The sequence below is a fragment of the Amblyomma maculatum genome, chromosome 2, assembly GCF_055883805.1.
Source record: "Amblyomma maculatum isolate TAMU_Amacu chromosome 2, ASM5588380v1, whole genome shotgun sequence".
In the NCBI taxonomy this organism is placed as follows: domain Eukaryota; kingdom Metazoa; phylum Arthropoda; class Arachnida; order Ixodida; family Ixodidae; genus Amblyomma; species Amblyomma maculatum.
The window spans coordinates 89,391,468-89,535,646 of NC_139345.1; the positions used below are offsets into that span (position 1 = coordinate 89,391,468).

General features: G+C 46.2%; 1 pseudogene; it reads right to left on the reverse strand.

The window, feature by feature from the left end:
* Window positions 1-45,187: 45,187 nt before the first annotated feature.
* Window positions 45,188-115,482, reverse strand: LOC146199220 (uncharacterized; annotated as a pseudogene).
* Window positions 115,483-144,179: the final 28,697 nt, after the last annotated feature.

The window sequence follows — 144,179 nt, forward strand, 5'->3', positions numbered from 1 at the left end:
TGTTCCTTAATTCCTCTTTTGTTCTGTTTGATTCGCGCAGTTTTACATTTCGCCCGCTAAGCAATCGCTAATGCTGGCATGGGAATTATCAAGCACACAATTTTTATGCTCGGAATTTTTCTCTAGCAGCGGGCCTGATAGACAGAAATTAATCAAACTTGCCGCAAATGTATGGTGTCCCAGGCGTTTGGCGACCGATATGCCCACATTTCTCTCGCGAAAATTTGAAGGCCGATAGATGCAGCAAAATTAGAGTTACAATCCATTGCTGATTGAAAGACAACGTCTTGAGTGCGCAGATCTTGGTGAGCCGGCCCCACCGTGATGTCGTCAGCGTATTTAAAAACATAATTTTGGGAAATGCATGTGTCATATGCCAGAGGAGGGAAAGCCTCAAATATTTGGGGCGCACATGAGCTCCACCGTTAAGGGTGTGGCGCGATACTGTTTCACTCAGGCGGACGATGCTTTTTCATCTTTCTCAATGATATTTTTTATTTTTCATTTTTATGCACCGTTGCTTAGCATCTGCAAACATTGGCTTTCCATTCTGAGTAGTATGACCCTTCTGAATGCCTTTTTTTTTTTTCAATTATTTGAATTAATTACTGAATAATTACACACTCTGAAGTTTCTTAGCATCATCAAGCATTGGGTTTTCATTTTGAACATTTTGGCACATTTGAACTCTTTATTTTATTTTTCAAATATTTCAGTCAATTAATTTGTCATTTGGTCAGTTGGTCACAGCGACTACTACTACTACTGAGGGCGACGGTGCTCGCTCACCCCGGCGTCTCCTGCTTCTACTGCAGCTGCCCCTGCTTGGACAGCCACCAGCCTATAGCGCAATCCCCAGATCTTTGCCGGCATGCCGGCATCGACATGCCTAGGGGTGCAGTCATCAAGAATAAGATGACGAGAAGGGTGGAATACCTGCACTGAGAATATTTAGTCTTATTTTGGTGTACGGAATGTGACAGCCGGATTTTTGCTCATGGAGAGGATAGACTTCGTTGGTATTCGCATAAAGCAGCCAGTGGAACTCAAGACTAGTAAATTCTGCATTTATTATGGCAATATTGTAAGATAAAATAAAAAAGATGAATAACCGATTGAAAAACCAGCCTACAATTCCTTCATCACGGGAATAATAAAGGGGTTCTTAAAGTCCGCAGTGAACCAGTAAATTATTCTCGTGTGAAATCTGTAGGGGTGTCTACAATGTTTTGCAATGAATCCAGGAGGACCCCAAGCGCAACAAAAGTTGTTCATCTTTGGCAGGACGTGATATAATTAAAGGCGGGAAACCCCATGATGCAGTTCGGGGAGGCTGTGCATCTTTTGTACTTCGTTCACGCGGTATATGCAGCCACTGCTTCCGCACTGGCGCGTAATCCCAGCACGTGCTGTAGCCAGAAATATTTTTCAGGGGTGTTTTACGCCACCGTTAAAAAAGAGAAATAAAGGAGAAAAAAATGGGGGATGCGGCGACCAGAAAAATTTCAGGGGGTGTTCTAACACCAACCCCTCACCACCTCAACCCCCCCCCCCTCCCCCCCCCCCCCACTACCTACTCCCCTGATCCCAAACCAGCACAAGTCGAGATCTGTCCATCGCTGCAGTTTCTTTTGGCAGTCAACTTAAGTTGGTATTCCGACTTGCTTCTTCTTTTGGGGGCATGCAGTTTCTTCTAAAAAAGAAAAGCCAGAGGAAAAATGCTACTCAGCGCATATTTTTCGCTGAATCAGTCTTAGCGATGTTTCCCCAACGTTGCGGAACTAGTAACTGACCCAGGCTGAGAGGAAACAGGAGGTGGTAGAAGCTATTTGTCTAAGCAGTAACCACCAGAGCGCGGGGGGAGGGAAGGGGGTGATTTGATGGTTAAGATATTTTTTGGAATAAAGAGAATAGAGGAAGGTAGAGAGGGGTAGAGAGGGGTAGAATCGCAACTGTGCAACCTGAAGCAGCCCGGAGAGCGAATCAGCAGTCTACATGCTCGTGTTGCTTGCCCCCGCTTAATTTGTCGCTACTGGCATCACCACTTGCAGACAGAACTGCTCGGCTAGTTGGATGACAAGGAGCATGAGGCGGTGAGAAGGAAGGGAAACCAAGCGGGATTAAACGAAGTGCGCGAGGCACAAATATAGTTCAGCGAAGACAAAACAAACCGCAGGAAAGGCGCGCAAACCCCTCCACCCCCCCCCCCCCTCCCCCTCGTCGATGCCTACTGGCCTCGCGAGTATTCACCTAGTAATTAATTAAGCAAGCGCTTGTCATTAATTAGAGACGAAAGAGCAAGCGAGACTGGGTGTGCTAGAAATTTCATGGGGATAATTCTGAGCCACCAATTTAAATTGCACCGCGCGGTGAAAATGCGTGCCCTGGAGGCTGCTCGCTGCCCGGCGCTTTTTTCCGGTGGCAGGAGCAAACTGGTGGCAGAGCGCACACGCGTGCAAAAGTGGCTTTGTGACGCCGTTTATTAGCGTCACCAGGTGTTTTAACCTCTCTCTTGCTCTTTTCTAATTCTTCATGTTTGCTCTCGCTCTTTCCGCTTCTCTCCCTACTGGCCATGAAATATAGTTATGATCGCACTTTGCTGACCATTGGTCGCCAGTCCTCTGGGGAGCAATGAAGGTGGACTAAAAAACGAATTAACGTTTTTTTATTTTTTTTGCGCTTACTTCAACAGTCACGCTTTGAATTTCTTTGAAAGACACGCTGAGTTATGTTCCGCTTGACCAGCGAGTACTATGAGGTAATATTTAGGTCGCGAAAGGCTTTCATGCTTGGATGGCGGTGAATGTTGAGCACAAAGTACAGAAGGCCGGAACAAAACGTTGCCGTGAGTGTCAACTAACTATAAAGAATCCACTGGGGTGTCATATCAGTGAGAAATTTATTATTACAGAAAACAAACATGTGGTGCTGCTACTCAGCCAAATCTGACCTTTTTATGGCACCTTGTGCCTCAGTATACGACACACCAACGCCAAAAGGCAGCCAGCCTGGGGATAACTCGTAAGCCAGGAAAATAATGACCGACTGCGCGGCAGCTTTTACAGCTACACTACCTTAGACAATGCATGAGCAGCTGATTTCGCGCAACTTCATTATCGCCTGCCTATGGTCACGACCTCTCTCATTTTCCCTTCGCCTCTCCCAACTCTATCTTTATCTCTCGCAGTGTGGAGCACCAGGCCAGAAGCCTCCTATTTCGACGTTGCCACCAATAAAACCATCCCTTGCAAGGCGACCAGATCATTTGCGTTGTTTTGCTATTGTTTCCAACCTCATCGCCAGTGTGCGACAGGTTTAGCTACTTATTACGCGGGCTTCGAACTCTAGTCAACCTCTCAAGAGAAACTAACTCATCAGATTGTGGGGAGGATAGAAGCGTGGCATAGCAAAAACAACAAATTTAAAACTTGGTTTTACCTTTTTTTTGTTTAGCGCAGTCTCACTTTCAGCTCTCCTATTCAGGTCACATCCGCGCTTGTAAGAAATCTCAGCGCACTTGCTATGCTGGTATGGGTATGAATTTTTATTAGAAATGCCACGCTCTAATAGCTTTTTTTTATACCATCCGCTACACCGCGTACACACGAGAGCACCAGCGCAGCAGTTACTGTTCTTTGACTACGTAGCTGGTTGTTCACAAAGCGCTGACATGTTGTTTTCTTTCAGGACGTGGTCAACGATGTGTGTCTTTCACCAGAGCGTACTCGTAGCTCACGCATACCAGACCTGCACCTAATCTCAGCCCCAAGAATTGAGGTTGGTGTACACGCTTTCCGACAACAATCCGTGTCCATTTAAGCCATGTACAAAAGGGAGACTTCCACTCAAGGAAGAAGTACTGCAAGGCACTAGGCGCCCTGTTGTCAGATCTTCTAGTTCTCCCGTATGAATCCAACGCACCAAGCCGAGAACAAACGCAAGGCCGAAAGGGAAGCAATGGAAATAAAGAGAACACCAGAGCACTAGTGCGGACTGGGGCAAAAGATTTCCCGGACTAGGAGGACCGGGGCCAGGTTTAGCCAGTACAAGGGGACCCAGAGTAAAGCCGAGGAGAAAAAGTAGGCCTGGCGCTGGTGTCTTCTGTCAGCGGGATCGGATCGTTTTCGATTCTACATAACACAATTTGACGTCAGCTACTCCCTACGCGACGAGCACGGACAACCTGGCCGCCTGTTGTATACACTCCTCGCCTCGGCAACGTCTGCATCGAGCTCAGGGTGCTAGCGGACGCCGCTCGATATGCACAGTTTCCATCTCCCTTCCATTTTGTCCATCGCTTAGCGGACTAGGTGTCCAAATAAAGAAGGGCAGTTGATGTGGGTTTTTTAACGATATTTATTGCCTCAGGGCATTAGTAGGGGATGAGATGAATGAGATAATGATTATATGAATGGAAAAAGGTTGGCTGATTTGATGAAGTCCAAGAGTGAGCGATGATGTGGTCCCTGTCTCCAAGCGAGAAATCCTGATATGGTTTTTGTTCGACTGAGGTGTACCGCAGCACAATATAACCAAACCACAATAATATTCTACCGTGCAAGAATTGAGCGGTTCCCACACAGCCTTTACTCTGGAAAACATTCGCCCTTTATTTAGCCTAGAGAGGCACTTACAGCTTTCGTGAAATCAAATGGCTTAGAGCAGGGACTAACAGTCTATCGACGGAAGACTGGAACTCAGGGAAACCTAGAGTAATAAAAAGCGGTACAGTTTTCTGAGGTCATGAACCTAAAGTGAATGAATGAAACAAATTAGTACGCAAAAATTTTTACAACGGATCCAGCCGTGACCGTGCTTCGGAACTTAAACGACTGGAAAGAAATAGCACTCTAAATCGTTCGCTGTTTGAGCAAGTTTTGGAAAATATTGCAAGTTAAACGCTGAGTGCCTAATGCATGGAGGGAAAAGAAACTTGCGATTTGTGAAAGCAGTATTTTGCTCCCTAAACAACTGTGTTCGCTGTGCGGTAAGACCTTCGCTTGCCGTTTTCAACCCAAAGCAGTCTCGGTAACTGGGCCTCGTTTTAATAAGGAAATTACTGACGACGCCGCGGTGCTCCTGATCAGGCTCCAAGCAACAATAATGAGCCTCTTCAGAGGCTTACCCAGCACTTCCGCACTTATTTTCTTTAGCCTTAGCTGTTGTGTTGAACAACTGAAGTTATCTTTTTTTCTTTTTTTTTTTTAAGCTTAGTTGCTTCTAGACAGAATTGCCTTTGAGCTCACCGCGCCAACAAAGAAATAACCTTACAGGCGTCAAATATATATTGCCACGTGCCTAGCGCCGCGCGACTGCCGTGCTTGGTGCCGACGACGACGAAGCGGTTGTTGGCTCGAGAGGCGCGCTGGTGCTGGGCACCTCAACCAGTGTCACGACTCACGCCACAGGGAGCCGTGAAGGTATACGTAGACGAGGACCCGAGAATAAAGTCGGCTTCTAGTTCCGATAACAGAGTCCAGCACCAGCGCGCCTCTCGAGCCAACAACCGCTTCGTCGTCGTCGGCACCAAGGACGGCAGTCGCGCGGCGTTAGGCACGTGGCAATATTCATAAGACTAACCTAACGCACTTGATTTACGGCGTCGCAATCGCACTTTACCACAATAAAAAAGGGGGTAATAGTTCATCCGCCAGACAGAAACAATGCAGACCTTTTAGTTTATGCTGAAACAAAAATGCAGCATATATAATGATTTGAGATTAAGCAAAGTTTTTAAGAAGAAAAACTTTTTTCTGGCTGCTGGGCAGAGGCGGAACAATAATGAATAACGCGAAACTTAAATAAAGCAAATTAACGCTATAGTGTTCCTGCTGCTGTGCTTAAGGAAGAATAATTGTTGTTCATCGCCCCCGCAACTGCTTACGTTCTTTTCTGTCGAGTGTACAACGCATGCGCGCGAGGGCACCTTGCGGCTGAGGCAAGTCTTTGTCGAGTAGGGAGCGAGTATTTCTTTTTCATGACTGTACGATACCTATGCCAACCGATATGTTAACATCTCTCAAACAAGGGGTTCAGTGCATTAAACAAGAAAAAGTAAGCATTATCATCTGCAAGCGTGGCGACAAATATGAACCAAGCATAAACCCTGTGATCCGCGGAATGCAACTTGCTTCCTTCAAGAAACCGCTTTGACGCTGTGCAAAAATGAAGATCAGTCCTGGAAAACTCCAACAACAAAGTTGAGTCAGCTTACATTAGTTGTGTTTCCTTGTGGTTGGCTGCCAGGCCCACTGCCCAACGTTGACACCACAAACCCTCTTCAAGGGACTGCTGACGCTTTTTACACTGTCCATTCATTGCGGCTCTATAGGTGAGGTGCATCGAAACTTGCCGAGAAAAAAAAAAAAAAAAAACATCGCACTGCCTTCTGTTTTTGTTATGGCATTCACATGCGTACTTTGTTCGAATGTGGATGGCTGGCATTGCTGCTTGGACAGTACTCATGCTCGATGAAATGGACTGGATTTGATTGGATTGGCACTGAGGCTTCCCTTTTTACCAGGTGGACCAGAAATGTCCTAGCCAAGTCAATGCCCTACTATGACGGAATCTGTCCCGCCATGGCGCAACACCACAACACTTTTCGCCGTTGTTGCTAACTTCAAACTCATCAAATTCAGTTGTCATTGTGGTAGACGAATAACGACACTCCATTATAGGCTTCTGAACGAATCGGGGCATACTTCTCCAAAACATCAGCTACTGTATTTGATGTCGACAAAGATTAGATGTGAAGAATGGAAACTAATTATGAACACTTTTGGTATAATATTGCTGGATTTCAGAGACGTTGACACAGCTTCCCACCACACTACAGGAAGCGCTTAATATAAGAATTTCTGGCTATATTGATGTGAATTCTTCTCTTTCTATTTTAAGGCCCTAAAGAAGGCAAAATCAAACTCATTGTCGACGTATCAACAAGCCGGTTTATTTGTGATGTATACTTTCAGCTATCAAAATTCTCACGGCTTCTTTGTATGAAATAAAAATTGAGCAGGCCCACACTTAACGCCTATTTATTAGAAAAAAACCATTTCGATCCTAGCATTTCTTGGGTAAGACAAACCATGAATATTGTTCGCTTGTGTAAGCGCTCTCTGAAAGAAACTTGCGAAAAGCCGGTAATACGTCGCCTGGTAATAGCACATCATGGATAGTTTTCTTTCTTTTTTTTTGTACTTAAGGAAACGGTACTGTGCAGTGAGTGTATAAAAGACGTAAAGACCAGAACTGCCAGGTCAACAATATAACTGCTGGGCTTTCTTCCTTCCATGTATATTCTTCCCGTGATTAAATATTTCAACTTATTTAGGAAATATTACTCCAAGGTGGAGCCCCACTTAATACTGAATGATATCTGGATAGCACAACACTAGGAAACATCTTTTCTTCAGACGCGATAATGGAAAAGAAAACAAAGCCGAACCTTAATGGTTTGGGTCCATCATGGAGGACATCGTTAATCTTTATATACTGCAAGTAAGAAAGTCAAGCTGGTATGGTAAAAAATAAAATAAAAACAGATTTTAGATTAATGGCAAGGACAGTTTCAGCGCACGAAATTGCCTAGCCGTCTGAACAAATGTAAAAATAATCTCCACAGAAACTTTGTAACCCCATGACTAACAGATTGGAAAAGGTGTCGACGATTGCTCATTCTTCTAATCATGCCAGATACAGCAGCTGTACAAGGCGGAAGGCAGGCTATATTTCAAGTGTATATTTCGTAAGTTTTCATGACTTTTTTAGAAGTCCTATTCTCTTTTTTTTTGTGATAGGGTAAAAAGAGAATTGAAAAAGCTTCAATTACGGGAACTCTGCTCATTTAGTTCTACACGCAAAGATAGAAGCTGTTGATTTAAACATATCTGCATTTTTTCTTCTCCTCATCTTTTAAAGGCTTTTGGATACAGTAATGTAAACAACTATTGAAAAAGAGTGCACTCAAGAAATATCACAATAACAATTGACAACGAAAAAAAAAAGTAATAATCGTTGTGGTGTGTAATGTTTGTCGTTGAACATCGTTGTTTTAAATCCTGGGCCTCCAACCGGAGCAAACGACTCGACGAGGTACTTACATAAACGAGAGTTTCCATTCCCGTCTATACTTACTTGAATAACACATAGGATTTCTTGTCGTGCCAGTTTTTAGAGCAAATTATTGAAATAGAAGCAACAAATTTTCGCTCTAAGTAATGCTCTCGCTGGAAAAAAAGTATCCTTGCTTCACCAATTCAATTATTTATCTTTTATACTTGGACAAAGACATTTTCTTCAAGGAAGGAGTTTGGCATTTGCGATGCACTTGAAGCAACACTTTGATTGGCTAATGAATACTTGGAGCCGATTATTGCAAGTAGTTTATTAGATTGATTCATTTTTTTGTACTTTGTGACTTTTCAGTCGCATATTCTTGTGCCTCGTACAGGGGGACTGCAGACATTCTGTTAACGCGCCCGCATTTTCGCTTATCTGAGTAGGAAGTAAACATTAAGGAATGAGAAAATATTTTTTTTTTACTGAAAGAGAATCACTTCTGATTAGCTTACGGTATTTACGTTAGATCTGTTTGAGTTTCAATGTACCGTGTCTTCTCCGCGCGGACGTTCATTGCCGGATGCAGGAATGGCATTGTCTGAGCCCTGCGGGAGTTAAGCTATTCTGCCCTCTATTCAGGGGAGTCTGAGAAAGAATATGCATATAATAAATAAATTTGTTTCGCCTGAGATATTTAATTTTATTCGAACATTGGCAAAAAATATTGGACTCCCTGACATTCGTAATCTACCTCTCCGACAAAAATAAATCGAATATTTGTGCTCCTAAACATTTCTGCCAATTATAGGGCAATAATTCTTAACAAGATTAGCCTATATTCCAATGTTGGAAGTACAAAGGATTTCTCTTTACAGCGCGCTGTTTCAGTGATGACTGGGAAAACGTTTAGCTATAAAAGTGCTTGAGGTGAGAATTCGCATACCGGAGTGCTTCCCTTGAGCCCCTAAATGTGTTAACGGCATGTGCTTAGGCGAATACGCTTGCTTGGATTCGCGTAGATTAATAGTCAGTGACCACAGAGGCTTGTCACCATGTACCTCAGCCACCGTCACTGCAGTGTAAGCCACGAAGCAGCTATTAAAATGCATATATAGCATTTTGTATCATTATACGTGCTATGCCTGCCACGTCTCACATTTCGCGATTACAAGCCACTGGCCCTCTTTGTGAAGGCGTAATCACGGCGCCCTTTTGAAAATCATTGGTCCAATACTCACGACATTCCTAAAATGAGGATGATATAGTTATAACAAGGGAGTAACTACTCATTAGAATCAACCCTTTATTACGCTCTTAGTTATGAAAAGTTCATAAAGTCAGAAAAAAAAAATGACTGACACACGAAATGAATTAGCCCTCTTAAGGCCTCTGCTCAGCGGAAGCAAGTATAATCATGAGTAATGCAGCTTGGAAAGCCGTTTCGGCTATAGAATGTGCCCATCGTTACATGAGAAATGTTCTGCTGACCATGCAAACGCGCCCTATTAGATTGCGGTAATTTTCCAAGTTCTGCCTTGTCGCAAGCGAACTCTAACCTTGGCATCTCTCGCAGCGCTTCCGTGCAAGGTGTTCGCAATGGAAGGAAGAACCGCTTCAGCAAAGAATACGATTGCTTTGAGGGGAACGCGCTCAGCACAGCACGCATTCTGATGCGGCTAGTGCGCTCGGTATTGTTTCGTTTAGCTTATTGAGGCGCTTTGCCGTCCCTAGGAGGACTGGTTTGGAATGAGGGAGAATGCGGGGGGAGGAAGGGGAAGGGGGCGGCTGCTATAAGTACCCGCGGCTCGTTTATTGGACGCGGTGCCGCACCGATTGCGACAGTTGGGCGCCAGAGTCCCCTTTTATTCCGACCCTTCATCTCTGCCACTCCCCGCAGAAAATACGACAAGAAGGGGGCGAGAGTTAATAACGCCTTATTACGGCCTTAAGTGACAGTTACCTCAAACAACGCGCTCGTACCGCCGCAATCTCCGGAGAGAAATCAGGTTCGGACCACGAAGGAGCGCTCTCAGCGGCCGGCGTAACTTCGGGTACTTGATTGCCCATTCACGCTCACCGGTGAATCGTGGTGCCTGTCGAGAGCTTTGCGGCGGATGTCACGTGATGGAGAGCCCACCTCGGGAGGCCAGGAGAATTGGGATGTCGAACGTAAGAGGATGCTGGCGACACTCAGTACTCTCATTTAGTATACAAAGCGCTCCTGTGAAAGGGCGGTTATCCCTGTATAAACGTTCGCAAATGCGGTAAAAAAAGTTCGGAGACCTTCGCCTTTTCTGGTCTGTCTAGAATCTGCAAAAAATGGGCGCACCGGCATTCATTACGCAAATGTCGTTAAGAACATGCGTTTCGTTTCAAATCGTAAGAGAGAATGAATGAATAAATAATGAAGGAATGAATCAACTAAGTATTTAAATAATGAATTATTAAATTCACAGAAACTACATGGACAGTGTAAAATAGCTATAGTGTCATCAACGCTATTTCATTGACCACTAAGAGCCGGTGTATTGAATCTCAGCCAACGATCTGACTGAAACTATCTGACTGAAAAATAACTGAATTTTTTACCGCATCTAGCAATCAAAATAAAAGATAAAACACGCTGAGATCCATAAAATTTGTAAATGTGTGTGCGGGCATGAACGCACAAACTTGTGAACGCGCGAGGAGCCGACAACTCCGTCAAACTATGGCGAAAAGCTCGTCCTTCAGTGAGGAAACCTTTCCACGACAGTTTGAGTCGATATGTGGGAAGAGAAATAACAAGCTTAAAAATCATGCGCCCCTTCGATCAAGCGCGAAAACACATATGGGTTCAATACATGATCTGTAGGAGGTAGGGTACTGAAAGAAAAGGCCAGCACCACGCGGCGCACCCGAGATGCAAAATTTAGATCTCCCGCACGCGTGGAAATCATGCATAAGAAGAGCCTGAGAAGGCGAAAACAAAACATAGTTATGCAGAAAGGAGCAAATATAAGTACCGGGCTACAGGCGTAAACGTTTTACCAAAGCAAGCTGCGCCTAACTGTAAGATGAAAAGTTTCGCGGAAGAAAGGTGTGAGTTCGGAGGTGGCTGGTGGAGGAAACGGAGAGAAAGGGTGTGGAGACAGGCGTTCCAGTACCTTGGCGAAAATGCAATTTCCCTCTTACCGCCTCTCCCTCACAATGGTCGATAGCTCGCACTTCGATGGTAGGTGGGCCTTCTTCTAGGCGACCTTTGTTTTGGTAAGGAGGTGTGTTTTGTTTCGCTCACTCTCCTCCGCAGTTGCCATTTTACCTTCTGCAGTGTTTCTTCGTTGCACTGCTGGCAACGACGATTGTTTCGGTATGCGTAACTGTGTGTGCCTGGTTTTGTATGTTTGCTTCTTCTGGACACAGGCAGCTCCGTGTGTTGCCACTCAACGCATGCGACAGTGCTTCTCTTCACAGCAGGAAGGCTTCTCCCTGGAGCGTGAAGGCGCGTCCTGATGATCGACCGCGATCAAGCCATATCGAATAACCTCGGAAAAAGAAACGCAAGGCAGACGGTTTTCTTCGCGGTGGCCGACGCTGATAGAATAATAACATCAGCCGAACGCCTCCTCCATGAGTAGGCAGGCTGAGATATCCTGAATTCCCTAGGGAGAACTCATGCACCATCGCCTACTCGGGCGATATTTTCGGTTAAGTTTATCGGGTTCAATCGTGGGACGCATTATTTCGTTTTCCGGTTACTTCTGGCCGCCAATAGTACCTTTGTGGAGAAAGAGAGAGAAAGAGAGGAGGAGGGGAGGAACTCCCGCTTTTGGCAGCGCGCGTGAACGGTCTCATGTTACGGAACTAAGCATTTTGCAGGATCGAGTGTGAACCGAATGTCAACACCAAGCGTTCGACACTTTCTCTCCCTCTGCTCTTTATATAGCGGCAGAAACCGCTATGGCGGTGAGTTTGGCAGGTGTCAAAATGGCACCCGGGGGGTATAGTTGGAGGACATGCCAGTGCGAGCAAGGGTGGAGGTCGAAGTAATATAGTAGCGTTATCATGTTTTATTGCGTGTATTCAGGGAAGTTCTCAGAGGGGAAACAACTACAACAATAAAAGTAAGTGCTCATTAACGCAAACGTATACGCTGTTGAAAGGCTTCAGAAGAAATTAACACGGACTTGTGTAATTTCTGCTGCAAAAAAACGGGGGGGGGGGGGGGGGATGAGCGAAGCGCTTGTGCTGCATCGTAACTCGAACAATCGCGTCCCTGGAGCTGTCAGTCTACCAACCATGACAAGAGGACTGCTAGTATTTGGTAGAGCGAGGATCCAATCATATACATCTGTAGTTTTCTTTTTAGCCATTCAGTAGACTGGTGTGGCTGATGATGGCTAATTGATTTCAATTCATTCTTAAAGACCACTCAAGGGAGAGGGGTATTATATGATATCACGCTAGCGACATTTGCATTACATGTTAGCCCATTAAAAAATGTGACGCCTAAGTTTTTCAAAGATGATTCGAATTCTACGCACTCACTAGCGATATTTTTACTGAAAATCATGGCTCTTATCGCGACGGGTAATGAAAAGGAGCTTCCATTTGCTTGAGTTGAGAGTTATGAGCCAGATTTCACACCATTGTTTTATGGGGTTATGGTTCTGTTGGTCCCTATTGTATAGACGCGAAATTTATTTGGATTATGAGGGAATAGTTAAATGGTGTGGCTTGCACATTAGCCCCTTTGTCGATTGTGCACGAGCTTTCTTAGTGACCTTTGACCGACTAAACCAAGCTAATAGGTCACCACCGAAACCTTGACAAGGCTAGCCCACTCCGGCAGCCTATGCCACCAATGGGTGAGATGAAAGGATGGAGTCATGAAAAGAAAGAACCGGGAACCTTGGATCCCGACTGAGACAAGTTACTCCTTGACAGTATGCCTGGTTTAAGGTATAATTTTATATCCATAGCCGCATATCATTCACATAATGTCGCATCTTATGACTGTATGCTAACCAGTAGGTCTGAGATAATAGAAGCATAACATTCATTCTGTACAGAAAAGTTAAAATATTGAAAGAAAATGTTCTTTAAATTTGACACTGCGTCAGAAAAATCAGCTGTCATGTGCTGAACTGGTGCAACGCTCGGTGCAAGTGATTGCAAAGCTGCGACTCGTGCCTCTTCAATGCCATGCTGCGGCGAGGAGATGAAGTAATCTATGAACGATCGGAGCGTGCGGATCAGCGTTTTACTCCGTTTATTAATAGATTCGGCGACACATTCACGCAACATTGATGCTACACATTTGCTGTAAATATACGCCTTACGAAGGCTGTCACATAACAATTTCCATTATAGGAAGATAAAATAGTCGCTAAGTGTAATGTCGAGTTTAGTCGGTGCCTAAGGCACAATAGGAGAACTGCAATAAGAACTTTCGACGCCTGCAGTGGAAAGCTTGCCGGACCATGACATTGCATTTGACATCGCCATCAGAACTCATGTAAATATGAGGTGCTATTTTTTTGCTAACATTGAGGAGTATATATAGAATCCAGAGGCACAATTCAAGCCCGATTTGATTTGTGCGTGAATCTGTAATGGCATGCCTTATTACAACACTCTTGAAGAGTGATATAGTGCTTCCTCACCAAAGGACGGTGAGGGATGATATAATGAATTATTTCCGATTTTCTTCTCTTCAAATTTCGTCTTTTTCTTGCACTCTTTCCCCATTCTCTCGCTAGCCCTCACGCAAAGCTCTGAGTCACCATAGCGCATGGTACAAGTCAAACGGAATCGGACAAATGCAACTATAATATTTCGAGTCGCATCTATTACGCGCCTGGCATCCACATCTTGTCGACAAACCGAAAAGTGCAATGAGCGAATAATCGCTCCACAGAAAAGGTACGGCCATAAATTCGGCGTTAATTATGTCACTGTGCACTGCATATTAATTGCAAAGTCGGAATTCTTCTGTAATTTTTAAAGTAGTTAACAAATAATTCGAGCGCGGTCTATGCCATTTGTCCGCAATTTGGTGAGCTAAGTTTGCTGACAAAATTTATGCACACCAAAGATAATTAAATTTAGGTGTGACAGATAATATATAATAGGTATAAATATTCTAATTTTTCAAAAACATTTGGAATATTGTCCATTTTTTGCTTTTTTTAAGGTGTCCAAGTAGACACGAAATGTAGGTTTGAAACTGACCTCGCGTTCTAATTGTTACTCAGGCGTCCAAGTGATCACGTCCTCTTGTTCTGACTGCATGGCACGCTGGTGGAAGATGATTTGCAAAGCACATCGCGATAGGGATTTCGTCTTTAACCCTCATGTCCTGCTGCGTTGGCTCCGAGATTAGGCGCTCGGCTGGTGACGCTGAGGATGCATTTTTGATCCAGCCCACGGCGGCTGCTTTCTATTGGAAGCGAAACGCAGGGCGTTAAGGAACCCCACTTGGTCGACATTACCGGAGCCGTCCCCTGCGGCGTTTTTAAAAGCCGACGTCGCTTACATACCGCACCATACCATACCCATACCATACCATACCATAACATACCATACCATACCATACCATACCATACCATACCATACCATACCATACCATACCATACCATACCATACCATACCCCCCCCCCCTACCATACCATATCATACCATAACATACAAGAACATACCATAACATACCATACCATACCACACCATATCATACTATGCTGTACCATATCATACCATACCACACACGACAGCTGCATAAAATGAGACAGTCATATGACATAATTCCTCGTAGTAAGCATGCAGTAATTTTCAACTTTACGCTGTAGTTGGTAAGGTACGCTCGACTCAGAAAAGCACTCATAGCTCTAGAAATGCTCCGGTGACTGTTGCAGAAAGCTGGACAAGTGAACTCCTCAGGGGTCACACCATAGCCTAAGCAACGTGACAATCCCGGGGTCTTGCTAGCACTTAAAGCTCGATGCGAAGATTCGTGCTTCAATTTTAGTCGCTAGCCAGGCGTGATAAAGTTTTATCGGCAATGCCACAGGTTTAACCTCTGTTCGACGCAGATATACCATCCATGAAGCGTTATGATTATTGCAAACGCTACCACCGATTTCTTCCCTATCCATTGTCCTTTCCCTAGCAGAGTGGAGAATAGAACTGTTAGAATAAGAGAGATGGGAAGTGCTACAGATGGAAAGTTCTAGTCGACAGCTAAATTTTAGAGGAAACATTCTTTTACCTACGCTAGGGCCCCTAGAGCCCACCGTAGCGCAGCATTGTTGCTTAAGTGAGGCGCCCTCTCTAGCTCACTATCATTGCCAGTAAACAGACAGCTATGATGTAGGTTGTATTTTGCTAGCTATCACGTCACTTATGCGGGGTCGGAGTGCTGCTAACAAATTTCAATCTCATATGGATTGCCACCTGATTAATCGTCGCTTCGCGACTCCAGCAGTTTTCCGCTGAGTGTCTTGCGAATCGCTGAATGTTGTGAGAACCGCTGAGTTTAGCTGTGTAAAAACGCGCTGATCTAACAGCTAATCTCCGTGTCTTCCTCTTTCTCGCTCTTCCTCTTTTGCTCTCTTTTAGCAGGTTGTTATTGGGCTAAATCAATTAATTCCGGCTTTGCTGAGCAATATTACTACGCGAACATCTTTGGCACAGGACAGTTGTGAAAATTGATACATTCGACTCGAAAAGAAGCCCAGGCGTAACTTCCACAATCTAGCTGGCCGGACGTGTTTTAGGTAGCGGCATTGTGCTGAGCCCTACCGCGATCTAAAATAAGAGTGTGTGATGCCCTCCTCCCCCCCTCTATCCCTAATATATAATCGTGGCGAAGCACTTATGAGTGATTTGGGTAGATAAAAGGAAAAATACAATTTTATAAGACGATTCAAGAATTTAATAATCTGAATTGGGGAAGACGCAAGATTCTGGCGCTGACATACAATTGAAGCAAGATGCTAAGCTCTACAACGAGATTTTTTTTAAAGTTATGATTAACATGCTGACCAATATCGACAATTTTAAATTTTCACTGCACACCAACTTATTTTTGCGCCTAACGTTTCTGAGTTCTTGCACATTTTTTTTGTTTTGTTTTCATAGTCACAGGAACAAAAACTTCTGTTGCATTTCAATGAAATCTTCGTTTTACAATGAACCGAAGTGCTCTCTTTCGTAAATAAAGCATACGAAAGCACGGACATAATCTATATAGCACCACCGGCCTAATGCTAGACTGAAGGACAACATACGAATCGCAGCTCTTCCCTTTGGCAATGAATAATATCGGTCTAAACGAAAATAAAAAAAGGTGGGGGAGCACAGTTTGACATGCGCGAAAAAAATACGAGTGTTTGTTTTTTACTCGTCGATATGTTTCAATACATATCTTATTGTCTGTCAACCGTTAATGAGCTCCGGTTCTGAATATGTTTCAAAGCTGATGCTATATTCGTTCCATTTCTACCCGTAACTGTCATTTAGTGCATTTTGCTGAGCTATTATTTAGCCATTCTAATTTTGCTGACTTACTCTTAGTCTGGTCTTTTTCTGCTCGCTCTAAGGCTACACAAGTAGATTTCTCTCTTTGCACCTGCCATTTGGGAAAAAAAAGTTCGCAGAGACATTTAGGACTGCCTAGGTGTGATAACGAAAAAACATGACCACGACTGCAAAGGCCATAGCAGTTTCTTCACTTTGCATCGTACAGCGACGACACGGGCACCACTCCCGTGCTTATGCACACGTTCACATGCTGTGATCTCTAAGAATGCACACGTTTCTTCAAAAAAAAATATCACGCATGTTGAACCGGCGTTGCCGCTGTAGCGAACGCGCTGTCGCGCGCGGAAGAAGCGCCACGACCTGCAAAGAACGTAGGAAAGAGGCGACGCGTCGGCACCAATCCTCAGGCCGCTAGGAGAATCGAGTCATTCGACTCTCCCGAGATACGCCCGAGAAGCGTTGCAGCACCATCCATCTCTCTTTCCACGTGAGCCCGATGGCTTCGTACTGGTGCTGACGAACGGCTGGCTTTTGGACCGGGAAAACGACAACATCGCCGAAGGCTTTTTCGATTAATTGGGCTGGCAAAGTATTCACTTTAAAAAATTTATTGGAAAATTAAGGATTTAATGTGTAGCTGGGATTCCTATACTGCTGAACTCAAGCAGCAGCTGCTGCTGCTGTCCACGCTCTTGTTACAGGAAAAAGAGAGAAATGCCCTTAAACACAATCGAACAAATATTTACAATTTTCTTTTTTGTTTTCACGACATACTAATTTCTGCGCGGTCTTCTACAGTTAACTTATTTATTTCCGTAGTAACATCAGTTTTCTGTAGTTACAACAGAAAGTAATACAGAACTACAGGTTACACAAAAATATTACAGAACTACCGATAATGTGGCTTTTGGAAAAAGAACTACAAAGTATTTTGTCGTATTTTTGACATGGTTCTGTAGTTTATTTTTTTTTTTTATCCGGGAAGGTCGCCTACCACGGTTGGCAGGAGGCTTCATATAGACTCCGACACCTTTATGACACTCGTAATGCTTTCGAATTGAAAAAAACGATGAGCTCTCGCAAAGAAAACGAAGAAGAAAACAACAAAGCTTAAAAACGGACTCGAGCGAAGCGGCATCAACATACGTTCTGTCCGTGTAAAACACCGCGCGGAACGCTCGGAAGTCACGAATGTTTTAGGTTCATAAGCGCAATTACAGGAGAAACATTCATAGGAGGAAGAAACTACGAGACATTACGATATAGAATCCTCCGCTCCCCTTTTCTTGAGTTTAAAAAAAAAAGAGGGGGGGGGCACGACTATGCTTAGGACTGCAATATGGTCCCCACGCAGATATAAAGTGGCATAAATTTCATAGAGTGCGCACTGCAGGTTTGAGCGAAAAGAAAAATTAGTCTCTGCGTGCTACGTAACCTACATGGAACGCCTTCCACGACTTGCTGAATATCGCCAGCAGTGATGCCGCTAGGAAAAATAGAATACCACGCTCTGACTGTTCGGAATACTTCACGCTGCCGCCTCGGTGTCGCTCAGTGCCTGTTTATCTTTATTAGGTCGGTATACCTATAGGCTTGTCTTGTTTAGCTTTCGCTATGTGCTTCCGTGAACCGTGATCTCCTTTTGGGGCACGTTTTTCTGTTTGTTGTAGAGAGGTAATTGCGTAGCCCGTTGATCTACGCAATATATCTTGCCCCTGGGACTCCTTCGCGTCATCTGTTTTGTATGTGCTTTTTGATCTTGTGATCTCTGCGCACCCTTCGAGAGCATTTCGTACTGTTCAATTCCTTGATAAACATTTAGAATGACGATGATAATGCACACACATATATATATATATATATATATATATGTGTGTGTGTGTGTGTGTGTGTGTGTGTGTGTGTGTGTGTGTGTGTGTGTGTGTGTGTGTGTGTGTGTGTGTGTGTGTGTGTGTGTGTGTGTGTGTGTGTGTGTGTGTGTGTGTGTGTGTGTGTGTGTGTGTGTGTGTGTGTGTGTGTGTGTGTGTGTGTGTGTGTGTGTGTGTGTGTGTGTGTGTGTGTGTGTGTGTGTGTGTGTGTGTGTGTGTGTGTGTGTGTGTGTGTGTGTATATCGATGGAGGCAGAAGAGGGCAGGGGCGCGGGCAGGAGCGCGCGCGCTAGGCCCGCTCACAGATTCATTAAACGTCCTCTCACGACCATCGAGCATCGTCTTTCTGTCCTCTGTTCTTCTGTTGTCATCTCTTGCCGCAACGTAAGATTTGGTTGGAGGTGATGGGTAAGTCCTCCCCGTCCTCGCCTTGGAACATCGACGATATCTGTAAGCCGGGACCATTGACTGAGGGCCCAGGGACATCGCCGAGCAGCTTCGCCCCAGCCTTCTCCAGCCCTTCAGGCCCAGCCCCCAACCCGGACCTGAAGACAAGAACAGGCACACACCAACCAGACCGAGACGAAGAACCCGAAAGACCCGAATGATCCGATGGACATGAACACGCAACCCCCGCCCAAGCATCCCGACGTGACCTCGAGCCATCGGTCCCATGGACTCTGGTGACGGATGGTTGACAGCTCCAGGGGAGGCGGATCACCCACGCATCAGACATCATGCCGGCAAGCCGTTATATTCTTACTTCTTCCTCTTCTTCAAGCATCCAGACACGCCCATCATCATGCCATGGAATCATCATCGCTAAACTTCCTCGTCGGCGATCGGGACGATCTCTCGGTGGCCCCGGGTCATGTTACGGACGAAGGAGTAAGAGGGTAGTGGCGCGGGCTGGAGCGCGCGCGCTAGGCCCGCTTACAGATTCATTCAACGTCATCTCACGACCATCGAGCATCTTCTTTCTGTCCTTTTTTCTTCTTTTGTCATCGCTTGCCTCCACGTAACAATATATATATATATATATATATATATGTATATATATATATATATATATATATATATATATATATATATATATATATATATATATATATATATATATATATGTATGTATATATATATACAGATTACATTACTAATTTCTGTGCTTATCCAAGTAAACATTAAAAAAAAAAAAAAGACATAAAAGTACCATCCCCAACGCTTTCCTTGGCCTCGCCGACTGTTGGCTACTTTCCTTCATATATATATATATATATATATATATATATATATATATATATATATATATATATATAATTTGAATGAGAATATATATAATGAGAATTTCATTCTCGCGACCACCTTTTCCTTTTACCACCTTGTACTTTAATACCAGTGCTTTAAGCACTCTTTCTGGTGTTCCGTGTATATCTCTGTGAAACATTTTTTTAGCTTGCCAAATTTACTTCTCAAACTTCCTTGCGTCTATATTACAGGTGACGTCAGACTGGTCTGTTACCTATCTGTAAGGCACGTTCTGCCATAGCCAGCAGAGTCAGTGTGCGATCGGCGGATTTTGTGCTTTTGCTTTGCTAAGCAACTTTACTCAGTGGCTGCTTTAGCGGAGATGTACGCCTCGGGCAATGTCTCCCACAACATGAAAGTATTTTCTGTTCATGTGTGGAAAAAACGCGAAGCTCTGATTGTTTTAAAAATTTCCCCCATGTTTCACTCATTGTCTTGCTCAGAAATAGCATTTCGCTTTTTTCCCTACTTTGCCCATTATACTAAGCACACATGTCTTCTTCTTTCTTTTCATTTTATTCTTGACAAATATTTCTCGCTGTCTCCAGGATTCGACATATAAGCGGTTTAATCAGCGACCAAATGCCCTACTTTTCTGGCCGGCGTAGGAGGGGGATTTTTTATTTGTTCCCAGGAGACCCGTTGACGACAGCGTTTGTCTGGCAGGCGCGGCAGAATGTTGGCCGACTTAACCGCCGCAATTTGTCACTGGCGGCGGTTCGTCCGAGTCAAGATCCATTCCTGTCAGGGACAGGGAGCGCTCGGCGTAATTGTGGCCACAAGGCGGGGGGTGCAACCGGGAGCTGTACCCCGAAAGCGAAACCTGCATACCGTAACGCCGGGAAAATCAGGGGGCAACAGCGATCGGTGTTGATACAAAGCTTGCTTATTCCGTGCCCAACATGAAGAGTAAAAAAAGCACATGCGACAGTATTTATCCAAGGCGAAATAAAAGACGGAACCTATGCCTAGGAAAGCGCCCCGAAATTTTTTTATTTCTCCAGGCGAAGGATTCATTCCTAATATATATATATATATATGTATATATATATATATATATATATATATATATATATATATATATATATATATATATATATATATATATATATATATATATATATATATATATATATATATATATATATATATATATATATATATATATAAGCAAATAAATGTAGAGGGAATGAGGGTGCTCGTTATAATACATGAAGGAAAGAAGCCAACAGTCGCCGAGGCCAAGGAAACCATTGGGGATTGTACTTTGTATTTTTTTTTTATTTTTATTTCGATAATCACATAAATTAGTAATTTAATATGCATTTTAGGGGAAAGAGAAATAAACACAAAGTAGAAGAAAAAACAACGTGCCGATGGTGGGAACCGAACCCACGACCTCCGAATATCGCGTCCGGTGCTAAGGGTGTCGCTGGTGAACACTCTCAAGGTTCGTACACAGACGACATTAATACCCAAGAAAGTAGCAGGGGTGACCGCGGCCGATGTAGCTCTGTTGAAAGAGCACCGGACGCGATATTCGGAGGTCGTGGGTTCGGTTCCCACCATCGGCACGTTGTTTTTTCTTCTACTCTGTGTTTATTTCCTTCATTTCCTTTTTTCTTTGTACCTCCTATTTACTCATTTTCATGCTCTCTAGGTTGTGAAAATGTCACTATACGAAGAATGTGCTTGACCACGCGAAGAAACCGCGACGAAGGCGGTTAAGTGAGTGAAGTGTTGACAGCACTGCTGATTTCATACTAGATAAAAAACTGACCCCAGATTACAGCACTTTAATCGCATACTGAAGGAAAACATGTCGGGAAATAAAGTAATAAATTAAAATCGCATGCAAGAACTTACACATTCACAGTAGATGTATCAAAGAGAAAAGTGCGAGGAATGAGCGAATTAATCACCTGAATTATTAGGAAGTGAGCGACATTATCGTTCAATAATTTGCTATGATGTCCTTGCAGAGTTTTGTCTTGTAAGTAAACAAAGGAATATTCGCCTTGCAGTGGTGAAATGTATGTTCATGTGTCATTCGACCTAACGGTCAACGTACTGTGTTCACTAAAACGTATTGCAATACCAGGGTGTTTTTTTGTTATATGCACCTCTCTGTTACTTCGGCAATCTTTCAGCTACTTCAACAACTCCTTTAAATTCTGCAACCATACTGTTGCTATTTCCGCCTCTTACTACGAGCGGCTTCGAGTACGCTTCATTTTAGGTTGAATTGATAAAAGCGCAATGTATCGTAAGCGCAACAAGAGTGGCAATAAAAAACAAACGATAAAAACATGTGGTAACGTTTATAACAAGAAAATCGAATGGTAGAGGCGAGGGCAAAGCACGGTAAGTGGACGCATTCAAATGAGAAATCTTACACATTTTAATCGAAGGCAGGACACGTGACTGTTTGTGATTAATTAACTTTTTCGCCCTAATGCAACACTGGTAGATCCTGAAGCGCGCTGTAAGAAACGTCACTGTGGGAATTGCTAACACCCGGAGTATTTTAACAGCACTGAAATTTGAATTTCAGGAAGGTTTTGCATTTCGCAGTCACCAAATACTGGCAGCTGTAGATAAAAGTCCAATACTTGAATTCGCCTTTAGTGGTGAACAAAGATGGCTGCCGATGCAGACGCTTGCTCGCTCTGCTCCCCACACATTCGTGGTAGGCAGCAATTTTTTCCGTACGTGTTTTGCAAGCAGTTTCTACTGCAGATGTATCAATATGCAGGCCAAAGAATACAACATCCTCATGAAATCCGGGGCAAGCAAGTAAAAATATGTTCATTGCGTGAAGCGGCGTGATTTTGTGTCGACAGGGCTTATCTGCGAAACCGGCGATGTGGAAACGCCCCCCGATATCGAGAGCTCTTAACCGAACCTTCAAGACACGGATTCCTACATTGCTTCATCGAGTGTTATTTTGATGAAAAATGGCTTGTGAAATGGATGTGTTAGCCGATGAGGTGCGACAGCTTCGTGCAGAGTATGCGATCCTGCGTGAAGCTTTGAGCATCCTGCGTGCATCTGTTTTGGATTGTACCCCCAGCCAGAGTGAGCGTCCGCATTCGGACTGCTCGGGACCACGCACCTACGCTTCAGCTGTGGCCGCAAACCTGGCTTCTGCAATGTCTACCCCTCCACCGATGCCTGCTGCTCAGAACCAGAGTACTCATCTGCCACGCCCGTCGAAAGCGGTGAGTCAACCAGCTCGGCCTCGAGCAACGTTTGTCATAGCTAAGCAGTCCACGCTTAAAGTACCACCCAAAACTAACGGAGAAAAAACCTGATTTGTTTCTCGCCTGGACACGACAACAGCGTAAAACATACAGGAACTCGGGCGGAAACAGTAGGTTATAAGACATTTACGTGCACAGAACTGAAGTCGAAGTATGGTACAAATTGCTCCTTCCACTTTTCTCTGGATGAAAGTTTATTTGAACTTGCGAGCACCGTGTTTGAGAGCAAACCTTAAGTGTGGCCTGATGGTTGCGTATTTCGCCGCCATTTATACAGAAAGCCGTGGTTATCACGGCGTTCTATTATACTAACGGTGCTTTAACTACATTAGAAAATGACACTAGACATTAAGCTGTACCACCAAAACATTAGAAGACTGTGAACTAAAAGCATATCAAGATCATTATGACAAATGCTAGAGGGTAACGTGGCTAAATTCATTATGTTCAAGTGCCTGTTATTTCTTAGATGCGTATGCTGGGGGGGTCTTCAGAGACGATAGAGTGCATTTTCATAAGATTAGATACGAGGGTGGAGTTCTGATGGCCTGCCATTCGGCGCTAAGTGTATTAGGACAACAGACCTGGAGGCGTACGATGAATGTGTGTGGATGGAAATTTCAATAGTGTGAGAAATCGCGCTATCTCGTCGGCTGTTACCACTTCCAACTCAATTCTGATCCTAGCGTTAATATCGATCATTTTTTCGATATTGGGGAAAAATTTATTTCTCGAAGTATGATGTTCATATTTACGTAGTCTTTAAACTTACTAAGGTCGATTGGTTTTGTTTTGTTTGGTTTGGTTTCGTTTCGTTTCTTTTGTAGCGTTTAACGTCCCAAAGTGACTCAGGCTATGAGATACGTCGTAGTGGAGGTGGTGGACTCCGGAAATTTTGACCAACTTTAAGGTCGATTGGGCCATCGATTTGGCCACTAATGACGGCACAAGAATTCGAGAGAAAGCCGAATGCTTAATTGAGTTTAGTAATTTTCATGGTTGACCCCAATATAATGCAATTTAGGACTGCTCTGGAAACATTTTAGATATATTTCTTTTTAATGGGCCTATTTTTAGCGTGTAAGCGGTGTGCAAACCTCTTGTTCTGGTATACATATTCCATTGCCTGATTACTCTATCATTCTTTTTGCCTTTTTGTCCAGTGCGTGAGATGGTGCCAGTAAAATTTAGATACGCGTAAGGAAAATGGCTTAGGCTGTACAGTGATCTTTAGACCTATGACTGCTCAAAAGTTTTTGAGATCGAGGATGTTAACAGAGGCGTTGAGCTACTGACATCAGTTGTACAAGGGATATTAAAAAAAATGTATGGCACTCTGTAAATGGAAGAAGTCCAGAATTCCTTACTGGTTTTCGCACGAGCTGAGACTTTACCTGAAGAAAAACAGCAGTATCACAAATTATACGTGAAACCAGAAAGTGAATATTAGAACCAAAGATATTTATTGTGCAGAAAATTTGTGAAAAAAACTTAATAAAAATGATGAAGCCGACTACCACAAACATCTAGAAGAGAACTTATTTAATGAACAAAGCTGTTCTTAAGGAAGATCAGGTTAGTGCTGCTGTAATAAAAATGCGGGATGTCATCTGTTTAAAATTCTATATGTATGACAAGCTTTTGTTGATCACTTCAGCTCTTCAGCTTCAGCTTCAGAACCCCAAGAGGTAGCCATCTCATTTGCTGTCATCTCTATATCTTCCACAACAATTATAGCTGACTTCAAATTTGTTAATCTCAACTACGCCAACGGCTATATATCCCGCATCGCTGCTAGTGTATTGTGCGTCTGGCAAACTCGACGACCCGAAAGGCTCATCTGGACGCCAGAAAATGCCGGCCTACCAGGTAACGACGAGGTTAATCTCTATAACCCGAGGTCTCACTTTCTTGGATGGAGCAGAGCCCCATGTACAGGACAGAGAGCTCCAGCTACCTTTAGTGCTGTTCACTCGTACTACCAGGACAACTGAAAGGAGTGCATTCCACTAGGGCCATCCCTCACCCTAGCGGAGACCTCGCTCTGGCGGCAGCTACAGACTCGTGCTGCTCCTTACTCTATACTACTATATGCCCAATATCCAGACCAATTCTCCTCCTCATGCAGACTTTGCGACAACCAGCAGACTTCCCACATGTCCTAGCCACATGCTCCATCTTCCCTCATCTCCGTCACCGAACGTTGCAGACTCTTAGAGACTCTTATAACCAGCATTCGAACTCAAAACCAGCGTCGGGTAATCTTCAAAGGATTTCTTAACCATTGTAAGTGTTTGCCCTCACAGTAAGGGAGAACTAAAGCGGCAATCAAGGGACTTCGCCTCCACTATTTTTATTGTAGCAGAACTCTCTCTAGATCAGAAGAGCGGTCGAATAAGAAGGGACAAGAGGAAAATAAAGCCGCAGCAGACACAGGACGGAGGCTAGAGACAACACAGGGCGGTGTTCGGAGACACATAACTTAGCAGGGTAGATGTGTCTGCTTGGGTTTTATTTTCCTTATGTCTCACCAACTGGCCTACACATCTACCCTGCTAAAGGGACAAGAGCCACGTGGTGTGAGCACTTAGGGTACCCGGAGGTGCCCTCGGTGATTGAAGAATAAAAAAAAAAGCTTTGGCTCTGTTCCCGTCTTCAAAGTGCTCTACAGGTTATTTGGCAAATAAAGTTTCAAATACCAACGCCCCTTTAAAATATGTCTTGCTCCGCCGGTGCTGTTGACGATTACGATGAAGGTGACGTTTGTGCATTAGCGGTGAAGGTAGCTTCCCTTGAATTTCTAGCGCACACTGCTAGGAAAATGGGTAGGTGCGCTCAGCGGCGCAACTCTGCACTGCGGCGGAGTGAAGGAAGAAGGTAGGATGGGAGAGGGATGACAACAGCTGCAGGAGGCGGTGGGGAAGCCGCGTTTTTTCATCTCCCTTTTCGAGAGTGGATGATCCCTCTCTCGTCATTCCTCTGGTGAGGGTGAGGGAGTGGAGCTGCAGCAGCAGTCGCCGGAGAGGAACGAGGCGGAGGAGGAAGCAGCGAGGGGTCTCGGGGCGTCTGGATGGCGCTTCGTACTTGGACTTGCGCCGCCAGAGGCGTTTTCTCTAGACTCGTGGTACGTGCTTCCCGTGGTGGTCCGACCCCGTCAGTCGACTGTGTCACCTCGTTTTCCTTTGGGTTCTATAATTATCTTTGTTTTATCATCAGTGTCATTGTATGTGATCATTCTACCTAATACTGCTCCGGATTTCTTGTTGTTTTGTCTAATCGTTTCGCAGTTTCAGCCCATAAACCGCACTCATGCTCTCTTTTGGATTGGTATCAACCGTCGGTTGTCTCCACCGTGACATCTTCACTTCCTTCGTTGTGTGTCCCGGTACATAAGTGGTGTCTCCGTAAAGCCGTAATTCTTCAAACACGTCGCGCGGGATAAATTTGATCGCTGGAGTTGATCTTGTACGACGTTGGAGGATATTAGGGTCTCCTTCTTGACAGGCAGATCTTTCTGCTTTAATAACATATTACAAGAACCAGCCTATTCGGCGTTTTGCAATGCGAAATCAGAATGCTTTTTTTTTTTACACTCGCTTTTGCTGGGGGTCCTGCTGGCCTCGGGATGCCCTGGAGCTGTGATAGGAAGACACTGGCTGCACTGGTATAATAGGGGGCAGCACTGGCATTTACTTTTCGATGCTAGATGTGTCATTGCTATCCTTCTTGATAGTGGGACTAGCACTGTACGCGCGCTGGCTCCAACCTGGTTCCAGTATCTTTTTGGTAATCCGAAAGTTCGGAAACTGGGAAATGGAAACACAGGGCAAGTGAGAAATGTTATCTCGGTAAGCGCTCTTTTTTTGGAACTAATAGCTCACCATTATAGAAAATGAAGGCAGTTTCTTATTCCTCGCGTTTCAATGAGCGAACCTATATTTCGCAAGGAAAATGATCGGCGCTGCTCTGATCCGCACATCACCTCCTATTACAGTTCAATGAGTAGAAAATTAATATATATTGTAGGCTACCGTCAACATTTTGTAAATGCTTCTTGACGGCTACTGAACGCCGTCATTACTGACAAAAGTTTCACTGCTGGCTCACTAGCAGGCTCACTAGCATACCCTGCACTGGCGAAGTAGAAACAGAAGACCAAAAAAGAACAGCTTGCTAAATAAGGAACCACAGTGAGATAACAAGATATTCAGCGCTTGTTATATATAATACATTGCGCATTTCTAAGCTTTTGCTGTCTTTCTTGTGCTACGTATGAACCAACCGAACTCTGTATTGCAACGCCTCTTGAAGTATTTACATATAACTAATGTTTAAAATGGAGTGAAATAAAGTTCTGGTTGTGAAGCTTCGGTAGGCATTTCTCCATGGAGTTTTCCACCATCGCTCCCTGTTTAAGATCCTTAGCTCTTACTTCTCACGTTTGGCGATTTCACGTTGGTTTGTCCGTGTCTGGCACGTGACCACCAAGGGCTTGAATTCTTAAGTCCGAAGCAGTGTCCACTGTGATGAGTTGCCACCCTAGCTAACCAATAGGCGTCTACCCTAAGGTCCACCATAGGCCACGTGATGCCACTAAAGATGGTGGCCACCATAAATGATTGGATGCCATTCAAGATGGCGGCCACCCTAGGCCACTGATCGTAGACATGTGCGGGTGGTACCAAACGATTCGTCTCGACATCTATGCCAAATAAGGTTCCGATGGACGATAACTCCAAAAGATTAGGGAAGGGCGAAATCCAAGTTCCTCCAATGCCCCATAGATGAGCCTGTCAAAAGGCTTACAGTATAAATAAATAATAAAAAAAAATTATAATAATGGCCCTTTCTAGTTGCCGAGGTGTGCGGAAAGTGGTATACAGAGAACGTTTCAGTCGGGAGACTGAACTAATGCTCTTAAACTTCAGCGTCAATGAGAGGGTGGCGACACTTTTGCAACAATTACGTGCGCGGTAGCAGAGCATCAGAAAACAGCTGGCGCTGCGAAAGACTTGCTATGTCAATTTGTTTTTTATAATGATATAGCACGCACCGGTATCCAGAACTTCTGGGCCAAGTCTCAATAACCTGTATCAAGTACCAGTGCTCGGGAATTGTAATCATTATAGCGGTAGCCGCAGTTTCTACACTTCCACACATTAAGTCCTAACCCTGAAATAATGTTTAGGTAGACTTAAAAAAACTAATAATAATGATGCATCTCCCATTCCAAGGGAGCTGCATGCATATACGGGTTTTAAAGTGCAGTGGCACTCACTTTTAGTGATGTGATCTGCATCGCCTTTTACCTAGAATTTGTTGATTGTTGCGTCCTATTGGGCATCGTGTTGATTTAGGCTTGTTTCCTAATAATACAAAACAATACGCACAAATACGGACCGTTTGGACAAATATGGCGAGAATACTAATTACTGCAATGAAAAAGCGGATGAAATAGGGGGAAGGACGAAATGATGGATGGGACGTTAACTTCTCTATTTTCCCCCATACGACTGTATGCAACACTTTTTTGGTGGCAAGGATAATGTATTACACTTCAGGTATTGTATTGTGCACGAAACAATATCCAAAGGTTCCATCGTGTTTTTGCGGCTTTATTTGATCGTCCAACTGTGAATAAATCAGCATAGATAATGTTTTTAAGCGAGTAAAGGACGGAGGTTTGTCACTAATGGATCTATATGTGTAGAAGGTGGTTTTAAGGTTTTGTCTCATGTGGGATCAAAATATTCATTCCTGCGAACGTTTATGCAAATCATGCTATTCAGTGAAGTTTCAGAGTTGATAGCCCCTTCGTGCTCTTCTGGGAGGTGAACTGTGTCACGCTTCCTGCGAGAAGTGGCATGGTTGTTGAGGTTTTTGCGCGTGCGGTACTCTTTAGAGTATGTAACGACGGTAAAGCCGAAGCGTCTGTACAAGGATCTTATTGTACATTTTTTTCCAGCTACATAGTACAGAACCTTATATTGTGAAGGACCAGGAAAAGACGTACTCAAGCGGCTTAAAACCAAGACTGTTGCACCGGGCGTAAAAATATTCTTTTTTAAATTGCATACAGGAACCCTCCCAACAAAACATGGATGGAGAAAAAGGGCCTTTTTGTTCCTTGGGGCACAAACAGTCTGCTGTGTAGGAACCCTGAAACAGATGAGCACGTGTTTCTGGATTTTTGGGATGCGGTGTTTTACTGAGATGTGTTAGAAATGACCCTTAAAAAAAAAACCTGCCATTAACACCATGTGGCATTCGGTACTTGAAAACTGCGAATGATGATTTCAGGTATAATCTAATCTACTATTGGGTCTTCACAGTATTTGGAGGAGTAGGATGGCTTATAGACATTGTGACATGGAAGCATGATTGGTATGTCATTATTTCGTTGAACAAATGTATGAACTACAAGACATCTTGAAGCAGCAAAACGCTGCGGATGAGGTCTTGAATCTGATGGACGGACTTGTGGTAATGAAAGTCCATTAGACACGGTTTTCGGCCAAGGGGCATGACAACCATATTCTTTTACTAATGTATTTGTGCCAATTCACGCAATAAAAAAAGTAATAAATACTATGGTAAAGAATTTCGCTGTAGATTAGTCATTCGCGCCTGAAGCTGGGAACTCGAAGTACCTGGTTTGAATTCTGCCTGTGTGATATTTCTCTTTAGTTATCCGCATTTTTTTCCTGCTTTTTTTGGTACGTGTGAGTTACTTTATCCTTTTTTTTTTTTAGTTCTTGCCCAAGGCATTCATTTTCACATATTGTTATGAATTTGGTTTTACAATAGGGGAAGTCATTTATTTGCTGTTGAGTTACTTTATTCTTTTTTTTAGTTCTTACCCAAGGCATTCATTTTCACATATTGATATGAGTTTGCTTTTACAATAGGGTAAGTCATTTATTTCTTGTTGTTTTTCCTGCAGTAGAAAAGCTACTGTACTCTCCTACCTTCTTAAAGGAAGCGTTGCCGCCCGTTTGTGGTGAAACCATCTGCCGCCAGTTTTCATCTTTCCATAGCACCACCACAAGCTTTCTGCTCACCGCGAACCCTGGCTCCCTAAAAGGTTGCCACCTTCAATCTATCCTGCCACACCCGCTCAAATTTACCCTCCAGAAATACCATGCACTGAAAAACTGCACCCTCCGAGAAGCGTCGCTCTCCACCAATACCCCATCCACCCTAAATAAGGCCTCCGCCTTTACGTGAGCTCAGAAAGCAGCGGAATAAAAAACAGTAACATTGGATTCAAAGAAGCAATGATAATATTCAATGAGGTCACTTGCCCTGTTGAAGCATCATCCCACAACTCTAGGGTTAAATTTAATCACGCTTCCCTCTGCGCTTTACTGGAGAAGGTAGAGGGATGTAGAAGGTAGATAACCATGTTTGCGAACGAATTATGAATAGAAGAGATGCACGAATGCCGTTACTCTCACGGAGTATATGAGCAGATAACCGCTTCGGAGTAGACATAACCGGCGCAGATAATCACAAGAGCAAGAAACGAAATCTGCTGTGGCATCTATGGCATTTCAGTGCAGCAAAACAGAAAAAAAAAAGACAACATTTTCAAAACGACTTATTTGTTACAGCGTTCCTCTCAAAGTGACCCCTGCTGATTTGGGACAATCGCGTCGAATTATTTGTTCTCCTACAATTTGTTTTCTGAATTTATTCTGTCTTGTCTCGGCAATATGTTGATGATCGTTGTAAAACTTCGCGCACTTCCTTTTTAACATTACCTGTTGGTGAACGATGAAAAGAACACTGGGAAACGCAAATGTCCTTTTATTTTAATTCACGAGCAACTGCTACTCAAAAATTTGAGCCCGTTTGAGCGAGAGTCAATAAACTCGAGAAAACTTGGTTTTTTCTATATAAGAGCTACTGTAGCCGAGAGTGTGGGAGAAATCTATTCTGTTTTACTATTGTGGCATTTACTTCCTCTCACATGCACACACACACACACGCTCGCTCACTCGCTCACTCACTCACTCACTCACTCACTCACTCACTCACTCACTCACTCACTCACTCACTCACTCACTCACTCACTCACTCACTCACTCACTCACTCACTCACTCACACTCACTCACACTCACTCACACTCACTCACTCACTCACTCAATCACAGAAACTCAAATAGTGCGACTTGAGTTCATCGAAATATTTAGTTCGCGTTCTGACTTCGTAAAACTCTTATTCATGGTACTGTGTAAAAACACAGGCTTGTTCCGACATGGTGCAAATGTATGCAATGCAGAAGCATATGTATGCAACGCACGTCAAGCTTTGGAACGTTTTTCAGCGGAAATACTATGGTCCAGGAAAGTGGACTTCCATTTATTTAGTCACCTAATTGGATGGTCCTCCATATTCTTTTTCTGCTATAGTCCATAAAAGGCTCTTACCGAACTTGAGCGGCTTCTTTGCTTTTCTGACATCCTGTAAAAGCCGGAAATGCTGTAAAAGCCGGAAGGAGTTTTCGGGTCACGTAACAGGTTATTTGGCATGCATCTGGCTAATTTGCACATCGCTTACTCATACACTAGTATGTTGGCGGCACGAACAAATAAGCTTTCGTTTACGATCTTTCCTTCTGACATCCAGTTAGAGCAAGATTAAGTTATCGAGAAAGAAATGACTAATACGTGAAGCACGCCTAAAGCAAAGAAAAAACAGCTTAAGCAATCTGCAGAGCAAGCACCTACGGCTGCCGTAAATTGGCTCTTACACTGCACCCTACGTGCCGTTCTGCTGATTCGTCTTCCTTGTTTTCCAGCCGTACCCAGCAGCTAGAAAATTATCTTTGATGAAAGTACCCAGACGTAGACTCTAATATGTGAAGCTAAATAACAGGGCGCTTGCCGGTCATTCTCAAGACGTGACGTCGTTGATGCCGGACGTGCGGAGGCAAAGTTGGCTATCTTGCTGTGCTTAGTGCCGTTTCGTCTATTCCTTTGTTTTTATTTCCTTCATCATCCTCCGCATCCACTGACTTAAGAGGTGTAACACAGAGATACAACTTTGTGATTTGATCAGGTGGACGTACCAAGTTCGTGCTAGAGATGAAATGTGTCTTCAAGTTTGCTGGAATATTTTCATCTTTGACTTGGTGAAAAAAGTTGTGTTCTCCGGTGCCATTACCATTTAGCATCAAACTAGAAATTGTGTGTAACTTCCAGACAGAACACTTCACAAGGCTGTTTTTATGAGCGAACGGAGGGCGATATGCAATAACAGCGCTCGCACAGAAGTCTTATGTTTGCAGCTCCATTGCTAGTGAAACGAAAGTATAATACATGAACAATTGTCACAACGAGGTTTTCGATTTTATCCTTTAGAAAAAACTTCAAAGCAAATCGGAGGCTTATGGAGGTCAAGTATCAGAGGGCAGCATGTAGTTGAGTCTTTTCATGAAAGTCTATCGCCAAATTCCGTCTTAGTACTCGTCGAAGAGCCAAGGCACGTTATTAGTTCATTCTTAGCTCATTTTCAAGGAAGAATGGTAGACAAGCCTTCAGTGAAGCCTATCGTAACCTGTTGGCAGACAAGCAATTCCAGCTTCAGTGGGTCATAATGCGTCGTCTTGCCCAGACATTAGTGTTCCGCCACTCGCTCAACACCAAATAAGCGCTGAGGCTCGTCCAAGATTCTGGTCGTGTAATGACCTAGTTTTATGAAAGATGTCACGTCCTTTATTGTATGTCATTCGAGAATGTGAAATAAATTAAATGAAGTGAAATGTGAAGTCTGGCCGCTTGGAATCATTTTTTCTGCTCCAGATGTCTTTGCTGAGTCGGACGATCATACACAATTATTGCCGTTCATGTTGTGGTATGAATCTTAGCCTCTGATGAAAGCCATAGATCAATATACACGAGGGTAATTAATGCCCCTTATGCTGTTGATATTATACTAACGTTTTGCAGTTTTTAACTATGGTGTGCACGAGGGAAGTAACGTATACGTCTCAATTGTAGAGTTTACCAATATGAGTCAGCTAATATGTCTGTTCATGTCAGTTGCGCGTTAAAGGATCAAAGTTGGTCGAATTTCTCTGAGCCCTCGACTACGGCGACTCCTACGGACTTATTTGCTTCAAGTATCTCAAGATCGCTACAAAACGAGACACTATCATTTCAAGCCTATTATGCCGCACTATGTATAACACAGATTATTAGAAAAATATTAACGAGAAAAAAAGGACATGTATTTAAATGCGGTAATATATATTTATTTTGTGTAAAGGGGAATAATATAATTTGAAGGAGAATTAACGCACAGCAGGTGCTCACTTATTTACGAAAACATGCGGGGTTGTCTTGCATTACGCTGAATCTATCACTGGCTTATTTAGCCCGTCTCGGCAGAGGTGCACTCGCTTGAAGGAGCGAATGTAATATCGTTACTCCCGCATTTCCTGTTAGTACCATCTGTGGTTATTTATAAGGACATTGTAGTCACTAAGGCCACTGGTTCCTCTAAGTGTCACTTTCAGAGTGGTAGTTGTTTATCTTGCATTGCTTTCGTAACGTCTGTTGCGCTGAATATTTGAAGAGAAATGTCAGCTGCAATGCAGTAAGACTGACACAATCACTATAGTACGCAGACGTAAGCAGCTATACGTTGCACGCAGTGTGAAGTGAGCTAGTCACCTTATTTCTATAAAGCTTATCGCTTCGCCAAAATAGGCAAAACATCGCTTTAACCTCCAAAGTAATATACGCGCATTGATTATACTTATGCAAGTGTTACTAAGATAGTGGCTGAAGACTAACACGTAAGAAGGCTCACGGCTTACAGACATGCAATTATATAATGCACATATGACATTGCTACATAAGTTATTCTATACCAGCCAAGTTTTCGGCCGCTAATTTGGCAAACAATTCGCATATCTTCCCTCCTCCTTGTCGACTTTTTCCTCGATTTTCTGATCAGTACCAAGCGAACAGCAAAATAATATTCAATGAATTCTTGGAAGGAAAAGCAATCAAAGCTGAGTTGAAGAAGGCCTTCATGAACAGACAGCGTATTCCTGCCGCGCGGAAGAGGCAGAGAAACAAAGAACATTCAGGCGCATTTTTTTTTTTACGCGCCGCGTTTGCGCTGTTTGCTTGAGAAGATCTTTCTGAGGCTGGCATGCCTCAAATGGTCGGCGTCAAGGAGTTATCTTCATCGATGCGCGATGATGATGATGATGGAAATATTTATTGACATCGACTTAGATTAAGGGAAGGCTGGTCGCGTCCCTAGTCCGGGACGCCGTTGGCAAAAGCCGCTGCCCGTGCTCTTTCGACGCGGGCTCGTTGTTCCTCGAGGTCCGAGCTGGACAGGGCCGCCTCCCAGCCTTCCCAAGTTGGCTGATTTATTATGTCAATACTGGTATTTTGTTGCCAAGCCCATATTATGAAAGGAGAGGTATGAAGGGTGAAGAAAAGAAAGAGAGATGACGTTCCAAAGTCTCCCCAAACAACACGAATGATAAGAGCAAGTAATGCCGACTGGAAAAAGAGTAGCTGCGTGCCGATACAGGCCCAGCCATGGCCAGTATTGAGATTCGCCAGTGTGGTAGAACGCCTAGGCTTCTTTGACACGGCCTGCTTTGCGATGCTTGGCTTCTCATTGTGCGCGCCCCTTGGTCCGATAAGTTCCTTGGCGACCCCGCACTTTTAGGTGAGTACGCATTAAAAGCGTGCTTAACCTGAAAAAAACATAAGATAGAAGGAAAGAAAACCGGTCAATGGTAGCGCAATTCTAAAAGAAAACATCCGCAGAGATCAAGGCTAATGAATGTATGCTTCACTTCTGGGTGGGAGAATACATGTAAAAGTGCTGCACTGAGTCCAACAGGTTTTGATAAAATTGTAAAAAAAAAAAAAAAAAGCTATTTATGCTGCATCTCTCAATAAAGCTGTTCAATGTATAAAAGCTACATACATATGATGAAATCCAGATTGCGTGGGGCGAGCGCTTTGTTAAGGGACGGAATTAAAATTCGGATGGAGTTAACTGCAAGCAGCGCAATTTAACGAGCACTAAAATATAGGGGATGGCCTGGGCAATTCTATGTCGCCCCGGAGGATACTGTTTGGTGAGTTAGAACTCTTAGATCGAAACGGTGCATTCATTTGCGGTAGAGTACCGCCTCACAATCGGGAGGTACAAGTTCAATCCCAGGTGCCGCCAAGTGGGACAAGGATCGTCAACAAAAACGTCGCCCTGACCGGTCAGTAATTCATTCCTCTATCACACAACCAGAAGTCCGCCTCGTGCGGAAGAAGCCCATATGTCGCCTGTACCAAAGCAATGGTCTTGCGGTCGATCGTCGGCCTCTTATTCGGGTGGTAGTAGGTTGAATTCCTGGCGCCGCCGGCTACCCACCGCTTTTCAAATGGGTTCAACATTTCCTCCACCCTGGTGCTCGTCTTTTTGAGGTGAATGGGACCTTGAGTCCACCTCGTGCAAAAGAGGCCTGCAAAGTCATCGAATAAAAAGTGGACACATTTTTATTCGATGATACTTTCACCAAGCATGTCACCCTAGAAAAGTCGATCGCAAAGCTAGGGTAAATCTGATACCCGTTGGCAAACCGGTGGTACTCGGCGGCACCAGAGATCGACCCCGGTACCTCCAGAATGCGAGGCGAATGCTCGTACAAGGCCAACGTTTCGCGCCGCGCACAGCCCCTCTTCGCGCAAATTCGCCGGGCGGAAGGCAGCAGAGAAACGCGCAGGGTCTTGACCACTCTCGACGAATGTGTACAGCTTCTCCAAAACCTACGAGCACAAAGCAGGGAGGAGGAGGCATATGTGTTCCCGCCGCACCCGCTGCTCTGTCAAAACCATTCGTCCATGGACAAACTGGTGGCCGCCTGCCAGCCGACGAGCGGGCTAGAGTTCGAACGCGCTTATTGCACGAAGCACAGCGCTTGTAGACGAAGACAAAGGGCGAGGACTAGCACACAGCTGTGCTGTAAGTACACTACTGTCCTTGTTCTGTATATTCGTCTTAAGAACGGTAAGCTTTTATTATTATTTCATGATTATTTAAGTAGCACTATGGTGGAGCAATTGCCAGCAGAACCGCTAATCCCATCTGTAGTCAACAACAACCTCAGCCTCAACCTCTACATGAGAGGCAAAGAGCAACTGGACCAGCTAAATATACCCTGTACAGCGTAGCTATACGACACGCACGTGTCACCTGTGCAAGTGCCGCAAAGAGCACACCGGTTCTCCTTTCTACGAACAAAATGCAGCTTCAAACGAACCCTTCTCTCATCAAACATGCTGCTGCGTTTCAGAGCGCGCCTTCCTGATGAAAACAAAAGTGCCTAAAACACGTAACTCATAGATAACACGGGATATCGTCCACAGTATACGCTAAGCTAAGAAAATCTTCGAAGCTGCACTACATGCCAACAAACAAACCCAGGCTAAGTATCGCTATCAGCGACATGAAACAAGAAATAAAACCTACCGAGAACCGCTATTTTACCCACACCCTTCCCGATTTCTTAAAAAGGTATCCTGAAAAGTTCTAGGAAAACCTTAACACAACAGAAAATAAAACGAACTTCGCTACCGATGAAGAAATACAAAGTAGCGCTAAGAAGCTAAACATCTACTTTCAATCTGTTTTGCAAAGGATTGACGGTAACTGCTTACATCTAGGCACGTGCAGCAGCACATCTCATTTAAAACCACTCTCAGCACCGAAAGGGGGGTACTAAACCTTCGACTGAACCCTGATGTTAACAAAGGAATGGGGCTCAATATTATACCGAATATTTTACTTTAAAAATAGTGACAGTGGTTTGCAAAATACGTAAGTGTATTATTAAATAAATCCCTTACCACTGCCAAATAGCCAGGAGAATGGAAAGCAGCTAAGGTCATTCGAATTAAGCAACAGGTGAAAAACACAGAAGGTAAAAATTGGATAAATTCGATGGGAAAGAAACAGAGTGTGGAATTATACTGAAAGTGGAAAATGCAGATCAGGAAGGAAGATTTCTTTGATAACTCAAGAGGCAGTGCCCTACGTTTTGAAGCTAGATCAGGGTGCCTTAGAACACGCAGCTACAAAAAGAAATTTAACAATGGAGATGACGCATGTGCTGTATGTGGAAACTCCAGTGAAACAATTGACCATATTATACTAGAATGTAATGGTATCCATCCGGAAGTTGGTGCAGGCGCAATCACTGTTCCTGAAGCTCTGGGGTTTAGAGACAACAGTGGCCGGGTGAATAAACCGGCGGTGGAAACTAGCAAAAAACGACTGGAAGATTGGTGGCTTTAAAGCAGTGAAGTGACATAATGTTAGTAATGTAGGAACAAAATTTAATAAATAGAATGGCGGTTTAGTTAACCATTCTAGATCAATAACTAAGATATATGGAGAAAAATGAGCATGATAGCTACTGCTACCACCCCGTTTCAAAGGGGACGCTCCTATATTCCATACCATCCATCAATCACAAATCAGGTAGCAAAGATCAAGTCTTTAATATTTAGACCGATATCACTAATGTGCGCAGTCTACAAACGTTTAGAACTAATAACACCCAAACATCTAAACACTCATTTTAAGCAGGAGTAGCTGTTATGACATTTCCAGCATGGTTTCCGCAAAGGGCTATCAATTGTTACCCAGCTACACGAGCTAAAATTCGCCTCATCTTTTTAGATTTCTCTAAAGCTTGCGATTGCGTTTCACATGCATACCTAATCAATAAACAGTAGCCACATTCAGTGACGACCTTATTATAGACCGGATTCAGGATTATCTAACAAACCGGAATTAGTTTGTACAAGTGAGTAACCAGAACTCAGAAACAGTACCTGCTACCATAGGATCGCAAGGTTCCGTACAGTAGCCATTTTTATCTTCGATAATTATACAGAATGTTTCAACAGATATTCATATAAATGGCAGCCTTTTTGTAGATGACGGCATCCTACATCATAAACGTGGTTCATCTGAAGATCATGTAGCCCTAAACTAAACATTGAAAACTGTGTCGAAATGATGGACAGAGTGGCAGATTGTACTAAATATAAAAAATGCATTTTGCTACGAATAACACGACAAAACCAGAGCTTACATGTTTCTTACAAAATAAATTGTACACTCAGTCATTTAATATAAATATCTTTGCTTCGCAGTTTCGCGAAATTTAGGATACGACTCGCGTTTAAATACTATAACACCAGCCGCTACAAGGAAGGTACATTTCTTAGACGTCGTCTCCGTGTTGCTCTAGCCGAAACCGTAATGCTGGCTTACAATGTCGTTATAGAATAAACAATATAATACGCTAACATCGTATGGTTTCCAGCAACTAAACAAAATGCAAACAAATAAGAAAGAATACACAGCAAGGCAATGAGGTACATTTTTATCAAATATAATTTCACTGACTAGCACACTCACCTGCGTAAGAAAGTTGGAATGCTAAGCTTAGAAAATGCGCTTTGCTGGCACGCCTAAGGTTCCCCTACCTACTCATGCACCATCATTTCAATATAGATACATCAAAATACATCATCTTTTCAGACAAAAGACACACGCAATAAACATTCCCTGACTATGAATAAATTTTCTTGCCATCCTGACTTCTTTAAACACTCAATTGTTTCTCTTTCAATGAAGCGCTGTAAAGACCATGACATCTAGAAAACAAATATAAAAAAAGAGCTAATAAATTCCATGGATAATGCAGATCTTAGACGACAACGCATACGCCTCACCTTCTGCGATCTACACTACGTGATTAAAACGGGTGAGAAAGCAGAGCAAGGAGGTAGTAGGTGGAGCAATTGAATCTGTGCAGTTCGAAGTTTACGCAACACAGACAAAATATTATGCAGTGTATCAATTTTGTTAGTTATCCGGCTGCACTTCTGTTTTAAACCACGTTTAAGTTGCTGTTTTTTTCAATGCAGCAGTCAGGAGAACGACGAAAATATATTCAAAAATTAAGTCTTCGCGTGTCAGCGCACGTAAAAATTCCCGAGGAAATGGGGAATCCAGTGTAGGAATAAACAATCTGAATTATTTCGATCGCTTCGGATTCTCTAGCATGCGCCCCTCTCCACTAAACAAGAAGTTTTTAGATTTATTCTGCAACAAAATCTGACTGCAGAAGCCATAGCCGATCCATCGCGCAATGCCATAAAGCCACAAAGATGGGCTACAGAACGACTGCAATTCCAAAATCTCCTATGGCGATTCCGTTAGCTGTAGCACTTGTTTGCGTTGTTTTGGAAATCAGGCGGGACTTAATGAACGTCTTCCCGACTTCATCTTGGCCGCAGTAATCAAGCAAAGCAGGTCCACTGATCATGTGGTATCGATACAACGGCACAACAAGAGCTTTAAATAGCTAACCAATACAACAGGTGTAGGCGGAAGACCTAGCGATAGTTGAATAGCCGCACGACACGCAAGACAAATGGGAAGTTACACAACGCACAAGACAGAACTCTCCGGCCACAAGTCGAGAACCACACCACTATCATGCCTTCAATGAAGGCGCCATTGCTGGAGGGAAAAGGAAGTCTTGATACACGGAACCGGGGCGAAGTCGAAAGTGCAACCCAAGCGAACGAAAGCGCGAGGCTAAGAAAAATGCAACGAGGCGGCTGTTTGCATATAAATCTCGGACATGTAGATAAAATTTTTTTTAAATTGGTTCACAGGAAGGGAAAGGCGCAGTAACTGTCACACTTGCTCTGTGGACACCCGAACCGCGCCGTAAGGGAAGGGAGGAAGGTGGGAATGAAAGTGGAAAGAGAGAAAGAGGAGCCGTAGTGGAGGCTCCTCTTTCTCTCTTTCCACTTTCATTCCCACCTTCCTCCCTTCCCTTACGGCGCGGTTCGGGTGTCCACAGAGCAAGTGTGACAGTTACTGCGCCTTTCCCTTCCTGTGAACCAATTTAAAAAAAATTTTATCTACATGTCCGAGATTTATATGCAAACAGCCGCCTCGTTGCATTTTTCTTAGCCTCGCGCTTTCGTTCGCTTGGGTTGCACTTTCGACTTAGATAACCGCACTAAAAATTATAAATGGTCACGAGCCTCAACTTCTTTTTCTGTTACAGAGAGCGAATGAGCTGGTATCCACGAGAGTGTGCTCGCCGTATGCGGGCGCGGAAGGAAGATAGGGAAGAGAAAAAAGACGAGGAGAAGCATATCACGGATTGGGCACCCTTAATTTTTGTGAATTTTGGGCTCGGACACGCTGCCTGTAGAATGAGGAAAAGCATTCATCGATCACCTGTATATAACGGTCCGACGCCGCTATATTAACGACCAGAAGCGCGAAAGAAGGACGGAAGAAGAAAACAAAATGCGGGGAGATGGAGAAAGGGTGAGCGGAGGGAACAGGCCGGCACAAAAGAAAAATGTGACCTGCCAGGCCGCCTCTTTCGCGCTCCTCCGCCGTCATCGCTGTTTCCGCTGCTGCTGTTGCTGCATATGGGCAGCACTGGCGCAGTATATATTTTTCACGCGCTTCCATCGACCGCGATTGCGTCCGCCAGGCGCCCAGGACGGTTCCGATGGAGTGCAGAATTCGCAGCGCTGTGTGAAATAGGTGTAACGAAGCGCGGCTGCTTCTGGCGAAATGAGGCGTCGACGGCGAGGCGAGCACACTAACGCTGTCTTTCGCGGCAGTGACGTTGTTGTGAGCGCACGAAGGAAGAGCCGATAATGTCCGCAAGACGAAAGAAGAAAAAGACAGAAAATCTGTGATGACAGCCAGAAAGGGGGGGGGGGGGGGGCAGTTCCAGTTTGCCCGCAAGACTATAGGGTGTTCTTGACCTGCTTGGTCGCGCTCTTGGGTAACGAGGCGTCATTCCTTGTCTTGTTGATTGAGGGACGTCTCTGAACGCTGTCTGTTTTTATATTTCTTGCTGTTTATGGAGCTGTTGCTCAGTTTCCCAGCACACCGGGAGGGTAACCACGATCTTCGTGCCCCTTTCCAGAGCGGAGCAGTCAATAGGCGAAGCTTAGGAAATGTGTGTGTATATATAGTATACTGTACTTTACTTTTCTCCAGGATTCGACACTCATAGTAGAACGTCTAAGATAACTGGTTGCAACACGTTTCACACTAAAAAAAAAAAACACTAAATCTGAACTGTTTTATTAGTGGCATAAACGAAACACGCTATTGAGAAAAACAAGACATAATTAGCTAACATGCTGCCTTTTTTTATGCGAGAATGCGAGTGTCATGTCTTAACCGGGAATGTAATATACTCCTGCAGCGTTAACCCACTATTTATGCTCGTTCACACAGCTGTCACTACTGGCAGGCTATAAAATTCATCTGACGCACTCAGCCTTTCGGTAATGAAATGTGGCTTATGCGGACGCGCACCGAACGGCTGATTTCGTACTCAATACATACCGCCGTAGTTAGCGAAGTACTCGCGGCATAAAATTTACGTTTATTGCCAACGGTGCTAAAACAGGTGTTTTCCTCTGTTCGAATGCTGACGCCGAAGACGAAGGTTAAAATCTCGTTCCGGACGACCAGCGCGTTTCGATGTAGACGAAAATGCAAGACGGCTTGTGTATTATGTGATGTCAATGTGCGTTGAAGAACTCTAGGCGGTCAAAATTGAATAGAAACACACAACTACGACGTCGCTCATAGCTATCCCCTCTTTCTCATTTGTCGCATTGGGACGTAAAAATCTGTGAAATAGTCGAGGCTGTGGGTGTGGCCCGTTCTGATAATTTAAACATTTTATAACAAAGCATATAAAAAGTCCATCGGCTAAACGCATGCCATTTATAGTTCGTACTTTCATGTGAACAAATTTTTTGTACACTTGATTTCGTTTTTTTAAGCATCTTGACGCCATAAATTAGCAAAATTAAGATTTCAGCTTTCTTCTTTCTGTCAGGCAGATGGTAGTACACGAGATATTAAAATCCCGCTTCGAGCACTGACTGGTTACGATGCACTAATTTTGCTCACGCCCACTAGCGCGTCATTGATTAGTGACTGAGATGTGGCTAGCGAGTTCAGTTCAGTTCAGGCGTTCAGTCGTGTCCGACTCTTCGTGACCCTATGGACCATGTCACGCCACGCTTTCCGGTCTCTCACTATCTTCTTAACATCACATAGCTTCATCTGCAATGCCTCGAGAATGCCATCTAACCATCGCGTTCGCTGCCTACCCCTTCTCCGGCGACCCTCAACCTTTCCCAACATCAAATCTTTCTCCAGCGACTCCTCTCTTCTCATCAGATGACCAAAGTAGCTGAGCTTTAACTTTAGAATTTGACCCTCCAATGAGCAGTCAGGGTTTATGGTCGACAATATCGACTGATTTGATCTTCTGGCAGTCCAAGGAACTCTTAAGAGTCTTCGCCAGCACCACAATTCAAACGCGTCAATTCTTCGGCGGTCAGCCTTTTTCACAGTCCAACTCTCGCATCCATACATCACAACTGGAAAGACCATAGCACGGGTTATACGGATCTTGGTTGGCAGACTAATGTCTCTGCTCTTTACTAGGCGGTCAAGGCTAACCATTGCTCTCTTTCCCAGAAGCAGGCGTCTCCTAATTTCATGGCTGCAGTCTCCTTCCGAGGTAATCTTGGCGCCCAAGAACAGAAAATCTGTCACAGCCTCCACTTCTTGTCCATTGATGCTCCAGGACTTGATAGGGCAAGACGCCATGATCTTCGTCTTTTTAATGTTCAGTTTAAGCCCAAACTTCTCACTCTCTTCTTGTACGCGCATCAGTAGTCTCTTGAGTTCCACTTCACTTTCTGCCATTAAAGTGGTATCATCCGCATATCTAAGGTTGTTGATACGTTTTCCAGCAATCTTCACTCCAGCTGATGACTCGTCCAGACAGGCCTTCCTCATGATGCACTCTGCATATAGGTTAAATAGGCAGGGCGACAGTATGCAGCCTTGCCTCACCCCTTTCTCAATCGGAAACCAATCAGTAAGACCATGCCCAGTTCTGACTGTGGCCTCTTGCCCTTCATAAAGGTTCCTGAGGAGACAGATGAGGTGAATTGGAACTCCCATCTCTTGGAGAGCTTGCCACAATCTGCTGTGATCTACGCAGTCAAACGCTTTCGCATAATCAATAAAGCAGAAGTAAATGGGTTTCTGGAACTCTCTTGCTTTTTCCATGATCCAGCGAAGGTTGGCAATTTGGTCTCTAGTTCCTCTGCCCTTGCGAAACCCAGCTTGCACGTCCGGAAGCTCCCGATCCACATACTGCTGCAGCCTACCTTGCAGGATTTTTAACATCACCTTGCTAGCATGCGAAATAAGCGCAATCGTGCGGTAGTTGGAACAATCTTTGGCACTGCCTTTCTTTGGAATGGGGATGTAAACTGACCTTCTCCAATCCTGTGGCCATTGCAGGGTTGTCCAAATCTTTTGACATAATGTACGCAGTGTGTTAACAGCGTCGTGGTTGAGGCTAGCGAGTTATCATTGTAATAAACACGCCAGGTTTGTAAGCTTTTTCAATAACTAATATTGTACAACTACTAGCAAATAACTGGTTACTATTAGTAACTGGTATGGTGAACTAATTTTGTCGTCGTAATTGCTTGTCTTTCCATATTTTCAATCATGCAGCTACCATCGTTAACAGCGAAACGTTGTGTTTTAACATGCTTTTTTTTTTAATACATATTTTGGTTTATTATAACTTAACTACCCTTTACTTAGCGTCTGCAGACTTCTGTGCATTTAAGGTGATGATTTCTAGCAAAACTGTTTAGCATACTGTTCATTAAATCTGGCCCACTTTCATGAATGCCACTCATTTCTTTTCCATCATTAGCACGAATTTTGTAACACCTTTTTCTTGTGTCTTTTATTGTGAACAGAAATTGTATGTCTTAATAACCACATTTTCATTTCTGATGCAAATAATTCGACATTGACTGCAAGTTGTTTATTTATTTTTATTTTTTTTTTTTTTGGGGGGGGGAAAGCTTGTAATGTTGTTGTCTGCTCGCGTTTTTTTGCCTGAAACAAAAGAAACTAATCACTGCGACACACTTTCATGCTCATATTGCGAACCTCCTTTTAAAAAATGCGTGTTTCACAATAACTTAAGTGTGCGAATATTCTCTTCCAGTTATTTTTAGAATAAGGGAAGGGTCAATATACGGACGTTATTATTTTATTAATGACTAAGGGTTTTTAAAGGCTTAAGAGTTAAGGTATTTTATTAAGGGTTACAATTTAGCAAAGAAAATCCATGACTCTCTACTCATGACGGCGTAATTTATCGCCCAATTTTGTGAAACTTTGATACAAAAGCATTTGAAATCTCATTTATAACAAACTGTATAAATATATTCTTATTTTTGTGGCTTAGATGTGAAAATGTGAGAAATGCTCCCGCCACTCTCGTATGTGACTTAGAAGTGATAAATCTACAGGAAATGTTCTGGAAGTGACCGCTAGTGAAAAAGGTACATTCAGTAATTATTAATATAGCCTACTGCCCAAAAATGACACTTGCAAATTTTTGGAGGAGCCATATTAGTTTAAAATTCTGCTTTTTAAGACCTTACGTAATATAAATTTCACACATCATTGCTCAGCTTGTGATCCTGTTCGTGTATTCCTTAAAAAATTCTTGAGTCAGAATAGAATCTAATCACGTGCCTTACATTGTTCCTGTACTGCAGCAATTCTAGATCTTAAACCAAGAAATCACCAATGAATAAATATGAAAATACGTCAAAAAGCTGGGCCTTTTTAGAAAGACAAAGAAACATTTAGAGGTAAATATAACAAGATTCCAGTACTGCTTACATGAGGCTGTTTTCTTTCTGAATAGGATATCAATCTTGTTAGCCTGTGACCTACCACACAAGAAGCGTGAAGAGGAAAATAAATTTGCGCCGCTGATATTGATGAAAGATTCAGATGCAGCAATGCGAAGGACTCTCCTGCGTCGAAAGGATTTTACCCTGACTAGACAAAAATAATCATAGTCCTGTTTTCCTTGCAACCAGATTTAGCAAGGCAAAGAGGCATATCACTGGTCTTGTGAAGTGACAGTGCAGAGTGAGGGCGGAAAGGCAGACAACGGTGGAGGAAGACGATGGAATTGAAGATGTGACTACGTACTCACACGCACAGCTCCTTAGTGTTGTGTCATGTCACTTGCTGCGTCTGTTGCTCTTGCTAGTGCTGCCTACGGAGCGTCGCGTGTGAGCCAGGCGAGAGGACTCGCGCGGACGCAGATTGCGGGAGCAAGGGCTGGGCTTCCGCATGGTCCGAAGAGAGGAGGTTGGTTGGCTTCGGAGGCGCCTGCGCAGACACCATGCAAAGGACAAAAGTGTCCTAATCTCTCATCTGACAGTCCACGGTTATTCCGACAACACCAGTAGGACGACGCGCACTGATCAGCGTTTTTTAAGGCAAAATCCCTTCTAGGCTTATTGCAAGAAATCACGGGCGCGAGATTTGTACTCAAGATCTGTCATATTACGAGAGATTTCGTGAGATGTGTGCTTTTCTAGCGTTCTTACACTCTAAATCCCACACTTGAACGCGCTCCAAGGAACGTCACGCAACAGAAGTGATGTAGAAAGTGACAGATCATTCACTGTAAACCAAATATAATTATATGTAGCACTGCATTGAACGCCGATAAGAAGCAAATGATAGTATAGAAAATGTAGGCTTTCGCCATTCTCTTCTGAAGAGAAAATTAACAGACCCTCTAATTTTATGTTGAACTACGCGAAAGTTATATTTGAAGAGAGATTATTAGCAATTGTATGCACGGCATCATCCCATCACCTAGACTAGGTGCGGTTTACGGAGAATGGACAAAGGTAAGCCGGGGGAGGGTGGGGGGGGGGGGGGGGGAGGATCCTGAGGGCAAAAATTGTTGGCTTTTAAGCCTCACTTTGAAGTTATGACTCGATAACACGGCATGTGGCCCACTGGGGCACTTCCGCAGAGAGGAATAGACGTAGGCGTGCAGTTTGCACCGCGAAACCCGTTTTCAAACTTCGAACTTGGAGGCGCCATCCGTCTTGGCAACAATGTATCAGGTTTCGACGGAGTGCATGTTGCCGCCGCATGCCGGCGCCACACGATTTTTCCCAGTGCGTTTTTGTTTACGCGACATCTCGATTCTGGGATACGGTAAAAGTAATGGCTTTAAGGTGGAACGAGCCCTATGCTCTATTTCGTAAATAAAAAGAAAAGAACGACGTGATCAATTGGTAAAAAGCTGCATCAATGAAGCTTGGGGATGCAAAAATGGCCCTGACAGACTAACAGGTGAATGCAGTGCTGTTTTTTTTCGTTTTTGTTGGTTGTCCTTCTTTTTAGCGCCGGTGTTTTATAGCATGAACCCATTCCAATTATCCCAATTCGGCGGGCTCATTCCCTTGCGTCTTACACGACCAAGTATGCGGTGTCTGCTTATCAAGGTTTTTTTATTCTTGTTCTTTTACGAGGCAGAAACTTCACGAGGCTTGCAGAGACTTATCAAGAGCAAACAAAACAAAGATTACGTTTTCTAGTGTGGTTAAGTACTTGGTTTGAAATCATCGGCATCAGAATGGAGTGAGTGATCACATAAACGAGACAAGTGAAGCAGAGTTTTGCGCGTTTCTGATCGCAATGATCTGCTCACAGGTGAAACGGAATTTATTTTGACAAGATGGTTCTTTTTTTGCGCCTAAATTATATCCGTATGTAATATCATTGAGTTACAAACAAAATGTAATAAAAATAAAATAGCATTCATGATCGCGGTCTACGTGTGCCTCAGAGCTCTTTTGGCAATACAAAAAATGTGTAAGCAGAATACATGAGCGACATTTTATTATCGCATACTTATCACACCACCTACAACCGCGAACGGAGCAGCATTTGCAAGAACAATACTGGCTCCAAATTATTTACCTAAAGTAAGGAAATTCCACTCTGGGGTTGGTCCTGCTTATATAAATTAATGCATTTCGGAAGATCATTTTTAACGGTTAGAATTCTTTAAAATTAACGACATTTTGTACTCCATGTTTGAGCATTCCCACTTCCTCTTCGCGCACGCGCACAGGCCCATAGGAGACCCTTGCCTGAACTTCATTCTGCTGCATGGGAGCGACACACCAAAGGAGGCAGTAATTGTGACCCGGTTTTTCAACGTGGCAATTTAAACTCTTCCTACTGCTTTTTATCTATCAACGACACAAGATATGTTGCTAACGGGGATGATATTTTAATTCATACCGAGACTAACTCAGATGCAGATGTAGACAATGCGCTTCAGGAGGCAACGGATGTCACTAAATCATAAGCGGAGCGTGTGGGCTTTATATGTTCAAGAGAGAAGTTGGAACCGCTTCTAGGTCACAGACGCCCGCGCGACCTACCAAGCAACGCAATATTTCTCCTCAAAGATATAATTTCCTTCGCCGGAGCCTACAAACAACAAAATGGCAACGAAGCCATGATAGTAAACAGCGACTTCAGCACCAAATTCACACAATAATGAACGTTATATGGCGCTTGTTTTGTGAAGAAGCCGGTAACTCTCGACTGACAACCCATGCAACTTTCATGCCTCGCCTACCCCCTTCCGTGCCACAATCTCAGCACAGAAGACCACAGCAAGATAAAGGAAATGAAGAGCACTCTAGGGCTACCGATATGCTCATGCATGACTGCGCTCCATCTGTCGGCGTAGTCAACCCGTTCAACAAAATGTTAGACGCGCAGAAGGTAAGACAAACATAGTGTCTGAGTGAACCCCCGCAGGGCTGTGGTGATCATGCGTGGCTCGGCTGCGCTTTGCCTGATTGAATTGGAAACCAGACAGTACAAGCACCTCTTGCTTACCTATACCTTACCTCTTACCTATACCGGGCAATATGCACCCAAACAGATATAAAGCCAAAGACTGCGCCGTCTACAATTTATTCATAAGCGCTACGGCTGGGGACACGGAACCGAATAAGTTCAATGGATATAAAATGCCCCTGACGCCAAAATAGGGGGCCGGACAGCTGCAGTAGCCGACAATGCCGGTTATGCCGAGTTTACCGCGAGAGAACTTTAACCCAGCCTCTAGCACCTGTTCCGATAAGAAGCTTGCGATAGTCAGAGCTGTAGGCCAAGCAGCATACTACACAAGGATACAAAATACAAACAACATTTGTAGTTCTCAGATAATCACAAGAAGACCACAGACCCTTCAAACAAGGCAGGCCCATTTATATCGGAGCAAGAGTGACGCGTCGTGCACCTCCCCCTTTCGCTTGCTGCTACTGTATTGTCTGAATGCCACGACACACGGCTAGTTATCTCATGAGCGCGCGCACGCGCTTTCCTGCGAACAACTGAACCAGGTTGCATCGGAAACAGCTAGATGAATGCTCCGAATGGGGGGCCCTTTTAGTGCACATTTTTCTCACACAGAACATAAACGCGAGCGCTGTAAAGATTGAGCATGTGTCCCTCAGGTCATCGCTGATGTTTAAGAGACGACGCTGCCCTTCATTGGCAGTTACAAAAAGGTACACTCTCCTTGCCTGAAACCCGACACTCCCGTCACTTCACGGGGACTCACTCAGCAAGCAGCTTTTAACACCACTCAGAAAGTGCATCATTGGCGTTGTATATGGGAAAATTCACACGCGTAGGCAGGTGGTAGTTTGCACTGATTCGCAGCGAGTTGGGTGAGATCACGAGACCACATGACATGGCCGAAAAAGCAAAATCTGTCCACTCGGAAGACTGCCTTGAGCTGAGAAGGTGAGGTTTCATTCTAACCCTGAGGGACCGTTGCATCCAGAGACATACGCGCTACTCCTAAGTAATGAAATGGGACTTGTCATTCATGTAATGTGGACTTTCACATAACGCAATTGCTTACGACTACGCGATGATGATCACATGTCATTTAACAGACGCACACGTTATAATAGGTGAGTGATCAGGCGTGTAGTAAAGTATATGTACGTCAACAAGGATATACAACGGGAAGTTGCGGCAAGCTAGCCTGATGGTGTAAACATCGAGCTAGCTCATGAACCCCCTCGTTGCCAGGGACGGCAACATGCGCTGGGATCCAGAGTAACGTAATTTTCCTCGCAGTTTGTCGCTGGTGCAAAATTTTCGCCGCCGCGGGCGATATTCTGCCTGGATTAAAATTTTTTTACAATGAAATTTGCTTCTGTACCGACACATTGTGGGCGATTCCTCTACCCGAGGGATGCGCACGACAAACACACAGTGAGCCGTATGATAAACATCTTAAAATCTCACAGGGATCGGGGATCGTCGAAGTCGGTGTCGTCGTCCGGGTGGCTGCGGATAGTTGAGCGCGCCGGAACGAAGAGCCAGGGACCAAGGAGCCAGAGACCAAGGGAGGGCGAGACGGCGGCGCGTGCCTTCTTTTATAGCCCCCTCGCGCGGGACCGGTTATCCCCGCGCGAGCGGGGAGAGAGAAACAGGCACGCGCGCAGGGAGCATTGGGAAGTGGCACGGCCTTCGAATGCGCGGCGCGCCACGAGCCCTACAACATTTATACCGCAACTTTCTCAAACACTGCAACAGAGTTGATGGCTGCAGAAATTTTGGAAAAAACAACGGGTGCTATAGATTTCTTTATATCCCGTTTCTTCGCTTAGGAAAAACAGAGCAGGAAACCTATTCTTTGCTCTGAATAAAAACCAATCAAAGACTAGTTTCAGAAGATCAGCATTAACACTCTACTTCAAACACATCTGATGGATGGTTGCGATATAGGTCCAGTGACTAGTCTGTACAAAGCGAAAGACGGGAAAAGGAAGAAATCGTGCCGAGTTTAAATAGCACTCGAAATTCTCTATGCACATTTCGGTGACAAATTCGTTTATATTGAATGTGCCTGCCTTAATTGGGAATGGGAAACAAAGAAAAGGCCCGTGTTCTCCCGCTGCGTTCACGACAAATCGAGCCCTCTGGAATAGATATAATGAGACGGTAGGACACAGTTCTGCTCTCGACGCATTAGCTGGGCATGTATAACTAAGTGCTGTTTTCTTCGAAGAACGACGAGGGTTGAAGGGCCCGCTAAGACTCGTTAACTTCTTGCCGGGATCTCTGGTGTTTCTTTACTACTCTTTATGAGACGCACTCAGGCGCTATCGTTTGTCACGAAATTAGAGGAGCTCTTGTCGTAACAAGACTACGCGCATACAGTTTGTTTATATGTATATTATGCTTGACCTCGCATTTACCAAGGGTATAGCGTGCGTGGACCTGAATTGAATTGCCCATGCATAAAAGAAACATTTTGCTGCTTTAAGAGTCGACGGTAGCGTGCTGACGGATAGAACCACCCGGTTCGAAGACGCGCAAGTAATGGCTGTGACAACCGACGAAAATTTCGATGGCATCACAGCGTGCGGTTTTTCTGTTGTTTGTTGAGAACGACATTTATAGCGTGGAAACGAAGGCCTGTTACGATGTAACGCAATAGGCTTGTCTTGTCTTTCTATAACAGATAATTTTACCTTAACGCGAATGTAAAGAAACTCCTTTGAAGGCTAAAAAAAATTTCAGCGAAGATGCATGATGGCCAGTTGAGGCTGGCACAAATTTTAAGGTCTTAACCGCAGTATGAAGTGCTATTCGTAGAGATTCAATGTAGCTAATCCTTTAGAGAGAACGGGAAAATGACGCTACTAAAATTCAGTTTAATGCTACAAACGCGGTTGAAACATGCATCTTACGCTAAGTGTTTGCCTGTAAAGAGTGCAGCTCTGCAAGTACAGTCTTACTGCGGAGAAGCCAACAACAAGCGCGAATCATGTGGTAAGCTAATTGGTAATTGGTTCACAGGAAGGGAAAGGCGCAGTATCTGTCACACTTGCTCTGTGGACACCTGAACCGCGCCGTAAGGGAAGGGGTTAAGGTAGGAGTGAAAGTGGAAACAGAGAAAGAGGAGCCGTCGTGGGGGGCTACGGAGTCATTTCGACCACCTGGGGATATTTAACGTGCGCTGACATCGCACAGCAGACGGAAGCCACTTCCTTTCGCCTCCATCGAAACGCAGCCGCCGTGGTCGGGTTCGAACCCGGGAACTCCGGCACAGTAGTCGGGCGTCTTACCCCTGCACCACCCCGGCGGGGCACAAGCGTAAATTACCGGATATCAATGCCGACGGGAAGCAACCATAATATATCAATGCCTGTATTCTTTGGACAACGCTGATATTACCGAAGGTAACTATATGCTGTATTGTAAAACATTTTGCAAGACACTTGAGTTTCACAACGGCGATCAGCAGCAAAGTCGGTGGCTGTCCTGCTGGATGGTCGGGAAGAGATCGTCTCCTTTCGTCGCCTGTCAAACCCGCATACGCAGAGATACCTCCCCAGGACCTCCCCTCGGATGTTGCTGAATTATATACGTACCTGCCTGCCGCCGAGGCACCTCCATCCCTGCCCCGTCGGCACGTACATTTCACCGTTCCCTCTAGGCGGGGGTCTCTGTAGGACACAGCTTCGCTGTAAAGCGGAAAGAAAATAAAGTTGAACGGCGTGTTCTCGGTGCGCACGTACGGCACGGGCTGTTTGGTTCCAGAAGCCTTTCACGCTGGTCGATTTGTTATGGTGGACCGCTGTGACTCCGCAAATTCCGTACAGGTACACAAACGAAAATTTTGAAGTCGTCCGTTAAAAGCGAAGAACTCGATCTACATGCTTCGAGAATTCTGACCTGTGTGGCGGATTAAGCTGTTACAATTGGGTAAGGCTTCTTGGCTCCCTCAGTTTTCATTCTACCCTTAGCAGACGGCATAAGCTAAAGAAAGCGCAGAGTTCAAGCAGGCAATCGGACAACTTGCCGCTTTCTGTCTACTTAGTATTAAGCGGAGTGATCTTGTGAAGACATTGCGCTTGCATCGGGCTTTCGTTTTAATGTCGAGCTCTCAGAGCCACAAATATGAAACGATTGTATCAAAATATTCTTTGCATCATTTACAAAAACCCCTATAAAGATTACTTTGTGTTTCTTCACACATTAAAAGCTTTTTTGTATTTGCCATTGAATAGTGATAACATTTAATCTAAGAAATGCACAGAGCATGGGCGTTACCTTTTTTTTTAAATCCGCTTATTTACGATGAGTTTGTGCGACTAAATCCATCTATATATTAAACCCCAGGAAACAAAATATACCCAAAAATGAAATTTCACAGAATGCACTTTGGTGAATCTTTAAGCGAGCAGGAAAATAGAGATCCAGTAGTTGCATAATGGCTCAGTGCAACATAAAGAGATGTTTCATTTATAGGTTAAATATGGGTACTATACAAAACAATGGTAAGTATAATCTGTGCTACACACAGAATAACCTACTGCAACAGTTAATGCGCGTTGCTTAAGAGTTTAAAAGAGCTGCACGAGCATTTTTCCCAACGGAAGCTTGATGCACGGCCTTCATTGCACCGCTTGCACACATCCACGTGGCAACTGTGGTGACGTAGGTTGTGTAACATAGATTTAACGCCTCGTGTCAGCAGAAGTCTTTCCAGGCAGGTATTTGTTTTAGGGCGATAAATCTAACTCTTTTATGTACAACTTTGAAGGCCCTCTCGCTGGCCGAGTTGACATTCAAACAAGAGGACAGTACTTGTTAGCCACGTGACGCACCTCGCGTCAGCTGCTCGGTTTGTCGCTGTGAGGAGTACGACTGAGGTCAGTGCGCACTTTCGCGTCGTAGCTGCAACTGCAGCTGGCCTGAACCACGCAATATGATACGAAACATGGCGCCTCGTCACGTGATAATGCCGTTTCTCGTGAATATAAGGCGCGCGCTGCCTGAGTTCTGCCAGAGTCCTTCAAAAAGCATTGAAGGACACTGGTTCAGCGGAAAGCAATGGAGGTGGAGCCACGTGCGGGTACAATCTGTGACGATTCATAGCAACGGCTGGGTGGCTTTTGACGAACCTAACCACAGAGAACAGCACGAAGCAGAGTTAGAGAGCAAAACAGCGGGCTTGAGTCGCTGCTGAAATGAAGGAAGAACGGACCTATTACTGGGGTTTCTGGGCAAGCAAAATCTGACCACCTTGAGCAATAAGGATTAATATCCGAGCCAAAGCCTGTCTAACCGTATTAACCGAGTCATCGATCCACACGCTAAGTTCACGTGGGTTTAATCCTAGCAGTTGTTTTATTTCCTTGACTGTATAACTCTGCGACGTGTTTCACGTAAGGCAGGTCTGGCTTGTGCAAGAAACGAAGACTATAACCCTGCCACACGCATATCTATTGATGTTTAGGCACGCTGCCCATCTACCACACAAGTACAACTCGGCCACTGGAAGCATGTGCAAGTGAGGATAAGAGAATGCGCGATGGAGCTGACGAGCATATGTTGGAACGCAACAAAGGTGGCATCATAGAAATGCGCTTTCCAGAGTGATGAAAGGCCAAGCTTTCAAGAAGTCTTCTTTAAGTGATCTCTCGAGGACATTGTGCACTCATAACCTTAAAACCTTTATTCCTCTCACAGTGTCGTCTCTATAAATGCACGCCTAAGTGCCCAACGCTTTAGCATCACCGCGTTCTTCACGTCTGCATCTCGCATAGGTCCTCCTCTATTCACGTTCAACCAAAGTTCATTTGTGACGTACGGGCAGTGTGCGCGTCTCACAATAATAATACAGAGATTTGGATTCCCACTTCATTCATACAAACCCATTCTTATTTTCATGCCAATAACTTTTATTCGGTGATAGGAACAATCTTGAGAATTAAGAGGTAGGTAGAAATATGTTTCCCTATTCATGAATTTATACGGCCCAGTTATTTCTTCGCGATGTGGAGGGATGAAAAAAATAAGGTTGAAAGGAAGTCGTTAAAGACATTCCTGCAGTGAGATCAAAAGGCCGCATAACATGGCAAGAGTGGAAATGTTGCCTACACAGGTAGGGCTCAGGAGATCAGTACTTCTGTGACATATGCCTAATGTATGGCCTATGCAAGACCCAACTTTGTCAACACGAGCATCAAAACATAATTTTCCCTATTCTGGAATTAACGTAGAGCGAAATCGATGCGGTACGTCTTTATGCAGACCATAAGAAGTATACATTATCTCGAGTACCGATTACATAGCTGCGAACAAAGTCAGAATAAGGACTTTGCTTCGTTCGAAATCTGTCCCAAGAATTGCCTATAGAAAATAGGGCGTATTACGAATGAATTCTCGGTATTATTGATGAGATAGTAGCCCATGAATGAGCTCTCTGAACATTATTTTTGAGAGAAACAAGAGCACACGTTGATAAAGCATCACAGCACGCTCCGAACACTTCTGGTTGTGCTTGCATACCTCTTTTTGTTTCTGGTCAAGCATACTTATCCTTGATAAGAAATCTCGTAGGAATGCAAACTCAAAACTAAACATCGCTGAAAAAAATAGTTGTGGTTTAACTCTGGTTAAACCTAGTTGAATTGCGATAGCAACGGCGGAGGCTTCTTTTGCCTGCTACATTATTCACCTATCACGCCCTATCGGTGCAAGGTGCTACATTATTGGGGACACTTAAGCTCATCTTTTAAGAGTATGACGGGAGAGCATAAGGTATACCAGCTCATATATAAATGACAAGGGTTCAGTGCTGCTGAACAGCATGTGGAGCGAAAGCATTGGCTGTGGGTTACCGAGCGTTCTTAGTCTTCTTCGTCTTCTCTTTCGTCGTCTTCTTCGTCTTTGTCTTCATTGTTTCCTTCGTCATCTCTTTCTTCTTCGTCCTAGTCTTCTTCTTCTTTTTTGTCTTCGTCTTCTTCGCGGCTGTTCAAGTTGAAACGTGGTCTTTGCCGGGACTTCGTCACGGGCCGAAACCTGGCGTAGTATTGCTATCGCAATAAATAGACATTTGAGCTGATGACACACGCCACTGCGTGCTTATGGTTATCTAAAGTCGTCAAACTATCTTGTCGTAAGGAGACACCTGCTGACCGAAGGGTGAATACGGCATTGCTGGCAGTAGCGTTTAAGTTTGTCTGTTGCAAGCACCTTAGATGGCGCGACGGCCAGGCATCCAGTGACGAAGGCGGGCGTGCTCTGATAGTCTGGATGATCCCACCCTCCGGCACAGGGTGGCGCCGGAGGGGGCCACTTGAGCGTGCCACTGCCGACTAGGATGGAGGCCGGCTGCGATGGCACCGAGCCCCGTCCTAGCTCGTCACCAAGCCGCAGAGGCGGCGAGCGCCGGTACAGTGAGTTTCAATTCTGCGGTTCGCTTTTTTTACTGTACTGACTGTAAAGCTGACGTTATTTGCGGTGTACACTAACGCATTATGATTGTTTTGTGATGCAACAACAAGCATATTTCAACTTGTTATCTTATTATAAGTGAGATGAATGACCTAAGCTTTTCTAAGACTCCACAGTAGTGCTCATTTAAAGTTATCCTTGGTGCATAAATTCTTTCACAGCTGCTTCAGCTCCCGCACCTCCAACGGCCTCTTCTTGGCCTTGTCGGTGGTCCGGCTCACTTTGTCCCGCTGGAACTGGACGCCAGTGAATATGCGTACGTTAAAGGGCCACTGTCCAGGGAAGGCCCTTTTAAGCAAAGGAGCCCAGTGTTTCGATCAGGTACCGGAGATAGTCTGTGCAAAATGCTACAGTGACACGCGCACCGCAAAGCATCGAAAATGCAATTCAAAGCTCTCTCATGTTCTCCTCTGGGAAGCCAGCTTCCCCGTTTCCTGCGCTGGCGCGACGGGCCACAGCAATGACGTACGTACCGGGAACGATGTCCATTGGTCCGTCTCGCTGACTGACGGGAGAAGGATGGGTGTCTACCGCTCGCAGCGCGCTTTTCCCTCGCCACGACCAGAATATCCAGCGGCGCGCGCTCCCTCGGCCGTTTTTTTTTTCTTTTTTTTTTCGCGTTCGCGGAGTGCCACGCCCCACCTCCCGCCAAACGCGGAGCAGGAAGGGGAATTTGTCTTGTGGAGGCTAGACGACCCCGGGCAGGAGAGTGAAAAACCTTTGGGAGGGAACGGAAGGAGAGCAGCATCACAGAATCGGGTGATTGCGGTGGCTGTAACTGCGTTATTAGTTACTCTTTTCAAAAACATTTTGCGGCCTTGCGTTCTCGGGGCGAAGTCTCACAGTCACCGGGAAGAAAATATTTTCGACCGGAGGGTGGAGTGGGCCTTTAAGAATGAAGAGCGAGCAGCCCACGGCGACGAAGATACCGAGTGCGGTCGAGTAGCCGCCCTGCTGCAATGCCATTGCCTCCGCCAGGCTGGGTTCACCGGGAGTCATGACACCGCGAGTCGTGACACCGCCTCGGGCGCGATCCTGCTCACTGGGAACGAGGGAGACACATGTGCTCCATGTCAAAAAGTGAACTCTTAAGTGTTTTTTTTGTAATATTTACGTTAAAAAGAAAGAGATGCCGTAGTTGAAGGCTCGAAAGTTTCGATCACCCGGTGTTCTTTAACGTGCGCTGACATAGCACAATACATGCGTGCTTTGCTTTTCGCTCCCATTCGAAAGCGGCCTCCACGTCCGGGATCCAACTCGCATCCTTGGAATCAGCATTCGTGCGCTATAACCAATAAGCGACAGTGGCACGGGACAAATCACCTTTAAAGAATGCCAGTTTAGATATCGGCTGACAAGTTTACCTCCCTGCCTTCTCTTGTTTCATGGATAGCGTTCCAGTAGAAAATGCGCGCACGCGAAAACATTTCGTCATGTTTCGGGCGCCTTTTTGCCCTGACTGTATGTTATGCACGTGCGTAAAGTAAAGATGCTGAAAAACTTCATCGCAACACGTAAGTCACGAACTCCAATATTCCGTTCTCAATCTAAACTCAAAACTTGAGTCGACTCAGCACTCTTCTCTGATACTTCCCTGCTGCTGCTGACAATACCAGGCCGACCGTATAGGCAGCCAGCCTGACAAATATTTCTTTTTGGCGATGTTGTTAACAGTGGCTATCTGAAAAATTGGAGGACTCTGAAACTTCGCCTTTGAGGACATTACGCTATAGCGTTATCAGCTTCTGCATGTGGCTGCTCTTGCTGGTCCATGTTCACAAACAAAGCTACTCGTTATTTACTAAATCCTTATTTTTGTGATTGTTTTATCTCATAAATACTGACTATTAGCATGCATTCATAAGCTTCCAAAATATATGTGAGGCCACTCGAGATAAATATACAGCCCTGCTTTAACCTAGTCGCAGGAGACAGCCTACGTGTAAAGTTATAGCGGATATGACTTCAGGCCCCGGCGTCCGGGTTGGTTTGATTCCCATCTGTCGCTTCCATGTGGCAGGAGCTGTCCACCTACCAACTCGGCCTTTTTATGTGGCCTCATGGTATCCACAACCCGCTGAATAATTAGTACGTGGTCATGTGACCACCCGTCAGTGTCATGTCCGTGAGTTTTTGCTCACAACGCCATCGCTAACGCCGGATTTGGTGGAGTAATAGACTCTAACACTGTCGCGTTAAAATTTTCTGGTTAGCGTGACGACCCTGATAAATCTTAAACGTTTTCTGAAATTCGACATGACAGCGGTATGGTTTTTCCTGGGCGCCTTTTTCGTCACGCGCCCCGCCGCTAGTGGTGAGTGGTCCGCCACATGAATTTCAGTCGACGATGGAGTGCGGCAGCGCTGGCGTGGGCGACGGTGCCATGGGAGGCGGTGGAGGGGGCACCTCGTGCACCACGCCGTCGTAGCTAGCCGCGTCGTCAAAGTCGTTGAGCAAGTAGTGCGCCCGAGGCACGTCGCCATCACCCGCGCGGTGCAGCTTGGGTATGAGCTGCGTCCACACCGATAGCAAATGTGCGTGGTAGTGGTCGCGCACCTTAGATTTGGTGCCGGCGCCAGGAACGAGTGGAAGAGAAAGGGCAAGCTGCTTGACGGTATTCACAATAAAGCGCGCTGTGCGGGTCTTGTCAACTGAAAGGCGTCTATTGAACTCAAGCGCACAAATCACGATAGGGTAAGAAGTAAGATATTTGTATGTCAGATAGGTCTACTTCTCAGTAGAGCTTTATTAGCTGATCAAACCTGGCATGTACACATGAGACAATAGACTTTAAAATAAAGTGATAGTTGTATGAATGAACGCTGAAATGAGAGAGAGAGAGAGAGAGAGAGAGAGTGATTAATAAGGGAGTTGTTGAAAGAAGGAACCAAAGAAGCAAATAAGTGCATGACAAGTAGGCATCGGGTCTGGAGGTGGCCGACAATGCAACAGCGTGACATTGAAATGCCGAACTGCCATAAACATATGAGGCGACAACAGCTGCAGTTGTGCTATTTTTGCAAAGGTTATTGAAATGCTACCGTTCTATTTAAGATATATATTTTTATTGTGCTTGCTTTCTTGCAGAATGTTATAATACTCTGCATGCATTGAAGTGCGTGGTATAGGGTACACAGTATTTGGCCATTTGAGAAGTATGTATTGTTAAATACAAATACGTTGTTCTCACCTTCAGTATTGCATTTCTCGTTGATATATATATATATATATATATATATATATATATATATATATATATATATATATATATATATATATATATTGTCACGTCTCGACAGAACGCCAAGGAGGGTCGAAATATAAGACGGTTTTATTATTGGCCTAGAACGAGTCTTGCGATCAAGCTTCCTCCTTCTTCTTTCAGCTCGCGCTTGTGTTGCCATAGTCATCATCTTTTGCGTCGTCTTCTATGCGGCATTTGCCCCCCTCCTTAGGAAGCATCGTCCCGAAGAGAACAAAAGGAAGTAGGAGGTTAAGGTCAGACTGAGTGGTATGGCTTCATACGCACGACGTGGACGACGTCAGCTTGGTGCTGGCGTCGCTTTGATGTCGACACCCCGTCTGGCATCACCTCATAAGTGACGTCGGTTGAACGTCGCTGAACAACATAGGGTCCAAAGTATCGTCGCAATAGTTTTTCGTAGAGTCCACGGCGGCGAATAGGTGTCCAGACCCACACTTTGTCGCCAGGTTCGTACAATACATGCCGGTGTCTCTGATTGTAGCGTCGTGCATCATGCTCCTGCTGATTTTTGATCCGCACACGAGCTAGTTGGCGAGCTTCCTCTGCACGCTGAGCGAATTCCTCGGCGTCCTGATCGAGATCATCGGTGTCGGCATTCGGGAGCAACATTGCATCCAGCATAGTTGTTACTGGTCTCCCGTGAAGGAGGCTGAATGGTGTCATGCGAGTGGTGTCTTGGCGGGCCGTATTGTAGGCGAACGTGACGTAGGGAAGTATTTCGTCCCAATTCTTGTGGTTCGCGTCGACGTACATGCAAAGCATGTCTGCGAGGGTCTTATTGAGGCGTTCCGTCAACCCATTGGTCTGAGGGTGATAGGCAGTAGTTTTACGGAGACTGGTACCACTGAGGCGAAGAACGATTTCCAAAAGTTCGGCCGTAAATGTAGTTCCTCGGTCAGTTATAATAAGTGCCGGAGCGCCATGCCTCAGGACAATGTTCTCAACGAAGAACCTAGCTGCTTCGGCGGCGGTACCCCTTGGCAGAGCCTTGGACTCCGCGTAGCGGGTCAGATAATCAGTGGCGACAATTATCCATTTATTCCCGGCTGTAGACGTCGGAAACGGTCCCAGGAGGTCCATGCAAATTTGCTTAAAAGGTGTCGCTGGCACTTGAAGAGGGTGGAGTAGGCCAGCTGGTTTTACAGGGGGTAATTTACGGCGCTGGCAGTCAATGCACGTACGTACATAGCGTTTCACTGTCGCCGGCAGTTTTGGTCAGTAGTATCCGTGCTGTACTCTAGCCAACGTGCGAGTGTAGCCACGGTGACCGGCGGTTGGCTCGTCGTGGCACGCTTGCAAAACTTCAGTGCGGAGAACCGATGGGACGACGAGCAGATGACTGTTTCCCCCAGGACGGAAGTTCTTCTTGTAAAGTACGTTGTTGCGAATAAAGAATGAAGGGATTACTCGGGCGAAAATCTTCGGAACAACCGTAGTTCGCTTCTCCAAGAAATCAATAAGAGGGAGCAATTCCTGATCCTCTCGCTGCTGTTGGGAAAGCGTTGCGTCATCTATGACACCTAAAAACGCAGTGTCTTCATCGGTCATAGTGGAAGGTTCGACCGGCGCTCGCGAAAGGCAATCTGCATCTGTGTGCTTCTTTCCAGATTTGTAAATAACTGCCATGTCAAATTCTTGTAATCGAAGGCTCCAACGCGCGAGTCTCCCTGAAGGGTCCTTTAAGTTCGTCAGCCAACAAGGTGTTCGGCCGGATACTGAAAAGCTCTTCGCAGTCGCCAAGTTCTCCTTAAGACTCCTAAGACACCATAAGACTCCTTCCGGCAGTCCACAGCGGATCCCAGACATCGAAACTCCTGTCCATCGCACTAGCCGCCGCCTTCTAGGCCTAGCCCCAGAGTACAGCCATCTTCCGAACGACTCTTCTTCAAACGCCCAAGTTCTTCAGGTCCCCCAAGCCATGGCACATACCAACCTTACGCCGGTGACTCTTCAGAACACCAAGGTACCAGAGTGCTTTCGCGGGGACGCGTTTCAAGATGTCGAGGACTGGCTTGACCAGTTTGAGCGAGTGGCCAAAATCAATCAATGGAGCGCAGACCAGAAGCTGTCCAATGTTTATTTTGCCCTTCAGGATAATGCTAGAACGTGATTTGAAAACCACGAGACCAGCTTATCCACATGGAATGACTTCCGCCGCCAGCTGGTAGATACTTTTGCGAGAACGGATCGACGAGACAATGCGCTGCGCCTGCTTGAAGTGCGCATCCAGAAGCCGAATGAGAGCGTGGCTATGTTTGCGGAAGACATGGCTCGCCTTTTTCGCTGTGCCGACCCTGATATGAGTGAACCAAAGAAGCTACGGCATCTCATGCATGGCGTCAAAGAACAGGTGTTTGCCGGCTTGGTCCGCAACCCCCCTAAAACCGTGAGTGAGTTCGTTAAGGACGCTACGGCTATCGAACGAGCCCTCCAAGACCGGTGCCGCCAGTACAACCGACCGGTCAACTGTGCCCCGACGACTGCGGCGGCGCTGACTGCAACAGATACGATCACTCTTCGAGACATCATTAGAGGGATTGTTCTTGAGGAGCTGCAGCGAATTACGACTACGAGGGCTCAGTCGTCAGGGGTCCTCATGGAAACAGTGAGGAATGAAATTCGGTACGCCCTATCACCGTCTACACCATGCAACGAGTCTCATCCAGTCGACAACGCAGCACCCCTTTCCGAACCATATACCACGCTCCAAAACCGATCAGCTGCACGGCCAACATTCCTGCACCTTACCTCGAGCCGCAGCCCGAGAGCTATGCTGCGGTCCTTCGTCGCCCACCTCCAGACCACGCCCCACCGAGCTCGCCGAACCGTCAGGACATTCGGTTCCTCCAGGGGCCTCAGCGGGCGCCTCCCAGGCGCTCTCAACTGCGCCGAACTGACAATGTTAAGACATTCGCAGCTGTCTTGAATATCTCGTTATTGAATGCAAATATTATTGCTATAATGCAATCAGCGCCCCTGATGTCACCTCGTGTTTTGCGCTGCTAACTTGCCTTTTTTTTTCATATGGCCATCCACGTGCACATTAGAGCAGAACGCAGAGGACACAAATCTTATAGAATACAGATGCACTATCAGGTCTAAAATTATTCCTTTACAAGAAATGTTGCGACATATATTAAAAACATAAACAATGAACAGTACAAGAAAAATAGAAGAAGAGACTGGCTACGCAGCAAGTAGCGGCAACCGTCGCCGGGCCAGCACACGTGAAAGCAAGATATCCTTTTGCACCAGTGTCAGATACAGAATCTGGCCCCACAAAGTGAAGTCACTGTTTGAATATAACTTTGGTCGAGGCATAGCATACACATAAGCCTAACGTTCGCGTACTATATGCGCATATTTGGTAATTGTTTTTCAGTTTTGGCCTCTTGAAGCGTCTGTGTCCAAGTTTTCTGTTTATATGTCGACATATATACATCTTCCCGCACGTGGCGGAAAACGTTCGGTTGCAAGTAGCACCTCCTGCGCTCTTATTTCTAACCTTCTTGCGGACTGATCCTATGTTTTGTTGTTGTTGTTGTTTTTTTTTGGATGCTATAAACCAATCTACCCACCATTCAATGCATTTGAAACTCCTCTGCAACTTTCGAACCAGCATTACTTTCTTATCGCAAAAAGAAGTTATTACCAGCTGTGTAAACCGCCTCCAGCAGCGCGCTGTGAACTGATGCAGAGCAGAAATACGATGGTCATCGCTTACGTGGCATTGACGTGGCTCGAAGCCCAGTCGGACATGTGTTGTATTACCGAGCAATATTAGCTTAAATGGAAGTGGAGCGTCGGTGTGAGTTCTTCTGGATGTTTTCTTGTATTTTTTGTTCATTCGGTTACCATTTGTTTATATATATATATAAAGACGTGTATTTTAACTGTCAGTGGGTCGTAAATGTGAGTTAAATAACAAAGTTTTGGCCATAAAAATCAGCCCCTGGCAACCACTCACACTCTGAGCTAGAATACCTCCATTGAATAGCATCTATAAACACAATGAGGTTTTTACTCAACCTTAAAACGTACCCACCACATACTCCCCCCCCCCCCCCCGGTAAAAAAAAGAAGGCACGAAAACCAAAGAAAAACCACACGGCTAAGGAACTTTCTGATGAATCTTGTGCGTTGGTTAAAGTGCCTTGTGGTCGTCACTGATTTGTGCTTGGGTAACATTAGGGCTCTAGTTGCGTTTTAATTAATTATTACCCTGCGCGTGTGGAAAAATAGGAAAAGTAACTGAAGAATGAAGATATTTGACTGAATTGGAAGCTTCGCAAAGCGCGGTAAACTAGACGCGCCAGCAACTGTGACAGCAAGCGTGTTCAGTGGTATTTTATTTTTTTATTTTTTTTTTTTGTTTCATTTTCCTACTGCAATAAGTCTTGACTCCGGTCTGAGAACAGCACGTTTCGAGTATTTATTCGACTTTCTCTGCTAGGATGCCGTATGAGGTACATTAATTCTTTTATGTGATGTTTCAGCATCGATAGGAAAGATGGTGCTTGATATTTGAGCTCGGACCTGTCATTGATGCGTCCTCTGAAGTTGGGAACCTCCGAGAGGGGGCTCATTGTAGCGTTCACTAGAATAATTCTGTTAACTGCAACGGGTACGTACCAGAGCTGCAGCGGCTCGACCGACGCGCGCTACTAAAAATCTGCTTCTTCTCTTTTTAGTGACAAATGCCCATGGCACCGAAAAGCACACTCTCTCCACTCTTCTTAATCCTGACGCTAAGTCGTGCAAACGCCTCCCACGATATCAACCCGCTTGGCTGCGGAGTTGTACTCCTGATTGACCCTCGGCTAGCACTAGGTCGGGAGTTAGCTGATGAGTCGGATGGACTCGAGTTTTTTTAGAGGACAGTCCTCGCCCATTTTCGCTTCTCAGGAATTTTCACGGCGATACTAACGCTTGTTGCAGCTGTAAGACACTATTATTTTCAGCATATGCAGCACACTCACCTTTTCCCAAGAGCACAATCCCCCGTGATCCCTCTCTACTGGGATGGGCTGTAACCACGGGCTGTGATATTGATGGTGTGATCGTCCGCGTCTGAGAATGCCTAACGGCAGCTCTGCTTGCAACCATATGAAAGCGTTTTAGAACGCAGCTCTTACACTGCACTTCGGCGGTTCAGCAGCAACGCCTTTATTGCCATTACCGGTGTAAACGAGCGAGAGAGTCCCAAATCACGAGGAGCCACGATACAGTCACGAGCAAAAGAAAATTTCTCAGAAGTTTAGGAAGGAGGATTACGAGCAGAAGAATCACGAGCCGCTCGCCAGTGGTTCTTCGTTCACTCCTGAGAAATCCTCATAAACAGTCATAAACATTTGTAACTACGCATACATAAGAACAACTCAAATTCGTCGCTTCATTATTCTGCAAAAGCGCTTAAATAGTTGTGCTCAACCTTCGCATTAAGATATATAGCAATATTCCTTATAATTTTTTAAATCTCAAAAATTTTTCAGACAGCGGTTTTGTATGAAAGGATTGAGAAATTAACCTCCAGACTGTGCTGTTTTTCTGGTTCCGAGTTGTCACCTCCGCGAATTAGTAACATATGCGATATTATTTCACCGAATCCTATTTGTAAGTAGAACGTTTCAGTTGAAATGTGGCAAGTCCTCTTCTTCTATATGCTCTTTTAGCGATGTTTACTGCGCACGCCTGCTGCACTCGAATTGCAGGCCATGAGTTGAATTAATTGTTTTTTCACGCACCTGGTTTTCTCTCGATAGGGTTCGTTTTGTCTCCCTATTAGGCGTACATGCTTCGTTAGTGAACAAAGGCAGTCCTTGAACAAAATTCAGTTGCTAGTCAACACCGTGTTATCTCACTTCTACCCTGCTTGTCCGTGATATTCGCGCTGTTAAATCATGTCTCATTCGTACCTGATAAGCCACCCTTCAGCACCCTGTTGTACTGCGCTTCGTCGGACAATACCTGAAAACTGAAAACAGGAGACTAAATCCGGCGCGGTGAGCGGAAATTGTAGAGGGCTCAGTACGAACACTGCGGAGATATTTTCAGCTGAGCCCCAATTTCACGCAGATATTCAGTCTCTAATCCACGAGCGTTCTGAGGCACGAGATGATGAGGAGTAAAATAAACGCACAGAAGCAGTTTCCACCGGTTCAGAGGCTTTTAAGAAAGAAAAATACACAAAATGTGAGATATCACTCCAGCTTTATTGCCCGTAAATCCCGGTCCACGAGCTGTTAATAAATAACTCAAGCGCCGAGCCATTAGAGACTGATAGTCATGAAATTCTAAAACCGGCGCGATGCTCTCGAGCTCCGGTTGCATGAAGTGTCAGATATCAGCGCTCAAAAAAGAAAAAGGAAAAATGCGCAACTATCTGACCTACGCGCGCTGCGTTGTGCGGAAGAGACTGATTAGTAAGGCGACCCCGAGCTCGCGGAATAGATGAACACGAAAAATGTGCTGAAAGAAAGCCGCAGGCATGGTTTTCTCATGCCATGGAAATCTAGCGTGTGAAGCGTAGTACTCTGCTTTGAAAAGCAATGTGTTTCTACTTGTAATTTATACATATTTTACTTTGAAATGCGGAATGAGCTTCCACGCAAAGGTTTCCAATGCTCATGTGGGTCAAAAGGTCTTCTGTACACCGTTGGTTCGACTCACGAGAATTTCATCTGAAATAAAGCAAAATTAGTTTTATACGCCACAGAGTCAACAACGACGGGAGTTAGAAGATATACAGGAAGAACGGAGCGTTACTCCTGTCTCACACCGACGCCTTCCCGGGGTCACCAGGTTTTATCGCCAGTAAGGTCCGTTTAACTTCCACTGTAACCTCCACTCCATTCACTGTTATTAGAATTGAGTTCTACTGTACGGTCTCTGTCGCGTTAAAGGCGGTAGAAGAGGACGTTGTGTTTTTTTTTTTGTTTTTGTTTTTGTTTTGTGAGAGGCCTGTACGGGTTCGGGCACCGTTCACGGTGCCTTTGACCAATTTTTGGCGGCTTGCCTTGCGCAGCGGCTGCTGCTGATGCATATCGCGTCGTCTATATCACAGAAAAGAAAAGGGCTAGACCAACATGACTGAATGCGATACATTTGGTTCAGTTCAACGCATTGAAATCAATCACTACAGAGTAAACCGGGCCGATGTTCCTTGGTGCGCATGAACTAACAGAAACATAATTCTCAATATCTGTCGAGGAAAGTAAAGGTTTCTGGAAACCACATACCTCCCATCTCGCCCACTTCGCGCCTCCCCTTTCTTTTATCTGTACTTATCACGCGCATGTACATGAGACATCATGTGATTAACCACAGCATGCATCGGTAATAATGAGTGGTGGACAATGTAATTCATCAACTTTAATAATAGAAGAGGCAAAAAGAAAACGCCATATTCAAAACTGTAAAATCTTGATGTTTTGTTGTCATCATAATGCATTTGTTCTCATTCGCTGCCTGCGACGAGCTTTCTCCGAAAATGCATGTTTGTACTTGTGAGTAACTGTAAGGCTTTCATGCTTTTTATCTCTTTTGAAATCAACATCTGTTTCGTGCCGACACTGCTTTTTCTGTTTCGGAACTGTGTGATGCAAATTTTGCGCCGCATTTCATCTTCTGTAATCACTCGATCATCCCGGTTTGCCATTTGTTTCACCAGAAATAAATAAATATGCAATAATAAACTGAGATGATTTGATATCGATGACGTCGTTTTCCCTTCCATACATATTTGCAACACCTCTTCTACTTCACTGGAAGCTACGATGCTCGCTTCGCAGTGGGAAACGTTTGAGCGCCTCAGTCTATTTATAAAGGCGAAAGCCTTTAAAGCCTCGTCGTTGTCGTCAGAAGGTTGTCAGAAGAGGTGTCACGATTTCGCGGAGGAGAGTTAAAAAGAGATTAATTAACCTTGTCTCCACCGGGAATCGAACCTCCATCCCTTGGATCTCCTTCTCATCGCTTTACCAACTGCGCCACGCACCGGATTTTTTGTTTTTTCTGACATGGCATTTATTATACAGAAAGGATTATGTACACAGAATACTTACAATTCCTTCAGCCATTGCTGAGATGCACAACAGAAGACACAACTTTTTAAAAGGCAGGCAAAAATAAGCACCGTGTCACCAGCGGAAACCAATCAGGTTGAAAGTCATTGTCATCATAAGTGTCGTTCAGTTGCAACATCATACTGCTAAAATGGAGTCTAGGTGGAACAACAGGTTCAGCGTTGCGATCCGACATGCGTGTCTTCCACAAGCTATGAAGTCCAATAAGGAAAAACATGTCATATGGTTCGTAATCAGATTGTGTAACAGCAAGATACCGCACACTGTACGAATTTAGAACAGTCTTTCTTTAGAGTTCTTTGCATCAGATCCCAAAAAAGAATTGCGTCTTTGCAATTAATGAAACAGTTCTCAATTGTTTCGGGCCCATCACACAGACGGCACTTTACAGAAGATACAAAAATATTTTTCCTTGGAGCCATGTGTTACCAGGTAGAGCTTCGGTGTGTAATTTAAAGAAAAATGTTTTCGTGCAAGGAGAAATCTGCATTTTGCGCACCCTTTTTAACACATCATGACCCTTAAAGCCGAAGTATAAAGAATGATACAGTGGTGGCGGAAAAAGCATTGCTACCAAATCCTTGTATAGTATTTTGCGCGAAACAGAATATAAGTACTCATTCGAGAATCGTACTGTCAAAAAACTCACCGAAGCATAAACTTCCTGCATAAATCCTAGTAACTGCGGGCGATCAGTAAAATCTGAAGAAACCACAAAGTCGGTGTCACGAAATCGGCGCACATATTCATCAAGTCGGCACGGCGCGAGGCCCGCGCGGCGTCGCGTGGAAAGCATGTAGAGAAAAGCCCCCTTCCCCGCGCGGGAGAGCGCGTAGCTTTGTACGCGTTGCCGTCACCCTCTTTCCCATTGCCCGGGGAGGACGGTGGTTCATCGGACTGGAATCAACCAGAAATTTCCAGCATCTTCTATGGGACCTGGCCAATGACGACGCGCGGCTCGACGGGAGGAAGAGAGAACGCTATAACCAGCGAAGCTAAGTGTGTGTGCACGCTAGCTTTGACGCGTGCTAACAGACAGACGCGGCGCGCCCTATTTAAAGAGACCGCGCCGCTTGATGAGTCAGTCAGTCAGTCAGTCAGTCAGTTCGTCAGTACTTTGCGACGTGTTCGCCTGTGCTTCGGCTGGACTCCCGGGGATCACCCGCTTCTGGCAAGCCCACGGACTTTCAAGGGAGCGGCGCTCGTCTCGTATGGCGGCCACATCGTGACTCTTGAGGCGTCGGACTGCAACAGTGCCCGGTGAACAATTTGGTGTTTGTTTATGTAACTCTCTCGTGTTTGATCTGTTGTAAAGCCTGTGTTATTGAATCATTCTGTAGTTGCATGCTTAGAGTTTGTGTTCTGTGAACCTCTCGTCTGTTGTATTTCAAGTGATCTTGTGTGTTCCTTTGTATCGTCTCTTGCTGTGTATAAATTGTGTTTTGTTTGTTACTTCTGACTCCGATCCTTACTCTGGTTTGAACCGGCGACAGCTGGGCACCAAACGGCCACCCCCTTCTGTCACTACTAGGTAGTTGGATTCCGGCTGAGCTTGCCACGCAAGTCGAGGGCATCTCCTTCGCGACCGGAACAGCTACCCCCACTCACTCTAAGGGTGTCTGGGAGTGTGCGCACCGTTAAGGGCGCATCGTTAATAATACCCCCTAATTATTAACGGGTGACAGTCGGGAAGCAGATTCATGAAATTAACTTAATTAACTTGTAGGAATGCTCTAATAATCGGATGTGAACAATCACGAAAAAAGAAGAAACGGGCAACTAACTGCCTTACATACAGATGCACTAAGCCGAGCCCCTCTGCACAAACAGGTCTGAATCGGTTATCACGCCGAATAGGTTAGAAATTGGATGACCAAATAAACGTCGCAAATATTCGGTGAAAACGCTGGATGTAATGCCTAGCACAGTGGAGGACCTGAAGCACATAATGAAGTTTTCTCGCCAAAAACATGTTGCAAGCCTGAGCCCGACCGAATATTGAAAGCCGATAGGTGACAAATGTATTGGCACAACGCTGGGCTACTGGAACTCCCTCTTTCCAGTAATTTGAACTTGACTTAAATGCGTACAGTGGAACGCCTAGATATTTAGGGGGCACACATGACCATTCAATTCCTGCATATAGGGGTGGTGTTGAGCCCCACGAACCAAACCAAAGGCTGGAATTCTTGCAGTGATTCATCTGAGCACACGAAACAACGCCAAATTCTTCTATGCTGGATATAACTTTCTCTATGCTTCGTTTGTCAGTGCAGAAAAACGCAAGATCATCCGCATATGCAAGCGCTTTAACCTCATTTCCAAGGAGAGGGAAGCCATGGATACTACTGTTATGTAAAACACTCTGACAAAGTGGTTCCAAGTAAAGAGCAAAAAGCAGTGGAGACATCGGACAGCCTTGCTTCACAGAAGAGTTGATTGGTATGGGGCTTGATAGGTGGCCATTTACAATTAGGCGAGTCGAACAATTTCTATAGCAAAGTTGCACTTCCTTCAGTACTACAGAACCAACGTTCTAGAAGAGAAAACAGGAAAGAATGACGAACTCGATCAAATGCTTTTGCGAGGTCGACCTGAAGTAAAGCAACCTGATCATGAGAGCAGGAGCACGATTCGGGGACTGTGCGCGCAATATGTACATTACTTTGTATGGCTCGGCCCCTCAAGCCGCACGTCTGGTGAGGGCCAACGAGAACCGACATGCGAACTGTAGGCGATTTGATAAAATTTTGGCGAAAATCTTGTAATCCACATTTGCCAGTGTGGTTGGTCTATAGCCTTCCACTGAGCGTAATTTTTCTTCATCAGTACTCTTTGGAATTAGGACTGTGTGGCATTTTGTACAAGTCTCGAGAAGGGCTTCTAGATCAATACTTATCGCGAAGACATCTAGCAGGATAGAAGCAAGAACAGTTTTAAAATCTTCGTAAAATTCAGAGGAAATGCCATCAGGACCAGGCGTTTTTGAGAGAGGTAATTGATCAGTTGCCACTTCTACCTCTTGCTGCGGGAAAAAGCTACTAATTACAGAGAAATCATCTTCTGATAAAGGGGTCACCAGGGATGTGAAACGCGAGATGTTAGAATTTCTTACAGGAGGAGTGGCACTAAACAACATCGAGTAATAATCCACGAATGCGGACGTAACCTCATTCGTACTCGTAACCAATGTGCCATTACGCATAATTCCCGGAATCAGCTTTGCAGTCGCATGATGACGTTCATCAAGCAAAGCTTGCCGCGTCGGCCGCTCACAGTGCAAAGCACGCTTGACACGAGATCGAATTAAGGCACCCCTGTATCGTTCCGCATCATGCCTTTGTAACTCACTTTTTACACTAGCGATTTCGTCCGTATATGATCCAGGGGATTCACATTCTAGCTCATACAGGTTACACAAGTTTTTGTTAAGTGTCTCCTCCTGATGTTTCCTGTAGAAAGATTTAATTGAGCCAAGTTCAATTGCTATCGCACGTGCTTCCTGCTTGAACATTTCCCAAGCGGCGAACAATGGTAGATTTCTGGAAAACATGATTGGAGCTGTGAGCGCACACGAAAAATAAATTCATGATCATTTACCAGCGATGAGTGTAACTTCCAGAGTTCCCACTGCGGCATAAACTTTGAATGGTCATTGCCACCGAGCCGGGCTACTACCATGCTATGATCACAAAACGAAACCGGTATAGTTTCGCAAACAAGCCAGCGGGAAACTAATGTACAAGATGCATAGATCCGGTCTAGACGAGCGTGAGAATGCCCCTGAATATGGGTGAATGATCTAAAAGCACGGCAGGACGCCCCTGTATCAACCAGTCCCGCATCTTCTGTAACACGGAACAAAAGTTCCCCACTCCTGTCACTGCGTGTCACTAAAACGATCTATGGGGTTGCAAACACAGTTGAAGTCACCCATTAGCACAAGATGTCGGTCACAGTCAAGAAAGCTGGCTATGTGTTCAAAAAAAAAAAAAATGCGCTGTGTCACAGTATTAAAAGCATAAACATTAATTATCCGCCATGGCTTCCTAACTAGTAGAAGATCGCAACATATCAACCGACCCTCGGCGTCGATATTATAAGTTAGGCCAGTACAAGGCAGCGTCTTTCGCAGAAACAGGAAACGACCTGCCGACAAGCCTACAGCATGGGCAACAATGACATTCAAATCTGCCAAAAAGGGCTGTAGCACCCTCTCGGTTTCCTCCTCTCTCTCTATCTTCGTCTCTTAGACTGCCACGTGAGCCCCGCCTCCCCGCCGGGGTGGTGCAGTGGTAAGACGCCCGACCACTGTTCCGGAGTACCCGGGTTCGAATCCGACCTCGGCGGCTGCGTTTCGATGGAGGCGAAACGAAGAGCATCCGTGTGCTGTGCGATGTCGTCCAAGCAAACTGATGAAACATAGTGCCGATAGAAAGAGATGCGAATAAAGCTGCGCTTAAGCTCTCCACTCTTCGAATTTCTTATCGTCGCCAAACACGCAAAATAAACGAAAACACGCCAAAATGATCCATCATTGCATAATGGGCGACTGTGGTGTGTTTTGGCATAAGCGCGATGATAAGAAATTCCGAAAGCGGAGCGCGTCGATGCGATTGCCCTCCGAAAACATCACACGTGTACATTACACTTTCAACAAAATACTGATGGGCTGGGTCTACGACAACATGATCATGGCGAACATCCATTCGCGTTCTCCATATGCTGTGCATACACGCGACCATTAAAAAATCACTGGGCACTTCTCCTGGCTGGGCGCATGGAAGGCAGGAGACATTCCCTGCTGCGAATTAGAGACGCCTAGCACTTTCGCAAGAGTTGCGAAATTGAGGAGCCCGACCCGCCCAAGACAAATACATCCTTGTCCGGCCCGAGCCTGAAGCAGACGGTTTCCGAGCAGCCCAAGTCTGGCCCGCTGGCCAGGCCAGGTACGGGATTTCTAGCTGGTCCGAGCACGCGCAAAGCTTCGCCCTCTGCACAATGGTATTCTTTGGGACAGTTGCGTGTGTTTCTGCTCTTTACTAGGCGATCAAGGCTAACCATTGCTCTCTTTCCCAGAAGCAGGTTATATAGTGCATATATGCGCGTGCTTTCGCGCCTCCACAGCGCGTGCACGTGTCAACAGGGATGCAAATAAACAGGGTGTCACTCTACCTCTGCTCATGGGTGTGGCAGCTTCTTTCTCGCAGTTTTTTTTTTTCGTTTGTTTTTTTTTTTTCGCTGGCACCGCACACTTGGTGTTTTGCTTATTTGTTTACTTTATACCAGCGCATCCCCCACATCGCTCCGGCGTAGATCCCGTCCTCATTAGAATGTGTTCTCTCCCCGGGCGTAGGCAAACAGCACGCTCATCGATTCTCGTGACTTTGCCTTCTGCCATGGCTGCCCTCACCTTTGTTTTGTTGCGAGCACATTTTTGCAGCTGTTTGCAAAATAGTGTGAATCTTTAGGTTTGTGATAAAGCATAATCAAATCTTTTAATCGAAGCTAGCATGTCTTTGAAGCGGTAGAGGTGCAGTTTGAAAAAGCTGCAGACGTTGAGTGCAACGCGATGGCATCTCAAGGGAAGAGAACGACAGTTTTCCCTACATCCCCAGGTGGTCGAAATTACCCCGTAGCCCTCCACTACGGCTCCTCTTTCTCTCTTTCCACTTTCACCCCCTTTCTCCCTTCCCTTACGGCGCGGTTGAGGTGTCCACAGAAAATAAGTCAGGCAGTTACCGCGCCTTTCCCTTCCTATGAATTAATCAGTTTTTTAACGCGGTAGCGTTGAGCTCGTGTCGCAGAAAAGCCGGTGTCGTCGGCGTCGGCGGCGTTGGCCGTGAGCGATAACTCCCGGCATGCACTTCATAAATAAAAAGCAACTTCCAAGATGGGCTGGGTGGGAATCGAACCAGGTTCTCCGGAGTGTGAGACGGAGACGCTACCACTCAGCCACGAGTTTTTTTTTTCTTTATTGCTCAGCCACGAGTTAGATGCTTGAAAGCGGTACAAAAGCGCTTCTAGTGAATGCGGTGTTGCCTTAGAAACGTGCCGTAGAGCATTATGCTGCGGTGCATATCGGTAATTTTGAGCATGTTACAGAAGTCGCAGTTACACGGGTAGCCAAGTACGTTTCCGCTACATTTCTTCCGCGCTCTGCGCACATGCAGAGTCATCTTGCGGCAAACACAGAAGAACCCCTCCTCGCAACGTGCGGCGCTGCCCCGACACATGGCGCACCACTCGCCCCTGACGTTTCGCCGTGCACCCTCACGGGTTGTAGCCCCGCCGGGGTGGAGCAGTGGTAAGACGCCCGACTACTGTGCCGGAATACCCGGGTTCGAACCAGACCACGGCGGCTGCGTTTCGATGGAGGCGAAACGAAGAGGCGTCCGTGTGTTGTGCGATGTCAGTGCACGTTAAAGATCCCTAGGTGGTCGAAATTTCCGGAGTCCTCCACTACGGCTTCTCTCATAGCCTCAGTCGCTTTGGGACGTTAAACCCCACAAACCAAACCAAACCAAACCTCACGGGTTGTAGAATCAAGCGTCTTTCCTTTCTTTCGATCACTAACTTCGCTCACCCGCTTCTCCCCTTCGGGCCGCGCGGGTACCGGTGCGAGGATGCCCCAATACTCTTGCGTTTAATAAGTTTTCTAGCTCTCTCCCCTTCCAACATCCAGCGTGCGTCACTCGAACAGTGGTGTTTAGGCGACGCGGCTCCTCTTTCCGCTCACAGCACGATTGCTAGGTGCAGCGTCTGATGCCGGACGCCTCTGACGTGATCGCTGCGCCGTAGCGCTTCTGCTGGGAAAATGTCCCCTGCGATGTGTGCCGAGCTGCTTCCGAGGAATCATGCTTCTGCGTGGTGCTCCCAGGCGAGATAGAGGACGATCCCATCAAGGCGTCAACCCCATGAACGCGTCCGCCTTCATGGCGCGTCGCTGCCCGGCTTTCTCCCTCCGAGACACCGAGTTCTTTGGTTCGTTCCGCTTGCTCAGGCGCACGTTTCGTTGCCGCGCCGAACGCTGCGTTGCTCGGCGCTCACCGCGTGATTCGTGAGTGCAAAGTCCGACGCGGGGCGCCTGATCAGTGATTGCTGCGCCGTAGCGCATTGTCTTACACTCCTTGGCAGGTCGACGGCTGTTGTATTGCAGGGCCTTGCGCGAAAGAGGTGCAATAACGCTATCGCGTTCCACTCTTGAAGGCGAAGCTTAAGCGTCCTCCAAATTTTTTAATATCAGATGTCAGCGCACGTTAAAGATCCCCAGGTGGTCAAAATTACTCCGTAGCCCTCCACTACGTTTCCCCTTTCTCTCTATCCACTTTCACTCCCACCTTCATCCCTTCTCTTGCCCCGCCGGGGTGGTGCAGTGGTAAGACGCCCGACTACTGTGCCGGAGTTACCGGGATCGAATCCCGGCCTCGGCGGCTGCGTTTCGATGGAGGTGAAACGAAGTGGCGTCCGTGTGCTGTGCGATGTCAGCGCACGTTAAAGATCCCCAGGTGGTCGAAATTACTCCGTAGCCCTCCACTACGACCCCCTTTCTCTCTATCCACTTTCACTCTCACCTTCATCCCTTCCCTTACGGCGCGGTTCAGGTGTCCACAGAGCAAGTGTGACAGATACTGCGCCTTTCCCTTCCTGTGATCCTATGAACCAACAATATCTAGACGCCTGCTGTGCAATAGTCGGCGAAGGTGCATCTGTCTCAGGCGAGACCTAAGACCCCGTACATTGAGAGTTGCAAGCACTATCTCTTCAGAGACCGCCGTGGTGACAGCACATAGTTTTGCCTACAATTCCATTTGCCTCTCGGAAGACGGCGAAGCCGCCTCTGAACCACCGCCAGGCCTCCTCGACCGCGAACGCCGGCACTTCCCTTTGCGCTTCGACGCTCGACCGCGACGACGAGGCTTGTTGCCAGCTTGATCGTCCTCCTCACTGGACTCGGAGGCACATGATGCACGGCGTTTCAAGACTGGCTCGTCGGCAGCCGCGAGCCCGTCAGCCACAGGAACTTGGCCCTGGTCTGGACGTTGTTGCACAGCAACGGCCACAGGGGTCACAATATCCCTGGTGACATTCGCCGGGTGTTCGGGAACGATTGGTGGATCGTCTGCGGTTGGCTCCTTGTCCGAAGCTTGACACGACATCTCGTCCAAGGCCTGAGACGCTGAGTTGTTCTCATTACCCTCGGGCGCATGAGCAGTATTTTGTTCCTCAGTATCCTGTGCAGTAGCACTTGAGGACTCGGCCACAACGCCGACAGGAAGGTCGTCAGACGCATCAATTATATCAGACGCGTCCATGATGTGCTCCCGTAATGCTTCGTCAGGAGGCCGGACTCGGGGCCAAAGCTTGTCCGCGAATGTAACCACACACTCCTCTCCTGTGTGACCGAAACGCCGGCAATCTTCGCAATGCGGCGTACGGCAGTGCCGACGAATGTGTCCTACACGGTTGCAGCGAAGAGAGAGAGGTGGTCGGCCAGGTATCAAAACAAGGCTCTGCACTCCACACACAGTTAGCGGATGTGGGACGTCACCAACGCTAACCCCTTCGGCAAGAGTCAGTCACATCTCGGCTGAGCGTCTTCAACTGTTCCATATCGGCAACTTTCCAGTTTTCCCTCGAAATCCAGGCGACTTTGCCATAAGCTTGTAGAGATTCACAAATAAAGGAGTCATCCAAGCGTTCAGGCAGCCAGAGAAGTTTCGCCTTTATCTCCTTCGGTTCTGGATCCACAACAACACAGCGACGGTTCTTAACCAATAAATCTCCACATGAGACTAGTTTTGCTTTAGAGTGCGCCGATTTACATGTAACCATCCAGACATGCGACATTTGAAATTGTCCGATAGAGCTTATTTCTTCCAAATCCACCACGTTCCGAAGGGCGTCTCTGAAGTCTTGGGCACGGTAGGGGCGACCGGCGAGGCCAGCATGCAGAAAAACAGAATCGACGACAAGCTTACCAGTTGGGAAATGGGGAAGGACAACACGGTAATCATTACTGCTGGCATTAACCTGAGCAGTACCTCGGCCTGAGGCCGATTGAACCTTTGTAGCGGAGAGCATCGTGAAACGCTACCCGCGCCACTCTCGAGCCACTCGCGCCACGCCCCGGATCGTGAAACGCTCTGCACAATGTCCCTTGTCTACCATGAGGATGAAAGCGGGATTCCTCTAGTAACATATACTGCCCCTTTTCCTTTCCTGTGAAGAATTATAGAACGCCGCTGAATTTTGATGCGTTCAATGAAATGCTGGTTGTGTTCGACAAGGGGCACGCGAGGTACCGTCAAGACAGATCATGAAGTCACCAGGCTATTCATGCATATACGAAGCTGAGTCCAATCCAGGCGTCCGTGCGGCGCCTTTAATTTGCTGGTTCCTCGAATGCAGCACCATGGAACAAAAGGAAGCAGAATTCGATGTCTAGGAGGCGGTAATACAGCCGACATCACCGGCGTTTGAAATTGATTTAAAGGATATAAATGACGCAGTATCTGTCACCATTCTCTGCGGACACATGTACCACACCGTAAAGGAAGCGAGGAATGTGAGAGTGACAGAAGAGAGGGAGATAGAGGTGCCGTAGTGGAGGGCTGAAATCCACCGCGCTATTATGGCTTTCGTCTCATAGCATTTTAGTGGTCCGAAATGCTCTAGATCTTTTTTTTCAGCCCCATGTATTGATTCGATTGAAGCGAAATTTAAAAAAGACATGCGTTTTTGTACTTCGTCCGCATCAAAAAACGCCGAGATTCGGTCAGATACGTACGGCCCATCAGCCTGGAGCCAAAGCGAATAAAGCACCGCGAGAAAAATAAAAGAAGCAACTATTAGGAGGCAAATGCAACCAGGACAATAACGCGGTGGAAGCAACCGCAGGAAGCCCAGCAAGAATGCCATGAAGGCATGAAAGAGCGAAACGCATTCGTTCCACTGATTCGTTTAGGACAGCCTTTTAACTGCATTTCTTATATCATGTACCTATTCCCTCACCAAAAGAATTGCTCACAAGCAAACGCGAGACAATGGATTGCGTGCAGCAACCGGAGAACACGAGGGGTGAGGGGTACAGGAGGGGTACACGCAGCGGCGAGCGGTCGCAGGAGCGCGCGCTGCCCCGACTGCGGAGTTGGTTACGACGGGCAACGGCGATGACGACGCCGACGCGAAACGCAGGAATGGGCGCCATAGAGCTGCGCTCTAAACGGATTAGGCTATACATTTTTTCCCTCATTTCTCGTGGTATGTCACTATTTATGCCTCTCCCTTGAATATCACTTATAAAATTTTTGTTGTTGTTTTTTCTGCCGTGTCAACAATGGAGTTGCTCACTCTTACTTATGGTGAATTATCTTTGGTGCACGGGGTCAATGGCAAGCCAGGCGACATTTTTCCCGCGGCCGCCTTTTCTCCGCTCGGACCCCGTCTCCGTCGATGTGAAGTTCGGTGAACTGCAAGTTATTTGAACGCCATTCAGGTTGAGTCTACTAGAGCGTATTACGTTTAGTAATCGTTACCAAGTTGGTAAAACCACAAACGTGCAGAGAAGAAACTCCCCCATTAATGGTGCTTGCAGTCTCATTTTTGTGCTTTCTTTTAGCAGTGACATGTTTCAGAGACAGGCACGCATAAGCAAAGACTGTACAACTATCTCATTTCTAGAATATTCGTCCACGCTCATTCAGTTTAGGTCATCTCTGGTTCCCTACAATCAAAAGGCATGCTCCGCAATAGCCCGCTTCATAGTAAGCCTGATGTAGTGCGGAGAGGATTACCCTCCATACAAGAAGAAATTCAGAGTGCGGCAGATATAATCTTCTTGAAATCCGTTGCGAAAGTTCTGATAGTAGATCGCTTAAGAAGCTGAAACAAAAAAGACGACGATATGTACTTAACTGACCGAGTAAAAAACTTTATTGCGAGATAATAGAGGAGGATATGGGCTGAGGGGAGGGGGAGGGGAGGGTCTTTAAGTTGCTCTTTCTAAAATAAGTGCTCCCTAGGTAGGCTCGATTGGTTTAGAAAAAATGGCTGAGGCTTAGATTGGTTAAGCCTGGTCAGATGCGAAGCATATTGATTGCTAAACTCGGCTCTTCTGGGCTCTCTGCAGCACACCGCAGCCTTCGCTTTTCATTCCACCACTCGGCTGCACTCCCTGGAGGCATCGCCACCTTTTGTGAGGGTCTACTGGAGGCGAGTTGTTGTTGTTGTGGCTGTAGGAAGAAGGAAAAGAAAATGCACGGGCCTGCTACTGGCTCTGTAGCTGAGCCATCTCCGCTGCCTCGTGCAGACAGAAGAGAAAATAGAGAAGAAAGAAAAAGAAGAGGGAAAGAAAGACGCGCGCCGCAACAACAGCCGTCGTCCACCACCAGCGGTGGCGTGAGCAATGACGGCCTAGAACAGATAAAATTCGGTGCCAGGCTAGCCTCCTGCCGCAAGCGGCGGTGACCCACTGCGCAATCGTCTCCCCTTTATATATAAACCTGCGCTATACCACGCGGTCCGCACAGCGTGCAACCGCAGCCGACGGCGCGGTTGCACGCTGTCGTGCAACCGCGCCTCCTCTCCTCTCCGCGCCTCCTCTCCTCTGACGTGACGTAAGCGTATCACGTGGTGTGACGTCCCCATACCACGTGGTCCGCACGGCGTGCAACCGCAGCGGACGGCGCGAGTCGGTCCCCTGTCTCTCCTCTGTCGTGACGTCAGCGTATCACGTGGTGTGACGTCCCCATACCACGTGGTCCGCACGGCGTGCAACCGCAGCCGACGGCGCGAGATGGACCCCCATCTCTCCTCTGTCGTGACGTCAGCGTATTACGTGGTGTGACGTAGCATTCCACATTCTTTGCACGGCGTGTAACCATCACGAAGGGCTGTGGTCTACCTCTAGCAATATTCTTCGCATAAAAGAGAAGCTTTCCTCACAACGGTACAACTACCGGAGCCATCACAACTTGGGTAGAAACAAGACGGAAACAACAGGAGACTACAAGATGCACTTTCAAAGAGGAATCAAGTGCAAGTTTCTCACTGAGAGATGAGTGATAACTCTGTAGACAGAAAGCTCTTGCTCAAAGCAGGGGGACAGAAAAAAAAATCACTGGAAAAAAAAGAAATAAGTGGCACGCGCAGAATGCAAATATAACAAGATGAAGGTATCGCGCCGAGATTGGATGGAGACAGCCGGATTGAATTGCGACATTCAGCAGCGTTGCTAGAGAGAATCGTCACTCGTTGCAGCAAGGGAAGCCAGCTCGAAGACAACAAACCGATAGAACGCGTACAATGAAAGGAAGCAATGATAAAGAAAGAGAAAGGCATTCAGAAAAGGACTAGAATTTCAAGAAAGATTGAAGAAACTGCTGGCTGCCTCTTCTTCGCGCTCGATGTACCGTAGAATTTGCCCCCGTGGAAAGTGAAGATGCAGAAGAAGAAACAAACTAGAACTGAATTCAGGCGCATGACAAACACGGGCTGCCAACGCCCTGATTTTTTTTTTTTTTGGAGAGAGGAAACGAACTGAAGAGAAATAAAAAAAGAGTGCATGTAGAAGATATCTTTTCTGCCGTTTCATTTCTCGCTGTTTATACTTTTCGAATGCACGTTCACATCGATCACTCTATGCCCGCTCACTGTGAAGGATGGGGCATTGTGCTATTCAGTCTGAGGTACCTCGCTCAATAACCGCCCCGACGGCTACGTTTCGGTGAAGGTGAAACGCGAACATTCGTAAGAACTGAGATTTAGGGGCACGTTACGCAACTACAAGTGATCGGAAGGAATCTGGAGCATTCCACTACGATATGCTAACCAGCGCCCGATGGCTTAGTCCGCACTGTGCAGGAAAGTAATAAGCTGTTAACAAGACTTGCACAATATCATTTTCCGTGCTTTTGTCATACGAAGCTAATATTTTTTCTTATTGTGCAAAGGCTCATAACGCTGAAGGTTCAGCTCAAAAATATTTGCTCACGGAAACTCTTGCCATCACAGAGAAACCTTGACTTGGTTTTAGAGGTTGCGATTTCGCAAAGTATGTCGTATTTGCGTAGAAAAACATCGACGATATAGTACGGTGTGAGGTATGCTCCCGCTTAGTCTCAGGCAACAAATTATGCAGGAAAACAAAGAAAAATATTACAGGATTGCTCTTGAGACTGCTTAAGAGCCGAAAATACGAAAGGTTTTTTTTTTCCTCCCTTGTTTTCTATTTCTTCACCTCCTCTTTCTCCTGTTTTGTCGTTCTTTCATTTTTTAATAATATTACATCTCTTTTCCTCTCCATTGTTTGTTTCTTTTCCCCACCTTTTTATTCTTTTTATTTATTTTAATCTTATACCTCGCCTTGAATACAGTGCCTTATTATATGCTATGAGACCGATGTATGACAATAATAGTTGCCCGAACTCAAGCCCACGACCTCACCGGGCTCGAACGTGTTGGATTCGAACCCGCTACCTTTACTTGACGGAAAATCCTGAAAACCCAAACTACCACTTCTGGCAATAAAGGCGCTTATCGCTTATTATCGGCAACATCAATTTTTATGTTTTTCTTCACAACGAGAAAAACCTGACCTGCGAGCAGCTCTTTCGCATGAATGCACGCCATCATAAACAACAATAACGGTGTTGCTAGCTCCGCTGTCTTCTAAGCATGCGGGCATTGTAATTTGTCTTTCGACGCTCGGCTGTGGCCGCCAGAGGCTTTATTTCTTTCAGTGCTCGTGTTCTAATAGGCATCTCATCTCGACCAATGTGCTCATTTCGAAACACTACCGCTGTAAATTCTGCATCACTGTGTGTACCGTCTGCGTCAACACGAAGTGCGAAATAGGACACCATTATTGCAACGCATTCTTTGAAGCAATGATATCAGTTGCTGGAATAGCATAATCAGGGGCTCATTTCTACACACCGATCTCCGCACCGTCAAACTTAAATTCGAATGCGCTGATAGTTGTTTTACCTCGGAAAACAAACTCATCGTTTCGCTGCTCCCTTTTAGGCCGTCTTGTACGTTTTACATTTCACGCTGATAACAGGTAGCTTTGTAAAAGAAAGCCTGACATATTTCAGCGTGATATTTTATCGGAAATGCCCGTACCCTGCCACGCTTGGGCAAGAAAGTCTTTGTTCCAAATGTGATACGCAAACTGGAAATGTTATCGAATAAGAAAATTTGAAGTTTTTATTATTAAATGAAGCTCACGTAGACCCCTCTGTGAAACAAAATAGAACTGGAAGTTTCCTTTCGAGCATGTTATGGTTTTGTTATTCGCACACTCATCCCTGTTATTTCTCGTATCCGCCGCAGAACATTCGAGACAGTGTATGGACTGGCTTTCCGCAGTGTCAGTCAGTAATATATAAAATAAACGTTGCAACTAAAGCACAGCTTGATACTACATAACAAATTATATCCAAGTAGGGAGCCCATCATAATGTTCAATTTTCAACTGAAAATTATTTGCTGAATTTTTTTCTCCTGAACAAACCGGTCTTTTATTTGCGCAACTCAAGAAACTCAAAAGCAGTAAACTGGACGCCTCGCCTGCATCCTATAACCACTCATAGGGCTCTGGGGCGTTAATAACGGCTTCTCAGCAAAAAATAAAAAAAAAAAAACAGAAAAAACGTCGACCAGACATTGTTCTCCAAATAAGCCTCCCTGCTATTCATCGCTTCTAGTGCTATTCTCCAGTGCGGAGCACTTGTTTTCATTCATTACGACAATCATTCCAGTGCGAAGCCAACATTTCGCTTATGTATATTTTCCAAGACCCTGAGATCCCGTTGGCCTCATTCCGAAGGTGTGGTCGACGTCGTGGAACACATCATCCCTCCCCTTGCCCCGAGAGACAAAACGCTCCGTGCTCAGCCCGAATGACTATTACTGAAATGATCTCAGAAGATGGAGAAGGGGGCCAGAGGCACTAAATAACTCCCGAGAGAGACAAACGACGGACAAACGGAGTCCGACAAGCGCTTGCCAAGCGCCACTGAGAAGTCTTTTTTTCTCCTTGTTTCTCTTGTCTGCGCGAACAACAGTACTCCGCTTTCTTCCTCTTCTTACGGAAACACCCTCGGAACGGCTGACAAGGAATAGCGACAGATACGGAAAGCGCCACCAGGGCCCAAAAGCGTGCCAACAATGTAAGGCTAAGTGCGGAAGCAACGAGAAGAAAGTAAATGAGTAAACCAATAGGAAACGAAGAGTGCCACTATAGAGAAGGAAAGGAAAAAACAACACGACGAAAGTGAGCGAGAGAATCAAGTGAATGTGCTAGGCGGGTGGCAGCAGCTTGTGCAGCAAGAACCAACGGAGCAATCCGATATCTCGGGTACTGAAAGGATCAAGAGGAAGTGAAGCCGGATCAGAGATGGGGAGAGAAAGGTAGAGGGCAGCTAGAAATATCACTGCGGGGGCGAGCAGGAGGATGTGAGAGGCAGGCGCAGCGCTGCTGGTGGCCGCAGAGGCCAATTTGTAAGCAGTAACAAGAGCCCCAACAGAGCTGGAAACAAACCGGGTCTAATCACACGCACGCCCACGTGGTGCGGAAACAGACTGCCACTGACCTGTAATCAGTACAGGGGACACAGAGGCCAGATAGATTGCAGTGACCGTTGCAATGCAAGTCGGAAAGAAAGTAAAAGGAGCAAAAGAAATGGAAGCAAAGAAGAAAAAGAGTGATGAAACATGAGAACGGGGCCGCGAGAGTGCTATGCGTGCATATACCAACAATAACACGGCATTCACAATCCAAGCGGCCTTGCCCTCCTCCCCCCCCCCCCCCCTCTTCCGCCCCTTCCCTCCTTCAAGCTTTCGACCACATTGTTTGCCGAGGAGTGACATAAATAAAGGTGTTACAACTATTCGCCAGTTTTGCGAGCGTACGTTTCTGGAAGCATCGTGAGACGTACACGAATGCGCGTTCGTAAAAGCAACGGCAGGAGAAAGGAGAAGACTTTTCAGCCCCACAAACTAAATAACCCGAGTGCGGAGCAATGGGAGGGTCTGCTGACCAGCAGCGAGCTCACGGCCCAAAGGGCACTGGTGCGGCACGCCTGCGAAGCAGCAAGACTCAGCGGTGCCCTGGAATAGGGGCGCCGACCTTGTGAAGAGGCCGAAGATATGAAGACATCGGCCCGCCGCTAAACCAGAAACTTTTTAGAGCAATAAATGTTTTCTCAGTCTCTCTCTCAGCCCCGCAATTCATGGGTCCTGGAAAGAGCGGAGTGAGAGTGCTGCTAGACAGATGGCGCGCTACGTCGCGTGCATGGTAGCACACGGCGTCCTAGGGCGCACCTGCGATCTCGGTGACGACTGAGGTCAAAACGGAATGGAATCAGGCTCCGTCGCCACGGTGAGGAACTGATTGAACTGATTGATATTTAGGAAGGGAAAGTCACGGTAACTATCTCACTTGTTTTCTGTGGACACCTCAACCGCACCATAGGGGAAGGGAGGAAGGTGGAAATGAAAGTGGAAAGAGAGAAAGAGGAGCCGTAGTGGAGGGCTACGGAGTAATTTCGACCACCTGGGGATCTTTACCGTGCGCTGACATCGCCACGGTGAGAAACGTACGGTTACAATGAAGACAGATGGGGGGGGGGGGGGGGGGGGGGGACGGAGGACTAACGGCAGAGGAACGCATAATGCACGTGCAACGAGGTTCATCCTACCGAGTTATCTAATATCAAGCAGTTTTCCTACCCTTCAGACGGCGCGACAAAAAGGCGAGGACAGTACGCTCTGAGAAGCACGGCGGCGGCGTTTTCCCGCTGGCATGTAGGCTCGTCGTTGCTACATGCTGCCGCTGTGGCGAAGGACGCGCGGCAGCGTCTCCCTCCGGCAGCGCGGGGATGGTTCCCTCGTTTCAAGCACCAAGCAGGCGCGGAGAGATCTTGCTGCAGCAATCACAGCGCGCATGTGTACAGGGTGGTTTGCGCAGAGCAGAGCAGTGCAGCCCTTTTCCTCAAGGCGTGAAAGAGCGCGTTAAGCCAATATGCAAACACAGCGCATGCCGCTGCGGAACCGCAGAATGCCACGGTTGTTGTCTGCGCTGCAACGATGAATGAGAAAGATAAAGATCGTGGGATTGTCATCGAGAGGTGAACCCATTTTCTGTGTGCGTGCAAAGAACGTCGGTAAAGAAATATTTGTTTCGTAGGGTATGCCCGTTTTTAAGTCTGCTTATTTTTGCTGCGTTATAATAGAGAGCCGCGATATATTTTCGAGTGCGATATGACGAGAATATTAGAAGAAACGACTGGAGTTTTGCCTCCTCCGTGTTCACTCGAAGGATGGTTTCTTAACGTGGCACTGAAAGAGGTTTTTGTCCGATTTGTTACTGTCTCACGTGGCATGAAAGTCGACACCTGAAAGGGAGCCAGACCAGCTGCAGTACAAGAGAAGGGGCCCGACAGACGAAAGAAAGGCAGGGATCGAACGAAGTAATCGATTCGGAATACTACAGATGCCTTTGTTTATATACGTTTGTGCTCAAGCACAGTGCAAATTTAATATCATGTTGTGCACAAACGGCGTGTGTGCAGGCATCTACGTATACTTTCCCCGTTTAACGGGGTCTGTGATAGGTCTCTTTCGGCTGATATAGTTAATGTCTTAAAACCATTCTTTTCAACTTTGAAGTGTATTTTAGGAGTTACTTCAGTTTACCTAGGATGGCTAGCAAGATAATACTTAAGCACACTTAGCATGAATATGGCTCTCCAGTGGCAACGTATGCGGCCGGGAGGGAATGCAGAACGTTTTTGCTTCTTACTAAAGGCAGGGGTGCAGGCCTCCCTTCTTATCTCGGAGATAGAATATATGCAGATCTGTTTCTCATCTGAGAATTCGTTGTGGTGCACTTGTGTGCCGCTACTACAACAAAGCGCAGCACTGTTGAACGTGATGTATGTTAGAATAATCCCCAATGGCCATGGAAATGACAAATTCATCATGGAAATGGCGAATAAGCCCCAAACCATACCATACCATACCTTTCCATACATACCATATATCGTACCGTACCATGTCATACCATACCATGCCATACCATACCATGCCGTACCATATCATACCATACTATACCATATCATGCCATACCACACCATACCATTCATACCACACCATACCATATCATACCATAAAATGCCGAACGGTACCGTACCTGTAGCACACCATGCCATATTTTGCAGATAACCGCACAGTATGGTATAAGACCGCATGACACAGCTTAACGTAGCTATGCATGGCATAAAATAGCATAGCAAACATGATGGCACAATATGCGTGGTAGGGGTTCGTTCGGACGGTTACTCAACTCGAACCCCTACTCGTAGGCGGTGAACAGGAAGTTTGCCTGAAAGTGCGCCCCGCCGAAGACCAGGTCGTAGTCGGCGTACGAGGAGCGCGGCCAGGCCATCTCGTACCGAGGCTCTCCGGGCCCCAAGGTGCCATCCACGGTGGGGCCAAAGGCACTCAAATGCTCGGGAACCGCCAGCGGAACATCAACCAGCTCTCGCACGCGACGGGGGCGCAGCCAGTCGCCCCGCGCAGCGCCGCTGCCAACCTCTGGACAGACCAGCGCGCGTCCCACTTGGTGCGCGTAGCGCCCAGCATCACGCGGGATCGCACACGGGCTGAGCGCAGAGCCGGACATCATCACGGCGCGCTGCATCAGCTCGTTGTCTGCGGGGCAGACAGAAGAGAAATGTTATTACTCGATGTAGTACTCTTCTAGCCCATGAACTTGTTCCGAGGTTTCACTGGTAAAGGATTTTCTTTATAGTAATATTTGTTAATCATAGGTTGTCAAGACGAATGCGCAGCCATTCGGCACTTTCCTAGATAGTCGCTTGTTCAGGATGAGCACTTTCGGTCCCGTTTAACTCGTGAAATCTGTTTGAGGCTTCGTATTTTCACGCAGGCAGCACGACCGCTCTTTGGTCCTGAATAACTGCGAAAGCTTGCTTGAGATGTTGATAAGATTAAGACGCTGCCCGGTGGAATTCGAACACGAAGAAAAATACATATCGGCCAAAAGGGGTGGCTTTTCGCCAGCGCAAACAAAATTAAATGTATTTAATTACAGAATTTTCAAATCACAGCCATCATCAACTTGACTACGCCCACTGCAGGGCAAGTGACACGTCGGTATCTGCTCTATTAACCTTTTGCCTGCTGCGGCCGCCTGATCCACGCTGTGACTCTCATCTTCTAATACGCCCTTTGACGATGATGACTTCATAATGTTAGGAATGGGAGGACAGTGTTAATCTTATGTGCCTTGTACTCGTTGCCAAATTCTCGTAAAAATATAACGAATTGTGCTCTCAGTTTTGCTTGATTCCGTTACGGGAGAGAGTTATAAAGAAGGCAATTTATTTACATATTGCTAGAATCAATGCTGCTGATGATGATGATGCTCGTCACTACAATGGCCCTAGCTAAAGTTCGCGCGCACGTTTGCTGAAGAACCATCGTCGTCCTCTACAAGTCTCTTCAATGACCTTGTCAACGATTTATAAAATACGTAAATATGTCTGTTGGATGCATATTTATCCTTGGAAAAAACAGGGCATCCGTCACTGCTCTTTACCCTCTAGCGCCATCATGTCAAGAAAATAGCAGACCAATTCGATTTCTATTTTGCAGACTACTGTGTTTATACTTAAACTTTGTTCTCGGCATTTTTTTTTCTATTAGTGTCACTTTATTCCTTACTAAACAAAACTTCAAGTGAACCAGATATGTAGAAACCTTTCGCATTACTGTTTAATAATTTAAAGACGAAATGAACAGAGTAGTTCATAGTGTGCATGAGGACGGCACAGTCGGGAACTGCCGCTATATGGGAACATCGTTATTCACGCACTTAACCTCGAGATACTCCCGTGTTTCCTCCTTTGGAGTCTTTCCACGCACAGGTTTAATAATTTATGAGCTTATCAGAAAAAAATTAAGACGGAAACGTTGATACATGGTCGTTCAGATCCACGCTGCTCGTTCTTGCTCGTTTGGCGTGGCGTACTCTCTTAGGGAAAGCGCACATGCAGTCTCTGCTTTATTTGCATTCGTTCCAACTCTCTCTAAGCTTGAAGAACTGTTTGTCCCCATCATAACAATTCAGGCGGCTATATAACGGCTTACTGGTACTGCAACCTCTTCAAATCACTCTTGAATACTTTCATAAGTACCATGCAAATCGTTTGCACGTCTACACCGATGGTTCAGTGAATGCCGTGAGTTCTTCAGGCTCCATGGTCATACCCTCAATTAATACAGAAATAAAAGTTAGGACAATTCACCAGACTTCTTCAAAAGCTGCAGAGCTAACCGCTATTCGTGTCGCAATTCGGCATATCAGTCAGCAGAGCCCCCAGCGGTGGTCTATTTTCACAGATTCAAAAGCAGCCCTGCAAGCATTAAAAGCGGCTCTTCGCCGTGGAGCTCATGAACAACTCGTTGCGGAAATACGACAAATTCATCACTGTGCAATAATGGACATGGCATCATCTTCCAGTGGCTTCCAGGACACAGCGGCATAGCGGGCAATCTTCGGGTGAACGAAGTCGCACGAACAGCCCACCAAGACGGCGATTGTGTGTTGATTGCCTTTTCCAGAGCAGACGCAGCGGGCAGGCTTCGCGCACTTGCGCGGGAACACACACTCTCCTTGTGGAATTCTGGCCAGTTTGCGAACTGCCGCTTAAAATCCCTGGGCCCCGACCTGAAGCTCCGCCTTCCGCCTGGCCTACCCCGACGCGAAGAAACTTTGCTGCGCCGCCTGTGGGTTGGTGTAGCATTCACAAACTCGTATTCTTTCATGATAGGCATGGCAAACAGCCCTACTTGTACAAACTGTGGATGCGACGAGTCTATGGCCACATTGTTTGTGAGTGCCCGATATACAGTGAGGAAAAGCAGTGTCTGTGCCGTTCGCTGGAGCATCTAGATGGACGCCCATTGAGTGAAACTAAGATTCTAGGTCCCTGGCCACGGCGATCGTCTGCGGCGAAGGCCTCCCAGGCACTGCTCCGCTTTATGAGAAGCACAGGCCTAATCGAAAGACTATGAGTTTGCTATGACATGACTGTAACGTGATGTGATGTGGCGTGTCTGTTATGTGACTAATAACTTCAACTATCCTTCTCTCACAACTTTTACATCCACTCATCCCCTTCCCCCAGTGCAGGGTAGCAAACAGGTTGCTTTTACTGGTTAACCTCCCTGCCTTTCCTCCTCATTTTCCTCCTCCACTAACATTTAAATAATGTACACGCAAACATCAACGCATCCAACACCTTCCGTGCGTGCTGAAAACGACAAACTTTTTGTTACTCTTCGCAGATTCTTAAACGCAGAGATATCCCTAGCGCAATATTTTACTTAACGGGACACCTTCACTGCCGTTGTAGTAGAAAAAGTTGTGTCTATCCACGTGTTAGGAAGACGCAGTAAACGAAAGAAGAAAACAACGTTCACTATATACAAGCAAAAGTTGCAAAGCCGTCTGCGCGCAGTCGCAGCTTTCAGCAAACCGTGCCGCATGGTGCCGTCTGAAGCGCGCGAGACAGAGTGAACTGGGCACATCCCAGTACGGCAAAGGAAGACTGAAACCCTCCCCGTCTTGTAATGGAGCGCGGGAGCGGAGATGGCGGCTTGTGCATCTTCTACTTTTACTATATACGACACGACATACGGAATCGGAGGGGGCTCTTAGGCAAGCTCGTCTGTCGCCTGGGGCTCTCGTGGCAACCGCGCTGCGGTGATCTCCGCAGGGACAGGGAGATTTAGCAATTTACGAGCAGCATGCCAAGGCGACGAGGGCTCAACCCGATACTGAGCGCTCTCGCTCTGTCTTTACGGCCAGAGGGCCATCTGATATGTAACCGCCTGACCGTCGTATAGCCCCGTTCGCTTATAGAGTCGCTCCCAGGCTCACCCCTGTTAGCGACCGAAAACTGGGCAAGCGCAAATAGAGAAACACAGATGAGTATCCCGTTGAAAGAGGTAAGCGAAGCGTGTTTGCACGGGCCAGGTCGTAAAACCCGCGGCCAAAGAAGGGTGGTTAAGTATTTTTATTAGAGTCGTGAAGGCCGTGTACTGTCGCCGGTGTTTTCTTCAAGCACCCTCGGGCGGACCGCTACCATGCGACCTTTCTTTATGGAGGGCCGTGACGAAGACAACAACGGCGACGATGACGGCTGCGTACACTGTTTTCATGAATATGTCAAGCGCGCCTCCCGACGCCCATTTGTGCTCAAAACGAAGAAGGCAGCGCAGGCTCCCGAATGCCTACCAGTGTGTTTGTGAGCGCTAGTTCTTTTTAGTTCTATTCTGTGCTGCCTCCGAAAATTCGGCGCCTTCGCACATATCGCACTTTGTTTGCATCATTTGAGGAACGGTATGGAGCGGCGTCTTGATGCGGCCGCTCTCTTAGCAAAAAGCTCCTTCTTTTCGCGCTCCGCATTATAGCTTCGCTAATGTTTCCTTCTCCGTCGAGGCGCATTTTAGGAAAAGGAGTTCCTTTTTTTTTTCATACTCGGGAAGCTTCTTCCGTCGCGAAGCCATGACAGGGGACCTCGAGATATGATTTGGTTTTCGCGAAGCACGGTGTCATGAACGACCACTGGTCGGAATATGTTTTTCTCGATATCGCGAGTGAGCACCGTGCACATGCAGCATCTTGGGATCGGATGCGCTCCGCGTCTGCAGAAAGCGTACTAAAAAAAAGAAAAAAAAAAGAAAAAAAAAACTAACAAATTAATTGTGAGATCAGAAAGATTTCGAGACACCTGACCCTTGTACGGTTTGACAAGCTTTCAATACATGTGCGCAATCAGCATTCATTAGATTTTAAAGGGAAACGTATTTATGGTTCCACGTATAGTACAAATTGCTCCCATGACGCATTTCGTCGTTGTACTGACGTTGTATCTTTTTTTGTTCAATGAATCGAGCGTAATGACATGTGCCCACTGTTCTTTCTTTTCGTTGCAAAACGCAGACTTGTAATGGTAATATTTCTACAAAAGAAGTACAAAAAGAAATAAATAATGGATAGGATTGCTTTTCACACTACTTAAGAACTGAAAATGTGAAAGCCTTTCTGTCTTCTGCACATTTGCTGCTCGCTGGCGCACGACACTTCGGTGCTGTGGCGCTTTATGGTAACCTCTCTAAATGGCACAACGTGTCTACCTAACAGGCGATTCATTGCGTTTGTTTTGTTTTCAATTTTGCTTGCACAGATTACGAAGCTCTTTCGTTGCCCTCCATTATACGCCGGGACAAGTTTGTTGAACTTTAGTTAATTTATCCGTTTTTTTTTTTTTAGTTACTCTCACTGTTGTCCATTCCTTCAGCGTGCTCCGCCGTCTTTACGTTAAACGAGGAGAATTACAAACGTGTTCTCAGGCAATCGATGTGGCGTAGTCGCTTCCGCGCTCGGCTGAGGAGCGGAAGGGTGGAGATTCAATATTAGGCACTGATAAGATTTTTTTTTTAATTTACAGTTAATGGGCAAGCAATTCTGGACGACCCTCCTGACCACCATGTTCTAGCTACGCCACTCATATCCAGAAAGGATTTTGTCTTAATCAAAAAGCCAGATTACACAGCATATGCCGCAATGGCTGAAACGTTATAATAGTTTTTCAGAACCAAGCATATCAATTATGAAGACGCGAAGTGACATGCCGCATTAGTAAACATTATACAAGAAGCATTCAAGCAGCACACATTGGAGAACTATATTTCAACTAAACGCTTATGAACTGTACATTTTCTTCGTTATAATCACGAATATTTTTTTGCGCAGGAAATATAAAGAACTGTTGCACTGAGACCGATGCCCTCACCAAGTCCCTATGATATGCATGAACGCCGCCCAGGGTGGTGTTCATGCAATTTTACCGGTCGTTAATGTGCCCCGTAAGCGCCTGTGTTGACTTATTGCGCCAAATCTATCAGAATGAGATGACGGTGCTATCAAATGCTGTGGTTTATTGTAACGTAGCTTTTTAACCCGCCTGAGTGCTTGTGCCACGCGAACAGGGTGTAACATGAAAAAACATGGAAGCGAGTAAGGCCCCGTGTCGATGGTATTCTTAGTGTTGCCTTCTCGAGGAACATGTGGATGTGACATGCTGAAGACAGCAGCGTCACCTATCGTGTTATCTCTATAGACTAACGAAACTTAATATGCAACGAACACTTTGCTATTAGAGTCTTGCCTAATCAATACGACCGCCGTTAATATGTATGATTTCGAATTATTGACAATGTTTCAGGAAACAAAACGTTTTCAATTATTTTACGTTTGTTTATTACGCAGACTTTCTGTGCAGAATTTCACAGCTAAAAAATGCATAGAGCCCTTTGGGAACCAACCGTTTTTCTCACGTTAATTTGTACAGTATGCGATCAAACTCACTTACTTCTCCACTCAAATGCTTGAATTTCTGCACTCTGAAAGCTGGCAAGGTGCGCAACGCAATCAAAAAGTTGTAAATGACTTAATTGGTGATTTCTCGCTATGCGGTGCGACATTTCTGAGCCGATGCTCCCTACAGTTTTTCATACTGAATTAATGGCTGTGAAGATAACTCCGTCTGCCGCCTGTGCAAAGTAAAAGGCTAAATGCATTTGCTTTCGCCCGAATTCAGTGCTAGTGACATAAATGGGAACAGTTGCTGTAGAAGCTAACTCATTTTTTATTCTAAATACGGCATTATGCTATCACAGACCGTTATACACGTTAATTTACCATATTTCAATCATAATGTCGTATGATTTTGTAAATACAAATATAATTAATTTCAAGTTGATTCACCACCTGTATTGAGGAAAGCTGACCTGACTTTATTCATAGCATGTTTCTTAATACTTTTACTTCATGCTTCGTTACTACGGGCGATTCGCTTTGTACACAGCTTTGCTCTGAATTTAAAGTTTCCATATGAGAGAGGAATGTCAGTAACTTATTTGTCACTGTCTTCGTTGATATTTGCGTGCAATAATTTGCGCAAGCAAGAAGTTCAGCCGAAAAGATAACGCTTGAAACCTATTGCTGTGGTAATTGGACTTTCGTTTACTAAGGAAGGAAAGCGTTGCTTTTTTGTACACATTCTGCTACCTGTTATTAATAATGTCAGACCTTGAACGTCGATAGATGATTGCCTGTGTAAGAAATCAATGCCCATACTGAATTCTAGAGGTCATAGGCGTTTTTAAAATTGGCCACGCCTTTCGACTGGTACTTTAATATCCCGTAACCTTTATGCCATCATCACCTGCGAGCAATTAGATAATTTTGTTATAGAGAAACTTGATATAAACTTCAGAAACCTGAGAAACCGCGTTAAGGAGAATGGGCACGGAAACACTGCTTACGGCGCGAGGCTTCACGCACATTCTTCTGCTATGCAGTTCTGTTCAACCTTTCTATTGTTTGCGAAGAAGTGCGATGATCCCTTTCTTTTGCTGTTTCCATGCCCGCGAGTGTTCTGTGAAACAGTTACGGAGTGCTCTTCTATGACTCTGCTATTACTCTGCTTCGTGGACATTAAGTCCAAGCTGCGTCCTTCCGAATCACTTACAGAAATTGACTCGCTGCTGGACGATCCTGCTGAGCAGATGAACATTCTTTTTCACTTACTGAAAGATGTACATACTTTCTCGTTTCCTGCAGACTTCAAATAGTCAAGCTGAACTCGCTGCGGATAACAAAGCTATCAACAATAGGTAAAAGAGCATGGAGGATAGTAACGCCAGGATGAATGAATGAATGTTTATTCCGCTTTTGTCGTACAAAAAGCGCGGATACAAAAAGCAGTTCGCAATGACCGCTTGACGGGCTTCGCCACCCGTAAAGTCGACGATGAACAGCAGCGGCAGTTTGTGCGATATAAAATGAACAATTCACGCGTTACAAAATGAGACAGTGCTTTATTCATTCATGGATTCATAAAAGTATAGACGATCTAGAAGAAAAAACCAAATTGGTCTAGCAGTACAACTCAGATTTTTTTTATATTCAGATTTCTGCACATGAACTGCCAATGCAAAAATAAAAGATTTAAATCCCGCGTTGATGACCTAGAAGACCGATCGCACCGAAACAGTCTTTCAGTGCCATTCAGAGAGTAAAGAAAGTTGGCGGGAAAGTCAAACAAAGATAGCATCGCTTCTAAAATCGGCATTATAAACATATTTCAAAACTCAATCGAGAGTGCACATCGCCTAGCTTCCTTTTCGGCTAATAAATTCTGGTAACATTCCAGTAACCATCAGTCACTTAATATTTGTCTCTCCAGATTTTCTCGATGATGTCGAATTCGTGCGAATCTTTGAAATCTTTATTTTGTTGTTTTCAACAGCCGCCGTCATGTGACCTTATCAGCACACGAAATGATTGTGTGCTCTTTGCTTTCTCATACTTGATGTCGTGAAACATAATTTTATCCTTCTCTTTGTAGCGTGAGATGCACCGAGATTAGGCTCGAAGGCAAGCACAACTGCTTCTTCATTATTCCAGATTTATTCCAGAGCTAGTTTATCTCGATGTTTCGGCGCCGGCTTTAAAATGAGCACTGCTGAATGCAACGGTATTCTCAGTTCAACGACAGCCAGCACGTTTCCTGCTAGCGCCGCCGTCGAGTTTCTTAGTACTTTTACTGGTGCAATTCAATAAAGAGTTGATTCTATTTCTACACCTTTACATCCGTTTGTCGTCTACGGCATAGTAATCACCACATGATTGTATTGTTCTCATTAAATACCCGCTCAAACATATTACTTCACCGCGACCTTTTTAGCTCGTTTGGAATGCGATATAGGCACGGAATGACCGCATACTACAGATGTGTATCATATTCAATATAAAATAGGAATTTATGTTTTCTACAATACATTCGTGCCAAGACGACAAAATTAGTGTTACCTTCTAAGTTTATCTGAATTCTCAGGGGTTGATGATATAAAGTTATTTATAAGAAACGGTGTCTTATTTCCTTGCACATACACAATCTTTCACTTAGTACTCGTAAGGCTCGAGAAGTGGCCCCTGCCTCCTTTTGCCTTGGGTGACATTATGAGGAAGTTGACACACGCTACTCCGTGGCCGTGCCCGAGAATCATGATGTTGCGGTTGTCGCCACCGAAGACATCGATGATCTCGTGTATCCAGAGTACCACTGCGATCTGGTCCGGATGACCGCTGTTGGCTCGGGAGGCATCGTCCATGGCCAGAAGGAATCCTGCATTGTCGACACGTCCTGAATGTAACATGTCCCCGAAACGCGCGCAAATTGACGTGAAGCATTTTTTTTTTCGAAGTTCTTGTGCACCTCTGTGTTACTGCCTCAGCTGCTTATTGAACATCGATTACGTGAAATTGAGTTCTCTATTGCTTCGACAAAGGCCAACCTTTGGCTTGCAATGACGGTTGAGGTGACAGCCTACACACAATTGCACAACTCTTCAAACCAAAGTGAGCGTATGCTCACAACAGAAGACATGAAGCTCAATAATACTGTACTAAAGTTTACCAATTTTATAGCAGAGTCATTCGGCTGTCGACCGACGGACTTATCGGGGCCTTATCATGGTGCAGAACGGCGAATCCAGCGAGAATTGGCATGTGTGCACATTGTTTCGGCCATTACACGTATTCTCGACCCAAACACTCCGCGTGTACTATTTCGGAAGATCATGTACGATTACCCCCATCGACCGTCAGTGTTTTGTATAGTGTGCCGCTCTCGTGCTTTATAAACAGTGACATAGAAACAGCATGACCGCACGCGGATTGCGCCTCTGTACTTTCTACCTCGACCCCCAGAACCAGGTTCACTGCCGCACTTGCTTACGACGAGCGGAACATTGCGTGTACGCGAATATTATTGCTCGCACAGCCGTGATAAGGCGGAGTAATGCCAGGTGGCCGAAAAACATTCACTCGGTTTACGTCTTCCTAGCATGCAACACGCGTACGCTACAGGGATGCATAGAAAATAGAGGGTGGCGCAGAACGCAATACTTGAAGGATAATTGCACGGACCTTTGTCCTGTAGTTAACTAGACTGAATTGAAGATGATGATGATGCTAACATCTTTGCCACTTTCGCAAAACTTCAGTGCACATGTGTTTCTTCTCTGCTGTTCGCTCGCACCAAAATTCACTAGGTAGTTCAGGGTGATTGCCCCTTCTAGAGTGTGCAAAGCGGAGCAGATAAAGGAAGCAGAAAGAGAAGAGAAGCAAGCACACAATTATAAACACAGTTTTTGGAGATTGAAAGTTCTAAAAAGCAATATTCTTCGACCTCGTGTATTTATTTCGACAAACAATCTAATGGATCGCAAGGAGAGTCCAACGAATGCTTTGCGGTGAAGAGATTGAAAGGAAAAATGGGAGCTCGCCGCAGAATGCCCAAACTTCTGTGGTGCAGCTTCATTGCAAACCGAGCCAGCGCGAGACATACACGGCATCGGCGGCCGCAGCAGCAGTGGACGCATATATTCCAACCAGCAAATCTAGACAAGCAATTTCTCCGGAACAGTCGAGCAAGGCTAGCACTGAAATCGCCTTAGCTCCTTGCTGGAGGAGAACTACTTCCAGGAAAGCCACCACCTTTGTTCAGCCGATGTGTGGCATGGCGGCGAAGAGATTGGGGAGAAGAAGGAAAGCGAACGATAAAAAATGGAGCAATTGCGAGTCTGCGTGCGTGTGTGCCTGCGTGTGCAGGCTGAGGAGGCCGGTATGCGCACTAAGCTTCCGCCGCACTCTCGATGTCGGAAGCATGGCAATGGCGGCGTCGTTCTCCTCTCTTTTCCGCCGTCCCTCGCTACACGCCAGGGCTAAGCCGAAAAAAATAAGAAGTAGCAATAAGGAGGAGGAAAAGAGGAATAATAAAGCTCATCGAGACAGAGGAAATAAGGAGGATGGCGAGGAGCGTTTACGATTGGCGCTCCACCCTAAATCAAGGCAAGAAGCCGATGTGGCCGCTTTGCGATGTGGGCGGCTTTGATGTTGAGCGAGCTGCGTAATGGGGCGATGCCAGGCCATGGCTAAGCGAGGCCTCCTTAGCTGCTACACTGGGCCGGTATTTTGCTACACCACCGGCAGCGGCGTTCGCCACCTCATTCTCCCTCTACAGCGCTTGGTGCTGCATTTACCGGTGCTTATAACTTCCGTGCTAACACCTTCTCTTCCCTTCGCGAGGAATCTCTTGCAGGCCAAACTTATAGCGTGCTGGCTGGCTCTGTACTGAAGAAAGTGCCGAGCTGCAGCTACGGCAGAGATTACGTGATAATGGATGTAGCGCTCTTGTATCGAGTGGCAGCAGTGACCGCACTTGTGTTCGCGCTGTGTTTCCGCACGACTCTCCATCACCATTCCGTTATCACGGGATAATTTCTTAGCCAGGCCGTTTTTTCAATTTGTCTTTGTGAATCCCCTTTTCCAAAGGCGCAGCTCTTCCTGTGTCTCTGTGCCTTGTTATTGCTATGCGTAGAATGTTACGTTTGGGGCTCCAAACTTTGAGTGTTTATTTTTTTCTAAAACTTTGCCACAAGGCATAAGTTGAGAAAGGGGGAATGGAATGCAGCAGATAGAAAGTTAAAAGAAGGAGTCAAGTCCAGTTGCACTTAAGTATTCGCAGAGGTTGGCGGTGTAGTGGTTGTCCATTGTCCACTTCTCGTAATTACAATCGCGGTTCTACCGCATGCCCACCTGCATGAGTAGCCGTTGCCTAACTGGAGCCGTTGTTGGACACATCCACAACAATTGACGCACATCACAGATCTCAGGTGCAGTGTCACAGTGAGGGCACCTGTCAGTAACTGGCAGATCTTTATCACGCCAACGATGAGGTACAGATGGGGTCAGAGCCGCCCCTGTCCGAATCCTGCGCACTAATACCTCTTCTTGCCGAGTAAGATTACAGAGGAGAGGGTGCGAACACGGAGGAATGAGAGCGCGTGTTCGCTAGCGCAGAGCTTAAGAATCGGAAACGTGGGACAGGAACGGATCTGGGGGAAGAGGGGAAGGTGGTGGATCGCCTGATGTGTATATGTGCGTCACAGCATTCGCTTCAATATTATGTCGATCGCGAGCATGGCCGCGAATCCAGTGTATGCGCACAGGACATGTGTACTTTGAACAGAGCAAATAAATTGACTGGGTTATTTGGAATGTGCGTCGAACGGCCTTAAGTTGTTTAAGGGCAGTGAGGGAGTCTGTGTAAAGATGAACTGCATTGAATCTAGGAACTGGCGGAAGGGAGTAAATGGCTTGAAGTTCCAGTGCCAGAGGGGTGCACGTATCCGCGGTATTTGTCACGTGAAAGTTCAGACGCGGATGAGAGGGACTATACACAAAAGTAACTCCTTGCTCTGCAGTATGTGATGCATCGGTATATAATATGCACCTTTCAGGCAGATGTGCGAATGATACCGAAGGAGAACCAATGGGCGATTGTCCCTGAGCTGGCAGTACGACCACGGAGGTACTGTCTTAAAACGATGGAGTCGTAAAGACTGTTTGCGAGCTCGGTTTGCCATCCGCTGATCAATGATTTTACTGAGCGTATTTAGCTGGGCGTACTCCTGAAGTATTCGTATGGGTGTTAGACGAGAGAGACATGTTATGGCACCATAGCCTCATGATTGATGGCCTCAAGGGAGTCCCACTATCTTCGGGTGAGACGTTGAAACTGTGCCTGGTAGATTATACGCGGCTGAAGGACAGAGTGAACAAGCTGGCGGGTTGCGTGAGCACGTGCGCCGCCGGAATGCATGGCTATGCGACGAATCAGACCTAGAGTAGCGTGTCCGGACTTACGGATGGCTGTCAGCCACGGGGTGCCAGTCCCAGAGAATGAAATAGAAGTCCAAGAATGCAAACGGTTTGTGCCTGAGGAATCGGGGTATTATCTATCATAAAATTTATAGTGGCAGCTTTCCGTAAGCCGACTTTATTTCCAATGCGAATGAAACAGGATTTTGTATGTGAGAGAGCTAGACTCAAAGGAGGACGAAATGTCAAGGCATCCAGCGCTTGCTGCAGGGCCGCCTGATGGACAGACATATCTGGGTGGCGTACGCAAGCACGCGTATTGAAGGGGTGGTGTCTAGGGCTCGACCAAGGCGAATGAAGGCCACATTAAATAATGTAGGGGTGAGAACGGAGCCCTGGGGCACTCCTCTGTGTGAGCTAGTGACCAAAGGGCCTTCCATGGACGCGCACACTAAACGTTCTATTTGTTAGAAAGGCGTGAATGGAGAGGAGAAACCTATGAGGGAGACCGAGAGTTTGTAGAGAGGCAAGCATGGCTGAGTGAAGGATATTATCATATGACTTTGTTATGTCTGTAGCGATCACGGTTCTAACAAGATAACTGTGCGAAGAGTGGTGAAGCACGTCCGCAGCCAAAGTAGCAAAGCCGTCCTCCGTTCCTATTTGCGGGCAGAAGCCGATTTGGGATTCTGGACAACAATCATGGGATTCCAACCACTACGATAAGTGAATGGCGAGAATAATTTCGTAAAGCTTGCCGATTGTTGTAATCAGGGAAATTTGACAAAGGGCCGAGAGAGATACTGGAGGATTACCTGACTTCGGTATTGGAACAACAATACAATGCTTTCACTCGTCCGGCATGACGCCAGAATGCCACATATCGTTATATGCATGAAGCAGGGCCTGCAGAGCAGTCCCTTCCAAGTTGCGGAATAAGGAGTTTGGTATGCCGTCGTGCCCGGGAGCATAGTTAGATTTGAGGCGTTCAATGGAGGCCAGCAGCTCTGCCATGGTTAGGTCAGAAGTAATCTCATCGGGGGGGTCCGGTAACCAGTAAGCAAGGGGGAGAAGTCGAGGTGGAATCATAGTGTGGGCAAAACTGTCTGATCGCCTGTTTTGCAAATGCGTCCTCATCCACATTCATCGCAAGGCGAATGCTCTCTGTGTAATCAGAAACTTGAGAAGAGCGCTCCGTGAAACACTCGTCAAAGTTGTCGATTACCCTGCTTGGAGGACAGGCGCTCACACCATGCAGCCCAACGTTGCCCTCCTAGACGCTTTTTATACCGCCGCGCACGTGCGGTAGCCCGGTGAAGAGCCGGGATAGCCGATAGGTCATCAGGGCAACGAGCAGTATAATGATTATGTGGGACACAAGAACAGTAGAGTGAGTAGACAATGCTGATGATGGGTTGAATTCAGATAAACGATTCTCTGTGCGTACAGAATTCCTTGATGTTATTCGTACGCAACGGCGTATTTTACGTATGCGCGAAGGAGTGACATAGATAAAGATAGGACTGGACGTTTTGCCGCTTGATTTAAATGCGAACTCTCATTTACGCTTGGCTTGCAAATTACCTAGATGAACTCAGAATGCAGAGCTGTTTGAAAACGAATGCCCGCATTTAAGCTTTTCAAATTACCCTGCCGCTAGCGCTTTCTTTCCTTTTCATCTAAAAACACTCATGCGGTGACAAAAACAAAATAGCAATTATAAAAGTAATTTTTATACAAGTTCTGGATTGTGATAGATAAATAGTCCCAGGGTACATTACCATATGCAGTTGAGTTACCGCTATTTAATGGTTCCTTTCTTTGCATTGAATATTGAGGTAGGCTGTCACTGCACGTACAGCCTCGTCCACTTCTAGCTATAACAAGGTCACTGCTTTCAAAGCGTCATTGCGTCCTACCCGGCCACGCAATAAAGCTAAGTGATAGGGCATGTAAATCAGCACGTCTGGGTCCATCTATCCTTGCATCGTTTTGTATCGATGTGTCTGACTGCGACGCAATATGGCTTTGAAAGCAGTGACCATGTTATGGCTAGAAGTGGATGGCCCTGTACATAAATCTAAACCGGAGATGTTGACTCACTTGATAATGTTCCCGCTAAGCCAGGCAGGAGCAGTGTCTATTTTTGATGTTCTTCCGCCCTCCACCCTCCCCCTCACCCCGTCTCCCGCTTTATTATGTACAGATCATTCTGTAACGACTGACCTTTACCTACTTCAAAGAAGCGTGATGTACCGGTGCGGACAAAAGCATACGGAGCACCCTATTTTCCTCCAAACTTTTTCACGCGTTGTATAAATGAAACTGGCAGTCGTGGTATGCGCAAACTAGTAGAAGATACCACGTACGCTTCCACTTGGACATATAATATTTTCTTGTCTCCGGTGCAAAAAGCATGATTTTAATTTGAAAGGAAAAGCGTGGTCTGTTCACTCATGTTCGCAGCTGTGCAAACATATTCGCTCTGTAGTATGACTGCTTAAAGATATTGCACTATGCTAAATAAATGGCACAATTATTTTAATATTTTTTACCTTCCGCATCACGGCCAATTTCTAGACAAGCAAGAAAGGATTTTAATTGAGGCGACGACGAGGGAAACCTTTGCTTATCAGGCTAACACAGAGTACAGCATGAAATATGAACAGGGAAAGTAAGATCTCAGGGAAATGTAGCAAGAAAAACAAATTTACCAACATGTCAAATTTCTTCACGTGCATATTATTGTTTGCTGCGACCATTATAAAGCTGTATCAGCAAACCCTAAAGAAAAGAAAACGGCAGTGATATCACAGATGTGCTTTGACAATCACGTGCGAAAATGAACGAGAAACAGCACAAGTGGATCGAAGTCTCTGAGAAAAGCTTGAAAATCCTAGAGAGGAGCCTTGAGCTAGAAGGATGTCCGATGTTGCTGTTTTGACAAGTGGTTATTTGTGCGGAAGTGAATGAATCACATCGAGTAGAAATCCGAGCACTGAGTTCGTTCCATGATACATAGTCCTGTCATTTCTGAGGCTGAGCAATAATCACTGAAGGAAGACGCATTGTTCTGCTCATATTGGGAACATATTGGGAACATATTGGGAGCTGTGTTTGGGAACAACAAAACGCAGAGCTGGTACGATAGTGTTCTTTTGTTTTTCACATTTGTATGTTTGTAATACCTAATACTTAAATTTTGTAAAATCAATATGTTTTCGGGATACTCGATCCTAACGAAATCGTTTTCGACTGAAATTTTGAATATTATCAACAGTGCACTGAGGGATGGATGCAGGAATAACATCCCCCGGAAACAATTCGAGAAGATTACGCACTGGAAGAAATCTCCCAGTGGAAAAAGGGCCCTGGGGAAGCGGCCTCTAGAAATTACAAGAAATGTCCCGAAGGGAAAAAAAACGCCCCAATAGGGAACTCTTTGGGGATGCACTTGACAAAAAAATTGCACTCTACTGTATTCTATGAGTGTGTGGCGATGGACGTCCCGCTTAAGCTTTTATTTTGCACTTTCAGTCCGATGTTTAAATCATTGTAGCATACAAAGTTTCAGCTTGCCAAGGGGAGACGCCGTCTACGCCTTGATATTACCGTGAAAAACTAGAGCATTTTACGAGCTCAGGATTCGAATCCACTTGCGATAACACATTTTTAAAAGGAATACCACAAATATAAATTGCAAATTCAGACCCGCTATCCAATACCTTTATTTAGGCCATACCCCTGTAAGTTTTATTGTACTGAGGTGTGATTACATTCTTTGATGAAATTTATTTGGGGATATTTTGCTCCTACTTCCCTGATGTGGCTGTTATGTTCCGTGCCTATCGTTGTGTTGTTGTTTTTTTTTTTCGGAGTACCCGTTACACTTGCACAGACATGCACTGTTGCTTGTCTACAGAGTCTAGGTTTAATTCAGTCGTGGCAGCGAGAGCAGGTCAATCTACTGGAATAGCAGTTTTCAATTAGCGCGGCTGAGCTTAAATTAATAGCGGTACAGGAACTCGACAAGAAAACTGTTTTAGCAATAACAAAATCGCTATCTTTAGCTGCAGCTTCTGCGAGCGCCGCCGTTCTCAAGTGAATCAAACAAAATATCTTCTTTGGAGTCCTTGTCACATGCATAAGGAACAGGGTTGCATAACCAGGGCCAGGAACCGCTGGAACTGTTCGTGTGTCCCGCATACATCTTGAGGTCTACAGGAATACAGACTGTTGGGATAAGGAACGTACGGTTCAGTTATAAGGTGGGTGGCGAATAGGAGGTAGAACAAATGAAGGAAGGATGAATGAACGGGAGGACATGATGGTTTGCGACTACTGACTTACCGAGAATGCCGAACCTGTAGTCGATGGTGACAACAACCAGATTTTCATAAATTTCCAATGCAGAGCCATCGTAGGCGCTTCCCGAGTTCCACTTGTGCGACTCACCATGGATGAACATGTTGACTGGGAGCTTGGTGGGGTCGCGTGCCACTACATCAGGGAACAGAAAAACAGTTCAGTACCTGGTCATTTCACACTGCTAAACTGCAAGAAGAGAACTAGCAATACTGAGCTGCAATCAAAATTGCCAGTTAATTACGTCCATCTTTGCTGGGACTGTAGTGCACAATACATTCTGACATAAAACCGAAACGCTCCTTGTCACAAAGTTTCTTTTCTTATGATTGCTGAAACAGAGTAAAGTTATCTCGCTGGAAGCACGGCAATATTTCACAGAAAAACTGTCAGTGGGATTGACATGGTATGACAGGGACCAGTCTGATTTGCAGCAATTTTAGTGAGCAGTATGTAAGAACTTTGCTCCACTTTACTGCGTTAGGGATTTATCGGATCGCAAAGTAATGGTGCACACATGTAGAAGGCTTCCCTTGGACAGAGGCTTTGGAGAGGTTGTATAGAACGCATCATTCTCGTTGTGTGACTCTTTGATTGCAAATTCCAGCGAAAGGTTCATGTTCCTTAATTTAATCATTAGGCATAATCAGATACATATTCGTCAACAGCGGGAGGCCGAACAGCTGTGCATAATTTTTGTGCTCTGTACTCCACGTTCGCCGTGGGCGCACCTAAAACGTTCATCCAGCCAGAAAATCAGTGACGCCGTTGGGCGTAATGAAAGCTTGGGTAATCTCTCCGGAAAGCTCATCCACGTGAAACCATGTCCATTTTAGTGTCAGCGCGAGCTTTCATTGAGGACGAGGTCAGCGGAGGAGGTCTTCGCGAATTGATAGTGTTTGTAGTCTGGACCTGGTTCATAGTGACTTATGAAGTATTAATAAAAACCAATAACAAATCAGCAGATCGTTCATACCAAAAACTAACTTCTGTGGTTTAACACATGCATGTAGTCATTTTAGATTATATATATGGCTCGTGCTTCAAATGAGAGTAAACTTGAGAGCTCAACATTTTTGTTTTGCGCGGAAAGTTAGGATTCACTACATGGTTTATATTAAATTTTCCCCAGTGTATTTCACATTCCCTCTTTCATAACGTCCTGCCTTTAGGAGTGGCTAGTCACGTCAGTGTTATGTATACGCGATGCGCAAAACGCCGACAACGCCGCCTGTCGCCAAAGCCGCAAAACGTTGGCGGGCTCCGTCGGGCGCTGTTCACGTCAGCCTCTATGCGCGCGCGTCGTGTTTTCGTCTTTGGTCGCAGTTTAACAGATATAACGCCGCTGTAAACCTTTAGCAATGTCCGGAAGGAATTGCTGCGCAGTTGGTTTTTCGAACACACATAAAACTTTGCTAGGAACACCTTTGTAAAGTTTCCAGTGATGCTTCACGAGAAGGACTGCGGCCGTGAATCGCGGCTGTTCGACGCAGAAAGCAAGCAATCGCACCGAATGACATTTGTTCAGGTTAATTTCATTTTTTCGACGTGCTGCTACACGATCACAGCTAGTGTCATTTCCAAATTATGGTAACTGTGATTGATATGCAAATATTGGAGTGCCTGCAATATGTTGTGAAGATGACGGCGCTGTAAACGAAAGCAGCCTTTAAATTTACATGTAACCAACCTCATTATTAGGACTATGAATTACGAAGTTAGCGGCTGTGTCGGCGGCGTTTGTTTACGAAAGGGTTCGGAAGGTACGCACGTCTGCGTTCGACTGCAAAACGCGTACGAGTTTCCACAACGTACACTTTCCGCACTAAAGCAAGTGTCAAGAGCAACACGTAAAATAGGCAGTATCTAGTGTACTGTCCGATGGCGCTTTTATAGAACCTTCGACTATCGCCCTACGGCACAGCATACTACAGGCTTATTGACTCCCGTACGTTTTCGCCAGATCGTTCTCGTGGCATATTAAGGCTCGTCGAAAAATGCTCGAGCTTAGCCTCATCAAGAAAGCATACGGCAAATTCCTAACGCTTGCCACATCGAATGCCGCGAGCTTACCGCAACGACGCTGCCCGCGAAGGCGGCCGACGACGGCGTTCTGGCCGTGTGCTAGGCCCTAGTCGTCGCTAGGCCTTAACGCCTAAACGGTTTCGCATAAAAGTCGTAGCTGGAAGGGCTTTGGAAATAGTAAATTTTCTATTCTTAAAACTGCATTACTATCAGTTCCATTGTCTCACAAATTGTCTTACAGCAAACCGAAGGTGCAACTTCGGCAACGCCTCAGCAGCGCAGCTAGAGAACGAAATCGGATGAGCTGCATCACACCGGCGGCAGCTGCTAAAAGCAAAAATTTGCTTGTATATTGCTGTTATCACTCTTCCAAAATCTCGTTACATAACAGCGATCCTCAGTAAAGATAATTTTTTTAGATTCCTTCCTCAAATTAAGCGCGTATTATTAGAGATGAACACAGCATACTTTTCTGAAGGTGGCTACAGAAATCCGCTGTGTCGGCGACTCGGCGCCGACGGACCGCGGCAGCAGCGGTGATCTGTTCCGCCGGCGCCGAGTGCAGTGGCTACGGGTTGGCTGGCAGCGATGGGTGCCTGTTTTTTTTACGATGCTATTTGGCATAGTTCACATTTATTTATTTATTTATTTACATGATACTGCAGACCTCTTTGGTCCAAGCAGGATGGGCAAGAACAGTGTTAAGAAGAAATAAAGAAAAGGAGAAATTTTTGCGTGTCATGCACAGATACACCTCTACAAATAACCTGGAAGCATGAATTGATACAGATGGCCATTCTGATTATGTCGCTAGCAAAGAAAGAAAGAAAGAAAAAAAAAACGACAATAACTCTCTCAGAGGTCAAAAACATTGCAAACATCCGGAAAAAAACTCTCTCAGTGGTCAAAAACATTGCCAATGGCTTCCCTGAAATTTTCACAAAGCCTCCCCAGGCAGCACATTCCAGTCCTCGATAGTTCGTGGAAAAAAGGAGAATTTGTGAACGTTGGTTCTGGCGAAATGGGGAGTTAAGCTATAATTGTGTGTGTGTCTTGTTTTTCGAGTGAGGGATTGTGTGACATAAAGTGTTGCCGATATTCCGAGCTTCCCATGAATTAAGGAGTGTAAAAATTCTAATCTTGCTGTCTTTCGTCGGGTACAGAGCTGTTTTATTTTTTTCGTTTCCATAAGGAAAGATGGAGAATCAGAATTTCGATATTTGTTATAGATGAAGCGTACGGCCCGCCTTTGAACTTTTTCTACCCGCGCGATGTCTTTTTTCGTGTGAGGGTCCCACACCACGGCAGCGTACTCGAGTTTTGGCCGAATAATAGATTCATAAGCTAATTGTTTTACGCTACTTGGGGCACCTTTCAACTTGTGTCTTAAAAAACCCAGATTTTTCATTGCAGATGAAGTTATATGGGAAATGTGATCACTCCATGTTAGCTGGTCGTTAATTATTACGCCTAAATACTTGTATTTATTTACTTTAGTCACATGTATATTTTTAAGGGTGTAGACAAAGTCCAGAGGCAGCTTCTTTCTCGTAATACGCATAAATACAGTTTTCTCAAGGTTTAGTGACATTCCCCATTGGTTACACCAACACGCAACATCATTTAAAGCTGTATTGAGCAGGGTTTGATCTGAACCAGAGCGAATTTCTTTAAATAGCATACAATCATCAGCAAAAAGATTAATTTTAACATTTTCATCAATAAAAGAGACCAAGTCATTTATATAAATCAAAAACAATAAAGGACCCAACACACTCCCTTGCGGAACACCAGAGGTAACATCAAGTGGGGGGGAACAGAATCCGTCAATATCCACATACTGTGTTCTCTGTTTTAGGTAAGCAGAAATCCAGTTGATGAGTTGTGCAGGCACTCCAATTGTATTAAGCTTCAGAAGTAGTTTATTATGCGGAACCTTATCGAAAGCCTTGCTAAAATCGAGGTATGTGACGTCAACTTGTCCGGAATTATCCAGTATTTCGCTAAAGGTGTGAATGGCTGTAATTAATTGCGTGACAGTTGAAAATTTCTTTCTGGAGCCATGCTGGCATGAACTAAGAGCTGAATTTGAATTTAGAATCTCCGTTATATGATTCGCTATTACATGCTCGATGAGTTTGCAGGAATTGGAAGTTAACGAGATTGGACGGTAGTTCTCCACCAATGAGCGGTCTCCGTTTTTGTGACTAGGTACAACTCTGGCCGTGAGCCAGTCAGGGGGTAATGAAACAGACAACAATGATTCATGAAATATTTTCACAAGGAAATGAGCTAGAGATTCTGCATAACGCCTTAAAAATTGATTGGGTATACCATCAGGGCCAGAAGAACTCTTAGGATCGAGTCTAAGGAGCATCTCCACAACCCCCTCACAAGAGAACAACACAACATTTTCGCTTGAAGAATCGCATATATTGTTCACATTAACATTTTCATGACAGTTAGTGGAAAACACAGAATGGAAATAAGAATTAAAATGTACCGCCATTTCTTCTGGAAATGTGATGGCATTGCCATGCACAACTATTTGCTGCATAGGCTCCCTGTGGTCTCGGATGTGGTTCCAAAATTTGCTTGGATTTTTTTTTATGAACTGTGGGAGGCTCTCAGTAAAGTAACGCTGCCTGGCAGACCGGATGCTAGCAGATAATTCTTGCTTCAGTGTTTCTAAGGTACCAGATTTTGGAGACTTATTTCTTTTTAGGCGCTTGATTTTTCTTTTTAAATGGATAATATGTCGGCTGATCCAAGGATTTATCTTATTTAAGCGTATCTTTTTATCTGGGATGAAATTGACAATGCAGTGCTGACAGTGTTCCTTAAATTTTGCCCACATTTCTGAAACATGCTTTGCTGAGAACTTTTCGAACGCTAGTTCTAAGTAATCGAGTGTTGACTCATCCCTTGCATTTGAATAGTCTCTTATGATTTTGTGTTTGATTGCTTTCTTTTGACGACTTTTCGACAGAGGGAAAGATACAACAACTATCTTATGGTCAGATATTCCTTCGTGCACTGTGGTGGAGGAATTAGAAAAAGAATTATTTATGAACACGAGGTCTAGAATAGAGCTGGAAGACCCGCGTACCCTAGTTCGTTCCATGACGACCTGTTTCAGATTATGGGTAAACATTATATCATAAAGAACGTCCGAGTCATGTGTGGATCCAAAATTTTCATTGCACCAATCAATGCCAGGGATATTGAAGTCACCTGCAAGAATTATGTTTTTCTTTCCAAACAAATGCAGATGGTCGTGCAGCTTGCGCAGATAACCAGTATCAGAATTTGGAGGCCTATATAATGCGCCTAGAATAAAAGTGTGGTCATGGTAGGTTATCTTCAGAAACAGGCTTTCATGGTTTTCAATCTGGCCTAGAAGTGTAGCCACAATGTTCCGTTTAAGTAGTACTGCGACACCTCCCCCACGTGAGCCTCGATCACGTCTGAAAACCGAGTATGAAGGAGGAAAGATGCAGCCATCACTAATATCTTGGTGTAACCAGGTCTCAGTTATGACTGCCACCTGCGGACTGTGCGCAAGTAAAGTTATTTCAAGTGCCTCAGTTTTATAAACTATGCTCTGGGCATTCGTATTTAGAATAATGAAGTGAGAAGGACGGTGACATTCCGAGGTAATGCGTCAATCTGAGGCCTCAGAGCCCGGTGGAGGAAGTGAATAAAGCTGAATCCGTTCGCTTGTAGCATCATTCCATATGTAAGTCTTATTATCAACTGTCAGTTTGTCATTTACGAGCTTTACTTTGAGACCATTTTTTCGCTCTGTTTTGGTAGATTCCCATAGTAGCTTACGCTTTCTTAAGGTTTCTTTAGAATAGTCATTCGTGATGAAATATTTTGACCCCTTTAATTTGCTCACGTTTGCAAATACATTTTGCTTCTCTACGTAATCCTGGAAATAAAGAATTATCGGGCGATCTTTATCGCTCTTTTTTCCAAGCCTGTGAATACGAGCCACAGAGGATGTTTGCACGCCCAACTTTTCCTGAAATATATCGATGAAAACTTTATCTTTGAGGCTTTTTTCATTTTCATTTTCGTCTTCAGGAATTCCATGTACAATCAGATTGGAGCGACGGCTACGGTCTTCGATATCAGTAACCTTCCTCTGTTGCATGTCAAATGACTGGTGGATGGATTTCACGTGCTGTTCGATAGGCGTTATCCGGTCTATACTGATTGCGAAATTGGTGACACTCTGTTCAACTCGCTCGAGTCTGGCAGACAGAGAGTTAAGGGAGATGTCCAGTTTATTTTGGAAATTTTTTAGATCGCACAAATCCTTTTGGATTTGAATTTGCGTTTCTATGATTTTATCGAACATGTCTTGAACGTTGGGACCCGGGTTGGTTTCTATGTCTCCACTCAGAAGAAGTTTGCATACGAAAAAGCACTCATACGCCATGGAAACACAACGCTTTGGGCACGGTAGGACCAATAACATCGGATCGTCACTACGGCAAGAATAGCAACCAACCTGTACAAACAAGAGAGGTGGCATGTTCAGAGCCAGGTCCTTGCGCGGTCCGCCGTGCCCAGTGAAGGCGAAGCGATGAAGCTCTTCCTTTATAGTTGCAGCAGATGGTGACGTCACACCCCAACCAACGTGGCCGGCAGGGGGATAGCTGAGTCTAGGTGCGTCATGTTCACAGGCGGAGAAGATAGTTGATAGCGGCGGCAATGGTTCTCTGTTGCATGCGTCGAAGTTTATGCCGGCGAAACCGAAGAACAGGGCCTGTACAAACAAGAGAGGTGGCATGTTCAGAGCCAGGTCCTTGCGCGGTCCGCCGTGCCCAGTGAAGGCGAAGCGGTGAAGCTCTTCCTTTATAGTTGCAGCAGATGGTGACGTCACACCCCAACCAACGTGGCCGGCAGAGGGATAGCTGAGTCTAGGTGCGTCATGTTCACAGGCGGAGAAGATAGTTGATAGCGGCGGCAATGGTTCTCTGTTGCATGCGTCGAAGTTTATGCCGGCGAAACCGAAGAACAGGGCCTGTACAAACAAGAGAGGTGGCATGTTCAGAGCCAGGTCCTTGAGCGGTCCGCCGTGCCCATAGATGACTAGCTGCTAAATTATAGGAGCAAAGTAGTATTTAATGCCGGTGGCACTTTGAAGTTAATTTTTGGTGTATCTTCTCCCCGAGTCTCTGGTGTCTATATAACACACTTCTTCGTTGACCGCATTCGGATGAGTACCTCAAACTGATTCGATACCTAATGTCGTTTTCATCAATATCATTATATTTTCTCATGTAGCAGTAGACAAATATAATTTTGAAAGAGCGTCATTCGATGGAAAAGGCATTAAATTTGCTGTGTGGCAGACCTGAGTGATAACCATGTTTTCAGTGTGTTCTGCTTGTCATTGGACCTTCCGTGAACACTTCTTGTTTAAACTTGAATGTCTCCTCTGGCGGGGAAGATACAATACGCATTAGGTCTGTGAAACACTTAGCCAGACGCTCTTTAGCGTTCATTGACATTGCACAGCACATGGTTGTATTTTCCGTTTCGGCTGCACCGGAACACGGGCGGCGCGGTCGACTTCGGTCTCGATAATTCGATCCTCCTCAGTAGCCTGAGCCACTGCAGCGGTTTATTGAACAGACATTTGTCAACATGCGTTTTGAAACCTGTTATGCAATTGCTTTGAAGACCGAGCCAGTGTTAATTCCTGTTGTCTGGCAAAATTACGGAAACATAACATGTCGCTGCACTTGCTATTCAGGCTGAACTCTTGCTACAGGAACCCAATATGTGCTATTTTTCTGCGGCTCAGAATGCTAGTTTGCAAGCTCGCTGGCTTTTCCTTCGGTCGTACCGGTACGAAACCGCTCGCAGTTTCGACGACGCTGCCTAGTTTACTGTAGTAATATATTGCATGTAAACGAAGCAAACGTGTACCATTAAGCAAAGAAAGAACATTGGTTCATAGATCAAGGAATGAACGAATTAGCGTGGCGTTGTTATAAAAGCTGGGCACGCGAAATGACCTCCACTTCGTAAGCAATCTTGTTGACGCTCGTATGCAGCAGACACTTGATGCATATGGAGGCGATGTAGTTCCAGACAGCCGTGATATCGAACACATGTCCACTATTATAAAGTGCGGTCCCCTTGCGCACACTGTCGCCGCGGATGTGCCCGCGAGAAGCGCAACGGCAGACTCGCACGTGCGCACCACGGCCCGCTTGCCGCATGAGGCCCGCCTCGGGTTCCGACGGCCGCCGCTACGCGGCTTTCAGTGGCGCTCCTATAGGCGCTGCGCATGGCGTATAAAAACGGTTCCATACTCTCTACGCCTACGAAGCATACGTGCTTCGTAGTACAGTGACACTTTGGTCTCCAAATGTGAAACCGTCACAAAAGTTTTTTTTTTTCTTTTTTTCACAACATTTAAAATGGCAGACAAAATGCAATGGCCAGTGAAGAGAACCAATGTAAGTGGCACAAACAAGGCGGTAAAATTAAATTTGTGCATTTGCTTGCTACTCATATCGCGCACATACAGAATGACAATGCTAAACATTCCTCAGACAGAAAAAATAGAATAAATAAAAGGTGCAGAATTGAAGCTTCGAATGATAATATCGACTATGTATTTATTGCTTACTAGTGACTCGCATTGGTCCCAAGATATCAGTGTTTCAAAAGGTCGTCTTCAACTGTTTATTAGTGAGCGCGTGTTATTTTTTCGTCGCATTTCTACGGTGTACAGTGCATCAGGCGTTCTAAAAGCTTCTATAGCGCTATTGTTTTTAAGACACTTCATCAATGCTCAGGATCTTGATTTTCGGAACAGAACGCTATATATGTAGTGATCCTCCAGTCGTAGGTAATGTCATTCCGAGAAAAATGCATTAGTGGCCCCTTCCTGCCAGGTGATTTTTGTTAATGACGTATGTGGGTCTGGACGAAAACGAGCCCTGGTGGTCAGGGCTCCTGACGCCGCGCTGGATTGCTCGCGATCGCATTGATTACGGGCGAGACAGCGATGTGCGTTCTGTGCTCACGCAGTCGAGTCAAGAAGTGTGAAAAAGTGTAAGACGTGACAGGATAGTGAGAGAGAGAGAGAGAGAGAAAGCTGCTGGAAGGAACTGCAGCAGCAGCACCACACCACAAAAAACCATCGGCAGCCCCGGCACTCTTCTTAGCGAGCGCAATTCTCGATGATTATGCACGCCGACGTAACCAACGTCCAGGGTAAGAGCAGTCTCCGCGCTCGGCCCCGGTAGTAAAGAAGACAAAGTGAGCGAACAGACATCAGTGGGCCTCGAGGGACGACGAGCAAGCAGCTGTGTTCGATGCCTTCCTGCCTCGTCTTCTCATTGTGCGCGCAATCTGAGCGAGCGAGACCGAGTGCCACTACGTATGCATGGCGCCACGGCGGGGGCTGCCAATTGCCGCTGCCGCCCACGCGTCTCCACTTTCTCGTCCCGATGACGTTTTACTGCGCTCAGACTTCGTTTTATTCTTCCCTGTTATTTCTTTGTCGCCTCAGCTTATCTGACAGAGGGCTATTGTTGGCACCGGTCGCGTGGGAGCTTTAGAGGACGCGTCGGAAAACATTTGCCTTAGCTTAGCAGGTCTCGGTCGTGTTAGCCGAAGGCAAAAAGTGAGCTTCCTCACACAGCCTAACCTCGTTCATTCCGCTCAGTGTTTTGGTACCTCGTGAAAGCAGTACTGTAAAACACAACCAAAAGAGGACAGATTGGAAGTTCCCCGATAGCTAAAAATCAATATAATGCCGCGAATTGCTAGGATATTAAAAGCAGTGAACTTTACTACGATCTGTTACCCGCGCAAAAATTTGCCATTAGAACTTTCTTGTCCATCAATGAGATAAACGACAAGGAAAACAATAAGCAGCGGAGTAGACTTTCTAAGTACGTCTATACATATAGAAACAATGTTTATCATTCGTTTACCTAAGTTTTACATCATTCTGCTTTGTTTATATTGCCGTACTACTGCATTTCGCCAAGTGTTTAACTGGTGGTTGAGGCTTTTTTTAGGATGAAGGAGGCATAATTAAGATTTTGTGACCACTGTTTGCCAGAGGACATGGAGTACATGACAATGATATCATATGCGCAGTGTGAAAGGCTGTACACTAAGTGCTTTGTACCTGAGTTGATTAGTGTGTTGATTTGCCTGTAAAACAGCTCGCTTTGGAGATTAGACTTGTGTGTAGATTTGGAGGAAATAAAGAAAACAAGGAAAACATGCAGAAGGGTTCAGTGGCTGCCGAGACTGACCTCTTTGCCGAAGCCTAGGCTCGAAACTTACTGGCAGCTAATTAGAGCGAAACGCTCTACTACTCCCTGCCTGCCAAGGTCAAACTTGAACAGCCTTTGGCATTAAGCCGGTGAAGCGCAGGTGTGACCACGACGGCGTACCACGCGACTCGGTACGGAGAGGCGCAGCTGCGCGCGATCTGCGGGATCCACCTCTTTAATACCACATGTCTAGACGAGAGTATAACTGTTGCTTCGCTTTGCATTTTCCGGATCTATCACTATAACACCACGTGACTAGAAGAGGGCATAATAACAGTTGCTTCGGCGGCGGTTTCTCCTCCAGGTTCGCCATGGGTTACATGTGCGCCGGACAGAGTACGTCGACTCTTCGGTTACGTCGTCAGGGAGTTTTTCACTCTTCATAACTAAGTATAGAAGGGTTAATCCTCACCAATTGTTTTTTGCAAGCAATGTTTCATAGGAGGCACCACAGTCACCTCGGCAAAATTAAAGGACGCGAGTAGCAATGTCTCTGCAAATAAAAAGATCTAGAGCAGCATGGAAATGCGGGAGACGGCACATATATAAGAATAATGCCTACATAAAATTAATGGTACTATTTTGGGCGGAATATTTGATATCTCCACTTGATATTGGCGCGCTGTTTTATTAGCACTTCTTTTCTTTATATATATATCCGTTATATGTACGTTATATGTACGTTATATGTCCGCATTTAAATAAAATTCTTTGTAAGTGTCCATAAGAGGCAATATTTAAACGCCATCCAATCTAACAGAAAAGATGCAGATATTCTGTTTTCATATTCTTGAAAATAAAAAAAAAAAAGAAACCAGAATTTTTATTCCTTTACAGTCTCAAAATGGTCGCGCTGGATATCACCAACTTTGGTAACAACAATTGTGCGCTACGGTATCTTCGTAGGTACGAAATCGGCCCTATAAAAACGTTTGCCGATACAGCCTTCACGCTATTCAATACTAGACGAAGTTGCCAGCTTAACAATGACAAAACAAGCTTCATGAAAGAGACCGATAAAAAAAAATAACCTATCATTTCCATATGTCCTTCCAAATCATCCACTTGAGGAAGTTACGAATATAAATACCTAGTTGTTACTATAAACAATAATGTCTGCTGGAATAAGCATATAACCAACATATATATGTCATTCTTTCGGAAACTTTGCCTCTTTATGCATAAAGTTAAATATGCCCCTTCCAGTGCCAAATCTTGGGATACACATCCATCATCAGACCCTAACTGAATACGCATCTGGGATCCTTAGAGAAAACATAACATCGAGGCATCCAGCGAAACTCTGTACGATTCATCTTTAATAGATGCCATTCTACTGACTCTCCAACCACTCTAAAAGCTAACTGATTGAAATCTATTTTCTTGCTCAAAAGTAACAAACTCTCCATGAGCCCTGATTTATTTCTTAAGCCAATCAAAGCCCGACTAATACGAAATCGCCTCACGGAATCACTAACACCCTACAGTGCTGGAATCAATGCTTTTAAATACTCATTTTTTTCTTACTCATTAACTCATTGGAATGACCTCCCGCTGGAATGAACTCCCGCCTGATGTTGTAAGCAGCATCGATACCATCGGTGCCGCTGACCAAATTGCTTATTGATAGTTGCTTGATTGTGTTTTCATGTTGTTTGCTAATCCTATTACTCATATGTTTTCTGCGATATAATTTACCACGTTTCTTTTATGCATTTTTGTGCCCCTCCTGCTTAGAACCATTTCAAGGTCTGCAGTACTTTATAAATAAATAAAGTCTACGACTTCATCATACTGCTTTCTACGCTATGACGGAAGGACGCTTCTACACCAACGGTTGGTGCGCACGTACCGCAATCACGCAGAACTAAAGGCTTCCTTTATTTGCCCTTTTTGTTTTGGTATAGATATTGGTCTTAACTTCTTCTTATGCAGCTTACTAGGTGAAATGCAACAACTATGTAATATATTTTTCATTCCATGTGACGCTCACTGCAGATGTTTTCAACTGCCTATTTCCATCGACAAATCTCTCTTTAAAGAGCACGGCCGGGACCACTGGGGTCTATTAAGGGCTGATAGGTTGATAGTGAAGCTTGAAAGCTGCAAATTGCTCAGCATGATTATTTCTGTAGGCGCAGTTTAATTTTATTTGCATTTTTACTAAAAGCATTTCAGATAATTCAGTGAATGTTCCTTTCTAATTAAAAAAGCATGGAAAGTTATCTGTGAATTCATGGTTCTGAGTACATGACAAAGTTTTTGATGCAGTCTTACACAACGTCATTGAGCAAGCTTTTAGCCCCCTAACCGAACACTCAATAATATGCAATGTGTTTCAAATTGAACAACGTATTTTAGTCTTTTTCTTTCTATCCGGACTTGTTCGCTTGTGCCTGAATCGTGTTGAAAGTTCCTTCCCATCTCAGCCGCACTAGTTAAACTCACAACGCGTTGACCAGCTTGGTCTGAAGACCGCACGCGTCTTCAAATCCCCAGAAACTTCTTCGCGCACCGACGTACGGGCCCAATTGGAGAAAGCACGAGAGGCGATGGATAATGGGAGAGAACGAAAGCGAGAGAAACACACACACAGAGAGAGAGAGAGAGAAAGACCATATGCGTTCGTGTGTCCAGCATTGGAGATGGGACCGGTGGAGTCTAGCGCGGACGTCAAAAGAAAGGGGCCTTCACAAGTTCTCCATCGACGGGGACGCGTCATTTTGCCGAGCATCCATTGTGTTGACTACCCAGAACTCTTCGATTTATCATCGGCGGAACCGACATGGCGGCGCCACGTTGCGATGGTCTCCTTTCGCTCGCACACACTGCGTTACGCAATCCTAGCGCCGTGCCACAAACCATGCAGGTTCTTCGCCAAAGGAGCCCTGCGGAAGGAAGGCGGGAAGGAAGCGTCAGCCGCAGCGAGGGGCTACACGCTACTAGGCGCCGCTCGCACCAGAAAGGACGCATCCATTTGTCAGCCGTCCGCGCATGTAGAATAGGCTTTCGGCTTATGGCTTCATCAGGTTCGTCTCTACGCCTAACTGGTGGTTGGGGTGGCCGCTGTCTCTGCCGCCGCACTGCAGTTGTGACGACGCCGCCCTGAGATCGTCGTCTCGTTTCAATGGCGGCCGCGTCACGTCAGCACGTGGTCGCCCAGGCAGCAGCGTAAGCTTGGAGCGGGCAATCAGGTTGCGACGGCACGGAGGGGCAATGACACTCGTCGCCGACATGTCGCCGTGTCCAAGTGCGCGTCAAATGCATTCGGCTAAAACTTATGCTTCTTTTCTCTTTGCTACGGGCTTTACTCTGCCTTGTTCTCTTCTTAACGCTGCGCCTTTGAGTCGCAACTGGGCGTGTGAAAGAGACGTGCTTTGAAAGCAGACAGCGTGGTTCCTCGCTAATGAAAGTGGCAGTAGTAGACTCTTTTTAGAGAGCGATGATGGAACTATAATCGGCTGAAAGCAGTGGAGGGTAAGGCAGCGATAAATAACTCGCCATGCATTCCCATTCCCGCACATAATAACACTTAAGGGCCCTCCTGGAATTGTACTCCAGGCCACTTGCTAAAAGCGTGCAATCAATTTTATTTGATAGTGTTTGAAAGCACAATTATTTGTTTCTCCGCAGAGAATGTCTGGTCGTGTTGATCTTTATGCATTTTTAAGATTACTGATTAAAACGCTTGTTCCCCGAAAAGCCTCGCATCGTAAGAACGTGTCATCGCAGTTAGTGGCATCAACTACCATTGCGAACTATCTCGTAAAAATAACTCTCTCGCTGAAAACTTCGTCGAGCGAGAATCGAGCTGCTGCCCATTCGGCTGCAAGCTACCTCTCAACCGATTGGGAGGGTTCGTTCTGTGCAGTGGTTTAGAGACCTTACGTGAAAGCCTGATTCCTTAGTATAGACAGTAACTGCATACTATCTAACAGCAACATTTGTAGGTTGACTTTTAGGCTTGTTGGTTCATAGCTTCAATATACTATGTATATGCAAGTATCTGTGGCGGCAAATCTCGAGGAGCAGAAACCTATAAATCAATGTCGCTCTCGTTCAAGTCTCGGTAAACGGAGGTATCTTGTTGTACTGCCATATCTACACAAGATTTCGCACAACTTGAAAAAGAATTGGCCCCAGGGCGAATACAACCGTGGTGTCCTCGACCTCTAATAAGCTGCTACCTTGTGCAAACTGGAAAACACTAACAATAGCTAGCCTCGTAGATGCACAGTTAAGCACCAGAAACCGTACGTAGCGTGCGATGAAGTGGTCATCTATCAGATTTCCTTATCACGCGGCCACAAATACATATATACGCCTAAATGAGCGCCTTATAGATCATGCTCGCAGCATCAAGAACAAGAAATGAGGGAACATCTTTAACCATATTCTTTTGTGCGAGAAAAACAAGCTCAACTTTCTGGATAAATATGTGTCGATGACAAAAAGCAGAGATAGGTTTACACGTTGAATGAGTGCAGCTGAGAAGTACATAGTTCAGATCAAACGTGTATTAGCACGCCTTCCATCTTCCTCAGTGATAAAGTAGATTTATATGAATGAGATAATGATGTACAATACTGATTGCGTGTTTTTGTTCTGGCGTGTAACTGTGCCCTTTGAAAAGAATAAAGTTTGTTGGAAGTTAGCGCTCGGGGTGTTTCTTTCTATTCTTGTGGTCTTGTCTTGTGTTCCTCTACAGTATCTTAAACCAACACTTGGTTCCAATTAGGGCCACTATTTATGAGAACTACCAAGAAGCATTATTATACCTCCCACTATTACTTCCGACTACGAACCAGAGCCACTAGTTTGCCCTATTAATTAAATTCATTACTTAGCATCAAAACACAATGTCCATATGGGAATGATATTGCATTAGCTCTAACGAGAACTTGAGCGTCCAATAATTTTGTTTAGAGCGGGTGATGCCCGATCGCCGAAACATTTTAGGTACTGAGGGATCCACTTCTAGATATAACACGTTCACTGCTTTCAAAGCAGCATTGCGTCGGATGCAGGGTGCTTATCGATGCAAAGCGATATATGCACATTGATACGTGAAGGCGATGCCTTACATGGCCTGCCGCCTAGCTTTATGGAATGGCCGGGTCGGACGCAATGATGTTTTGAAAGAAGTGGCCGTGTTATAGCTATAAATGAATCACCCTGTATGTGTAAAGGGTGATCTGCTGTATACTTACCCTTTATGCGGGAAGGCACGTTAAAAAATATATATAAAAAAATATGTTAATATCCGACGTCGGTGCGTGAAAGCAAGCACGCATGTGCTCATGCAGTTACGCACACACGCACACACACGTAAGTGTGTAGAGGTGCACACACATGCACATCTGTGCACATACACAGATGCACAGGCGCTCCCGCACGCGCGCACGCTCGCACGCACACGCATGTAGATGCGGTGGCAACGGCAGTGGGTTCCGATTTTACTTGTGTCTTTCAAATTGTACCTCGGAGGAAACCTGGCTTCAGCAATTGCGTCACAGCGGGTAGCGGCAAGGGCCAACACCACCTAGACTGAGAGAAGGCCAACGCAAGCCCCCCTTTCCACTAGTCCTAAGTCACGATAGTCAGATCTGGGGATAGATCGGTGGCGCCGAGCGCAAGCGTACGCAAGCAAGGCGATCTGGAACGACCAGGCCTGAGCGTGCGTGTTTTCAGCCTGTGTTTTCTGTGTTCCTAATCCGTGCTGCATAGGCGCTTGCGAGCAAGGTATCTACAATGCCTGGGTGTTGTTGTGCGCTAAACTGTCGCTCTAACTACGCTGATGGATCCAAAGCGCAAGGGTACAAGTTTCCGTCGGACTAGGCTCAAAATGCAGCGTGGACAAAGGCAGTGCCATGGAAAACCTTATTACCGATGACAGGCACTGTGGGAACAAAGCGTTCTTGTGTGCTTCCTAGTACTCGTGCTGCTATTCAACACTATTTGATTTAGTACAGTGTATTTAAGCGTGGGTGTTCCCATATCGATCACACAAATTGGACAGCACAACTACTAATAATCGAGTAGCATTCACCCTCTTTCGAGTGCGGCAAAAAGTTTTTTTTGTAACCTAAGTTATTTTCTTATGGAAACATTTTTTTTTTTTTGGGGGGGGGGGGGGGGGCTTCGCTGGTGGCCACGTGATCGTAGTTGCCGTAGTAAATGAATGGTTTTAAGCCGAGTTAGCTGCTGGCTGCGCTAATATACTCATGGCAATCGCTGCTCCCAGCTTAAGCAGCTTTTTTTATATTTACGTTACAGCTTTGTGACCAGCACTTCCGTGAAAACGACCTCGTATATTCACAAGCTACACCGAGTGTCGTCAAGGTCACCGTTCTGAGTAATATCTCTGCCTACCATTCTTAGCTTTATCTATCCATCTAACAAAATGTGCTCTCAGAATAATTTTGTGCCTGTCTTAATGTTTATTCAAGTAAATCTGAATGAAGGTGAAAATTTCCTCGTAACTTCATTTCTGCCATTGAGATAAATGCCAGGTGGATTGTGTCAAACTTCTTATATACTTCAAAAGACTGGCAATATTAGATAACACAGGTAACACAAGTATAACCCTCTTCATCGCTAGCACTAAACATTTGAAGAGGTAGCTCTAGAGCAGCGTTGAATAAAAAAAAAACGAAACCGCGTAGGGTGAAGCCAAGTTTCAGTATGATCTCACTATGATGACGTCACATAAGCTTGCACAGGCCTTGTAGGTGGTGTTGCAAGGGCACCGTGCCAAGCGTCTTTTTTTCTTTTCACCCCAGAAAGATCACATTAGTGTGAATCCATAGTTCGACTATGATTAAGTTAGAGCTCCTTGTTATAAATCGAAATAAGTAATTGGTACAATAAAAGAACCGGGGAGCGGTTCGGTGTGTAAACGACAAACCGTACACCATCTAGAGGATAACGAACAATTCAACATTGACAAAACGTTTCTGTCGATGGTCTTGTAAGAAACAAGAAGAGAGCAGATCCTACGTCCCTTATGCTGCCCATGAAACAGAGTCACCTAATAACTCCTCGGAACAGGTCCCCAAGAAAAAGACACCACGGGAAGCAATGGAGCAGTCTGGACAGCCAAGTTGCAACGATTTCACCAGCGCAGATGGTGCAGACGGTTGATGTAGCGGCCTGGTCACCCGATTCCTCTTTATCTGAGATCTAGTCGACGTAGAGGATGCGACATCAGAGGCCCCCAGTGCCGTGCTACACCTATAGAAAGCAGCACGCTTAAATGGAAATATATGGCGGCTCCCAGCTAGAGGCCTCGCCCGGATGTGCTGCGTCGGATAAGTTGCAGGATAAAAAACAGTTATCGAAATGAAAAGAAAAAAAAAAGGCTGTGGAACTTGTCCTGCTGGCGGGCATTGAAAAAAAAAAAAAACAGGTTCGAGAGGACGTCAGCTTTTTTATACGTATAAGCTGCGTTTCTTTAATTGTACTTGGCTAAGATGCGTGTGTGTACGTGTGTGTCACAGGATGCGTTCACGCATCCTTCGGTAAGGGGCCTCGAAGCAGTGCTCCGTCATGGATGGCTGCATTTGTCGGAAGTGCCCTAAACGATTTATTCCCACGAATTTAATAACGACATGGAAATGCGTCTGGTGCTTAGATCCTCGCGCGGAGGTGCTTGAACCTTTATGTTGTTTTTTATTTTGTATTTTTTTGTATTTTCGATGCTTCTCGCTTTCGTGATTCTGATTTTTTCCCCTTTAATGTTTATCGCTGTTCCTTTTCGCCATCACTTCCAGTGTTCTCGTTGCTGCGGAATGAATGTTGCTTTTGGACGACAAAAAAAAATGGAATTCGTTGCAATGAGGTGATCGGCGTCAAAATGACGGAAGCATAGTTGTTTGGGTTTTTTTACCTGCTGCGCGGCAGAGGTTTTTGCCTGGAGTTTTTCGCCAGGCATATTGTGGTAGGGTCGTTAACAAATCACAACGTTAGTGTGAAACCCTCGTGAACATTGTTCACGTTGAAGCGCTAAATTTCGTTTGATATACTCATAGTCGTGGAGCCAATCTAGCAATCACTTTAAATTCGCTTCCCATTATAACCGTCTTTCATTTAATTTTTTTTAGCTTGTACTTATACTGACCAAAATTCCTTGCTTGCATCCTGCAAAGCTTACCTCAGAATGCCCGTGATTTCAATTGGCCTTTTCATACTTCATTCATCCCTTTCTTTATCTCGAGTTTTGGCGGTAAGAAAGCTCTTCGGAGTTCGTGACAACACCTTATGAACAACTCAAGCAACCAGACAAATGCAAAGCAAACGGATGTTAGTGAACTTGCTGCCTCGGAAGAGGAAAACTCGTATGTTTATTTATGTCGGTGCCCAACTCACTGCCTCGAAAGATGTACAACACGTATGTTATTTATTTCGGTGCCCTTTTCCTCGATTATGAAAATGGCTACCTTCTCTCGCTGATATAATAGGTTTCTTGCAGTTGAAATTCTAATTCTCGTTTTTGAAGTCAGTTATTAAGTTATGCGACTCAAAACTTCATTTCGGGTTCTCTCCAGAGGTGTGAACTCTCTGGAACGCCACCAGCCGCAGCTCCTTGGCGTGCGCTGCGAACAGTGCGATGGCCTCTTTGAAAGATAATGTCGGCCCATTACGCGCATGTGGATTTATTGCAGCAGATTCTAAACTGTATTCCTAATCGTGCGGCGCTTACAACAAGCGCCACAGAACTTCTCTGCAGTATGCTGCTACCAAGATGCAGAGAGACTTCAGCAGACAACTCTGTTAATGCTACAGGGCGAACAGGTACAGAGAGTGCTTCCATATGACGTGAAAGGGAGTGGAAGAGTTGGGAAAGGAGAGGGAGAGGGAGTGGGTATGCAGTGAATGTTGGTAGCAGCTCTTCGTCATGCTTCCCGCACTGGCGACTAGCTCGACGCCATTCGTAATGTAAGCAGCATGTGTACGTCTCGAAGATGAGGAGCGAAGAAATGGTGCCCGGAAATGGCATTTGAGAGATGTGCTTCGCAGTGACCAGCCTTGGTGAAAGCGAGCAGTGCCAGAGAAAGAGAAGGGGGGCGAGGGTGAGAACGCGCGACAGCGGCTTCGAGAACAGCAACGAAGGGATACATTCCGGCCACGCACTTTCCTCCCTCCAATAAGGTCCATCAAAGACTTACGTCATATAGAACAATCGCTCTAATTAATGCTCCTTTTTGGGGCCTGCGGATGGGGCGACCGGAGAGAGCCCGGCAGCGTTCTGGATAAGGAGGAACGGACGGAAAAGAGGATGAGGGTGATGGGTTCCGGAAGAAGACCGAGTGCCCTAAATGACGCTTGTTAAAAGCATCGGACAAATATTGAAAGGCGTGGAAAAAGAAAGGGAGATTAAGGAAGGGCGCCTGTAACCGTGCTTAGCGGCGGAAAGGGCGAACACAGTGTAGGCTTTGCAAGCAGTGATGAAAGACCCTACGATGCGCGATAGTAGTCTGGCGCTTACGCGCGCGTGCGCTCGCACAATTTGCGATGCTTTGCAGAGCAGTGCGCAATTAATTACCCCCGTGGCGAGGGTGTCACGGCCCGTTTGGGGAAACTTGCGCTAAAGGATGGCGTTGCAGCGGCGTACGTGCATATCCGTGCGTGCGGGTGGGCACGCTATGGCGCTCTCCTGCATATGCCTGGCGGACGCCACAGTGCAAGTATTTATCTCTGTACTCCCTGTTACTTCGCTCCGCGGAGGTTGAGACTTTTTGCCAAACGAGAACGTCCGCGTCGGCAACAATCCCTCTCCCCTCTCACCCGCCCTGTAACCTCGAGGACGCCTTTTGCTGCTTCTATTTGCATTACTTCTACGCGGCACTATTTTGTTTGCCGTCGTAGTTGCCAACGTGACCTCGAAGCTTTCAGCAACATTATGGTGTGCGTATATGCTGTATGTACTACATGACAGGCACGCGTTCGGCGTTGCCTCTGGCGTGTAGGACAACATGTAGACAAGCCGCCCCATTGGAATGCATATCGCGTGGCTGAGAAACTGTACGCGTACTGTCAGCTATGACACGCCTCTTCGCCTTTCGATGCTGGTTAAGGGTAGGAGGTAGGAGTAAAACAAGCGACATGCAACTGTGGATAACTACTCTACCGGACAAAAGGGGGGAAAAGCCGCGGTTGTAGTCTATTGCTCCGTATTTTGGTGATAACAGTATTAGTAGGTTTTTGGTCATTAAAGACGTAGAAAGAATTAAACAGGTTCAAAACACTAGAGAAATTATTTTGTAATTGACTTTATTCAGATCCCTTATACACTTTGGGAACGTTTGATTCGAAAAAAACGATCATACTTATGTCAAAACATGCTGCGTGAAGGGTGGCTTTCTTACCACGTTGTCAACAGAGCGCAGATCTGTCGTGGCGGCTTAAAAAGGAAGTTGAACAAAAATAAAATCTTTCCTATCATTACTAAGGAGAAGACACTAACGATCAGTAGAGTTATGTAATCAAACCCTCTAATTAAAGTACAGTAAGAGGATGCCTCCCATCTTAATAATTTGCAAGGTCAGGTGCACGTTTGCGTTCATAAACTGTATGAATTGCTACATTGAAATTTGGCGGCTTCGTGGTAAGATCAAAAAATACATATATTTTGCAGAGGATGAATTCGTCAATTTCGCATTAGGAACTTAAAAGAGTCAGATTGAAGAAAGTCTTGCGACAAGTGGGAGTGATGAGAGCGGCAACATTAGGGCAAAGAAAGGGAGCGGCATCAATGAAAGAACTATCCAACAAATTTAGCACCATTATAAGCCATCCTACGCCCACTACGTGATAAATAGCTTTTCCACTGTCCTCAAATTAGCCATGAAGGCACTGCGACTCGCCTAGGCCTGCAAACTTGCTAACTTCAGCACAAGTGAATTCAGCACAACTGAATTCCTTCCGCCCATCGCCACAGTTCACCTTCCCTCTGAATGCATTTCGTTACCTTTAACGACCGGTATTGGTCATCGCCACCATGTATACCATGTCAGTCATCTTCTTTTTCATTTCAAGTAGGATATCAGAAAATCAACGCGCTCCGTTCGGAAATGAGAAGAGAAATATAAAATTTTTTCATGAAATTTTTTTTTTCTGCCACCGTGTTTATAAAGACCTGTCATTTGCACATTGCTAGGTAAATTAGCCCTTCATAGTATTTCAAAAGTGTGTAGTTTCCGCATGCTTTTCTTAAAGTCAAGGTGTTTACCACACGTTGTGAATAGATTAAAACATTCTCGCAAAGCGTCCCGCTCAACTGAAACATCGGTTGGAGAAAAGTGGTCACGCACTGATTCATGAAGGTTAAAAAATCGAAACACTGCTAGCAGTGGTTCCTAACTACTAATATTGACGACGGTGCATCGCCGCTTCTGATGACGTCAAGTTCTCCATTCAAACTTACCGTGCTTATTAGCTTAACCCGCATTTTGAGGCGTTGGGCATAGAACTCTCAAATTCATGCATGCATCCATAATTTCCTTCAGCAGCGGCGCTAAAAAGAAGCAACGCAGGGCTCAAGGTGAAGGCTTGGAAGCTGGAAGTAAATATTTCTGCTGCGTTCAAAGCTTCGGAAACAGATGCTACACGAGTAAATGCTTTGTGTGGCTTATGCTTGGTTATGCCGCTCAAGAGAACAGGTTATCGCATCACATTCGCGTGAGGTTATTGCTTAATAAGCTTTTTTACTTCAGTTTTGTCTTGTGTAACGTTCACACCTACGCGGGGGAGGTGCTGATGCAATGACTACAGATCATGCAGGCCCTTGGCTTTGCATGGACGTCGCACTACTGCGCAGTCGGGCCACAGAAAAATATTCCACTACGAACAAGAAGGCGATTCTCGCTACCTCGTGGCCACATATCCTGTTGCCCGCTGTGCGAACGACATGGCGGCTGCTCCAGGTTGAATGCGTCTTCTTGAGGCGCGTTGTTGCTTACTGATTCCACCCCCTCCCCTCTTTTTTTTTTCTCAAACTGAATCATGGATTGAGAAGCACTACCGAAACACATTTACACAACCCCTCATAGCTGCATTTCAGAACCGGGACAAAGAAAAATGAAGAGAAAAACATAGATTTACACAGGAAGCGAGAAGGGTTGCTCTAGTCGAGAAGAGCACTTTTACAGCGCATGTATTATGCATGACTCGACGTCGTTTTTTTTCAGCGATGCTCAGCATATTCGCTGGTCAGTGAACATCCTTCCCGACATCCTCAGCTTCCATGTCTTCTTCGCTTCTGCATCTGGCTGGGGCTCAGACATTTGTGCTGACCAGACTTGAGGAACGCGCAAATACAGCCCAATTTGTTGGGTGCCTTCTTGTTCACACTATATATATTTTTTTCTCTTAGCCTCTGTTTGTTCTTCGTTACAGACACGGTTGATGTTTGGTCTTTGACGCTGCCGACGGGGTGAAACATTTCTCGAAGTATGCAAGCGCCTTCTTAGTTCTGAGGTGAGAAAATGTGTGTGCAAAAGGAGAAGACAAAGTTGGCTGCTGTAAACAGCGAGTAAGTTGAATCGAAAGGTTGCATATACGGAAGTGTACTTGCTTCTTTGCCGGCGTACACTTTGTTGAAAGAAGGAATTTTCGCATACTTTATTCTACTTTCTTATGAAGACCTTGTGGCTCCTAGCGAAAACCAGGTCAGACGATGCCACCATGGATTTCGGGCAGCATAACCAGAGCTTAATTGTTGCGCCTAATACATCTGGCTTCCCTTCCTAACCTATGTACATGGAAATCTTTATATTACATATATCGTAAAGCAACACGAGAGCGCCACTCTTCTGGGCATAAAAAAAATCTAGACCTATTACATGTTTTCATGTGCTTGTTTGTTAAGAGTTTAAACAACGTTTCAACTACTCGTAAATGGGTTTCTCTAGTGAACTGCATACATGTCGTTATTTGCCTGCAAGTATCAGCATTTAGAGAGCCTAAGGCGTCTTCATTGTGGGCAAGGGGCCGGAAGTGCGCTGTGTGCAACGGAAGGAACCCGCCTGCTTTAGTCTGATGTTGTGAGTGGTTGAAGGGACGAGTCAGCTTTTATGTTGTTGTTTGTTTGTTTTTTTGTCAGAAGACTTGTATGTCCGCCGCGATAATTACCTCGACAAAAATCACTGAATCTTCTGTTGCAGGTTGGTAGCCGTACTTCTGGTTTTTAGGCGAAAGCTTTAAAATTGTCATCAAGGCGGAAATTCTTCGGCGTTAGCGTCCGGCATAGGCGTCTGCGTGGTATATGTTTCAGGATGGTTTTCCTCCCTCGAGCAGGTTGGAAGAGAGAGATTTTTCTCTCCACGTTTAGGGAAGAGGAGGGAGAGGATAGACAAAAAACGCTGTTTGTTGTTGCCGCAACAAACTGTACTCTTCTGTCCTCTGTTTCTTTGAAAAAGGGCATGGCCGTGCTCAGACTGGTCGTCTGGTTGTGTGACGTCCGACACCGTACGACATGCTGGCTTGTCAGGCGCTGCGCCCTAGGAGTACACCTTTGTCCTGTCTCATTCGTAAGCCAAACAGCACGGTAAAATGCAGCGCACGAGAAGCCGCAACACAGTTATTTCTACAAAACAAATCATTTGGAGTTATATTTGAATACGTGCAGGAATTGCGTGCATGCGCGTAGGTCATTTAAGAACGTTACAAATGTTAAAGTGAAAACACGACTCTGACACGCCTTTCTGCGATGAAAAAAGCTTCATTCTTTATGTTAACATTCCTCTGCAATATATCCCTTTTCGAAATATTGCTGTGCTGGCAAAAAACAAATAAAGTGAATATTGAGACACCCCAATCCTTTTGCTCACTTACCACGAAGAAATAGAAGAGTTTGTTTTTATAAATCCTATTACACAATCTCTTGGCCTCAAGGAGGATGTAAAAAGAGCGTATCGTTGATTTTAAAAGAGCATACATTGAGTACTCTACTGAACATTGGAAACCTCATTGCTAAGAGACTTCCACCGTTCCTACTAGAGCAAATGTTGCGGCTTATAGAGTTTCGCACGGCTGGTCGGGCACGCGTGAAGTTTTTTCGTTTTCCAAACCAACTCTTTCATATTGTTTCTTCCGAAAGAACCGCGTTAAAATGGTCCTAATGACTACACCGTGTACCCACGCTTCAGTTCAATACATCCACGCAAATTTGGGCAACCTGAACGGAGTATTAACGAAACAAATAAGGATAGCTAGACGACATGCTTCCGGACTGCTTAGTAGGCCATCAACAATAAAGAGTCCAAGGCCACCGGTCATTGACTCTTTTGAGTTATGTGCAGTCGATTTTTTATACCACCTAAACAAAATATTCTGCGTACAACTCATGATGAACTATTGCATTTCTAAATGGGGTATACTACAGGAAACGATGGTTTTTCTGAGGTTACCTTTTTTCCCTCACGGAATATTTAGATTGTGTATTTGGTTGAAAAATGACATTGAGCGGGCATAACCTAATAAAAAGAACATTTGTCTATAATACTTGATGTTATTGAGTGCAAATAATGAATAATATCAGGTACTGTTTTGGTAAGAAACGAGAGCGCACACGCCTCAGGCCAAGCATTTCTCCCCCGGGCACCCAATACGGGTCTCGTAAAACCTCCTACCCCATTGCTAACCTACACTGAAATACTTCAGTATGAAAGATTATCTCGGCGGGTCTACCCTCCACCGGCAAAGACACTAGACAAAGGGGAGGAGGTACACCTCCACTTGCTACAGACCAACACTTTTAACAATTCACGAAGACTACACGCAATAAATCCAGAGTCATTTGACTCATAATGCATATTCTGCGGGGAGAAGGCGGACCTGTACCTTATGGTGTGCGCATGCCAGCGAACTCAGACCATCACTATTAATAACCAGCCAACGCAGGAGGGGCGGGAGGCAGCTCTGATCAGCTCGGACGCAAGGGGTCAAAAAGAATCCGTCTAAAGAGCCTACGCTAATGCGGTTCCGGACTGAGGACTCCAAACGCCGCTACAACCTCCTAAACATATTCATAAAATATTTCTACCAACAGAGGGGGGGCGCTGCGGTCGCCGACGGGAGGGGACGTGCTTCTTATCGGCCCCTGCTATTATGCCAATTAATGCAGTGTTAATTTACAGTTACCGCGATATATTTGGTACCAAAGTGTGCGCGAAGGTGCGGGGAATCGACCGGTACCAGTTTTCAAAAAGCGGTACGTGATTCTCCCGATTTACGAGGACTTTTCTCTGGTGCGGTGCGGACTTTTCTCTAAGCCTAACGTCGGCCTACCACGAGTACGGCCACCGGTGGCGACGGGCCCGGCCGCTAGGCCTAACCCGGCGACGAGTACGACCAAGATGGCATCCGAAATGGAAGTGGCCACGTCGATGGGAGACAACATGACGTCAGCACCGAGCATCGGCAGTCTCGGCGGGCGTACGTGCATCGAAGTTCAAGGAGAGGACATTACACCGGAAGAAGTCGAAGGCTGGTCGGCCTCCGGCAAGCGCGTCAAGCAGATCATGGCCGGCAAGAAAAACGGTGAGTCCGCCGCCATTACTCGCCAGTCTAGACCCAAGACTAGGGCCAGCTTTGCTAAGAGAGTTGCAGCCTCGGTAACGAAAGCGGCGAAGATGCCGATGGACATGCCGAAGGAAGACACTAAGATGGTCATGAGACCACGGGGAGGTCTCAACGTAGCGAGAACTGAGGTTTCAATAATTATGTCGGCCGTCATGACGGCGGCTCAAGTAACGAAGGAAGAAGCCAAAGCAGACACCATCTGCACGAACGCGCAGCAAAACATCATCGTGGTCAGCACCCCGGACGAGAGGCGTGCCACGCTGTACTCTAAGGTCAAAACCCTTAACGTAGCAAACAGGACATATGAAGTCAGCGCCTACCGAACGGCGCCGGACGGCACGGTCAAGGGAGTCATCTGAGGCATAGCCGTAGACGACACCCCGGAGGAGATAGCCGAAAACATCGTGAACCCGGGCAACCCCCTAGCGGTGGAGGCGCACAGAATCGGCAATACAACCACGGTGATAGTACTCTTCGCAGGAGAGAAAGTACCGAACTACGTCAAGTATGGCTCGATATTAGTCAGGTGCGGGCTTTACCGCAAGCACTTTGACGTGTGCAGGCAATGCGGCAAGATCGGCCATAGAAGAGACGTATGCCCGAATCCCAACACCAGAGTATGCTTCGGCTGCGGAATCGCGAACCCCAGCGAGGATCACAAACGCGAATGCAAGCCCAAGTGCAGGCTCTGCGGGGGACAGCATCCAACGGGCGAGAGGGAATGCAAGAACAAGTACAAGATGCCGTATGTGCTCAAAAAACGGCAATGGGAACGCAAGATGGAAGCCAGGCAGCAACAACTGGATCCGAAAAGCTTTCCGCCGCTGCGAGAGCCGTCTGCCGAGAGACCCCGCGGAGATTCGAGGCAGCGCGACAGCAGCCGCAAGGGGGACAACAGCAAGGGAGGCAGGAGCGCCAGCCGCCACAGACCGTCGCAACCGGGGGAAAGAGTCGCCTGGGCCGAAACAGTCAAGGCAAACATGGCAGAGAAGAGACAACCACCGGCGCAAAACGCCACGAAGAAGTTCCAAGAAGAGAACGGGGTGGTAATAAAAGCCCTAAGAGACGAGAACGAGAAGCTAAAGCAGAGAATCGCCGAACAGGACGCAACCATCAAGGAAATCAACGCGAAGCTAACGACATTAATTGCGATGCAGCAAAAGCAGCAGCTGCTGCCGAAGCCCGAACAAGAGAGGAAACAAGAAGAGATAACCGAGGACGAACTAGAGGTCGAGGTGGACCCGAGAGCCACGAAAGCGGCGGGACCGGCTCCCAAGAGGAGAGCCATAGAGGGCGCCAAGGAACGAACGAGAATGGAGAGAATCGAAAAACAGGACGACAGACTCGACCGTCTCGAGGCGATCAACAAGGTAACCAACGAAAGCCTTACTGCGCTCACGCAAACGGTTCAGCAGATGACAACGAACATACAGAGCACGATCCAGAACATGATGGCGCAAACGCAAGCACAGCTGCAGACGCAGATACAGGCACAAATACAAGGTATGGAAGCACAGATCATCGCCAAACTGCAGCAATCATGGACGGGACAGCACGTACAGCAACATCCGCACCACCAGTGAGAGACCTCTTGGTCTGGCACTGGAACTGCAACGGCTTTACCGGCAAGAGAGCGGTGCTGCAGCAACACTTGCAGCAACTAACGAGGAAACCAGACGTCATAATGATTCAATAAACACACAGCGAAGAGACGCCGAGACTGCCGGGCTACCGATCGCACGACAGCCCGCCGAGCAAAAGGGACACGTCTAAGGGCAAGGGCAGAGGGGTCTGCACCTTCGTTAGGAAAGGGATCACCTTCGTGGAACACGAAATGATCGGCAGATGCGCCATCGAACACTGCACGGTGGAAGTAATCACGGGCAAGAAGAGGAAGGAGAGCACTTTCCTGGTGAACGTCTACAGCAATCCGTCCCACGGACAACAGAAATTCAAGGCAACTTCAGTCGCGGGGAGCAATACGCCCGTAGTGTGCGGAGACTTTAACGCTCCGAGCCAAGACTAGGGCTACCACAGAACGACGGTCAAGGGGAGAGAGCAGATGCAAGACGCTACCGACGTCGGACTGAACCTAATCACGGATCCGGCCTTTCCCACCAGGATCGGCACATCTGTTACGAGAGACACAACTCCGGACCTTATCTTCGTCAAAACTGACGGAGGATCAAGAGAAGCGAAATGGAGAAACACGGGCCAAGAGCTGGGCAGCGATCACTACATCGTGGAGGTCGTCGTACCGCTCGAAGGTCAAGGCAACACCGGCATAAGGAAGCATCGCATTACGGACTGGGACGCCTTTCGAAAGGCGCTATCCGCGGTGCAAGTGGACATTACGGACATCGACCAATGGGCGGCCAACGTCGTTGAGACAACGGAAGGAGCCACCAAAGAGCTAGAGACGGACGAACGGATAGACAAGATGGACAGTCGGCTGGCCCACCTGATAGAAGCCAAGCAGTCCATAAAGACGAGGTGGCAGAAGCGACGAACCAACCGAAGTCTAAGGAAGAAGATCGCCGAGCTCAACAGGCAGATCGAGGTCCACTGCAGGGTGCTATGCACCCAACAGGGGAACGAGGCCGGCAACGAAGCCGACAGACAGATGCACAAGGGCAAGACGTGGAACATGCTGCGGCACCTCCTCGACGAAAACAATACCAAGGGCCACCAACACAACAACCTGGCCAGGATCCTACACAAGGCAATCTGCGAACACGGGGAAGACGAGGTCAAGCGGCGCTTGGACGCCAAGTACCTGCCGACCACCCCCACGGAAAGACACCCGGATTACCAAGGCAAAGAGAACGAGACGCTAGATCGCGACATCCAGACCTGGGAAGTCAGAGTTGCCCTGCAGGATCTCAATGGAAGGTCTGCCGCGGGTCCCGATCGAGTGACCAACAGAGCGCTCAACAACCTCAACGAAGCGGCCATCGAAACGCTCACGAACTTCTACAACGAGTGCTGGCAAGAAGGAAGGCTACCCAAGCAATGGAAAGCAGCCAAGACGATCCTCATCCCCAAGCCTGGCAGGCCGCCCAACATAGAGAACCTCAGGCCGATCTCGCTCACTTCGTGCGTGGGAAAGGTCCTCGAGCACGTTCTCATGCACAGGTGGCAGCGTTACCTGGAAGAATCGGAGTTTTACCCAAATTCCATCATCGGGTTTCGGAACAAACTCGGGACGCAAGAAGCCATGATCTTACTAAAGAACGAGATCATCGACGATACGACGGGCACCAAGGACAACAGAGCCGTACTCGGGCTGGACTTGCAGAGCGCCTTTGATAAAGTGAGGCACTCGGCTATCCTGGCCCAAGTACCCAGGCTAAACATGGGCAGGAGGACATACCAGTACATCAAAGACTTCCTGTCGGAACGGACCACCGAAATCTGTGCGGGAGACCTGCAGCTCGAAGAGAAGAAGCTGGGCAGCGTCGGAACTCCGCAGGGGTCGGTAATCTCCCCGCTACTCTTCAACCTCGTGATGATCGGGGTGGCCACCCGGCTAGAAAGAGTAGCGGGAATCCGGCACACCATCTACGCCGGCGACGTTACGCTATGGGTACCGGGAGAAAGCGACGGACACATCGAGACAACGCTGCAAGAAGCGGTCAACGCCATCGAGGAGCAGCTGGACGGGTCTGGACTCATTTGCTCTCCGGCCAAGTCAGAACTGCTGGTGATTCCCCTGAAAGGATCGGGCAGGAAAAGACAGAATATGGAAGTCAAGTACGAGCGTCCCAAGATCACAGTCAAGACGGCGGGAGGACAAGTAATACCGGAGGTCGAGAAGATTCGAGTACTCGGGCTGCTCATCCAGCGAAACCGAGCCAACAGTGAAACGGTCAACAAGCTCGCGGGCAAAGCGGCTGCGGCAATGAGACTCATCAAGAGGGTGTCCAACAGAAAAGCGGGGATGAAGGAGGAGAGCCTGACTAGGCTCGTTCAATCCTTCGCAGTTAGCCACATAACGTACGTGGCCGCCTTCCACAACTGGAGGCCGAGTGAACGTAACAAGATAGACGCCACCATACGCAAGGCGTATAAGGCGGCACTCGGTCTCCTCGGGGGCACGAGCACCGAAAAATTCATGGCGCTGGGACTCCACAACACGCTGGACGAAATAGCCGAAGCACAGAGAACGGCGCAACTCGAGCGTCTCTCTGAAACGAGAACCGGAAGACAGATACTGCGGGACCTTGGCCTCGAACCGAGGGAAGGCAAGCAGCAGAAAGACGTACCTATACCAGATAGCATCAACAGAAAGCTCAGGGTCTTCCCGATCCCGAAGAACGTGAACCCCGAGCACAACAGGGAGCGGAGGTTGGCGAGGGCCAGGGCTCTCGTAGACCTCCACGCCAGAGAAGAAGGCGCCGCCTACGTGGACGCGGCGGAGTATCGAGGGAACACCAACGCATACGCGGCGGTGGTTGTCGGGGCATCGACGGGTGCAACGAAGACCGCGGCGACGCGTCCGGACTCGAGAAGCGCACCGGGCGGAGGAGGTGGCCATCGCCTTGGCCGTTTCCGACCCCGGATGCACTACAGTGTTGTGTGACTCTAGAACGGCAGTGAAGAACTACGCCAAGGGTAGGGTATGTAGTGAGGCCGCGCGCATACTGCGCAAGGCCGAAGACATCGGACGCAAAAGTCCTGTGGTGATCAAGTGGTTTCCTACCCACATGGGCAGTGACGTGTCGGAACGCGGAAACGTGAACCACAACGAGACGGCCAACTCGGCCGCGCGAGGACTAACCAACCGCGCGGCTGCAAGCGCGGCCGACTCGGAGTCTTGGTCGCGGCGCAGTGCCAAGGACAAGATGACCACCTTCAACGAAATAGTGAAATGGTACAGACTGAACAGACAGACTATGCCGCCACCTCACCCGGGGCTTACCCGGAAAGAGGCAGTGTTATACAGACAGTTACAGACGGGGTCCCTGCTCACCCCGGTGCTAGCTAAGCACATATGTGTCCGAGCGTGCACGCGAGCGACATGTGTAGACTGTGCGCGAAGGAGAGAGCCACCGCGGCTCATATCCTTTGGGACTGTAGCGTAAATCCGCGCGAAGCCAGCGAGAAGACGACGATCCCGCCGCAGCTAGAGGCTGCAACGAGGAGCTGTGATCAAGAGACACAACTCAAGGCCGTCCAGCAGGTCTCGGCAGCTCTAGAGAGGCAGCGACCGAGCGAAACCGAGGAGAGGGGGGGCAGCACCCCCAAGAAGGGGGCGGCGGCCCTCTCGAACCCGCGGAAGTAGCGAGGGACGTAACAAGACCTCAAGGAGCACAACGCACGAGACTGACGTAGTGGCCGCGTCACGGTAAAAGCTTGTCCTCCCTGCTTGGAGGGAGCCTAACCGATTCTGCAGGCATTTTAAATAAAAGTTGTTCTCTCTCTCTCTGTCTACCAACACCTATTGTAGGCCGTCATTGCACCCGCCACCGCTTAGGTGATGGGAGACGGTTGTTGCGGCGTGCGTCTTTCTCACCCTCTTCTTTTTCTTCTCTACTTTCTCTCTTCTGCTGTTGTTGTGGCTGTAGTGTGCTGTGCGATGTCAGCGCACGTTAAAGATCCCCAGGTGGTCGAAATTACTCCGTAGCCCTCCACTACGACCCCCCTTTCTCTCTATCCACTTTCACTCCCACCTTCATCCCTTCCCTTACGGCGCGGTTCAGGTGTCCACAGAGCAAGTGTGACAGATACTGCGCCTTTCCCTTCCTATGAACCAACCAACCAGGAAAAGAAAATGCACGGGCCTGCTACTGGCTCTGTAGCTGAGCGCTGAGCGCTGAGCCACCTCCGCTGCCTCGTGCACATAGAAGACATTACAGAGAAGAAAGAAAAGGAAGAGGGAAAGAAAGACGCGCGTCGCAACAACAGCCGTCGTCCACCACCAGCAGTGGTTTGTGCAATGGCGGCCTACAACAGATAAAAATTCGGTGCCAGGCTAGCTCCCTGCCGCAAGCGGCGGTGTCCCACCTGTACCAGCCCCATCATGGGAGAGCAAATAACCTTGCTCTCTTCTGTCCGCACGAGACAGCGGAAGTGGCTCAGCTACAGAGCCAGTAGCAGGCCCGTGCATTTTCGTTTCCTTCTTCCTATAGCCACAACAGCAACAACGGCACTGTAGTCGGGCGTCTTACCGCTGCACCACCCCGGCGAGGACGAATGAAATGCCGAGTGACAATTCCATTCGATTTCTAGGCTCAACTATTACATTTAACGAAGACCATGTGTGCTGGAGCTACTCACCCAGAACCAAAAAAGTAGGGGTGTGCGAATAGTACTTTTTCCAAACCGAATCGAATACGAATAGTGCACTCTTGCTATCGAATCGAATACGAATAATGTAGCTAAAAAGCGAATCGAATACGAATCGAATAGTGAAAGCAGCGAATCGAAAACGAATCGAATAGTGAAAGCAGCAAATCGAATACGAATCGAATACTCTGCAAGTTATGTTCATATCATTTGTACGTTGATTACAAAACATTAAAAAGTGTCTGAAATTCAATTTTATTCAAAATGCTGTTTGATAATAGTTCACAACAATGTACAGCTGCGTCAACCTTGACTACAGGCGAGATAAAGTCTAAATATTTAAAAGCAAAAAGATTGCACAAAGCCATAAGCAAAAGAAAATATCACTCAGTAAAGTCAAGTGGAGTTGGCAGGAGTTAATAAAATTACTAGATGCAACTTGGCTAGAAGTACAGCCTGGCACTACTATAATGCACAACTAGAAATTGAGTACTGTCAACATGGCATCAGTCAAACAACATCACATCAACTAAGACAAGACTTTCTCAGACTAGTCATCAAAAATTAAAAGAAATGCTTGACTAGATTAAGGCTCTAACACTGCGGGGAAATCACACAGAAAATGCAGATACATGTCTAGATTAATCTGAAGTTTTTATTTGAGCCTTTAATGACTAGGACTGAAACTTGTTGCAACAGTTATGAGGTGACATGAGATATATAGTGGAGAGATGTATGAGCATGAGCTGACAACATTCATGCAACTCTCATGTCATACGCCACTCGCATAATAACTTAACCTCAACTATTGATGATGAAAGTGAATGAAATTTTCAGGGAATAAACATGTAGCGTTACTTCTCGGCAGATTAGAGACGTGTGAACTATGACACGACTACGAGAAGTTGCCTCCGCGATTCGTGATATGTCCAATCTTTAAGAATGTTTCCATGCGAATGGACCGTGTCGCAGCCACGCTGAAACATGTAGGCTCCCTAAAACGGTGATCTCTGCTTCTCGCGTAGGTTTATTGCGGCAGCAAGCTGTGCCTGCTCTGAGCTGACGCTGCCTTCGTGAGAATGGTCGGAGGTAACCGAGACGTTAATTTGTGCAAGTTATTCGAAAAGTATTCGAAAATTATTCGAAAATTTGCGAAGATATACGAACAGTTTCGAATAATGTTCAATTTCCACTATTGGATTCGTTTAACGAATCGAATATTATAATATTCGATTCGATATACGAAAATTTCGAATATTCGCACACCCCTACAAAAAAGCCATTTTGTCGTATGCCTTCTCTCATTCTAAAATATAGCCAGCTTTTGCCTAAGCAGTGCCCTGCAGAAGAGCTGACCATGTACCATGACTGACAGTTTTCGCCAACAAGCCGTTCATCTACGTGCGGCAGGCTATCCGGATCACTTGTTGCGAGCAGTTCTCGAGTTGCTGATGCAGAAAATGAAAACGGAGAACAGGAGGGACTCAATATGTGCTAAGCGGGAGAATGAAAAAGTCTTAGTAGTGCCATATTTTGATGGCATTTTCCTTAACATTAAAAAGGTAGCGCAATGACAAGGTGCGAAAGTTGTCTTTAAGCTTTCAAGTCAGCATACCAACAAACCAGTTATTATGCTTGACCTACCAACCACTCGTGTGATATATATAAGGTTCCACTCTCTTGTGGCAGGGTACATACGGGTCAAACTGACAGATGCGTCAATGACCGTGCACATGAATACGTGAACTCACTGAAAAATGTGTCAGACCAAAATAAGCTACCTTGTCACTGCAAAGGATGTGAAAAACTATGTTCCAGTGGTAAGACACCCAACTACAGTGCTGGAGCACAGGGGTTCGATTCCGACCTCGGCGGCTGCATTTCGGTGGAGGCGAAACGAAGAGCAGGGCGATGTCAGCGCACGTTAAAGATCCCCAGGTTGTCAAAATTATTCCGCCGCCCTCCACTACCGACTCCTCTTTCTCTCTTTCCACTTTAACTCCCACCTTCCTTCCTTCCATTACGGCGAGGTTCAGGAGCCCACAGAAACAATTGTGACAGATACTACGCATTTCCCTTTTTAGAGCGCAGCTCTTTGGCGGCCGTTCCTGGGTTTCGAGGCGGCGTCGGCGTCGGCCTCGTAACCGGAGCCTCGCAGGAGGAGGGGGGGGGGGGGGTACACTCAGCGGCGAATGATGGGGGCAGGAGCGCGCGCAGCTACCGGAGCACACGAGAAAAAAAAAGAGGGGGTCGCCGGAGGCAGCGCTAGCAGCGACTGACTGACGTCGCTAGCTAGTCAACACAACGTGCTGCGTAGAACACCGTCGCCGTCATGCAGAAAGAGGAGACCAACCCCCCCCCCCCCCCCCTCTTCCTGAGTGGAGGCGAGGGTGCTCTCCGGTTGCGGAAACGCCGACCCGCTCCGCAAGTATGCGGGCGCACCGAGACGACCGGTCCGGAGGGGGATACAATAGCGCTCGCATCCTTCATCCGCAGAAAGCAACCGTACAGCGGCGGATCACGGTGCGTGCATCCCGTTCTCACTCGCGTCCAGGCTCGCTTCACTCGCTAGCGGCGTCAGCGAGTCGCTGCTATCTGTTCGTTGCGCAACGTTCCTATGGACCCACGCGCTGCCTCTCGCAACCTCCCGATAACTCAATTGCTCTCTTCATTTCTCGGACCACAAAGCTTCTTTCATGACAGCCAAGAACTGTTAGTGGAGAGTTTCTTGAAGGAATACGTGTGAAAAATTAAAAAAAAAAGAAGTATGTAATTGTGCTTATGTGCCTTGCTCGAAATCCTTGCCTCTTTTTTTTCTCTATTGGTTCACGTGAAAGGAAAGGCGCAGTATTTGTCACATTTGCTCTGTGGACACCTGAACCGCACCGTAAGGGAAGGGAGGAAGGTGGGAGTGAAAGTGGAAAGACAGAAAGGGGAGCCGTAGTGGGGGGCTACGGAGTAATTTCGACACCCTGGGGATTTTTAACGTGCCCTGACATCACACAGCACACGGACGCCTCTTCGTATTGCCTCAATTTATCGAAAAGATGAAACAGCTTCTGAGCTGCGCTCAAATTTCGTATTAGGAAGTAACATAATCGTGGGCATTTTTTTTATAACTAATTATTATTATTTTTATATTTGACAGCATTTCAGCAATCGGAAAAGTTTCCAGATAGCAGGCAGGAAAGGGAGCTGTGGAGGCCTATCGCAGTAGGATGTAAGGCAGTAACAAGTGCATTCGTGCACCGTCAATATTACTCACCAATAATAAGGTTATATTGAGAAGAAACAGTGTGGCCACAAAAGTAGCAAGCGACATAACAGACGGCTTCCGCGCGTATATTTGCCATCGTCCTCGCACTTCTGCGTTTAATCTAAAGTTTCTTGTCCACTTGTGGGTGTTTGATCAGTTCAGTTCAGTTCAGTTCAGTCGTTCAGTCGTGTCCGACCCTTCGTGACCCTACTGACCATGTCACGCCACGCTTTCCGGTCTCTCACTATCTTCCTAACATCACATAACTTCATCTGCAGTGCCTCGAGGATGCCATCTAACCATCGCGTTCGCTGCCTACCCCTTCTCCGGCGACCCTCAACCTTTCCCAACATCAAATCTTTCTCCAGCGACTCTTCGCTTCTCATCAGATGACCAAAGTAGCTGAGCTTTAATTTTAGAATTTGACCCTCCAGTGAGCAGTCAGGGTTTATGGTCGACAATATTGACTGATTTGATCTTCTGGCAGTCCAAGGAACTCTCAAGAGTCTTCGCCAGCACCACAATTCAAACGCGTCAATTCTTCGGCGGTCAGCCTTTTTAATAGTCCAACTCTCGCATCCATACATCATAACTGGAAAGACCATAGCACGAGTTATACGGATCTTGGTTGGCAGACTAATGTCTCTGCTCTTTACTAGGCGGTCAAGGCTAACCATTGCTCTCTTTCCCAGAAGCAGGCGTCTCCTAATTTCATGGCTGCAGTCTCCTTCCGAGGTAATCTTGGAGCCCAAGAAAAGAAAATCTGTCACAGCTTCCACTTCTTGTCCCTTGATGCTCCAGGACTTGATCGGGCAAGACGCCATGGTCTTTGTCTTTTTAATGTTCAGTTTAAGCCCAAACTTCTCACTCTCTTCTTGTACGCGCATCACAAGTCTCTTGAGTTCCGCTTCACTTTCTGCCATTAAAGTGGTATCATCCGCATATCTAAGGTTGTTGATACATTTCCAGCAATCTTCACTCCAGCTGAAGACTCGTCCAGACCGGCTTTCCTCATGATGCACTCTGCATGTAGGTTAAATAGGCAGGGCGACAGTATGCAGCCTTGCCTCACTCCTTTCTCAATCGGAAACCAATCAGTAAGACCATGCCCAGTTCTGACTGTGGCCTCTTGCCCTTCATACAGGTTCCTGAGGAGACAGATGAGGTGAATTGGAACTCCCATCTCTTGGAGAGCTTGCCACAGTCTGCTGTGATCTACGCAGTCAAACGCTTTCGCATGATCAATAAAGCAGAAGTAGATGGGTTTCTGGAACTCTCTTGCTTTTTCCATGATCCAGCGAAGGTTGGCAACTTGGTCTCTAGTTCCTCTGCCCTTGCGAAACCCAGCTTGCACGTCCGGAAGCTTCCGATCCACATACTGCTGCAGCCTACCTTGGAGTATTTTCAACATCACCTTGCTAGCATGCGAAATAAGCGCGATCGTGCGGTAGTTGGAACAATCTTTGGCACTGCCTTTCTTTGGAATGGGTATGTAAACTGACCTCCTCCAATCCTGTGGCCACTGCAGGGTTGTCCAAATCTTCTGACATAATGTATGCAGAATGTTAACAGCGTCATGGTTGAGGTTTTGAAGCAACTCAGCTGGAATGCCATCAATTCCGCTAGCTTTGTTCTTAGCAAGGCTGGCTAAGGCCCATTCAACTTCACTCTTCAGGATGCCCGGCTCGAGATCAGTGATCACAACCGTCCTATGTTGGGTTTGCACATTCGGGTCCTTCTTGTACAGTTCTTCTGTGTATTCCTGCCACCTCTTCTTTATCTCTGCGGCTTCAGTAAGGACCTTGCCGTGTTTGTCCTTTATCACGCCCAGCTTAGCACAGAAGCTTCCTTTGATATCTTTGATTGTCTTATACAGAGCTCTTGTGTTCCTTAATTGGCTGTTGTCCTCAACTGCTTGGCACTGTATGTTCAGGAAGGCATTCTTATCTCCTTGCTATTTTCTGAAAATCCGCATTGAGAACCTTGTATCTTTCTCTTTCCCCCATAACTTTTGCCATCCTCCTTTCCTCAGCTATTTGCAAAGCCTCTTCAGATAACCAGATTGCTTCCTTGCACTTCTTTTGCTTTGGAACTACCTTAGTAGCAACTTCTTGTATTATATCGCGAACATCAGTCCACATCTCTTCGGGCTCTCTGTCTTCTAGATCTAATTCTTGAAATCGATTCCTCACTTCCACAGCATATTCTAATGGAACGTGATCCAGATTATACCTGAAAGGCCTTCTAGTTTTCTGCGTTTTCCTAAATCGAAGTTTAATCTTGGCAACAAGAAGCTGATGATCGGTGCCACAATCGGCCCCAGGCCTTGTTTTTACTGCTTGTATAGCGCTTCTCCATCTCTGCCGGCAAATAATATAATCGATCTGATTCCTGTACAGACCGTCCGGTGAAGTCCATGTGTACAGGCGCCTCTTGTGCTGTTGAAAATGAGTATTCGCTATGGTCAGGTTGTTTTCTTGACAAAACTCTACTAACCTCTGCCCAGCTTCATTTGGCTCACCAAGACCGAACTTGCCTGTAATTCCGGATATTTCTTCACTCCCTACCTTAGCATTCCAGTCTCCTATGAGAAAAACGACGTCTGATGATGGGGTGCGGTCTAAAAGGCATTGTAGATCCGCATAAAATCTCTCAACGTCATCTTCTTCAGCAGTACTGGTCGGTGCATAGACTTGGATAACTGTTATGTTGAAAGGGTAACCTTGTATCCGAAGTGAAATCATTCGGTCGTTTTTGGGGTTGTACCCTAGCACTGCTTTGCCCATTCTTCTGTTTACTATGAAAGCGACCCCATTCCTTCTCTTGGATTCGTGCCCACAATAAAAGACATAATGGTCGCCGGAGTTAAATTCTCCCATTCCGGTCCACTTGAGCTCGCTGATACCCAAGATATCAATGTTCAATCTGTCCATTTCTCGCTTGACGATATCCAGTTTACCTTGCGTCATAGATCTTACATTCCATGTTGCTATGTGATACATCTCCTTGCAACATCGGACTTTCCGGTCGCTTCCCGACACATCCAAAACTGAGCGTCCTTTTGGCTTTAGCCCAGCCGCTTCATTCGTCCTGGAGCTACTAGGAATCGCCCTTTGTTCATCCCCAGTAACATGTGGGACGCCTTCCAACCTGGGGGGCTCATCTTCCGGCGCCATATCATTAATGGTATTGTGACTGGCCATAGGGTTTTCTTGGCAGGAAATACTGGAGTGGGTTGCCATTACCTTCTCCAGGGAATCACATTTTGTCAGAACTCTCTGCCGTGACCTGTCTATCTTGGGTGGCCCTACACAGCAGAGCTCACGACTTCATCGAGTTTCGCAAGCCCCTCCGTCACGACAAGGCAGTGATCCATGAAGGGCGTCACTGAACAAGATGTAGTACATGCCTCCTGCTTAGTCTGACGGTTGATAGCGGCGGGCATCCCTGCATTTGTCACGTTAGGAGCGTCCCGTGATTTCGTCACCATGGCGCCTTTGACGCCGTTGAATCCTTCGAAGACTCATATGTTATTTGGTTTCTGCCTTGCCGTTTCTGTGAGTTATCTTCAGTCGTTAGGTCAGTGTAGCTTTTTCACTTTACCTCTTTTCGGTGGCTAGGCAACGACTGTTGCCACACATCTCCATAGCCTGAACAAGATGTAGTACATGCCTCCTGCTTAGTCTGACGGTTGATAGCGGCGGGCATCCCTGCGTTTGTCACATTAGGGGCGTCCCGTGATTTCGTCACCATGGCGCCTTTGACGCCGTTGAATCCTTCGAAGACTCAGGTCTTCGACATAGTCGTCACTGCGAGGACCAGTCCCGAGACCGTCGTCCACACGGCGGCCTCGATAGTGGGTTTACCCGAAGTTTACTGTGTCCAGCATATGGGCCCCCAGTCTTTTGAAGTTACAGTGAGGAGAATGGCATGCATGTCCCTAATCGTTCACGCCGGCTGCCTCGTCATCGGCAGCGAGCGTATACCAATCGTCCCTGTTGGGCCTCAAGTTACCACCGGGGCCTGCCTTTTCCTGCCGTCTTACGTTTCGAATGAAGCGGTCGTCCAGGTCCTGAGCCAGCATCGTAAAGTCCTGTCTGTCACTGTGGGCCAGATGGGCTACCGTAAGGGTGTTCTCATTGGGACGCGGTATGTGCGGATGGAGATGTCTGCGTCGTCACCAGTACCCAACTATCTACGCGTCGCTGGGCATCACGTAACCTTTGACTACAATAGTATGCAGCGTGTTTGCCGGCGATGTGGCTCTTCGGATCACTTTCGGTTGCAGTGTTCAGCGCCTTTTTGTGGACGCTGTGGTATCCACGGTCATCAAGGCGAAGGCTGCGCTCTGCCCTGCCGACACTGCAGTGATGACCACCCGACGGTGACGTGCCCGGTGCGCCGTTCTTACTCGGACGCAGCGGCAAGTGCGTTTCCTCCGCTTACACCCATGAAGCCTACAGTGCCGGCCCCATCTGCCAAGCCAGCTGAGTCGGCCAAAGGCAAGGAGGCAGTACAAATAGACTCTGTGGAGGGCACGACATCAAAAAAGTTGACGAATTCGACTACTGGTGCACTGGTGGTAGGAACGGCCAGCAGTGTTGACCTGCTGTTGAACAAGCATACGACTGGTCCACCCCAGCCTGAGATTGATTGCGAGACGGCGGCTGACGTTGCGGTGGCTCCCGGATTGTCGTGTGAGCCTAATGCTGCCGAGGCAACTCATGCCACATCGTCACGGGAGCATCCGTGCACGGCTGAAGTTCGCGGCGTCCAGGCCAAGCACGGAGTTCGCCGAAAGAAGGTTCAGTCGGCATCTAAGACTTGCACTCTACCGAAAACCCGCGCTGCGCTCGGAATGCAGGCTGGTCGTATTATGAAGCTGGCGACGACGCCGGCCACTGCTGGCGCTTGTAATCGTGGAGCCTTGGAAAAGCAAACGGGGCGCGCGAAGAAGCTGCTGGAATTACGAAAGAATTTAAAGGCGTCATCTGAAGTTGTGAGCCAAAAACAGGATGTGGCCGATTCCAGCAGCTCTTTCAGCCTTGGTGTCGGACCCTCCCCGTCACTTTCACCGCTCAGTGAATGTCATATGGACATCGAACTCCAGCGAGAAAAGAATAACCGCTGTGTTTCGTCGCCGACCTCAGGATTGTATGCGGCACAAGAAGGTCGCCCGGAGTAACACCCTCTTTAGAAGTCCCGTCCTTCTTCAGGAGGGCCGGGAAACTCCGCCTAATGGGAGTTCAAAGCACTTTCGTGGAGACACCTCAGAGCGCGCATCTGCCTTAGTGGCGTTCCAAATTCAGCACGCGATATGGCATTAGAACTGAAAATTCTTTCTTTAAACGCTCAAGGGTTTCGTAATATGCGAAAACAGACAGAAATAGAATATTTGGCTTTCAGAACAAACTGTGATATCTAGTGTCTTCAGGAAACAAATTTTACTAGTCTTTCTGATGTATTGGCCTTTAAGCGCGATTTTCATTTGGAGTGCTTCTTTTTTTTCGCCACTTCGCGCTCGAGTGGCGTAGGAATTTTGGTGCTAAACATATCCCTTTTGCGCGATCATCACTTCACTTATAACGGGTTTGGGCGTATGCTAGCGTTCGATTGCTTATTTTCGGCTGTGAGGTTGCGCATCCTGTGCATTTATGCTACGGCCTACTTCAGCCTTAGTAATAACTTCTTTAAAGGGTTGGATGTTTTCTTTTTAAACGGCCGCCATGTAATAACAGTGGGCGATTTTAATTTTGTCATAGACTCACACGTAGATGTTCAAGGCCCTGGTCGAGGGCGATCGACTTTGAACGCACGTGAGCTGCAGCGCCTGGCTCAGCATTTGCGCTTCTTGATACGCACGAACTCATGCATGGGTCGCATTTCTGCTGGACATGGCGTCGTGGTTCATCTGCGAGCAGGCTAGACCGCGCATATGTGCCGGAGTCCCTTTCAACATATGTGTCGACTATGGATATTGTGACCTTGCCTCAGACGCCCATTCATATTTCTGACCACCGGCCAGTCATGCTCAGCCTTTCCTTTCCTAGCGCTGGCTCATTTCTTCCGTGGCGTTTTGATGTGCCCGTACTACACGATTCGCGTTCGCGTGAAAGCTTGTCACGAACTTTACGCGTTTTTCTTTCTAACAGTTCTGATGAATGCGACAAGCTCAAATCAATTTGGCGCATGCACAGTTCGGTAGAGGGTCGTGCACTACGTCGTTGAGTGTCTCAGGAGCTGGTAGACACGGCTGCGAAGATCTGCATCGCACACAGAGCGGGTTGATATACCCCTCTGATGCGCGCCTGTTGCGAGGAGCTACATAGCCGGTATCAGTGCCTTATTGGAGTCTTGTCCCTTTCGGCGGCGGCCTGGCGTGGAAGACGCAGTCAATCTACCCATCCTGACGTGCTTCGATTTGCACGGAAAACTTACATCCATAGCTCAGCATTGAGCGGAGTGCCCCACTCTGCTTCTCATCAAACTAGAGATTGTATGCGTTTCTTGACACACTTCGAAAGCATGGCTTGTTCAGATGCTACGAGTGATGTAGGAGCTGTAGAGACGCCTCCAATATTAGCTGGGTTGCCGCTGGTCAGCCCGCAGATGCATGATGGGCTTTGTGCACTTACCTCTTTAGAAGAGGTAAAGACAGCTTTAGAGTCAATGAAACGCGGGTCAGCGCCTGAGCCTGCTGGGCTTCCTGTGGAATTTTATTTGGGTTTCTGGGACGTTTTGGGACCAGCACTAACCAATGTCCTTCGACAGTGCTTTGAGCATCTAGATTTTCCGGCCAGTTTTCGA